Here is a 144,179-nt window from a genome sequence, read left to right as displayed (position 1 = left end):
TATTCTTCCACTTTTTAGCTATCCCTCCATCCCTCTGTCCATCCCTCCCTCCCTCCCTCCCTCTCACTCTCTCTCACTCTCTCTCTGTGTTTCCCTTATTAAAATACTAAGTTAAGTTAAAAGGTCTTAAAGAATTCTGGGTTGTTGCTGCCTTTAACTGCAATTCCCATTTCTCACTTCTAGCTCACTCTTCATATATCTCTCTTTGTCGTCTATGCACATCATGACATGACAATTTCGCTGATGGAATTTGCATCTTAAATTTAAATGTATGACCATCAAATCTAATGGTCCTATTTCATCCCCTTAACTACTGTTATTGATGATGCCTTCCTTATGGGAATTCTCTCTTTTCTTTGACTTCTGTTATACTATTACATTTCTCCCCCTCTGGTTCTTCATCTATTTCTGTGACCTTTCCCTATTCATCTGCCACCTGTTACCAAGTCTGAAGGGGGGTGTTGATGCAGAATCCATTTGCAGGTCCTCTGTACACCTGTGAGCGATGACAGTCATCAGGGAAGGGTGTACAGAGAATTCAGAATAGGATTAAACAGTGACTAGATTTGCTGATTTGGGTGGGTTGGCAAGGCAGCCTGTGTGGGAGATGGAAGAATCAAAGAGGTTTTGAGAATTAGGTGACTAGTAATTGGAATCTTGGGGAGAGAAGTGAGAAGATGGTACCCATTGTCTGGTTTGGGTTCCATATTAAAACAAATTATTTCCTTACAAAACAATGTTTTAACCCTGGAATGGTTTAGAATCAAGTACAAATGTGATGGACTAAATAAAACCCAAAGTATTTATATTTTTAGATAAGATGGTGGGAAAGTCTGTCTTTAATATTTTATTTTATTACTTTTTTAACATCTTTATTGGAGTACAATTGCTTTACAATGGTGTGTTAGTTTCTGCTTTATAACAAAGTGAATCAGTTGTAAATATACACATATCCCCATATCTCCTCCCTCTTGCGTCTCCCTCCCTCCCTCCCTCCCTCACTCCCTATCCCACCCCTCTAGGTGGTCACAAAACACGGAGCTGACCTCCCTGTGCTATGCGACTGTTTCCCACTAGCTATCTGTTTTACATTTGGTAGTGTATATAAGTCCATGCCACTCTCACTTCGTCCCAGCTTACCCTTCCCCCTCCCCGTGTCCTGAAGTCCATTCTCTACGTCTGCGTCTTCATTCCTGTCCTGCCCCTAGGTTCTTCAGAACCCTTTTTTTTTTTTTAGATTCCATATATATGTGTTAGCATACGGTATTTGTTTTTCTCTTTCAGACTTACTTCACTCTGTATGACAGACTCTAGATCCATCCACCTCACTACAAATAACTCAGTTTCGTTTCTTTTTATGGCTTAGTAATATTCCATTGTATATATGTGCCACATCTTCTTTATCCATTCATCTGTCAATGGACACTTAGGTTGCTTCCATGTCCTGGCGATTGTAAATAGTGCTGCAATGAACACTGTGGTATGTGTCTCTTTTTGAATTATGGTTTTCTCTAGGTATATGCCCAGTAGTGGGATTGCTGGGTCGTATGGTAGTTCTATTTTTAGTGTTTAAGGAATGTCCATACTGTTCTCCACAGTGGCTGTATCAATTTACATTTCCACCAACAGTGGAAGAGGGTTCCCTTTTCTCCACACCCTCTCCAGCATTTATTGTTTGTAGATTTTTTGATGATGGCCATTCTGACTGGTGTGAGGTGATACCTCATTGTAGTTTTGATTTGCATTTCTCTAATGATTAGTGATGTTGAGCATCCTTTCATGTGTTTGTTGGCAATCTGTATATCTTCTTTGAAGAAATGTCTATTTAGGTCTTCTGCCCATTTTTGGATTGGGTTGTTTGTTTTTTTGATATTGAGCTGTATGAGCTGCTTGTAAATTTTGGAGATTAATCCTTTGTCAGTTGCTTCATTTGCAAATACTTTCTCCCATTCTGAGGGCTGTCTTTTCGTCTTGTTTATGGTTCCCTTTGCTGTGCTAAAGCTTTCAAGTTTCATGAGGTCCCATTCGTTTATTTTTATTTCCATTTCTCTAGGAGGTGGGTCAAAAGGATCTTGCTGTGACTTATGTCATAGAGTGTTCTGCCTATGTTTTCCTCTAAGAGTTTTATAGTGTCTGGCCTTACATTTAGGTCTTTAATGCATTTTGAGTTTATTTTTGTGGCTGGTGTTAGGGAGTGTTCTAATTTCATTCTTTTACATGTAGCTGTCCAGTTTTCCCAGCACCACTTATTGAAGAGGCTGTCTTTTCTCCATTGTATACTCTTGCCTCCTTTATCAAAAATAGGGTGACCATATGTGTGTGGGTTTATCTCTGGGCTTTCTATCCTGTTCCATTGATCTATATTTCTGTTTTTGTGCCAGTACCATACTGTCTTGATTACTGTAGCTTTGCAGTCTAGTCTGAAGTCAGGGAACCTGATTCCACCAGCTCCGTTTTGCTTTTTCAGGATTGCTTTGACTATTCGGGGTATTTTGTGTTTCCATACAAATTGTGAAATTTTTTGTTCTAGTTCTGTGAAAAATGCCAGTGGTAGTTTGATAGGGATTGCATTGAAACTGTAGATTGCTTTGGGTAGTATAGTCATTTTCATAATGTTGATTCTTCCAATCCAAGAACATGGTATATCTCTCCATCTGTTTGTATCATCTTTAATTTCTTTCATTAGTGTCTTATAGTTTTCTACATACAGGTTTTTGTCTCCTTAGGTAGCTTTATTCCTAGGTGTTTTATTCATTTTGTTGCAGTGGTAAATGGGAGTGTTTCCTTAATTTCTCTTTCAGATTTTTTGTTGTTAGTGTATAGGAATGCAAGAGATTTCTGTTCATTGATTTTGTATCCTGCTACTTTACCAAAGTCATTGATTAGCTCTAGCAGTTTACTGGTAGCATCTTTAGGATCCTCTGTGTATAATATCATGTCATCTGCAAACAGTGACAGTATTACTTCTTCTTTTCTGATTTGGGTTCCTTTTATTTCTTTTTCTTCTCTGATTGTTGGGGCTAAAACTTCCAAAACTATGTTGAATAATAGTGGTGGAGTGGGCAACCTTGTCTTTTTCCTGATCTTATTGGAAATGGTTTCAGTTTTTCACCATTGAGAACGATGTTGGCTGTGGGTTTCTCATATATGGCCTTTATTATGTGAGGTAAGTTCCCTCTATGCCTCCTTTCTGGAGGGTTTTTATCATAAATTGTTGTTGAATTTTGTCAAAAGCGTTTTCTGCATCTATTGAGATGATCATATGGTTTTTCTCCTTCAATTTGTTAGTATGGTGTATCACGTTGATTGATTTGCATATATTGAAGAATCCTTGCATTCCTGGGATAAACCCCACTTGATCATGGTGTATGATCCTTTTAATGTGTTGTTGGATTCTGTTTGCTAGTATTTTGTTCAGGATTTTTGCATCTATGTTCATCAGTGACACTGGCCTGTAGCTTTCTTTCTTGGTGACATCTTTGTCTGGTTGTGGTATCAGGGTGACAGTGGCCTCCTAGAATGAGTTTGGGAGTGTTCTTCCCTCTGCTATATTTTGGAAGAGTTTGAGAAGGTTAGGTGTTAGCTCTTCTCTAAATGTTTAATAGAATTTGTCTGTGAAACCATCTGGTCCTGGGCTTTTGTTTGTTGGAAGATTTTTAATCACAGTTTCAATTTCAGTGCTTGTGATTGGTCTATTTATATTTTCTTTTTCTTCCTGGTTCTGTCTCGAAAGGTTGTGCTTTTCTAAGTATTTGTCCATTTCTTGCAGGTTGTCCATTTTACTGGCGTATAGTTGCTTGACTAATCTCTCATGATCCTCTGTATTTCTGCAGTGTCAGTTGTTACTTCTCTGTTTTCATTTCTTATACTATTGATTTGAGTCTTTTCCCTTTTTTTCTTGATCAGTCTGGCTACTGGTTTATCAATTTTGTTTATCTTCTCAAAGAACCAGCTTTTCGTTTTATTGATCTTTGCTCTTGTGTCCTTGATTTCTTTTTCATTTATTTCTGATTCCATTTTTATGATTTCTTTCCTTCTGCTAACTTTGGGTTTTTTTGTTCTTCTTTTTCTAATTGCTTTAGGTGTAAGGTTAGGTTGTTTATTTGAGATTTTTCTTGTTTCCTGAGGTAGGATTGTATTGCTGTAAACTTCCCTCTTAGAACTGCTTTTGCTGCACCCTATAGGTTTTGGGTCATTGTGTTTTCATTGTCATTTGTGTCTAGATATTTTTTTATTTCCTCTTTGATTTCTTCAGAGATCTCTTGGTTATTTAGTAATGTGTTCTTTAGCCTCCATTGTGTTTGTATTTTTTACAGATTTTTTCCTGTAATTGATACCTAGTCTCATAGCGTTGTGGTCAGAAAAGATACTTGATATGATTTTAGTTTTCTTAAATTTACCAGGGCTTGATTTGTGACCCAGGGTATGATCTATCCTGGAGAATGTTCCATGAGCACTTGAGAAGAAAATGTATTCTGTTGTTTTGGGATGGAATGTCCTATGAATATCCATCTTGTTTAATGTATCATTTAAAGCTTGTGTTGCCTTATTTATTTTCATTTTGCGTGATCTGTCCATTGGTGAAACTGGGGTGTTAAAGTCCCCTACTATGATAACGTTACTGTCGATTTCCCTTTTATGGCTGTTAGCGTTCACCTTATGTATTGAGGTGTTCCTACGTTGGGTGCATAAATATTTACAATTGTTATATCTTCTTCTTGGATTGATCCCTTGATCATTATGTAGTGCCCTTCTTTGTCTCTTGTAATAGTCGTTATTTTAAAGTCTATTTTGTCTGATATGAGAATTGCTACTCCAGCTTTCTTTTGATTTCCATTTGCATGGAATATCTTTTTCCATCCCCTCACTTTCAGTCTGTATGTGTCCCTAAGTGTGAAGTGGGTCTCTTGTAGACAGATATAGATGGGTCTTGTTTTTGTATCCATTCAGCCAGTCTATGTCTTTTGGTTAGAGCATTTAAGCCATTTACATTTAAGGTAATTATCGATATGTATGTTCCTATTCCCATTTTCTTAATTGTTTTAGGTTTGTTATTGTAGGTCTTTTCCTTCTCTTGGGTTTCTTTCCTAGACAAGGTCCTTTAGCATTTGTTGTAAAGTTGATTTGGTGATGCTGAATTCTCTTAGCTTTTGCTTGTCTGTAAAGGTTTTAATTTCTCTGTCGAATCTGAATGAGATCCTTGCTGGGTAGAGTAATCTTGGTTGTAGGTTTTTCCCTTTCATCACTTTAAATATGTCCTGCCACTTCCTTCTGGCTTGCAGAGTTTCTGCTGAAAGATCAGCTGTTATCCTTATGGGGATTCCCTTGTATGTTATTTGTTGCTTTTCCCTTGCTGCTTTTAATATTTTTTCTTTGTATTTAATTTTTGATAGTTTGATTAATATGTGTCTTGGTGTGTTTCTCCTTGGATTTTTCCTCTGTGGGACTCTCTGTGCTTCCTGGACTTGATTGACTATTTCCTTTCCCATATTAGGGAAGTTTATGACTATAATCTCTTCAAATATTTTCTCAGTCCCTTTCTTTTTCTCTTCTTCTTCTCAGACGCCTATAATTCGAATGTTGGCACGTTTAATGTTGTCCCAGAGGTCTCTGAGACTCTCCTCAGTTCTTTTCATTCTTTTTTCTTTGCTCTGTGGTAGTTATTTCCACTGTTGTATCTTCCAGGTCACTTATCCGTTCTTCTCCCTCAATTATTCTGCTATTGATTCCTTCTAGAGAATTTTTTATTTCATTATTGTGATGTTCATCATTGTTTGTTTGCTCTTTAGTTCTTCTAAGTCCTTGTGAAATGTTTCTTGATTTTCTCTGTTCTATTTCCAAGATTTAGGATCATCTTTAGTATGATTACTCTGAATTCTTTTTCAAGCAGACTGCCTATTTCCTCTTCATTTGTTTGGTCTGGTGGGTTTTTACCTTGGTCCTTCATCTGCTGTGTGTTTCTCTGTCTTCTCATTTTGCTGAACTTACTGTGTTTGTGATCTCCTTTTTGCAGTCTGCAGGTTCATAGTTCCCGTTGTTTTTGGTGTCTGCCCCCAGTGGCTAAGGTTGGTTCAGTGGGTAGTGTAGGCTTCCTGGTGGAGGGGACTGGTGCCTGTGTTCTGGTGGATGAGGCTGGATCTTGTGTTTCTGGTGGGCAGGACCACGTCCAGTGGTGTGTTTTGGGGTGTCTGTGAACTTATTTTCATTTTAGGCAGCCTCTCTGCTAATGGGTGAGGTTGTGTTCCTGTCTTACTAGTGGTTTGGCATAGGGTGTCCAGCACTGTAGCTTGCTGGTCGTTGAGTGGAGTTGGGTCTTAGCAGTGAGATGGAGATCTCTGGGAGAGCTTTTGCCGTTTGATATTATGTGGAGCCAGGAGGTCTCTGGTGGACCAATGTGCTGAACTCGGCTCTCCCACCTCAGAGGCACAGACCTGACACCCAGCCAGAGCCCCAAGATCCTGTCAGCCAAATGGCTCAGAAAAAAAGGGAGAAATAAAGATGGGCGGGAAGGAAGGAAATAAAGTTATTAAAATAAAAAAATTTTCTTAATTATTAAAAATTTAAAAAATTTTGTAAGTAAGAAAAAGAAAGAAGAGAGCAACCAAACCAAAAAACAAACCACCAGTGATAACAAGTGCTAAAAACTGTACTAAAAACAAAACAAAACAACAACAGCAAAATGGACAAATGCAAAGCTGTACAGACAAAATCACACAAAGAAGCATACACATACACACTCACAAAAAGGGAAAAAGGAAAAAAATATATATCTATATATTAAAAAAAGGAAGAGAGCAACCAAATCAATAAACAAATCTGCCAATGATAATAAACTCTAAATACTAAACTAAGATAAACATAAAACCAGAAACAAATTAGATGCCGAAAGCAAACCCCAAGTCTACAGTTGCTCCCAAAGTCCACCACCTCAATTTTGGGATGATTCATTGTCTATTCAGATGTTCCACAGATGCAGGGTACATCAAGTTGATTGTGGAGATTTAATCCGCTGCTCCTGAGGCTGCTGGGAGAGATTTCCCTTTCTCTTCTTGGTTCGCACAGCTCCTGGGGTTCCTGAGGGTGCCTGTTGCCACCCAGACAGGACGGGGTTAAAGTAGCAGCTGATTAGGGGGCTCTGGCTCACTCATGCCGGGGGGAGGGAGGGGTACAGAATGCGAGGCGAGCCTGCGGCGGCAGAGGCCAGAGTGACATTGCACCAGCCTGAGGCGAGCCATGTGTTCTCCAGGGGAACTTGTCCCTGGATAACGGGACCCTGGCAGTGCGGGCTGCACAGGCTCCCCGGAAGAGGGGTGTGGATAGTGACCTGTGCTTGCACATAGGCTTCTGGGTGGCTGCAGCAGTAGCCTTAGCGTGTCATGCCCGTCTCAGGTGTCCGCGCTGATAGCCGCGGCTCGCGCAGGTCTCTGGAGCTCGTTTAGGCGGTGCTCTGAATCCCCTCTCCTCGCGCACCTGAAACAATGGTCTCTTGCCTGTTAGGCAGTTCCAGAGTTTTCCCCAGACTCCCTCCCAGCTAGCTGTGGCACACTAACCTCTCCCTGGGATCTGATCTCCGAAGCCCGAGCCTAAGCTCCCAGCCCCCACCCGTCCCAGCAGGTGAGCAGACAAACGTCTCAGGCTGGTGACTGCTGGTTGGCACTGATCCTCTGTGCGGGAATCTCTCCACTTTGCCCTCTGCACCCCTATTGCTGCGCTGTCCTCCGTGACTCCGAAGCTTCCCCCCGCCACCCCCACGTCTCCTCCAGTGAAGGGGCTTCCTAATGTGTGGAAACATTTCCTCCTTCACGGCTCCCTCCCACTGGTGCAGGTCCCGTCCCTATTCTTTTGTCTCTGTTTTTCCTTTTTTCTTTTGCCCTACCCAGGTACGTGGGCAGTTTCTTGCCTTTTGGGAAGTCTGAGGTCTTCTGCCAGCGTTCAGTAGGTGTTCTGTAAGGAGCTGTTCCACATGTAGGTGTATTTCTGATGTGTTTGTAAGGGGGAAGGTGATCTCCACGTCTTACTCCTCTGCCATCTTGAAGGTCTCCTTTAACATTTTAAATACATATAGTATTCACAATGTTTAAGATAATGTTAACATGAATAGCCTTGTGATTCCAATTTAAAATATGTCATTGAGTGATTGATTTAGACCTTGGATCTGTAAGTTGAAACTTTTAAGATAATTTTGCTGTTTTATACTCAACTGAAACTTTTAAGAGAACCAAAGATTTACGTTATTTGTGAGTTTATTAGTTTTATAAAATGACTTAAGTACTAGGGGAGGGTTTGTTTACTGGTCAGAAAACTGAAATAACTTAAAGAAGAAAATCCAGTATATTACATCACTCTTAAAAGGGTTGACAAAGTATATAGAATTTTAAATAGAATATAAGATTTATAGTTGATCCCAACTCAAGAGAAAATTAAATTTTCGGATTTGTTATTTTAATGACTTACACATTAATTTTAAAAAAATCTAAGTAGCCTCACATAATGTCTTTTGGGGCCTTAAGGGGACACCCAGAAAGCCCTGTTGCCATCTCCCATTCCCAAGCATTAGTGTTCCCTGGGCTCCCTCCCCACCCCATGGAGCCAGACCAGCCTCTGGCAGTGTCAGAGTGTGTGTGCCCCGAAGAGTACCCATAGGCACATGACACCACATGCATCTCTCCAGCCCTGCTCTCCCCATACAGCTACAGATCCACTGAAGACAGCTGCCTGCAGGGCAGATCTACTGGCACATCCCCAGGCCCCTTTAAACTTAACCCATCTTCCTAGCCTGAGTTCATCACCGCCCCACGCCCACCCCCACCCACACTGATTTGCCCTCCCTCCTGTGTTACTGTTTTGGCTGATGACACATCATCTGGTTTCCCTTCCCCTCAAGATCAAGAACTGCACCGTGGCTCAGGCACCTTTGACTCCTCGGTGCCCACTACCCGACAACAGTCGGTGCTCAAAAAGTCCATCTGTGAATACGAAGGCTAAATAAAATATGGGGTGGCATGAATACATGTTTTAGGACAAGTGGATGGGGAAGGCCTCAGGAGAGCAGGAATAGCTAACATTTATTGAGCACCTACTATGTGCCGGGCACTCCAAGTGGTTTATATACCTCATCTAACTTAAAGGGGTGGGCTCAGAGAGGTTAGGCAAGCTGTTCAAGATGACAGAGCTAGTAAGTGACAGAGCTGGGACTCAGTCAAGCTTCCTGTGACTCTGGGACACACCCTCTTAGCCAGCAGACTGCCTCCTCGGTGGCAGCCATCTCAACCTCAAGAGTCTCTGCTTTCACATTAGGCTAGATTTCCTCAAACTGATTTTTATGCAGTGGCATTACTGATGACGATCAAGTGATACTTAGCAACTCAGAAATTAGTTTTATAATCATTTAGTCCTTTTTTTTTCACTTCCTTATGAAAGAACTCACTTTACCTTTTTAGACAGATCAAAATACCCAAGCATAATGATTTCAAAGATCAATCCCGTCACTTATGAAAGATACATCAGCAGAAGCAGTTCTCCCAGCTTTACTGCCTGACCTTTTGCTGCTTTAGGTAAACTCCTTCTTGGTCCTTCCGTGTACTGCCAGACCAAGAAGGCTGTGTTGCAGTCCAGTTGGACACAAAACACTGGGTTTAGGAGGAAATGCAGCCACAAGAGTGCCTTTTAAGAAATAAAATTGAGAGAGGCCCGCGTAACGCAAAAAAAAAAAAAAAAAAAAAAAAAGAAATAAAATTGAGATATCATCCTTCTCAACGTTTCCTCCTTCCCTCTCCTTTACACAGTTCATAGAAACAGTGCTCTTTTTTGCCACTGCACACTTCAACCCTAGTTCAAGATTAATAAGAGTGTTAAAACTGGCGCTGCTATCTCATCCAAATCCACCCCACCCATGACCTCACCCCTCACCCCCTGGAGAATAAGCCATTTTAATACAGGCTGCCTAGTGCACCTTAAAGATTGAGATAATAAGGATCCTTTGCTCAAAATAAACATTTTGAAACTAATGAGCATTCTAGTCTCTATTTCTCATTCCCTAATTAACTCTGTCCTGTCCAAAACTAGTGTGCTTTTTTTGGTTAAGATTCTTGGAGTTAGAGGAACTTCTGTCTAGCTTCATTATAGGAAATCATGTGTAAAAATATACCACCTTTAGCAATGTTTATGAAGTAGTTATTTAGAAAGTCGATTCCCTGAGCTCTTCTATTTAATTGAGTCACGTATATAAACTTGAAAACTGGAAGGAGCCTAGCTAAAGATATAATCATTATATATGACGTGCCATGGAATACAGTTCTAGAAAGGGGTTGTAGTGAGCAGGAACTTTTTACCAATAATGTTTAACTAGAGCCTGAGGAATTTTAATTTCTGGAACTGCTTGTGATTGTGGCCAATCTGCAAAATCATTTTTCCTCAATTACAAGGAGTTAGAAAAGAAAAAAGGAACTACCTTATGTAAGGTGAAAAAGAATCGCAAAACTGAATCACCTCTCTGGCCTCATTCAGAGAACGCAGTGACTCAAGAGCAGCTGGCCTCGGTCTCTTAAGTGCACAGACCGAAAGGTGAATACACTTAGCACATGTTTCAGTGCTATTTATCACCATAACCCTAGGACGATTAATGTTGTCCTTTATCTGGGGTGGGGGGTGGGGGAGTGATAAAGACAGTAATTTACCCAAAGTGACTTGGGACTGCTTAGTTTCAGGTCTTCCTTTAAATTGCTCTCTGGTCACAGAAGGCACTTCTCTGTTCCTTAATATCTCAACAGATAATGTGTCACCTGTTGCTATAATGCAAAAGCCATGTCCCTTCAGCATCTTACTCATCATCACTAGATGCTTTAAATTCATAAAGTTGAGTTACTTCCATATCCCATTTGATCCCCGCGGGTTTATATATGCACATAGGAGCCACTGAAACAGGATAAAGCCATGGTGAAAAGCATAATCTTTTAGACACACCTGGTTTCAAATCCCACTCTAGAGCTTCTTAAGCTCTGTGAACCTCCCTTTCTTTGTAAACTAGGGATAATAATTGTGCTGATACATAGATGGGATTGTTGTTGGCCTACAAGCTAGGAATCAAATCAGTGAATACATGTCAAGAAATTTTCTATGTTAACTTGCATGACTTCTGTAATCAGACAGAAAACAATTCTTGAAAACACATTAAAAACAATGAAGTGTACCACTTCATGATAGGTACCCACGAGAATGGCTGTAATCAAAAAGATGGGCAAGGGCTTCCCTGGTGGCGCAGTGGTTGAGGGTCCGCCTGCCGATGCAGGGGACACGGGTTCGTGCCCCGGTCCAGGAAGATCCCACATGCTGCGGAGCGGCTGGGCCCGTGAGCCATGGCCACTGAGCCTGCGCGTCCGGAGCCTGTGCTCCGCAATGGGAGAGGCCACAACAGTGAGAGGCCCGCGTATCGCAAAAAAAAAAAAAAAAGATGGGCAATATCAAGTATTGGCAAGCATGTAGAGAAACTGGAACCCTCATACACTACCAGTGGGAATGTAAAATGGTGAATCCACTTTGGAAAACAGTCTGGCAGTTTCTTAAAAGGTTTTCTTAAACACAGAACTACTATATTACCCAGCAATACACTTCCAGGTATATACCCAAGAAAACTGAAAACACATGTCCACACAAAAATGTGTGTATGAATGTTCATAGCAGCATGATTCATGATAGCCAGAAAGTGTCCACTGACTGATGAGTAGACAAATAAAATGTGATACATCCATACGGTATTGGCTATTGCATGGCCATAGAAAGGAATGAAGTACTGATATATACTACAACACGGATAAACCTTGAAAATACCATGCTAAGTGAACGAAGCCAGACACAAAAGTCCACATATTTCATGATTCCATTTATATGAAAGGCCCGGAATAGACAAATACACAGAAAGTATATTGGTGATTGCCTAGTGCTGAGTAGCTTGGGGGATCAGGGGTTCTTTCCTAAAAGGTGCAGGATTTCTTTTTTGAGAGTGATAAAGATGTGTTAAAATTGTGTATAATTCCATGAATATACTAAAAAAACATTGAATTGTATACTTTACGTGGGTGAATGGTAAGGTATGTGAATTATATCTCAAAACTGTTAAAAAATAGTAAAGTAAGGGACTTCTAATTACTTAACCTTTGAAGCTGAAAGTTTTTAGACAAGAGATCAGTAGACGTTTGTTAATTACGCCCTCGGAGGTGTGTCCCCATATCCATGGCCTTTGACCTGCCGGAAGCTTTTTGAGCCTCTTCCTTAACCACAGCAGCCGTTTTCCCATGTGTACAAATGAGAAGCTCCAGCTCTGATCTTTAATAGTTTTATTGGTTTCTTCCTGATTGTAAAGTTAACATAAACACATTGGGGGAAAACTCAGATAAGTAGGAGTTCAAAGCATAAATTAAAGAACACAGGTAATGCTGTGACTCTGAGAGTACCCCTTCCTGATTCCTTTCCAGGTTGGAAAATCTGGTCTAGAATTCAGGTGTTAGGGAACCAAGTTCTCACACCGAGGCCATACGTGAACTCCATTTTGACAGAACCTTCTCAAAAATTATCACCTGGACCTGAAGAGCTCATCTTTCTAAAGGCAAGTTTCTAGTCTCGTATAGGTTAGATGGTGCCAAATGCAGTTAACAGCTTGTATTAATTTAAAAACACACCCCCGCTCACTTTGCCCCGCTATTGGTGGTCTTCCCCTCCCCAACACGTTTGTACCAGGTTGTGATCTTATTCATCATTTGCCTGGTTCTGATTTCTCTAGACCTACATGCGATCTCTGGAAATAATGGGTTAAGAGGGAAATCCCTGGATCTCTAGGCCTAGGGGCCCGTTCACTGGGAGTCACCCCCTCCCCAAGGCAGCAGTTCTTAGCGAGAGACTAACTAAATACGTCAGGTGAATATAGTAGCCTATTCTTTGTCAGGGGGAAAAAAAAAAAAAGGGTTAATTGTTTGGCTAAAGTCCACCAACTTGGTTGACCCTTAAAGGAACAGACACTTCCCTGAGCTTTGGATTGTCCTTCTAGTAAAGAACTAAAACAATGGTAAATATTGCTTAAATAAGGAATCAGACCTTTCACACTGTGTGTGTGCTCACGAAAGACATACTTATTTACAATTTGCCTTATAAAGTGAGTTTTCCAAGTTGGTATTTTAGTACAAGGAAATTAATTGATGACAAGATGTGCTGCTTCCCATAGGGAATCCATTTCTGTGAAGAAACGTAACTAGAAACAATCTCATCCTCTTCACGCTCTCAGTGCTATCTGCCTCCCCCTCAGTCGACACTTATCTGTTATTTTTATTGCTGGTTGTTCTTTCATTTGAAAGTGTTTTGTTTTCTCAAGTGGCTGTAAATTTTTAAAAAGTATGTCCCATAAATGTCATTTTATCTCCTGCAGTACCTTATTTAAGATCATTTCGTGATTAATCATTTGCCAGCAGGCATGTCTGGCCTTCCTGAAATATGAGCATTTGTGATCAAATTACGTAGTCCTGTCTTTCTGAAGGCACTGTCAGAATTACACTGACTGCAGTAAAGCAGAAAAGAGCAGCTCTTCTGGAGCAAAATCACATCATTAAACAGGTGGCTTAAAAGTATGTGGCGGGGCTTCCCTGGTGGTGCAGTGGTTGAGAGTCCGCCTGCCGATGCAGGGGACATGGGTTCGTGCCCCGGTCCGGGAAGATCCCACATGCCGCGGAGCGGCTGGGCCCGTGAGCCATGGCCGCTGAGCCTGCGCGTCCGGAGCCTGTGCTCCGCAACGGGAGAGGCCACAACAGTGAGAGGCCCGCGAACCACAAAAAAAAAAAAAAAAAGTATGTGGTGATTTGTTGTACTAGTCTTCCAAGATTTCTGTAGGTTTGAAAATTTTCAAAATCAAAAGTTGGTGTTTTTTTTTTAAGTTAAACACCCACATATACCTCCAGAACTTAGACCCAATATCATATTTTTTTCCACATTCAACTTTTCACGTGGGTTGTTTAGCTAAGCTGCAACGAACAGCTGCCTGTTTCTAAGGACCCAAAACCTTTCTCCTTGAACCCTGCTCATTATCTTTCTTCATAAAAATTCTTCACGGTGTGTTTCAGAGGTGTCCTCCCCGGACCTTCATCAATAAATTAACTGGGTGTTTCACAAAAAGGTGTTCTACAAACTCAGAGTTTTCAATGTAGAAGAGGAAGATTCAGGTATTAACCAAATAATCACATACAGGTAAGTTTTCAGTAGTGACAAGTGCAATGTGAATCAGTGGTACAGGGTTTTGACCCAAGAATGGAAGTAAAAGAAAGCTTCCCTGAGGAAGATCGGGGGTATTAACCAGGAAGAAGAGACGGCATGAGCAAAGGTCCTGTCGTGGGTAGAGGCAGAACAGTGTGGGACTAAAAGAAAACCTGTGAGGGTGGATGGAGGCCAGGGAGGATGATGGTTCAATATAAGCTTGTAGAAGTGGGTAGGAATTTTGTCTTCTCATTTTAAGAACAGTGGGAAGCTACTGAAATGTCTTTACAGTCAGGGAGCTGGCATAATCCAGCCTGTTCTTGGGAAAGGCTCCTGTGGCTGCGTTGTGGACAACTGCCTGGAGAGCACCCAGTGGGTGTGGGCAGACGTGTCAGAAAGGTCTCGCAGTGGACTAAGCCAGAGACGTAGGTCATTGGGTCCAGGTCTCAATCGCAGTTCAGTAGAGAAAAGTGAACTAATTCAAGAAATATTTAGAAAATGAAATTGTCAGGCAATGTTGGTACAACCCAGGTTTCATGAAGGTTCAGATAGAAGTGAACTCGTTCAAGAAATATTTAAAAGATAAAGTCGTCAGGAATTGGCCATGGATTGGAAATGAAAAGTGAAGCAAAGAGAGGTGTCAAGGATGGCACACAGATCATGTGAATCAAACTCATAATATGCACTTCAGCACATTAAAGGCTCTGAGAAGTTCTGCAGCAAAGAAACGGGGCTGACTGTCTAATCCAGCATTTCCCAAATTCACTTGAGCCCAGAATCCCCCTTTCTTTTTCCCAGTAACAGTTACTAACTTCCTAGGAACACACTCTGGACAGCTCTGAGTTAGCCTAGATAGGCTCTTGTACTTTGAACAATTCCAAATATTCTTCACGTTTTCTTTGTAAATCCCTGTATTCGACCACTAGGGCTGCCATAACAAAATAGCACAGACTGGGTGGCTTAAGCAACAGACATTTAACTTCTCACAGTTCTGGAGGCTGGAAGTCCAAGGTCAAGGTGTCAGCAGGTTTGGTTTCTCCTGAGGCCTCTCTCCTTGCTGCCTCTTCAACATGGTCCTCCCACAGTCTGTGTTGTCTGTGTGTCCTAATCTCCCCTTCTAGTAAAGACACTAGTTGGATTGGGTTAGGCCTCACCCTAATGACCTCATTTTACCTTAATTACCTCTTTAAAGGTCCTCTCTCTAAATACAGTCCCATTCTGAGGCGCTATGGGTTAGGGATACACTTCAGCCCTTAACAACCCCAGAAGCATAAACTTTTCTGCTAGCGCTGGTGCCACCACTGAGCACCCATGGCCTACACCACATTCAAGGTCTGGTGGTCCTGTGTCATGAAGGGTCATCTGTCATCGGCACTCTCCATAGAGAAGTCCCAATACGTGCTGGGGCAAGATTTTTGTTACTTACTCAGATTTCTTATTAGTAATCCTATAAAGTACCAATAAAGGATAAGAAAAATGCAACAAACAGTTTCCCTCTGATAACCCCATGCCCAAGTTATCAAAGATGGAGATGTTAGTGGAGGAGAGGAATGCTTCTGGATTTTTCTTCTAACCCCATGAGACCAGCATTTCGCCTTGAAACAGCAGAGCACTTAAGCCAGGTGAACATTGGTCTGCTCCATCCCACTGTACCAGCCAGTCTGTAGCCCGGCATCCATGTAGCCAGGTCTCTCAAATGTGTAGCGTGTGGGGAGCAGTGTGTGAGATGCGTTGGGACTAAAGTTCAGATTCTTACTTCATTCTGTGCTCAGAAAGCAAGTCATTCAACTTTCTTCTGTTTCTTGTCCTGGGAGAATGGCCGAGAAGACTATGTTGATAGATCATTCTGTCTTAAAAAACAAAATCCACTCTGTGCATGTGAAAGTAAGGCTGTCACTCATCCCACACCATCAGACTGGCAGAGTAGTCAGATGGCCAAAACAGTATGGATGGATTGAGTCAGCAATGCATAAAACCCACCTAACGAGTGAATGTCTTATTATTTTGCACACTATTTTATATTCTATATTTTCCACCAAAGTCACCTTCAGGTTTCCTGTTTCTAATTTCGGCCAAGCCTTTAAATGTCACCACATCATCTTTATCGGAATTAAGTCCCAAATGAGTCACAAACCAATGAAAACTGCCTACTGATTTGCTTATTATATATAATTTATGTTAAGGAAGGAGCCAAGATTTTTTTTTTCCTCCTGAATCCTATTAAGTTTCAAAGTCTGTCTGCTATTTTTTGGAACCTGGGTACCACTAAGTGTGTCATTGTATGAAACACGTCTACTATATTATTCCAATGGGACAGGCAGAAGATGCTTGGTTTGCACATCAGTCAGCTGCTTCTCAGGAAGAGGTGGTTTGATCTGGCTTTACAGAAAACCACCCATCTCTCCCTAATGACAGCAGAGAGGTGTCCACGCAAATAAAATGAACCAAACAGATTTCCCTGAACTTGTTCGGTGTGGGGTTACTGTAGCTAATCCAGTTCTGATACATTCCCCCTGTACACAGCCAGAACTGTTAGACACTGTTTCATGAATCAGGTTTGAATTATGGCCTCCATCCAGGGTAAAGTTAATCAGAAACTGATGTCTTTGTTCAAGTCTGGCTTATTGTCTTCTTTTCTCCTAGTAGATATTTACCTAATTCACTACCTTCCTAGTGCCTGCACAGCTGCACCAGGGCTCCTGAGATCCCTTTAGTTCAAATCCACCTTCTGCCACTTTAGCACCTTGGCATTTTGTCAGTTTGAGTTGAAGTTCAAAGCCTGACTCCTGGTTTTAGGTGAAGATACTTTATCCCTGCCCTATTCTTCAATGCGTGGCTCTGCAGGTATCAGGAGCCGCAGGGACTAGGCAGCTGGTAATTACATTGTTTACCTGCTAGCTTCACACAAAACCAAAGCAATCCCAGGCACGCCACCAAGCAGCCTTCAGGGAAATAGATTCCAAAAAGCTTCACTGAAACCACTTATTTATTGACACTCAGAGACAGTTAATCATTCTGCTGAGCAAGAAACGCTTTGACCAAACAAGGAAAAACCCAGCCTTTCAAACAACTGACCTTTGTCAAAGGTTTATTGAGAAAGGGAAGCTAGAAAAGAACTGGAGGTGACAGATCCGGGCAGCCTTTGTCACACCCCTTTGTCAGGTGACAGTATCATATGGCAGTGGATACGAGCTTAAGAAAAAAAAGAAAAGGAAAAAGTTTTCTCTCTCTACAGAATTTGGAATAAAGTTACTATTCCTTTTTATGACTTATAATGTGTACCTTCTTTCTAAAATATATTTTCCTTCTCTCACTTCCCGCTCAGTACACACACACACACACACACACACACACACACACAGAGTCCCACACCTTCATAACATATTTGAATAATACATTCTGCTCGAAATACCCACCATCACAGACATAGTCTTCCTCTTGGACATCTGTTCTAGCTCCCGGCTGCCTGGAAGTTCTGAAGATGTGTTCTAGAACTTTCTGTTAGACAGTCAAGAAAACCATTGAGTTCTCTATGGGAGGCTGACGTGTGTAAGGTAATTAGCTCGGTGGTGCCTGGACAGCTCCAGCGATCCAGAGGTGGTGGTGGCCCATAGTGTGAGTGATTGCTGTTATTCACGGAACGGAGAATAAGTGTGACATTTTAGGTTCCATTTATTAAAATAGAGCAAGGACCATATGAAATGCTTCGATGGTTCTCAAGTAGCTTTTTTGGCCCAACGGTTAATGAAATACTTCAAAAAGGCAAAAAGAGATACATTGCCATACACTCATGTTCTTTAGTATGAAAATTTTCAAGCTACGGAAAAGCTTAAAGAATTGCACATCTCACCATCTAGAATCTATAATTAATGTAGGTGTCTTTTCTCTATCACGTATCTAACCACCTGGCTGTCCACCAATCCCTCTTTTTTTTTTTTTTTTTTTTTTTTTTTTTTTGACTACATCTCAGAGTATGTTACAGACGTCATTTCAGTTCAAACATTTCAGCATGTGTTTGGTTGACTGTGAGTTCAGTTTTTATTTGCCGTTCTCCTCTTCTCCTTCACCTTTCCCCCTGCCCTTCCTTCTCCACTTCCTCTGGTGTAATTTACATTCAGTGAAATGCATAAATCCAAGTGTACAATTTGGTGAGTTTTGGCAACTGCATACAACTGTATCACGCAACTCCTCATCAAGAAATATAGAGAGCGTCATCACCCAGGAAAATTTCCATGCCCCTTCCCAATCAATTCTTGTTTCCACTCCAATGGAGTCAGTCACTATTCTGATTTTTTTAATCACCATGGCTTAATTTAGCCTATTTAAAACTTATCTAAATGACTCATACAGTCTGTAAGAATGTATGTTCTCTTTTGTGTAAGGCTGCTTTTCCTCAGCATGTTCTTGAGTTCCGTATGTGTTGTTGCACATCTCAGCAGTTCATTCTTTTTTCTTGCTCAGTAGTATTTCATTGTATGACCACACCACAGGGCATTATACTGTTGATGGACATTTGTGTTATTTCCAGTTTGGGACTACTCTGAATAAAGCTGCTATCAACACTCTTGGACAGTTTTTATGTGGATATATATTTTCATTGCTCCTGGGTAAATACCCCAGGAGGCAAATTGCTGCATCATAGGGTTGCTTCATATCCTTCACAGCCATGCCACCTGTGCTCAGATTTTCTGGGAGCAGCAACCTCCAAATCCATTCAAGTCCAGAACATACCCACCCTGCTTCCTGTCGCTGCTATTCTGGACAATAGCAGAACGAGGGGCAATAACAGTTATTTTAAGTTCTAAATGTTCTCATTTTCCTCCTGCTTGAATAAAGTGTTTTTTTCAACCAGCATGTTAAGACATGTTAGCATTTGGATCAGGGGAAGAAACAGTACTTCGGACGTTGTAGGTAACTCCAGCCCATCTCATTTGTAAGTCAGCACCTATATCACAAATGCTGTTGATGGTAGACTGTCCATCATTTGAATATTCATCATGTATGATGAGTAGAAGAAAACAACTTGAGGGACTTCCCTGGTGGCACAGTGGTTAAGAATCTGCCTGCCAATGCAGGGGACCCGGGTTCGAGCCCTGGTCCAGGAAGATCCCACGTGCTGCAGAGCAACAAAGCCCGTGCGCCACAACTACTGAGCCCGCGTGCCACAACTACTGAAGCCCGCGAGCCTAAAGCCCATGCCCCGCAACGAGAGAAGCCACTGCAATGAGAAGCCTGCGCACCGCAACAAAGAGTAGCCCCCACTTGCTGCAACTAGAGAAAGCCCACGCGCAGCAATGAAGACCCAGCACAGCCAAAAATAAATAAACTAACTAAAAAAAAACCAACGACAACAACTTGAAAAACCTCTTATCCGTGGGCTACTCTACACATTCAGCCCTCTATATTTGCAGGTTCTGCATCTGTGGATTCAACCAGCTGCAGATCAAAAATATTTGAAAAAAGTTCCAGAAAGTTCCAAAAAGCAAAACTTGAATTTGCCACACACCAGCAACTATTTACATAGCATTTACCTTGTATTTACAATTATTTACATAACATTTATGTTGTATTAGCTATTATAAATAATCTAGAGATAATTTAAAGTATATGGGAGGGTATTTGTAGGTTATATACACATACTCTGCCATTTTATATAAGGGACTTGAATGTCCTCGGATTTTATCAGTAGTATCCATGGGGATCCTGTATCCCCCAGGGATACTGAGGGATGACTGTGGATGATTTCAGCTGGTCCCTCAACATCACTCAATTGCATGTTTTCTTTAGTCATTTCTCTCTGCCGTCCTCTGTTGCATCCATTTTGAGCCCTCTCCAGTCAGATCTCAGACCTAGTCACCTTCCTCACGCTTAGCACTACTTTAGTGATTCTCAACCAGGGTCACTTTTGCCCCGCAGGTAACAATTTCTTTGATTGTCGTGTGGTCAGGAAGGGTGCTACTAGCATAGTCAAGGCTCCGGAACATCCTACAGTGCAAAAACAGTCCCCTGAAAGAAAGAATTATCCATCCTAAAATATCACTAGTGCCAAAGTTTAGAAACCCCACTTTACAGGCAAAATAGAAGACATTAGAACAGGCTTCTTAACATGTTTTTTGCTATGGACTGCTTTACCAGTCTGTTGAAGCCTATGGACCCCTTTTCAGGATGATATTTTTAAATGCATAAAATAAAATACATAGGACTGCAAAGGAAATAGAGTTATCAATTTTTAAAAATTGTGATGTAATGTGCTTCTTTTTTATATTCCACTTTTTAAATTGAAGTGGAGTTGATTTACAATATTTGTTTCAGGTGTACAGCATAATAATTTAGTATTTTTACAGATTATACTCCATTAAAAGTTATTACAAGATAATGGCTATAATTCCCTGTGCTATACAATATATCCTTGTTGCTTATCTGTTTTATACACAGTAATTTGTATCTCTTAATCCCATACCCCTATTTTGCCCCTCCCCACTTCCCGCTCCCCTTTGGTAACCACTAGTTTATTTTCTACATCTGTGAGTCTGTTTCTGTTTTGCATATATAGTCATTTATGTTACTTTTTAGATTCCACATATAAGTGGTATCATATAAGATTTGCTAACTCTGACTTATTCTACTAGGTGTAATATTTGCTAGGTCCATCCAGATTGGGACAAATGACAGAATTTCATTCTTTTTATGTCTGACTAATATTCCATTGTGTGTGTGTGTGTGTGTGTGTGTGTGTGTGTGTGTGTGTGTGTGTACATCTTCTTTTTCTGTTCATCTGTTGATGGACACTTGGGTTGCTTCCATGTCTTGGCTATTGTAAATAATGCTGCTATGAACATTGGGGTGCCATGTATCTTTTCGAATTAGTATTTTCTTTTTGTTTTTTGTTTTTTGGGGTTTTTTGGATATATACCCAGGAGTGGAATTGCTGGAGCATATGGTAGTTCTGTTTTTAGTTTTTTGAGGAACCTCTATACTGTAACTGTACCAAGTTACGTTCCCACCAACAGTGTATGAGGGTTCCCTTTTCTCCACATCTTCTCCAACACTTGTTATTTGTAGATCTTTTGATGATAGCCATTCTGACAGGTGTAAGATGATATCTCATAGCTGTTTTGACTTGCATTTCTCTAATAATTAGTGATCTTGAGCATCTTTTCATGTGCCCGTTATGTCATCTTTGGAAGAACGTCAGTGTGTGTTTCTTTATAAATGTATTACAGAACAAGATCTAACAGGAGTCTAATAAATACCATAGTTATGAGCATAAACAATGTTTTGAGATCTACAATAGCTCTAATGTAATATGAAAATATGTACTTTCTATTAGAGGCGAAGTCACAGGAACTGCCAATGATGCTGTGGTTTGATGCCTACATTCAGAATTGAAGAAAATACTAAATTTAAGTTAGAGGTTAGGTAAGAAGGAGATATGACTTTTACTCATTTAAGTTCACAGATGCCGTGAACCCTATTTAGGAGATCCTTGAGGCTCTGCATACCTCAGCTTAAAAAACTCCTGCATTTGAGGAGATTGCCATCACATACATACACACACAAAAATTTATCTACATGTATATCCATCCTTCCTTCCCTCTTAATACAAGAGTAGATGTCCCTCTCAATCAGAGTTCACTTGCAGGAAACAGAAGTTACGTTAGCTATGTCAAGCAAAAGGAAATTTAATACAGGGAATCGAATGCTTGCAGTATCCCTGGAAAGGCTTGAGTAGCAGGCTCAATAACACTAAAAACAAAAACGACAACAAGGGCTTCCCTGGTGGCGCAGTGGTTGAGAGTCTGCCTGCCGATGCAGGGGATACGGGTTCGAGCCCCGGTCCGGGAGGATCCCACATGCCGTGGAGCAGCTAGGCCTGTGCGCCACAACTACTGAAGCCCACATGCCTAGAGCCTGTGCTTCGCAACAGGAGAAGCCACCACAGTGAGAAGCCCACACACTGCAACGAGAAGTGGCCCCCACTCACCGCAACTAGAGAGAGCCCATGCACAGCAATGAAGACCCAACACAGCCAAAAATAAATAAATAAATAAAAAGATCTTTACTCATACCTCTCTGATTCTCTGATTACATTCTTTGTTTAGGCTCCAAGGACTAGAATTTTTGGAGCAAAAATAACTGATATTTTAAAGACTTTTTAACACTGGTTGTTATCATTAAACAAAAAGTTCAACTTACTTGACAAAAGTGTTATACAGTTATTTGCATTTATTTATTTCTGTAGTTGAATAATTTTTCATGTTCATTGGCTTTAGTATTTATTCATTTCTTAATTGGTTGGCCATGTCCTTTGTTATTTTTTTTATGATGTCTTTAATAAATATCCTGTTGAATTATGAACCCTTTTAAAGTTAAAGATAGTAACCCTTTATCATCTGTGTCATAAATGTTGTTCCATTTGATCTTTGCAATTTTTCACCTCTTAAGGTGAAAAATATTTACTTTTTATGTAATCTGTTAATCTTTTACTTGTGTTTCTTCCAGACCTGTAGTAACTGAAGAGCCCTTCCTTATTCTTAAATTAGATAAATATTCACTTGTATTTCCCTCCAAATATTTTTATTCTCATTTAATTCAGGATCTAACTTTTCCCTAATAACCTGTTGTCCTACCACCATTTATGAAATGATTATAAAAATCCACAGGATCTTACATGTAGAAAAGTCTAAAGATTACACACACACACACAAATTATAACTATTATGGAATTCAGTGAAGTCACAGGATATAGCATCAACTTTAAAAAATCAGTTGCATTTCTATGTGCTAACAACAAACTATCCAAAAAGGAAATTAAGAAATCCGAGTTAAAGTGGCAGCAACAAAATAAAATACTTTATTTTTATAGGAATAAGTTTAACCAAGAAGGTGAAAGACCTGTGCACTGAAAACTACAAAACGTTGTTGAAAGAAATAAAGAAGACAGAAATAAACAGAAAGACAGCTCATGTTCATGGATTGGAAGACTTAATATTGTTAAAGTGTCCATACTACCCAATATGATCTACAGATTCAGTGCAATGTCTGTCAAACTCTCAATGGCATTTTTTAGAGAAAAAGAAAGAACAATCCTAAAATTCATTCAGAACCACAGAAGACCCAGAATAGCCAAAGCAAACTTGAGACAGAAAAAGCTTGAGGTATCACACTTTCTGATTTCAAAATGTGTTACAAAGCTACAGTAACTAAAACAGTATGGTACTGGCATAAAAACAGACATATAGACTAATGGAACAGAATAAAATGTCCAGAAATAAGTTTATAAATATATGGTGTCTTAGTCCATCCAGGCTGCTATAACAGAATACCATAGAATGGGTGGCTTATAAACAACAGTAACTTATTTCTCACAGTTCTGGAGGCTGGGAAATACAAGATCAAGGTGTTGGGATTGAGTATTTGGTGAGAGCTCACTTCCTGGTTCATAGAGAGCTGTTTTCTTGCCATAACCTCATGTGGCATAAGGAGCAAGAGAGCTTTCTGTGGTCTCTTTTATAAAGGCACTAATCCCATTCATTAGGGCATACAGACCTATAGTCTACAGCATGAGTTCAACTGATCTTTGACAAGGGTGCCAAGAGTACGCAATGAGGAAGAGACAGTTGGGAAAACTGGATATCCACATGCAAAAGAACGAAATTGGACCCTTATCTTAAACCATACACAAAAATCAACTCATAAATGACTAAAGATGTAAACCTAAGACCTGAAACTATAAAACTCCGAAAAGAAAACATAACAGAAAACCTTCATGACATTGATCTTGACGATGATTTCTGGGATCTTACACCAAAAGCACAAGAAACAAAAGCAAAAATAGACAAATGGGACTACCTCAAGCTAAAAACCTGCATGGGGGACTTCCCTGGTGGTCCAGTAGTTAAGAATCCGCCTTCCAATGCAGGGGACATGGATTCAATCCCTGGTCGGGGAACTAAGATCCCACATGCTGCAGGTCAACTAAGCCACAGCTACTGAGCCTGTATGCCACAACTAGAGAGAAACCCACGTGCCACAACGAGAGATCCCACGTGCTGCAATGAAGATCCTGCGTGCCGCAACTAAGACCCAACACAGCCAAAAATAAAATTAATTAATATTTAAAAATTTTTAAAAAAATAAAAGCTGCATAGCAAAAGAAATGACGGAGAGAAAGGCAACCTATGAAATGGGAGAAAATATTTGCAAACCATAAATCTGATAAGGAATTCATATTCTTTGGGGTTTTTTTAGGTAAAAATAGCTCACAACTAAACAGTACTACTTCCATAGGATGACAGTCTTCCTTATTAATTTCTTTAAATGTAAATTACACATACTATAATATGATACACTAACATTCTGTTTAATATAGTGGTTTAACCTATAAAAGTTTTAGTATAAACAGAAAAATGAATGCGAAAAATAAGATTGCATTCTTAGATGAGAGAATTGTGGGTGACTATAAGGTATGTTACATAACTTTTGACTTTGAGAAGCATATCAATGTATTTTTTTTTTTTCATTTTAAATTCAACAAACGAACTCCTTCTCTGTATGCCAGATGTTGTTGAGGACCTGGGATAACAAAAAAGGATGAGGGTGTGTCCTTAAACCAGTCCTTGGACTCCTTGACTTGGCACTAGTACGGAGTTTGTCCATCCCCTCCAGAGTGCCAAATACATCTGGCAACCAAAGGAAAGCTTCAGCGTCAGATACTAAATGTTAGTGCAAATGAATGTAACCTGAGATTTTGCCAAACAAGCTTCCTATAGTCAGTGAGCAATACGTTCCTTGACTTTTCGAGATTGACTTGACCAAATCTGTCATGGGAAAGTCTATCCTCTTAGAGCTTCCATCATCCTGAAGACCAGGTTACATAAATAAAGACCAGGTTAAAGAGAGAGAGAGAGCGCCCATGCAAGTGCACGCCAGCCATGAACCCAAGACCCCTATAAATCAGTTACGTTCTTTGCATCTATTTTTAGAGAAGATATATCAAGGCACTGTTTTCAGTGTTCTACGGGTGTTAACACGTATACTTCTAACAGCTACATGGAATATATATTTATGGACGAAGAATTTAGGGCATAGAGAGATTAAGTGATTTACCAGTCACCAAGCTAGGAAGAAATCACCTTCACAATCCTCGTATCTCTCTTTAATTCAAAGTTCCATACTCTGCCCTCCCCACTTTAGTGTTGGTTTTGTTGAAGGACTCGCCACGTTCTTCCTTGGCACATGCTAGAGAGGATGCGAGTGACTTGGCTATGCTACCAAGATTAACATTGACTTGAGCACAAATCTCCACCAGAGTATGTAGCACTTTCCTTTTTCTCCCCACCCCCCAAGTTCTCAAGCCAAGTTTAACTCCCTGAGATGGATAAATATTAACTTTGAGGTCCTCGTCACAGTGCGTGCGTCACAGGCCAGGGTCTAACCAGCAGGGAACTTTAGTCTCTTCCTGTGTCTCCTCTCACATGGACAGAGGAAGACAGAAATGCAGCCTCAGGTGTTTTTCTACAAATCGGTAGATGGTTGAGCCGCCTTGTTCTCCTTCATTTGGTAGTATCGGATTGTATCTTTGCAGATATGTGGATAATACATATGAATTTTTAATGATCAAATAATCAAGGGGGTTCCACTATTGATTATCAGATCTCTGTATGTTGGTGTTCACAAGTCCAGACACGTACAAAGAGATACAAAAAACATACACGTGTAGAGGTCAAGGGACCATAGCAGTTATGTAGTCCAAGCCTCTCAATTTATTAAAAAGGAAAGTAAACACCCAAAATATTTACCAAAATCACATAGATGTTATTTTGAAAAAGCAGTCACATGTTAGCTCTCTATATACTGTTACATTTTTTTTTTTTTTTGCGGTACGCGGGCCTCTCACTGCTGTGGCCTCTCCCGTTGCGGAGCACAGGCTCCGGACGCACAGGCTCAGCGGCCATGGCTCACGGGCCCAGCCGCTCCACGGCATGTGGGATCTTCCCGGACCAGGGCACGAACCCGTGTCTCCTGCATCGGCAGGCGGACTCTCAACCACTGTGCCACCAGGGAAGCCCCTATACTGTTACATTTTAAATTATCTTTTTAAATTTTCATCAAAGTTATGTATATCAGGGTACAATTTTTAAAACCTGCTAGTTCTACGAGGTTTCATACAAGAAAGAACAGGTCCCAGACCCTGCTCCTTATTTCCCTCCCCAGAAAGACCACTTTTCTGCCTCCATATGCCTAATGGCAGGTAAGTGTTGCCACCTCCTGCTTTTTCAGTTTGAGGCACCGCACATTAGCTTTCACCTTTGAACATGAGGACTTAGCTCTTTATTCTCCTGGTCTATACCATGTGCAATTGGCATCCTCACAGTATAGTTACATCTCAGTTTTGATTAGAAAAGTATTCAAAATTTACATTATTATGACTATATGTGCTATTCAGAAATGGGGCCTATACTAAACTATGTTTTTCCTATCAGCACAACTTATCCCTGGAGTTAATAATTTTCTTTTTACTTGTTTATTTATTTTTGTCTGTGTGTGTGTGTGTGTGTGTGTGTTTTATGTACTTAACATTCATTCAGTACTGAAATATTTGCCAGTTGTCTAGATATTCTCTGAAGGTGCTTCGTGATTCTATCAGTTTCATATCAGGTGTTATGTCAATTATGTCAGTTTCATGCGTCTGAAGAAGTCTCTCTCAGAAACCGCTGACCTGTTCATCTGGACTGGTTGCCCCCTCTGCCTGGTTATCTGAGGTCTTCTGCATTACCATCCACAGAGTCCCTTTACTTCTCTCCTGTGTCAGAGCTATTTCCTAGACCTCACATCTTTTTTTGTTTGTTTGTTTGTTTTATTCCTTCATTTTCATGGACCACATCCTACAGTAGCTCCCTAAGAAAAAGCATAAGGAGGTTTAAAGGTATGTAAGAACTTGCCTGTCTAAAATGTCTGTATTCTATCAATACCTCACTTGACTGATAGCATGATTGCCTAGAGAGTTCTATGTTGGAAATTATTTTCAAGCAAATATTTTTTCTTCAGAATTTTGAAGATATTGCTCCACTGTTTCCTTATCCACAGTATGGCTGTTGAAAAGTATTCTAATACCAACCCCCATTCCAATTCCCAGTCCTTTATACATATATAAAACTGTATTTTCTTCTCTGAAAGTTGGTTGAATATATTGAGAAATTTCACAATGATATTCCTCAGTGCCAGTTGTTTTTTTGTGTTTTTTTGCGGTACGCGGGCCTCTCACTGTTGTGGCCTCTCCCATTGCGGAGCACAGGCTCCGGACGCGCAGGCTCAGCGGCCATGGCTCACGGGCCCAGCCGCTCCGCGGCATGTGGGATCTTCCCGGACCGGGGCACAAACCCATGTCCCCTCCATCGGCAGGCAGACTCTCAGCCACTGCACCACCAGGGAGGCCCCTGTTTTTTTTGTTTTTTTTTAATCCACTGCACTGAACACTCAGTGAGCCTTTTAAGTCTAGAAAATCTACCCTCCAGTTTTGGGGAATTTTCTCGAATTATTTTGTTGATGTTTCTTCTTCTGTGGGTGTTTTGTTTTACTTTCTAGATCTCCTGGCATTCCTGGATTATTTATCTGCTTTTCTTATTCTTCCTCTCCTGTTACCTATTTCTTTGTCTTTTCACTCCAATTTCTTAATTTTAACTTAGATTCCTTCAATTGAAGTTTTTATTTATGCTGTCATGTTTTTAATTCCTAAGAGGCCTTTTTTTGTTCTCTGAATGCTCTTTTTTTAACAGTATCATTTTCTTGCTTCATGAGACAATGTATTTCTCTTATCTCTATGAGTTTTTTAATAATAATTTTTGAAATTTTCTTTTTACTCCGCAGTTCCTGATCTCTCCGCATTGTTTTTTTGGTTTTCTTCAGCTATTTGATAATCATTAGTGTTCTCAGATATAAGAGTAAGGAACTAAAAACTGAAGTTCCGAATAAGAATGTGAGGGTGGGGGGAGGGTTGCACTTCCTGATGATGACTTTCCTTGTAATGAGCTGGCTGAGCCAGCTGTTAGGGAACTTCTACTGTCAGCATCTTTAGGGCTTTCGTCATGTGTTGGCCAGATCCCCTAAGAAAATACCTACAAACTCTTGCCCAGAGGGTAAGGGCCTGGCTGCCAGTGTTTGTTTAGGAGATTGAGGGTGAGAAGTAGACTGGAGGAATCCTGGGATGCTTCGTGCCTATTTACTCCATCCTCCTATCTTTATATGGTCCCCACCCTGAATATTGCCTGGACATCCCCAGTTTCAGAGACCCGAGGCACCTACTGCTGCTAGAAGACAGGTGGATGAGTGGCCACGAACTCAGTGGACCTGAAAAAGCTGACCCAGAAGCTGGAAGCGGGACAGATGAGCCCCACCAGTGTTCAGGGCAGGGTCCTGCCAGGGCTCCAGGAGTAGCAGCAGCAGCACCTCAGGCTGAGAGGAGGCTGAGGCCAGAATGGCAGCAGCGGCTGAACTTGGTTTAACAAGCAGCTGGTACCCTACCTCCTTTTGCTACTGCAAGCATCTGGGCGGCAGCATCCCCTCCACCTCAGCAGAAGCCTGGAAAAGCATCCTGCGGTGAGGGCAAAAGAGAGGGCCGTGAATTTGAGAGGTGTGCCTTTCTGGCTTGGGGTCTTTCCTAAGGGTACAGTCAGGTGTCTGGCTGTGGCTTCAGTCACAGGCTTAACTGGCACTGGAGGATGTACCTCCAGGGTGGGTCAGGTGTGTTCCTCCCCACGGGGCCTCTCCACTGCATCAGTGTCCTTAGAGCAGGGCAGCTGGCTTCCTTCAGACTGAACCACTTGAGAGACCGTTACAGAAGCAATTATGCCTTCTCTAACCTAACACTGGCAGTCACACATCATCATTTCTGCCATGTTTTATTGAACACGCAGCCTTGTTTCAGTGTGGGAAGAGGACTGCCATAGGATGTGATGCCAGGAGGCGAGGATCACGGGGTCCCAGCTGGGAAGCTGGCTTCCACACCTAAAACCATTCTGTGATGACTTCTTATCTTTTACTGCTTAGTGAAGAGAGGAGTATTTTTAATGAAACGAAGGTTAAATAGATACCCTCTTCTGGAGTGTATCTAAGGCAAATGACGGAGGTGATATTGAGAGAGGCCAAAGCAGTAATCCCCTGTGGAGAGCCCAAGAAGAGTGAATGAGCACAGTGGGTTCCAGAAGAGGGTGAGGAAGGACCCTGGGTACTAGAAAAGGAAGGAAAGGAAGGGAAAGGCCAGAGGACTTGAGCCTCTCTGATGATTCAAGGCATCCGGATTTAAGTTGGAGTAATTACAGGCACCACATTTACAATTCCGAAATGTGTTCAGCCCAAAGAAACTAAAACGGGAGAATAGAGAGAAAGAGATGATTCATTTCAATTCTACAAGCATTTGTGTGTTTCCTCTGGGATAGGAAAATAACATAAAATAACATCAACAGAAAATATTTACTGTTACAAGTTACCCTTTGGGTCTGTGCTAAAACTCTCCAATTACAAGTTTCCCTTCACTTTTGTGAGTGTGTGTGTGTTTTTCTTTGTATTTCCTGAGCAGAGATGAAATAGTGATTTGGGGAGCCAGGTAATAATCTTTCATATACTCAAGAAATCTGACTGTGACCTGGCCCGCTCATCTTTCACTCACATTTGAAAAGTGCTTCTCTATTACAGAGGAAGCAGCTTCCTGACGGATCCATGTGTGTCCAGGAAAGCAGTCTTTTACAGTGATCCCGCCACTATCTTAACAATAAACAGTTATATTCAAGGCATTAATTTAGGACCTTTGTATGCCTTATCTCTAATCCTTATAATCGCACTAGAAACAGCATCATCCCCATTCTACAGGTGAGGAAACTGAGTAATGTCTCTGAGTCATGTGACTGTGCTGAAGTCATTTCCTCCCTCCCTAAGTGTTAATACTTTACTGAGAACCTAATGCCCAACATCCCACCCCTGGAGATTGATTAACTCTCAGCAGGGGAAGTTGGGCCTGGGGTCACTGCTAATTGGAGGGTAGTGGTGTGTGCCCGAGGGAAAATTGTCTGAGAAATGCGTTTGCCCTTCAGGCCAGAACCCTGAAACCTTGTGCTGGAGCCACCAGGACTGGCTGAGGAATTTTGGAATTTCAGAAATGTTGTGAGGTGATACGAAAAGTTGAATTCTATTAAAGTATAATTAAAGTAAAAACAAAGTTAATAAATACTCAAAACTCATCACTTCCTAATTATTTTACTGTTTTCTGTGTTCTTGAGGGTATTTACATCTATCATATCTGTGTGGTAGAAACACTCTGTAATGGTGTAAAACCGTACATCTGTCCAGCTTTGTGTTCAGGGACCCAACATTGCTAGCTTGAAATCAGCCGTGACGGAAGCATTTACACCATGGAAAGTGGCGAATGCTATAAAGCCTGGCTCGATTTAATATGTGGTTGCTTGACGACACTTATGACTATGATGAAGAAAATGTTAATGCAAGTTAAATGTAAAAGTTTGCTGAGTCTGTAGCTTTTACATGAGGATAACCCAAAAAATTCCTGGAGGAAGTTTTCTTCCAGTATTTAAAAGCTGTTGTCTGATTCAGCAAAGAACTAGTCATTAACAACCAAGTGAAATTCCAAGAAATGTATTCCTTTTCTCACTTTTGTCTAACTTATTAACTCAAATGAAAATATCAACTAACATTCAAATCAGATCTATGCTTACTGGCAGAAGAGTCTGGCAAAACTCAGTTAAAGCATTCTGTGAAAATAAGTTGTCCCTATGGAATTCGTTATAAAAAGAAACTGTTGGGGTTTTTTTGTTTTTTTGTGGTATGCGGGCCTCTCACCGTTGTGGCCTCTCCCGTTGCGGAGCACAGGCTCCGGACACTCAGGCTCAGCAGCCATGGCTCACGGGCCCAGCCGCTCCGCGGCATGTGGGATCTTCCCGGACCGGGGCACGAACCCACATCCACTGCATCGGCAGGTGGTCTCTCATCCACTGCGCCACCAGGCAAGCCCTGGGGTTTTTATTATTACTTATAAACTGTGTGCTACACATGCTTTATTTATAATAAACTTTTTTTTTTTCTGTAGAACCAGTTGTTAAACATTGCCAGTGCACCACTGTCTGTGGGGTATAATTGGTCTACAAGTTTTGCACCTGCTAGAACCACAGAGCAAAGTTCTTGCATTCCCCCAAAGCACTGGCACAATTTTGAACATAGTTGAAATAGGAATACAGTTTTTTTATCCCATTGTTAAAAAAGAGAAGCTAAAAAGCATGCCAAGTTCTTCTGGTGTTAAATTTATTGCATTAGTCCACTGGCGAGAGGGAATACTGTCAAGAAATCTTCAGACTACCCCAAAGCAGGTTACAGATAAATGTCTCCTCATGGATTTTGTTTCCATGCATCTATGTACCTTTTATTGCTAATGAAGATTGTAGGATCCTTTTCCAGCTATCTCTGGTTTAAGCAGCAGTATTTTTTCCCCCAAAGACAGTAAGTTAATACACTTTATGTGTTACTATATCAGGCTAAGAAAATATTAAGGATTGAAAATTTGGGAATTTAAGCCAGTCTCATATTTACTTAGTTGAGTGAATTACAAGTAGGTTAAGAGCGTATCAATTTCTGGTTTTGTTTTCCTTCTACCCTGTACCACTCTCTAGAAATACTCTAGAAATCTGTGGATTGTTATGCATATTTTTATATGCTCAGTTACTTAAATCTACTTTAATTGGTTTTGGACTGTTTCCACAAACTGGGTTTTCCATGTTGCACTCCACACTGTGGGAAGTGGGGCTTGCTGTTGATTTTAGCTTACACATAAGCAAATTTCCTTTGGCCAAATGTTTTCATTTTCTTTGAGCAAACTTTAATATGCAAAATTTTGAAAACTGCCATCCTTCCTACCTGAATCTCACGGACATCTAATATCTATTAATGGAAAACAAGGAAGGAAAAAAACAATAGCTAGGGACACTTCCAATATTTTCTGGAAAATTGCTTACATATGATTAGGAATGCTTAAGTGGCAGAGATAAAAATAATAACTGGGCAAGATATATCTGACTCAGGTTCGTACAGGCATCTTGATGGAGACAGATGATGTCTGCAGAGTTCTTGGTTCCCTTAGAAAAGTAGGTGGATTGCCAAGTAACGGTGGGAAATACTTACAGTGCACGTTTTCTGGGTGATTATTAGGCAGCATTTTTTTCTGGTTTTGATGTTAAGAATATGTCAGGTTCTTTATTTTCTTGGGACGTCCATTTTACCTAACTTATCAGAACTGATACTGAGAGGAAACCTTGAAGTTTTTGATCTCTTGGGATTTTGTTGTTAGTTGGAAGAGAAGCAATGTTGGTTTTTGGTATTTGTGTGTGTGTGTATCAGTGGCATTTAAGGAAGCAAGATGAAATAGGTAGTCCATACAGAAGTACCTCTCTCTTTTTTTTTTTTTTTTTAGCTTTTGAAGATCACTGCTCCAAGAAACATACAATTTAAATACAAGGTCATTTGGCTGCCGTCTGAGCAGAATAGATAGATAATGCTTTTCCTGGAGATTGAGTGCACACATTGATGTTATAGCTTCATGAAGTCTAGGAACTTAAGTCACGAGAACCCATGTCCAGGAAGCTCCTGGGAATCCATTCTAGTGTGGCCACAGTTGGGGTGTCTTCTGAACCTCGAAGCCATTCCTTGAATTCAGCTCCCTTTAATCAAACCATACTGCCCTGGATCTAGTAATATGAGGCCAAACGTTTAGGGCCAGCTGGTTAACAAATACTTATTGAGCTCCCACTACATGCCTGGTGCTGGATTGAGCACCAGGCAGTTTCCTTACGGGATTTACATTCTAGCACAGAACAGGCTTAGAAGTGGGTGAAAATTCTTTCCGTTATTCATCTAAAATCAGTCGAATGTATGTCAAGCACTCTGCTACACACTAAGGAGGCAACTGTGAAACATTCAGAGTCCCTTGTATGCGAGGTATGGCAGGTACTGTGGGAGCTCAGAACCAGGACCACTAGTTCATAGGGAACTACTGCTGGTGATTTACTTCCAGGGAGGAGAGAGCTCAGGGCAGTCCCAGTAAAAACTCCCAAAGTGTGAAAGAACTGAGGATTTCTCCTCATTATCCAACCCACCACTGTTTGGAGGATTTTTGCAGATGGGGCACAGGGGCCACAGTGATGCCAAGAGCAGGAGAGGGAGGAACAGGAGGTGGGAAGGGGTGTCGGAAGCAGATTCCAGTGTCCCTTTTCCCCTCCCTCTGGGTCTTCCCTGAAGTGCCCTCCCACTTCTGTCCAGCTCAGCCTGTTTTCCTGATCTTCTTTTAGGTCTGCCATGGGTGCCTGGTCAAAGATCAGAAAATCACTTCATTTTGATTCCACATTTGCTGTGAACTAAAGATCAGTATTTCAGCACATGTGCTTTTTCGCACAGTAACTCTGATAGGAAAGGGACATCATCATCATCATAGCTACTTTATGAAGGAGGACACTGGTGGCCTCTGCGTGAGTGACTTTTCTGGGTCCACAGTTAAATGTGGCAGTGCTGGGCTTCCCTGGTGGCGCAGTGGTTGAGAGTCCGCCTGTGGATGCAAGGGATGCGGGTTCATGCCCCGGTCCGGGAAGATCCCACATGCCGTGGAGCGGCTGGGCCCATGAGCCATGGCCGCTGAGCCTGCGCGTCCGGAGCCTGTGCTCCGCAACGGGAGAGGCCACAAGAGTGAGAGGCCCGCGTACCGCAAAAAAAAAAATGTGGCGGTGCCAAGCCTGGAGCCACATATCCTGGGACTTTGGGTCCCAGTCAACAGAATGTGGCAGCTTTAGGGTCAGTCAGAGCTCAAATATTGGTGCTCCCACTAGCTCACCAGAGGATAAAAGGCAGATTGCTTAACCTCTTTAACCTTTGCTTTCTCCCCTAATTAATGGGCTGAAAAATAGTATCTACCTCCTAAGGTGGTTGTGAGGGTTAAATGAGGTAATGCACATAAAGTGCTTAATGCATATAGTAAGCACTCAGTAAATATTATAATTCCACTATGAATAATAGGTACTAAATCAGATTCTGTGGTAACAGAATTGAATGAGACACAGCACCAGCCAGAGAGACAGACATCTAAGGCCAAGGGATAGACTCTGAGTAAGCAGTTGGTTGGCATAGATGGTTCCATTTGGAGATGGGGACCAGGGGTCCAAAAGGCTCCACAGAGCAGATCGTAATGGCACTTTGACCCAGGAGGTAGAATTTCACTCGCCTTGAAAAGGTGAGCCCAGCTAATGAGACACAATTGTATTAGTTATCTATTGCTGTGTAACAAAGTACCCCCTCCCCACCCCCTGCATTAGCAGCTTAAAACAGCAAACATTTGTTATCTCACAGGAACCCAGGCACAGTTTAACAGGGCACCGCTGGTTCAAGGTCTCTCGTGGGGTTATAGTCAAGCTGTTGGCCAGGGCCGTGTTCATCTCCTGGCTGCATATGAGCTAGAGAACCTGCTCCCAAGCTCACTCAGGTGCCCATTGGCAGGCCTCCAAAGACCCACTGCCAAGTTCACTCACATGGTTCTGGCATGGCTTGGTTCCTCCTCATCTGCTTTGTTCATCCTGTAGAGCCAGAGTCAGCACTTTTTCTGTAGAGGGCCAGAGAGTCAATATTTTAGGCTTTGTGGGTCATACGACATCTGTAGCGACTACTCAACACTGCTGTGTAGCTCGAAAGCAGCCATAGACAACTCATAAATGAATGGGCATAGCTGTACTCCAGTAAAACTTTACTTAGCAAAAACAGGTGGCCTGACCCCTGCTCCAGATCTCTACAAGGACAGCAGCATGGTGTAGCAAAAATAATACTGGCAGCAGACTTCCCTGGTGGTCCAGTGGTTAAGAATCCGCTTTCCAATTCAAGGGATGCTGGTTCGATCCCTGATTAGGGATCTACAGGGGGAACAAACTAAGATCCCACGTGCCGCAGGACAACTAAGCCTGCACACCTCAACTACTGAGCCCATGTGCTCTGAAGCCCGCGTGCCACAACAAGAGAGCCCATGTGCCACAACTACTGAGCCCATGTGCTCTGGAGCCTGCAAGCCACAACTAGAGAGCCCGTGCACCACAACGAAAGACCCCTCATGCCGCAACGAAGATCCCATGTGCCACAACTAAGACCTGACACAGCCAAATAAATAAATATATTTTTAAAATAAATTTTAAAAAGTAATACTGGCAGTCACAGCCTCTCAGGGCTGCAGTTCCCAATCCTTCCCACCCCAAAATGCTGTGACTCTAACTTTAATTTTTTTTTTTTTTTTGCGGTACGCGGGTTTACTGCTGTGGCCTCTCCCGTCGCGGAGCACAGGCTCCGGATGCACAGGCCCAGCGGCCATGGCTCACGGGCCCAGCCGCTCCGCGGCATGTGGGATCCTCCTGGACCGGGGCACGAACCCGTGTCTCCTGCATTAGCAGGCGGACTCTCAACCACTGTGCCACCAGGGAAGCCCTCTAACTTTAATCTTTATTCACAGCAGTTTAATAGCCATTTATGTGTTCTCATTGTCTCTCTCTACTAAGACTAATAGCTTAGCCAGGGTGTCAAAACACTTCACAAATCTCACTGTAGAATGGGAGAAATTTAGCGAGGGACAGCTTAATTGATATGTTCAAGTCCCTCCTTTAATACATGTAGTCTCAGTCAGTCGTGGCGTGGCTGGCCAGCTTGGGGCAGAGAGTGATGGCCTCTTGGCAGCAGGGCCCTTGCCTGCCTACACAAGAAAAGAGAGGCCCAGGAGCTGGAGGACCAGTAGCATCCTAATAAAATCTGCTAGTGATTGATTGCTTACCTGTGCCAATACCATGTATGTAATCCATGGGATAACGGCTCTTAGGTTCTGAAGATGCATATATTTAAGGAATCACAAATAGTGGAGTCTCTACAACAGGTACATGAGAGTTGACTCCCTGCCCCTGAAAATTTCTCTTGAAGTAATTGCACAGAAACCTATCCCTAACTTTTCTTTTTTGCATTACGCTTACAGTTAATATACAACCTGTTTTTTTTAGAACAACCATAATGTCAGATCAAGGTCACTCAGAGGTTGAAAGAGGCCTGGATTACTTTGTTGTTGTTGTTTCCAAGGCTACTGATATATTAAAGAAGTAAAATAATGACAAAGCAGGATTATGAAAATTGAAGGATATTTTAAATGCTTATCTGTACAGATCTGCAATATTGCACACATGCATAAAGGTGATAAAATTTTCCTATTCTCAAGGTAAAGTATTAGTTCATAGGGAACTGCTCGTGATTTACTATGGAAACGTGGGGCTGAAGTTCAAAGCTGTGTGATGAACAGTGTTTTCTTTCAATCCTCCCCATGTAGCTCTGGGAGTATATTTGGAGATACTCGTCAAGAGTCTACATTGAGGCCCTTCATGAATGGGAAGCCCAGGTTAGTTGACCTCCTGTGTCCCATATTCCCACATTTCCTACCTGTCCCCATGACGATAGGCTTGATGACATGAATCCTGTCATATTGAAGACTTTATGGTGTGAATAAAAAAGCTTGAACTTTGAATCCTGGCTCCACCATTTACTAGTTGTGTAACCTTATATGAATTAGTTAAGCTTAATAAACCAGTCTCCATATTCATAAGATGGAGCTAGTAATGCTTATGTCACAGAGTTGCTGGGAAGAAAATGAAATAATGAGTGTCAAGTACCAAACACATACTGGATATTCAAGTGTCAGATGCCATCACTACCACCACCACAACCAGCACCACCACCCCCCACACACACACTCTCTCACTCACTCACACATCAGATCCAGAGCCCAAGTTTGGGTTTTGAACATCTGTTGAGTGTAACTACACTGCCTTCCTGGGCCCAGTGAAGAGTCCTATGCCCACAGCTTCCCTGACCTCCCGTTCACAAGTGAACTGACAGCCCCACAGTTGCGGTGACTTGGCCCACAGGCTCTGCCTCCATTTCATCCCCTCACCTGCCCTTGGTGAATGAAGGTGTGAGAGACAGTATGCAGCTCTGAGACACACTTCTTAGGCCACTTATGTGAGAAAACTGAGAATAGGACTTTATAAGTAGAAAAGGTAATATCCAAAGGGCATTGGAGCACCTACATGTTTACAGGATGACTGTCAGCCGTTTCTCCTGGGGTCCCTGCTGTTAAGAGGGACGCACCTTAAGCCTCTGCCTGGGAAGAGCTTGTGCCACAAAGAGAAAAAAAGATTAACTTAATAGAAGTTAAAAATTTGCGTCTGATTCCCTGGCATCTATTGTTCAGGGTCTTTAAGTGTTTCGGAAGAGAGGATTTCTGCCTGTATAGGTAATTGCTGGGCAGGTTTTCCTTGGTCTTTTACCCATATAGAGCTCTGAATTTGAAGAGCGGTGATGCCTTGCAGATCCAGCATTTCCTGGTTTATGATGGAGAAACAGCCTCCTGGCTGTCTCTAATGACTAGGTCCTATAGATCATCTTTACTTTGTATCAGAAGAAAATTAGGAAATGGAAAGGCAAGAAAATCAAAATCATGTCACACCTTACAGTTATGTAAAGTTTATAGTCAGCACCATAGACATTGAACTTGGAAACTGCAAGGAGGGTAACTTTACTGAAAAAGGAAAGTTCCAAAAATGTTAAGCGATAGAGAAAAATGGTTAATTAGCTGGCATAATATATCTTCCATTATTAATTATATAATAATTGGAATAATTTGCAGCCATATAAAAATATCATTGTGGGGACTTCCCTGGCGACCCAGTGGTTGAGACTTCTCCTTCCAATGTAGGGGGTGCAGGTGCAATCCCTGGTCAGGTAGTTAAGATCCCACATGCCTTGTGGCCAAAAAACCAAAAACACATAAAACAGAAGTGATACTGTAACAAATTCAATAAAGACTTTTAAAATGGTCCACATCAAAAAAATCTTTAAAAAAAATTTTAAAAATAAAACAATCATTATGAACATTATGGATTGTCATGGGAAAGGCTTGAAACATAATGTTAAAGGGGAAAATAGCAGGATGTGAAGTTGTTTATATATTGTGTAAAACAGGTATGCAGTTCTTGGATTGGAAGAGTCAACACTGTGAAAATGACTATACTACCCAAAGCAATCTACAGATTCAATGCAACCCCTATCAAACTACCACTGACATTTTTCACAGAACTAGAACAAAAATTTCACAATTTATATGGAAACACAAAAGACCCCAAATAGCCAAAGCAATCTTGAGAAAGAAAAACAGAACTGGAGGAATCAGGTTCCCTAACTTCAGACTATACTACAAAGCTACAGTAATCAAGACAGTATGGTACTGGCACAAAAACAGAAATATAGATCAATGGAACAGGATAGAAAGCCCAGAGATAAACCCATGCACATATGGTCACCTTATCTTCGATAAAGGAGGCAAGAATATACAGTGGAGAAAAGACAGCCTCTTCAATAAGTGGTGCTGAGAAAACTGGACAGCTACATGTAAAAGAATGAAATTAGAACACTCCCTAACACCATACACAAAAATAAACTCAAAATGGATTAAAGACCTAAATGAAAGGCCAGACACTGTAAAACTCTTAGAGGAAAACATAGGCAGAACACTCTATGACATAAATCACAGCAAGATCCTTTTTGACCCACCTCCTAGAGAAATGGAAATAAAAACAAAAATAAAAAAATGGGACCTCATGAAACTTAAAAGCTTTTGCACAGCAAAGGAAACCATAAACAAGACCAAAAGACAACCCTCAGAGTGGGAGAAAATATTTGCAAATGAAGCAACTGACAAAGGATTAATATCCAAAATTTACAAGCAGCTTATGCAGATCAATATCAAAAAAACAAACAACCCAATCCAAAAATGGGCAGAAGACCTAAATAGACATTTCTCCAAAGAAGGCATACAGATTGCCAACAAACACATGAAAGAATGCTCAACATCATTAATCATTAGAGAAATGCAAATCAAAACTACAGTGAGATATCACCTCACACCAGTCAGAATGGCCATCATCAAAAAATCTAGAAACAATAAATGCTGGAGAGGGTGTGGAGAAAAGGGAACCCTCTTGCACTGTTGGTGGGAATGTAAATTGATACAGCCACTAGGGAGAACAGTATGGAAGTTCATTAAAAATCTAAAAATAGAATTACCATACGACCCAGCAATCCCACTACTGGGCATATACCCAGAGAAAACCATAATTCAAAAAGAGTCATGTACCAAAATGTTCATTGCAGCTCTATTTACAGTAGCCAGGACATGGAAGCAACCTAAGTGTCCATCAACAGGTGAATGGATAAAGAAGATGTGGCACATATATACAATGGAATATTACTCAGCCATAAAAAGAAACGAAATCGAGTTATTTGTAGTGAGGTGGATGGACCTAGAGTCTGTCATACAGAGTGAAGTAAGTCAGAAAGAGAAAAACAAATACCGTATGCTAACACATATATATGGAATCTAAAAAAAAAAAGGTCATGAAGAACCTAGGGGCAAGACGGGAATAAAGACACAGACCTACTAGAGAATGGACTTGAGGACACGGGGAGGGGGAAGGGTAAGCTGGGACAAAGTGAGAGAGTGGCATGGACTTATGTCTACTACCAAATGTAAAATAGATAGCTAGTGGGAAGCAGCTGCATAGCACAGGGAGATCAGCTTGGTGCTTTGTGACCACCTAGAGGGGTGGGATAGGGAGGGTGGGAGGGAGGGAAACACAAGAGGGAAGAGATATGGGGACATATGTATATGTATAACTGATTCACTTTGTTATAAAGCAGAAACTAACACACCATTGTAAAGCAATTATACTCCAATAAAGATGTTAAAAAAAATAGGCATGCAGATGGACATAAACTAAAACAAATCCTGGGGAAAATACTGAGCATCTAACACAGGTTAGATTGCTATGATTACAGCTGGCTTTTTTCTTCCCTTTTCCCAAACTTTGTATGATTTGTGCATGTTTGTGTATAATCACATCTATTTTATATACATGTATTTTACATATAAATATGTACACATACAAACATCTTTTTTTAATGAGAAAAGTTCTTTAAGCATTTGGAAAAGATTGGAGATATTTATGAGCAGAGCAGCTACAAAAGAAAAATAAAGTTTTTATACTTAAAAAAAGTACTGAGACTTTGTACCAAGGACTAAACTTTAAAATCCATCAATAGATGAGTGAATTTTACACTTTATACTGCAGATGACCGTGCTTTAGTGAAGTAACTAGGGTCGTTCTTTTTTTCCGTAGAGATTCTAGATATCAATCACGGTTTTGTTTTCCCTTGGTTTAAATGGCATTCCTCTTTGATCATTACTTCGCACTGGGAAAAGATATTTCCTTGTGCAAAGTAGTGGTTAGCTTCTTATAACCTCAGACAACAAAGGGCCCCTGTGTGAGGATGCAGGAATTCGTCTTGGAATACAGGGAAGGCCCCCAGCTGAATCGTATCCAAGGAAGATGCTGCAAAGCTTGCAAAGCTAGTTCGGAGAAAGGAGCCCAGCTGGAGATCTTTTCTTTCTATTCACATATTGGCCCTGCTTGAGAGGTGGGGGTGGGGGGAAGCCCATAAAAGGAAACCCGAAAACAAGCCTGAATTGCATTTACAAATTACAAGGAAAAGTTAATTCTGGCAACCAGCGTTGGTGCCAACTCAGGCTTATCATGTTTAGAATTTAACTCCACTTAAGGAGAAACTTTGTTTTTCTTCTCATGGAAGTTAAAGAAGGCAACAGAGATGGACTGTATGGTGTAAGTTCTGAATGAAAACCTGTCTGTGGGTAAGTCACAGGCTGGCTCAGTTCCCCTCGGCCACCTCTACTCTCGGCCCACCGTGAGTCCCACGTGTTGCTGCCGTTTATTATTGTGAACTGCGAATCTCATCAAGCCGGGCCCTGAGCATGGCATTCGCAGCCCTCATCTACCTGACTCCTGTGGGTTTACGTGTGACCATGCTTCCTTTTTCACCACCCACAAGCCTCTTCCCCTCCAGCCACCTTCTCATGCCCTTCAGCTTCCCCTCGACCTTGGGAGGGTTTATAGAATGACACGTAGTACCTGCGGGTGGACGCTGGCATGTCCTGGGCTTTGGGTAAATGCCAGTACCCTTCCCCCTTCTTCCTCTTGCCCTTCTTTGAACTTAAATTCCTCTTCCTCTCATAGGTACTAAAGTTCCTGGTCAATGATAGATCCTTCCGCAAAAGCCAGAAATCAGGGCAGTGATGAGAAGAAATGAGAGGTGCGGAGAGTCAGCCCTCGTCTTCATTGAGGGCCCCTCTTCACCTGTAGATTAAGAATGACGAGAAGAATAGCAGCTGCCACTTTTGTGCTTCTGCCACCGGCTTATCCTGATTCCTGCGTTATTTATAAACCTGGCATCTGAAAAAACAGAGGCCCAGAGAGGTTGAGAGATTTGCTTGAGGCCACACAGCTATAAGTAGTGGAGCTAAAATTCAAACTCAGGAGTTTCTGAGTTCTCCAGAACTCTCCCTTCTTTTCACGACACAGAAGTGCTTTCCCAAAGGCTCAAAGACTATTAGTCACCAGCAGCACTTGCCCCCAACATCTGTGATCAAACAGTATCAGGACATGTAAGAAAGACCCGTTTCTAGTTCCACCCGTGGCTCCAATTGAAAACTAAACTTGGAGTAAAAATTCTACTCCGTGTACAGATAACTAGTTAAATATCAAACTCAGCAAGGCTCTACTTACTAATAGACCCATGGAATGTGATCCCTTCAGGGGTTTGATGTACTTGAAAACACTATAAAAATCACCATTTAAGAACCTGTAGACCAGTACCATCTAACAGAACTTTCTGTGATGAGAAAAATGTTCTGTGTCTACCCTGTCTGATACGATAGCCACATGTGGCTTTCAAGCACTTGAAATGTGGCTGGCTGGGGTAACCAGAAACTGAACGTTTAATGTACTTAATTTTTAGTAATTTAAATAGCCACCTATGGCTAGTAGTTACCATATTGGGCTGTGTGGCTCTAGAATATTCTGACAGGTTGATTGCTGGTCCCCACCTTGTCATGATGCTTTGCCTCTAAGCTCTATTATGTCACTGGATCGTAATTATTTGTTTTTGTTTTGCCCACCCCACCAGGCTGTAAGCAGTTCATCCTGCTAAGTCATCTCTTTTTAGCACATGACCTGGCCCACGGTACTAGGCATTAAATAATTAATGTAGGGTAAATAAATGGATGGGAGTCAGCTTTTTTCAAAAGCATCATTGTTATTGCTTGCTATCATCTGGTTTACCCTTTCTCATGACTTTGCTCTTAGGACTAAATTGGTTCCCAAATCTTCAGATAAAGCCCAGACTGCTTACTCGCGAACACATCCTTCTTTCCTCAAAGGAACTCACTGCTTTCACTGATTATTGTGCTTATTTGCCTCAGTTTCTCTAAATGAATGTTTCTACTACCATTTCTTGATTATTTTTTTTTTTAGTGTTTCAGACATTATATCTTCCAGTGTGGTAAAAGACGGTTCAGCTTCCACCCCTTGCCCCACCACACGTAAGAAATGTTCCCACTCCCTACTGAACGCCCCCCTCCAGTTTTAGTTAGATGAATAACTAGTATTTATTATAACTATGTAAATGCAGTTCGCAGCTAAGCCAGGTAGGGAAGTATAATTAAATTCCCTTTCCTGAACATCTTTTTCTCTGAAGGTAGCAAATGGCTCATTTTTTTCATCTGTTCAGTATTCTACATCCTTACCACTGATTGGACCCCAAAGTCTTTCCCTATTGTATATATATATCTTTCTCTTTGGGACACTTCAGTGATTCTATCAGTTTCATCTCTTAAAAGAAAACTGCCCAGAGCCTTCTCATCTTCTCCAGTCAGAATGAGCCGTCCTCCAGGCTGTGCACGTTGCTGGCATTCTGGGGTCTCCCATCACCATCGTCCTGGGGGTTACTTTTGTCTCTCTCCTGTGTTTGATGCCCTATTTCCTGTATTCCTTGTCTTCCGCTCTTGGTTTACTACCTCATTTGTTTGTTACATCTTCTAATAGCCTCCTTCCCAGGAGGGGAAGGTATATGAATGGCAAAATTTTTGAGACCTTTCTTATCTGAAAATGTCTTTACAGTACCCTCTCACTTCATTGGTGGTTTGGCCAAGTTCAGAATTGTGTGTGTGTGTGTGTGTGTGTGTGTGTGTGTGTGTGTGTGTTTAAGAAGTCCAAAACCATTCTGATCCCCAGCTCTTTGTATATGATCAGTTTTTTTCTCTCTTGAAGCCTGTAGGAGCTTTACTTTTATGTCAGTTCTATTTAACTCTTCATGTCTTTATCTCCTTTGCGAATTTATATGAGATTTCCTCATGTTTCTCTTCTAGACTCTCCATTGAAATATTCATGTTTGCTGTCTTGTTTTAATTTCCAAGAACGTTTTATTGTTGCTCTCATTATTTTTTTATTGAAGTATAGTTGATTTACAGTGTTTCAGGTGTACATTCAGTTACACGTGTGTGTGTATGTGTATATATATATATATATATATATATACTTTTTTAGATTCTTTTCCATCATAGGTTATTACAACATACTGAATATAGTTCCCTGTGCTATACAGTAGGTCCCTGTTGTTTATCTATTTTATATATAGTAGTCTGGAATTTGGAATCCCAAATTCCAAATCTATCCCTCCCCTCCCTTTCTCCTTTGGTTTGTTTTCTATGTCTGTGAGTCATTTTCTGTTTTGTAAATAAGTTCATTTGTATCATTTTTTTAGATTCCACATGTAAGTGATATCATATGATCTTTGTCTGACATTTCACATATAAGCAATATCATATGATATTTGTCTTTCTCTGTCTGGCTTACTTCACTTAGTATGATAATCTCTAGGTCCATCCATGTTGCTGCAAATGGCATTATTTCATTTTTTATGGTTGAATAGTATTCCACTGTATGTACCACATCTTCTTTATCCATTCCTCTTTTGATGGACATTTAGGTTGCTTCCATGTCTTAGCTATTGTAAACAGTGCTGCAATGAGCATTGGGGTGCATGTATCTTTTCGAGTTAGAGTATTCTCCAGATATATGCTCCATGCTGATCACATGGTAACTCTGTTTCTGGTTTTTTAAGGAACCTCCATACTGTTCTCCATGATGGCTGCACCAATTTATGTTCCCACCAACAGTGTAAGAGGGTTTGCTTTTCTCTGCACCCTCTCCTCCGCTGAAGTCTTGAACCCCTCAAAGTCATCCACAAGGGTTGGGATCAACTATTTCCACACTCTTGTGTATGTTGATATCTTGACATCTTCCTGTGGATCACAAATGTTCTTAACGGCATCTAGAATGGTGAACCCTTCCCAGACTTTTCAACTGACTGTGCCCAGATCCATCAGAGCAATCACTGTCTATGGGAGTTATAGCAGCCTTTCAAGTCATATTTCTTAAATAATAAGACTAGAAAGTCAAAATTACTTTTTGATCCATGGGCTGCAGAGTGGATGCTGTGTTAGAAGACATGAAAACAACATTAATCTTGTTGTACATCTCCATCAGAGCTCTTGGGTGACCAGGTGCATTGTCAATGAGCAATAATGTTTTGAAAGGAATCTTTTTTCAGAGCAGTAGGTCTCAACAGTGGGCTTAAGATAGTCAGCAAACCATATTGTAAACAGATGTGCTGTCATCCAGGCTTTGTTGTTCCATGTATAGAGCACAGGCAGAGTAGATTGAGCATAACTTTTGAGGGCCCTAGGATTTTCGGAATGGTAAATGAGCATTGGCTTCACCTTAAAGTCACCAGCTGCATTAGCCCATAATAAGGGGGGCAGCCTGTCCTTTGAAGCTTTGGAGCCAAGCATTGGCTGCTCTCTAGCTATGAAAGTCTCAAACGGCATCTTCTTCCACTGTAAGGCTGTTCGTCTATGTTAAAAATCTGGTGTTTAGTGTAGCCACCTTCATTAAGTGTCTTGGCTAGATCTTCTGGATAACTTGCTGCAGCTTCTACATCAGCACTTGCTGCTTCTCCTTGCACTTCTATGTTATGGAGACGGCTTCTTTCCTAAACCTCACGAACCAGCCTCTGCCAGCTTCAAACTTTTCTTCTGCAGCTTCCTCACCTCTCAGCCTTCACAGAATTGAAGAGAATTAGAGCCTTGCCTTGGGTTAGGCTTTGGCTTAAGGGACTGGTGGCTGATTTGATCTTCTACTCAGACCACTACAACTTTCTCCATATCAGCAATAAGCCTGTTTCACTTTATCATTCATGTGTTCACTGGAGTAGCATTTTTAATTTCCTTCAAGAACTTTTCCTTTGCATTTACAACTTGGCTAACTGGTGCAGGAAGCCTAGCTTTCAGCCTCTCTGAGCTTCTGGCATGCCTGCCTCACTAAGCTTGATCATTTCTAGCTTTTGATTTAAAGTGAGAGACGTGTGACTCTTCCCTTCACTTGAACACTTAGGGACCACTGCAAGGTTCTTAACTGGCCTAATTTCAATATTGCTGTGTCTCAGGGAATGGGGAGGCCTGAAAAGGGGAGAATGGGGAACAGCTGGTTGGTGAAACAGAGCACACAAACATTTATCAATTAAGTTCGCTGTCTCACATGGCTGCGGTTTGTGGCACTGCAAAACAGTTACAATAGTAACATCAAAGATCACTGATCACAGGGGCTTCCCTGGTGGCACAGTGGTTGAGAGTCCGCCTGCCGATGCAGGGGACGCGGGTTCGTGCCCCGGTCTGGGAGGATCCCATGTGCCGCGGAGCGGCTGGGCCCGTGAGCCATGGCCGCTGGGCCTGCGCGTCCGGAGCCTGTGCTCTGCGACGGGAGAGGCCACAGCAGTGAGAGGCCCGTGTACCACAAAAAAAAAAAAAAAAGATCACAGATCACTGTAACAAATATAATAATAATGACATTTGAAATAATTTGAGAATTACCAAAATGTGACACAAAGTGAGCAAATGCTGTTGGAAAAATGGTGCCGATAGACTTGCTCAACGCAGGGTTGCCACAAACCTTCAACTTGTAAAAACAAAACAAAACAGAAAAACATGCAATAGTTACGAAGCACAATAGAACGAGGTGTACCGGGACTTCCCTGGTGGTCCAGTGGTGAAGAATCCACCTTACAATGCGGGAGATACAGGTTCGATCCCTGGTCAGGAAACTAAGATCCCACATGCCGCAGGGCAGCTAAGCCTGCACACCACAACTGCTAAGCTTGCGCGCCTCAACTAGAGAGCCTGCATGCCACACGCTACAGAGCCCACGCACTCTGGAACCCGCACACCACAACTACAGAGCCCACGCATCCTGGAGCCCGTGTGCCACCAACTAGAGAGAGAAAATCCGCATGCCACAACTAGAGAGAAGCCCATGCACTGCAATGAAGAGCACGCGCACTGCAACAGAAGATCCCGTGTGCCACAACTAAGACCCGATGCAGCCAAAAATAAATAAATAAATAATAATAAAAATAAAACGAGGGCTTCCCTGGTGGCGCAGTGGTTGAGAGTCCGCCTGCCAATGCAGGGGACACAGGTTCGTGCCCTGGTCCGGGAAGATCCCACATGCCACGGAGCGGCTGGGCCCGTGAGCCATGGCCACTGAGCCTTCGCGTCCAGAGCCTGTGCTCCACAACGGGAGAGGCCACAGCAGTGAGAGGCCCGCGTACCACAAATAATAATAATAATAATAAAACGAGGTGTACCTACACTGTAATCCAAGGCAGAAAGTGATCAGAGCCGTCCAGTTTCTGTGGAAATTAAAAGAATGGAGTAATTACCTTTAGGTGGGATTTTTTTTAAATCTTCATGGAGCTTTGAAGGAGTTTTGAAGGATCAGTAGAATTCTGCAAAATACCAGTGGGCATGGAGGCATGCCAACTGGGGGAAACAATACGTGCAAAGGTATAGAAATAAGAAAAAGTGTATATAGACATGTTTAGAAAACAGTGAAAAATCCAGGTTGGCCGGAAATAGTAGTGGCTAGAGGAGTTTCAGGGATAATCTAGGAAGGCCAATTGGTACCATATTGTGGCAGGTCTTGGATGCCTAGCTGGGGCCATTAAAGATTGGTAGGCAATGCAGAGCCAGTTAAGGCTTCTTAAAGGGGAGTGACTTGTTGAGAGCTGTTCTTTGCATGCCTGGTTCCATCTCATTCTTTGGGTCCCAGTTTAAATGCTCCCTCTTCAAAGGTCCGTCCCTCACTCTAAGGAGGTTCTCACCTGCAACTCTGAATTGCCACATCCCGTTGGTTTCCTACAAAACACTTGTAGGAAAGTTGTAATGTCTGTCTAGCAACCACATGGCAAGTTCCAAGTTCTTTAAACACCAGCCGATCCAGAGTATTCACTCTCCCGCACATAGGGCTGTCATTCTGTAGGGCACACAGCATGGTGTCCCATTCACTGCAGTTTAGTGGTGCCTGACACACAGTAGGGGTTGAATTATCTGGTGACTAAATAATACCCCATCCTTTCCTGACTTCTCTTTGTCACATTCCCTCTGCCTAGAAGGCCCTCCCTCCGCACTTCACCGTCATCATTTTTCTATCTGCCACGGTTCTTCCCATCTTTCTATGAATGCGTAGTTCAGGTGCTGTCAGCCCAGTTACACAACCTCCAATCCTGAACCCCCTCAGCTCTTGTGTTCCTCTGGTGGCATTATGTGCACCCTGCCTAATATTTTAGTGATTTGTAACCTAACCTTTTCTTGTCTCCTTGCCCTTCCCAACAGATGGCTAGCTCTCTGAAGGCCTGGATTTTGTCTTTCTTGTATCTTCCTTTTCAAATAATATTTGAGTTGAATTATAAGTACTTGGTAAAAATTAAGAATAACATTCATGTGACATTTGAGCAATGTATTAGATTTTAAGGAATTAGGAAACAGTAAGAAGTAATACTGAGTGAAAAGACATTGCTGACAGAAAATGAAATTGAATTTCCAAAAGGATATAACCATTCTAATGTTATATGATACATTTAAGGCAGAATTCATTATCCCAAAAGGTAGTTTACTTGGAAGTGGGCTAAGAGCATTTCTCTGAAAAGTTTTGTCTATGTATAGTGAATTATTCTAATAATTTTATTGAAATGTTATGCATATATTCATTGAAACTTTGATTGTTTGATATGTCTCCAAGAAGTAAATTCCTTGAATTATTTTTCTGCTTAGTTGAAACTTTACCCATCAGAGAAGAGTGTATTGTCATGTAATGTTTATCAACAGCAACAACTAACAATAGCTTCTGGTTATTGAACAATTCCAACATGCCTAGCATGTGATAAGCAGCTTTCCCGTTGTGCCATTTAAATCTCACTATAATATGTTATAGATGCAACACTGACTTTTGGGTAAATTGTTCATTGATCATTAATTGAGTATCAGAAGCTGGGCTGCAAACTCAGGCTGGCAAATTTCAAAGCCCTTGGCTGCCTGGGCTAAATGTTCTAGGCCAGGAATTCTTTTCCCGCACATCACTGCCTGGGCCTCTCAGGAAATGCTTTCTGCTGTGGCTTTCAAGACGCAACTTGGCTGTGAAAAGGAGGCAACTTGTAGACCTCAGTTTTCAACTTTCTTTTTTGTTTTTTTCGGTTGCAGGAAGACAAGTTAAACTTCTAGAGAAACCTAATGGACGATCTCCACAACAGGTAAGCTGTTCTTTTTTTTGTGCTTTGGGAAGAAAGTCTGTTCTTTCCACTTTCCATTACATTTTATATTATTCGGTCTTCCACTACAGTTCTTATTACCTGAAACATTAAAGCCAGTAGACAGAGCAATCCCCAAAGTCTATTCTTTCTGACTCATTCAGGTTTGAGTAGAATTCTGTTATTTCCTTTTTACTTTTGTTGTTTAGGGGATACAGTTCTAAAACGGGACAAATGGTATGACCATACAAGTCTTCACACTGAAAGGTTTACAATATGGGGCTGAATCAAGAAGGCTGAGTGTTACCTTGTTTGAGCTCAGCTAGAAACGTGCACCTCAGGCCACTCCAAGTTTTCACCATTCCGCACATGCCCAAAAATGACCCCCAAAACACAGCATTCATCTGGGACTTACAGTTAAATTTTAGCCAGTAGATAAATTCACAACTATGGAATCCACAAATGATGAGGACCAATTGTACACCTAAAGCACGTGGATTAACACCTAGTACATAGGAAGCTCTGTGTAAGTTTGCTGTTTTTATCATCATTTTCATTATTCTATGTTATTAAATATCCTGAGGGTCTTAGACACCTTTGAAAAGTTTTAGGCCCGGGGAAATGATAAGATTCAGATTTATGTGGCTTAGATCATGTGACTTCCATGTGGCAAATGTATTATTTTAGAAGACACAGGTGGATGCAGGAAACAAGAGGATTTTGCAGTAAATTCAGGTAAGAAAAAAGTGATAATGTTTTAGGACAAGGCAAGGGTGGTGCACACGTAGAGAAAAGAGTGGGCTTACTAAGAAAGAGAGTGTAAGTGGTAGCATCCCCTGGAATGTGGTCCGGAACCCCACCAGCCCCATTATCTGCTCACCTGTGGCCACAAGTCTTCTCCAGTCTTTTCCCAAGATTACTCAGGTGCTCCTTGCCTTATGTAACATGTTACATGACATAGTTTAATCTCATACTTTTAATACTCTATTAGTCATGTATTTGTATGTCTGTCTTCCTTGCTAGACTGTGAACTCTTTTCAGCTCCCTGGAATCGAGTTCAGTACCTGTACGTAATAGGTGTTCAGGAAACACTTGGCGCATGAATGATGGGTGGTGAGCCCTTTAACAAACTGCAGAGATCTCTCCCTCTTTGTGTCCTAGTTACTAGCAGAGTGTCTTGTCCTCAGTTAAGTGCTCAGGGATATTTGAGACCTCAGAACCATGCTCAGTCTTTTCAAGTGCAAAAACTATTTTTACTGTACTTCAAAGAAACATTGGTGACCCAATTCTGCACATATAGGGTTTTCTGCAAACATGGGACAATCTGTTTTTTCTTGTCCTCTGACCAGTCCATGCTTCCAGCCTTGAGTCCAGAAGCACATTTATAAAATAAGGTGGTTGGGTGGTAGGATGTTCTCTAAGATTCGCTGAGGTTTGGGCATCTAGGATACTGGGAATTACCCAGAACTACTTCACTGTAAGCATCCAGCCCTGAGCTGTGCTTGCTTTTAAAGCTATCATTATTTATAGCTTTACAAGACTGTATTATATAAACGTCTCCCCACGTCGCCTCCTCTGCAACTTCCTCATCATTTCCAGAACTTAACTTTTTCTAAATGCTTCAGGTTTCTCCCAGACTTCTCCCACCTCCCAGATAAGGCTGCTTATCAGTGTTGGAGACATACTGTGTGTTGGAGACACGCCTAATTCCCACGCGGTTTCAGGGAGAATTTGGTCAGAACATCACCCATTTCTATTCACAGTGTCTAAAAGTCATTAAGCCAGTGGTTACATAATATTCTCATGGACAATGGCCGTGAAGATGAGAGCAGCCCACATTTACTAAGAACCTACTACTTGCCAGTCATACTTTGCCAAGCCCATCACGTGTGTAAGCCATGTGATTCTCACAGGAACCCTGCACAATTAGATGTTACTGTTTCCCCTGTCTAATGGTTGGCAAAGCTGAGATTCAGAGAAGTTAAGCAGCTTACTCAAGGTCATCCAACTTAGAACAGGCCAGTCCAGATTTTGACTCCACAGCCCACTCCCTTCATTACAGTAGACTGTCTTCTGTGTCCTGGATCTTAAAATTCTTCCTCCTCTTCTTCTGAACCCATATATGATTTTATACATGTACTTTGACCAGTCCTTCTGTTAACGTGGCCGTAAAAATGAAATCAACCACGCACTAATGCAAGAGTGTCTCGGATGTTTTTAAGCAGATTCTCTACTAAAGATTGGTGATGCTGAGCTTCCAATCAGCCAGAGTCAAGATCAGCCCCAAGCTGAGTTGAGATGAGTTTTGTCAGATGATACGGTTACTATGGTGGTCAAGAGTATGAAGGAAGGGGGCCACTGAATCCCACATGAAAAAGACATAGAACTGCACGTGTTAAGTGAAAACACATCATCTTCACTTCAAATTTTTGAAATCCTCTTCTCAAATGCACTCTGTTTGTACCATCTGAAGATTCTCCAAAGTGTACTTGTTCATACTCCCTGAAACTAAAAAACACCCAGAAGGTCATGGCCTGCCCCCATCTTCAGTTGGGTCTGAATCTTGGTGCTGTGGTCATGTATCCCCGATAATGATCTGGTTTGGTTTGGTGTTCAGTGATACGGTATATTGGTTCATCAGTGAACAGGATTCTACCCAAGTAGTCGAATTCAGGGTAAATACCTAAGCCCGTATCATTGATGATAAATTGTCATTTTAAGTGAGATTGCGTACGTGATTAGTTGAGCTCTCTATGACGTCTCGTTCACTTCAGAGCTGTCTGTGATAATCTGCCTGACTTCCTCAAGGCATACTTCAAAAGCAGTTGATAAGCACATGGTGATATCTAGATTACCAACTCTGTCTTAAACTGTTGAATTAGAGACTCACTGAAGGCTTTAGGAGCATATTAAAAATAAACTTCCTGCCACTACATTGATAATGTGGAATGGGTTAATACGGCCAGGTGCCCATGTGAATAATAGGAGATACCCTTCGTATTTTAGTAGACATGAGGAACATCGAAACGTATATTAACCGCCGTCACCCACACGCGGGAATGATGTTGAGTACTTTCACGAGAATACTAAATGCGAAGGTCCATGTGTCCCCTATACATTCTCCAGTGGCGGTTTTAGAATATATATAGGAAGAGTTTAAGAGCTTGGAAGGGAAGATAGGAGACTTGTCTGGAAGTTACATTACACAGCAAACAAACTGATTTTGGGTGGGAAAGGGAAGAGAACTTGATGGAGTTGATGGAGGGGCTAAAGTCCCTTCCCCAGCCACTGTGGACACCCCCTCCCATGTCAGGTATGTTACAAGCAGCAACCTATACAATAGATAATACCAATTTTTGCAGAGTCCAGTACTGTTATTGTATATTACTTAATAACTTAGCTAGAAAGCCTTTGACCAGGATATTATTTGTATTAGGCAAGGTCCAGCCAGGAATGGGAACTCTTCCTTTCAGACAGAGGGACGTTATAATCAGTGGGTTATGTGGGTATTGGAAGAGCTGGGAAACCAAATGAGATGGTGAGGCAACACAGAGATGGTCGAGGCAGGGAGACATTACCACCCCAGGATGAGACACAGAACCAGATGCTGGGGCAATGGCTGGAGCCATGGTGAGGCACCATGGTTCTATCTGGCACCATGGAGGGTGGGGCTCTTGGGTATCTATTGCTGTGGAGGAGATCTGGCCACTACCAGGATGAACAGCATACTGTCCGAAGTAGAGAGAAAGGGAAACATACCTTGACATCCCCCATCCTCCCCCTCTAGTCTTCCACCAGCACCTTCCACTGGTGGGACTACCCCGATCCAGAGGGCAAGGGTTCATCAGCATTACGGTGCCTTGAGAAACTGAGTGGGCAAGGGGCAGGGACCAGTCTAAGTGCAGACAGGCAGTAGACCAGCCCAATGTCTTGGGTTTGTTTCATCTGTTCCTCAGTTAGTAAACATTTAGGTTGTCCAGATTGACCCCCTATTATTGGACACGTGGTTTATTTTAACTTTTTCCTGTTATAACGCCCATAGAGAAGGATAAAATAACATAAATTAAAAACTGTTAAAAAGCAAATTCTGAAAAACAGACAGAATTTTTAGAAACCTAACAGGATTGTAAACTGCACCAATTGGGAGTGCAATTGGCAGTAATGACTACAGGTATTAGTTTTGGCCAACTTGGTTTGGGCCATATCATCAGTCACCAAAAGGGGCCAGTGGTAATTGTAGCCACCTCACTGTTGCCAGGAACTTCCCAAGCCACAAGCGTTCTTAGGGTGTTAGTCCTTCCCCTTTAAGTAGAGCTCACCTAGACCAACCAGCAACATAGCAAAACAAAGAGGCCTGCCTGCCTTCATTTCCATAAAGCCATAAAGCAGGAACTCTCAAAGTGTGGTCCCCAGAGGGCAGCATTAGCACCCTGGGAGCTCGTTAGAAATGAGAGTTATTGCCCGCACAGACCCAGGAGGATGTCTTATGGACCCCGTTCCCTCTGCCTCTCAAAGTGCTCACGAGGATCCCCGCCCCTGTCACCCATACACCCTAGTCTTTATTCAATAATGAGCTGCAGCTCATCTGATCCAGACAGGAGCCTACTCCCAGGAGTTTACAGTCCAGAGAATAGGGGCATAGCTTCTCAAACTTTCCCTAGAACTGTTCCCACCAAGAGTACAGGGAGAAGGAACTGGTCTAGAGGGCTGACCATAAGCTACCAACAGAATTTGAAATTTTCTGCAGAGCAGAAATTGAGACACAGAAGTAGAGAAAAAAACGTATGGACACCAAGGGGGGAAAGCGGCGGGGGGTGGGGGTGGGGGTGGGATGAACTGGGAGACTGGGATTGACATGTATACACTGATGTGTATAAAATGGAGGACTAATAAGAACCTGCTGTATAAAAAAATAAATTAAATTAAATTAAAAAAATAAATTTATATGAAATTGCAAAGAGCTAAAAATATCCAAAAACATCTTTTAAGAAAACAAGATAGAAGAACTTTCTCTGTTATTGCAAACCTAGGGTAATAAGAACAGTGGTTTTGGCAAAAGTAGATCAATGACACAGAATAGAGAGCTTAGTATCAGCACTAAGTATAAATGGATACTTGACTTTTGACACAAATATTACTGCAGATAAGTGTAAAAAACTCACAAAATTTAAATAAACTATGCAGGCATAATTGCTATCAATAGTTTTTTAAAGTAAACAACAACAAAAAGATGAATGATAACTCTATTCAACAACCCTCACAGAATTTCTGTCTTATTCCCTATCTTCTTCTGTTATAGCTACTGTCACGTGCTTATATCAGGTTTTTTCCCTTCTTTACATTCATTTTCCTCTCTAAAAAAAAAAAAAAAGCCTTCTGTTTAATTCTAATAATTCATGCAAATTTTGCCTTTTCAAACACAATATTCTGAATTTATTTTAAATCAAAAATAATGAGCTTCTTCCACAAAAACTTTCAAATTGGGCCATATTTATTTTATAGCTTCTCTTTACCTCCTAATTCATGGCCACTTACCCTCATCCAGAAGATGGGGCCCCAAGACCAGCTCACACCATGGGCTGCCCACGGGGCCTGGGGCAGCACAAGGATGGCCATAGGGAAGGAGCAGTGAAACGGGCAGGCCCAGCAGCATCAGAGCTAACACGGGAGAAACTGAACCCCTCCACAGCTCCTTCCTCCTGAAGCCTCTTCCACAGAATTATTGTCCAGAAAGACAGATCCCATTTGTGTGAAAAGAGGCGTCTATAGAATTGCCAGAGTTTTTTGACCCCGCCATGGTCTGGCCAGACTACAGAATAAATCCCATGCCCAGCCAGAACTGGAGGAAGCCCTGCCGTAAGGTGGTGCTATGGCCACCAGGACTTAACACAATAATTGTCTGAATGTTTACCACATCACCTACTCCCTAACTTCACCACCTGGCAAAGCACCTACACTATTTGTGCCTTTAATTCTGTGTCTGAGGCCTTTCCCATACCAAGTCCTTCCCTTGAAATTAAATTAAATAACCACTATATACTGCCATCTGGTGGCCAATAGATGAAACCACACCTATGAAATTCTATCAGAGCCCAAATCAAGAGGATCCAGTTCCCTTCTGCAAAAGCTAATGGATCACAAGCTGCTGCTTATTGTGTAAAGCAGTGAACTCAGAAAACAACAAAACCTACAAGAGGTATTATATTAATATAATATGAAATATATAAATATTATATAATTAATATATAATCAGGAAGTATTAATAATAATGAAAACAATAACAACAGCATTAATAATAGCCACACTGTACCACTTTCAACTTTCATGTCCATTTACTTATCTATAAAATACTGGCTCCCAACCTTTGTGCAGTGTTGGTGGGAATGTAAATTGGTGCAGCCACTATGGAAAACAGTATGGAAGATCCTCAAAAAATTAAAAATAGAGCTACCATATGACCCAGCAATTCCACTCCAGGGTGTATATCCAAAAAAGAAAATAAAACACTAATTCGAAAAGATCTATGCATCCCAATGTTCACAGCGGCACTGTTTACAATAGCCAAGATATGGAAACAACCTAAGTGTCCATCAACAGAAGAATGGATAAAGAAGGTGTGATATATATGATGGAATATTATTCAGCCATAAAAAAGAATGAAATTTACATTTACTCATTTACAACAACATGGATGGATGTAGAGAGTATGATGCTTAGTGAAAGAAGTCAGAGAAAGACAAATACTGATCTATAAATATGATATCATATGACATATCATATGACAAATGTGATATATATGATATCATATATATGTGGAATCTAAAAAATAAAACAAACGAATATAGCAAAACAGAAACAGACTCACAGATACAGAAAACAAACTAGTGGTTACCAGTGGGGAGAAGGAAGGGGGGAGGGGCAAGACAACGGTATGGGATTAAAACTATTATGTATAAAATAGATAAGCAATGAGGATCTATTGTACAGCACAGGGAAATATGACCATTATTTTGTGATAACTTTAAATGGAGTACAATGTATAAAATATTGAATCACTATACTGTACACCTGAAGCTAATGTAATATTGCAAATCAACTACTCTTCAATTAAAAAAATAATAGGGAATTCCCTAGTGGTCCAGTGGTTGGGACTCAGCGCTTTCACTGCCGTGTCCCGGGTTCAATCCCTGGTCAGGGAACTAAGATCCCACAGGCCACGCAGTTTGGCCAAAATAATAATAATAATAATTACTGGTTTCCACCTTAAAAGATTATTGTAAAGTAATAATCTAAGATTCATTCAATCTTAAATTTCATTTGAGAAATGAAATTTCTTAAAACAGTACTTGATGCATATTAAACACTCAAATATTAACTACTTGCAATATTAATAAGTACTGGCAGGATGCCAAACATTACAGTAAATGCCACACATACTTTTATCTCATTTAAATTTCAAAACAATCCTGATAAGCAGGAACTGTTATCATTCCCATTTTGCAGATTAGACAGCTAAAGGTCACAGAGGCTAAGAAATTTGCCTAGAGGTCACAAAGCTAATAAATGGTGGAGGTAGAATTGGAACCCACGACTCTGGCCCTAAGTTATTCATTTAACCGCTGTGCTGACTTGCTGGTGTGATAAATCTCAGATGCTTATACATCCCGCCTCATGCACATACCCCAGCCCTGCCACACACACACACACACACACACACACACACACACACACACACACACACACACACACACACACACACACACACACTCCCCCAGCACCTCCCAGTGAAGGAGGTCCAGCAGGTGTACTTCCTCCTCCCTCAGAGTCCCCCTGACCTGAGTCCTCGCCCCTCCCAGGGAAGTTGCTGTTACACACACTCTCCCCATCTCAAGGCTCCAGGGCGTTGGTCAGCAGGACCCTATGGCAAAGAAGCCAAGGAGACATTTTCAAAGAGCTGCAGACCTAAGGGAATGAGATGAGAACTTGGGGCCTGAAGGAAGGAAACAGGAGGAGAAGCTCTGTGCATTCAGTCAGGATCATGGGTTGGGGTGACTGTGGACTTGGGACCCAAACGCAGCCCATCAGTATTGGGATGGGGTAGTTCACACACCACTGAGCAGAGCTCCCCACCTGCAAAACGGTGATATTGGTGCCTGCCTTGTCTCGGTGTTCAATGATAACGGTGTGTGAGCCGAGTCAGAGAGAGGGTCATGAGGGGAGGAACCTTCCTTCGCTGATTCACCATTTCAATTGTTAGATTTGGAAGAGAGCTTTGATGTCATGGACTCATTGGGCAGATAAAGAAACTGAGGAATAAGGAGGTTACACAGCTTTCCCACATCCACATGGTTGATGATGAAGCCACTGCTGGAAAGTGGATTTCTCACACCTGGCACAGACTTTGCCTGGCTGAGTTCACCAAAACACCAACCACCACCTGGCAATAATTAGTTTGGGGCGTAAAACCCCTCCTGATAATTAGACTGTCATGACAGTTGTTTTTCCCAAAGTTCCACAAAACACAAGTTCTGTTGGTTGTTAATATCTTTTATGGGGAAAAAAAAAAGGCTCTGTGGTCAAATAATTTTGGAAAATACTGAATTAAACAAGGTGAAATCGTTCTTTTTCATAACTATGAATGTGTTCATCTTTCATCTCTGCTGTTTCCAAACCTGTTTGACCAGGGAACCCTTTGGCAGGGGTTTGAACACACCTCTGCACAAATATTCCATCAAACCCAGTCCTAAGTGATGCTGATACACATATGGTAGCACATTGACTGTTGGGAGTGCATCAAATGAACTATTTGATGGTGCTGATAATAACTGTCTTCTTATAGTCTTTCCAGTTCTCCAAAATCACTGAAGTTCAACCTCTTTAGGAGAAAAGGGAACACACCAGAAAATTTTGTCCCAGAGAGTTTTCAAAGCCTTCCCAGAAAGGAGGATATGATTCTGCTGAGGAAAGAGATTGGGTAGTAGTCAAGAATTATCTTCTTGTCCTTTTTCCACTGTAGATTCAATTCTGTCTATGGAGTTGGGCAGGCAGTCTTTAATTTCTTTCATAAAGCACCTGGTGGTCTCTTCAGTGTGTGGTAGTTATTTTTATCCAATCCTCTTGAGTCTAAGAGGTCAGTACCCAGAAGTGACTCACTACATATTTTTCAACTTTACCTGCTGGCCAGATTAAGGTGAAATCCTAGACTGTTTTCTAAACACTGGCAAGTTGGTTTTTCAAAACGGAGTTGAAACTTAAGTGTTTAATTTTATTATGTCTCTTCCAAACACTCCAACTTCTATCAACTCAAACCACTTGCCAGAAGCTGCTCTGAAAGCTCATTCATTGACTAGAGCCCTCGAAGCAGGTTGTCCTTGACCCTTGGAATTACATAACTGTAGTTCCCAAGCTGGGAAGAGGACCCACGGTTCCTCCCATCTCTCTCAGTTCGTGTCATGCACTTGGCTTTTGGTTTTGGACCACTGGGTGGAGTGAGATTTGATCATGGAAAAGGTAGACCTTCTACTGGAATAATTTATAAAAGCTCATACTCAGGCTTCCCTGGTGGCGCAGTGGTTGAGAGTCCGCCTGCCAATGCAGGGGATGTGGGTTTGTGCCCCGGTCCGGGAAGATCCCACATGCCGCGGAGAGGCTGGACCCGTGAGCCATGGCCGCTGAGCCTGCGAGTCCGGAGCCTGTGCTCCACAACGGGAGAGCCCACGACAGTGAGAGGCCCGTGTACCGCAAAAAAAAAAAAAAAAAAAAAAAAAAAAAGCTCATACTCACCATTCATTCATTCACACCTGTCACTCACCAATCATTCCTTTATTTGAATAACAGGTGTGACGTGCTCCAGGCAAGCTGGCTGCTGCCCTGGATTAGGCATTGCCTGCGAGGGGCTTGTGTTCAGTAAGGGAGGCCGACAGCTGATGAACAGCAATGCCCTAGACTGTAAGTCCTCTTCTGAGATGGGGCAGCCCAAGGACAGGAAGCATCTTTGCCTTCAGTGTTCTAGTGCCTGGGGCTGGATATTGAGGAAAGGTCTTTAGTACATACTCAGAATGACAGCTAAATCCAGAAAGGCCCGTGGGCTTTTGATGAGCTCCTTTCCTTTTCTCCATGTGTTTCTTTATAGGGAATAGCTTAGTAACAATGGTTTCCTGTAGGTAATGGGTCCTAGCCCGGAGACAAGCAGAACAAGAACAGACATCAGATTAGTGGTTTTTTTTTTTTTCAACTTCCCACTATTTTTTTTCCTTTTAACTTTTGGTTTTGACATCATATAGACTTACTAAAAAGTTGCAAGAAAAGTACAAAGGACCCTCATAAAGTCACAGTCCCCAAATGTTAGCATTTGCTTTATTTTTCTCTCTTTCTCTACACATACACACACAATCTTTTTCCTGAATCATTTTAATAAGTTACAGGTACCATGCCCTTCTACTCCTAAATACTTTACTCTGAATTTCCTAAGAACAAGGGCATGCTTTTCTATAACTCCAGACCAATAATCAAGATCAGGACATTTACATTGGTTTAATACTACTACCTAATCTACAGACCTATTCAGATTTCACCAGTTGTGTCAATAATGACCTCTTAAAAAAGATCATGATTGCATTTGGTTGTCGTGTCTCGTCCATCTCCTTTAATCTGGAATAGTTCTTTAGTCTGTCTTTGTTTTTCATAAAGTTACATTTCTTTAAAGAGCACAGACCAGTTGTTTTGCAAAATAGCCCATAATTTGGGTTTGACGTTGCCTCCTGCTTCAATCCAGATTATACTCTTTTGGTAGAAAAACCACAGAAGTGACTCCAAGTCCTCAGTGCATCACATCCAAGGCTGCCGACTAGTCTCGTTACTCATGATGTTAACCCTTGATTATTTGATATAGGTGCTGTGAACCAGGTTTCTCCACTGTAAGGATACTGTTTTACCCCTAAGCGTGTGGTGGGGAGCTACTTTGAGACTAAATATCCCATTCTCCTCAAGTTTTCACCCGCTGGTCTCAGCATCTGTTGATGATTCTTGCTTACCTCAACTGTTCCTGTGATGGTTGTCAAATGGTGATTTCTCTAGTTCCATTATTCCTTGTATGTTTGTTAGCTGACCATCTACTTGTAAGTCAGAGCTTTCCCCTTTTTAGATTTATATCCTAAGGATTCATAGACCCTTGTTTTATTCAATGGATTATAATCCTTTATGTTAGTATTTATTCTCATGTTCATGTTGTTCTGTATTTGGCCAGTAGAACCCCTGCCAGCTGGTCCTGTGTCCATTTGACCTGTCCCTGTCATTCTTTAAGATCATCACAATCAGAGGCAGCCCTTTCCGGCTGGGTTGAGCCTTTTCCTATATTCCTTGACTTCCTGATGGATACTCAGTCAATTTCTCTGTCTGGTTGCAAAACTCCTGCCTCCCCCCAGTCTCCCCGTTTCTCCCCACCTTCATCACTAACTCCCTTGTGAAACCAGATTTTCCCGCAAGGGGACTTGACTAGTAACTGATGGGGCTTTAGCGTGCCCGTCTTCAAACACAGGACTGTGTAATTTCAACACGGAACACAGGACAAGAGTCAACGTCCAACACAGGAGTCCAGGAGCAGGCAGGCGCCAGCAGTGGGTGGACACACCATCCTAACGGTGTTTGCTTTTCTCCTGTGCAAACCAGATGACGGCTGCGAAGGCTTTGCCTTTTGCTTCTCTGTTGCTCTTTTCCACGCCAAAGAGAAAGCAAATTCTGATTCTGCTCCATAATAAAGGGCCCCAGACAACTGAGTTCTCACCTTTAAGCCAGATGTTGTCAAAGTGAGGGGGGAGAGAAAGAGACAGACTGCCCGTTTTGAATTCGGTTTTACTTCAGAAGAGCATACATTTTTTTCCCCATGTCCGTGTGCCACGCTGGACCTGGAGTATTTCCTTTTTGCACCTGGAGGTGGGAGACCTCCTCGCTAAAAGCAAGATGTGGTGTGGCAGGGACACATGAAAAGAGAAACAGATCAGGTTTGATGTTAGGAATCATCATAGAAACAAGAATCACTGTAGACACAGGCGGGCAGGGGTTGGGTGTAAATGCATTAGTCCCCACCCTTTTCTCGTCAGCGGTCACTCAACCTTGGACGTTGGAGCCTATCTCACTGAGAGAAGGAATGTCGCTGGGGAAGGAAAACACAGCGTGGTGAGAGAGGGCAGGACCTCTAACCAGGAAGAGGCTGCCTCCACTGGGCTGGGGAGAGAGAGGCACAGAGCGTGGCCCTGGGTACGGGACCAGGTCTGTAGGAACCCCAGGGGGTGCACCCTAAAGGGAGGCAGCGGGGGGTGGGGGGGACTGTAAACTTGACTTGAAAGGGGAGAGTCATCAAAACACCTTTTATAACTACATGGCTTTGACGAAAAATACAGATCCTGTGGTTTTCCAGGGAAACGGGTGGGTGGTGAAAGCCACAGATGACATGTCGGTTCTCCTAGAAACAGGGAAGCAGAGGCTCTGGAGTTGGGCTCTTAAATCTCAGCAGTAATCTCACTTCCGGGCACGTTGCTTGTGTGGCCTCAGCGCCAGCAGCAGAGGGTGGGGACAGCCAGCCAGCCTGGCAAGGGTGCCTCAGGGTCAGGATGACCTTGATCAGCCTCAGAGACGCTGGGAAAGCCAGGCGTCGCTCAAGACAAGCCTCTTTCGTTTGTTCTTCTTTCCAGAAGAAAACCTTCCCTGCCTACGACTCTGGAACCCACCTGCCTGACATTTTTCAGTAATTCACATCTCACGATTGCTTCAATTACATTATTAAGACCTGTAGTCTGCCCCTCTCTCAAACACTCCAAAGCCCTTTTTTTCTTTTCTTTGACTTTTTTTCTTGCCTCCTATCCTCCTGACTTTTTAAAAACAGATTCCAAGATAAACAAAGGTACTGCAAGCATGGAAACGCCAGATTTTGAGGGCGCAAGTGGGGAGGGGAGGGCTGATGGTGGGGAGGAAGCACACAGGGGGCTCTTGAACCTGTCATCCGGCTGATATATAAATTATTTGCAGCAAATGGACATAAGTGGGGAGCAGAGGCTGGAAACAAAATCCTGGGCTTGGAAAATGGGGTAATTTCTTTGAGAGTACATTGAAAAAGGAAAAGGTTGTACACATATCGCTGGCTAAGCCACCAGTGATTTCTCTCTCTGTGGAATTTTTGTTGCACTTGGGGTGTGCGTATTTCAGTTGGCGCCACAGTTGATAGAAATATACCATTTGGCCCTTATTCTGGAAACAAGTATTACTTGGTATTGTTAATGCTCTTGTTTGTATGTGTATGTACGTCATGACTACTAGATTCTTTCTTAGGTGCAAAGCTTTCGTCTTTTTTTTTAAGCATGCTGTATGTAGACAAAGCTGAGTAATAAGTATATGCTTATTATGAATATTAACTCATATCATCTCCAACAATGCTAGGTGGTAGATGCGTCATTATCCCCATTTACAGATGAAATAGCTGAGGCCCAAAGTTACACGGCAGAGCTGGGACCTGACCCAAATAATCCAGGCAATCTCCCCATCTCAAATCTGTAATCACATCTGCAAAGACTTTCTTTCTTGATCACATGAGGTAACAGTCACAAGTTCCAGAGATTAGAATGTGGATGTTGGATATCTTTATGTATGTGTGTGGGGGTGGGGGGGTGTAAATCTAGTTTCCTCTAACCATCCAACTAGTCTATACTTCTTAAAAGGCACCAGTAATTTTCTCTGTGGTTAAAGGCTTATGAAGTAGCATCCTGGGAAATTCATGCATGATGGAAAGGAAGGAGAGAGAACAGAGGAAGCAGTGACACAGCTGACAATGAGCGATCCCTCTCTCTCCCTAGTACATGCATCTCATGGAGACAAAGGGACTAGGGCTTTAGATTCTGTCACCGGCTTGTCTTCTTAAAGGTTGTAGCTGTTAGAGATGGAAGATGACTTAAAGTTTCTTCCATACTAATTTTTAGGATTTTCAGAAAAGACCAGAACAGTGTGGTCAGTTTTACATGAAGAGAAGGTTTTATTCAGGGGGCAATCATGAGGGAAAAATGCAACTTGGGAGAGGCCAGGGGACAGAGGGCAGGTGGGAAATGAAAGAAGCAAAGACATGAGTCCATCTGCCACCAGCAAGCCCGAAGGGGCGTGTCCTTGAACTGCCAGAGAGTGGAGTCCATGGATCGTAGCCAGGATGGGACTCGTGGTGGGAAAAGCAAAACAGAAGCAGTTTAGTCCAAGTAAAGCTTGTGATGATCCCTCCAGCTCTAATCTCCTCAGGTCTGTAACATGGAACGTGGAGATCAGCTGCCGTATCCTGACATCTTTTAATGCTGAGTAGCTAAGCCCCTGGCGCGGAAACCTCTCCACTCTCTTACACCATCTGCTGCTGCACGTGGGCTGCACCCCGGTTAAGTCCATGTCCCCTGTGGAAGACAATGGAAGAGAAAACGCACAAGTCCTTTTCAGTCCCACCTTTCTCTCCCTAACATTCGTCAACCTGTTTTTTCCTCATTTGCAAAGTGGAGATGGCATAACTCCCAGGGCTGGGGAAAGGTCTGGCACAAGAGACAAGTGTAAATAAATGTTTGAGAACTCTGAATCTGTGATTTTAGATACGTGAAGGTATTCCGGGTAACCAGTGCCCTCCCTGAATCGCGTTATCCTTTTGCCAAAAATTGTAACTCTACTAACTTTGAGTGTATCTAGGAAAGAAAAAGCAAACTTAATTCCTATTAAAATGTCATTCAGCCTCCCCGGCCCAGTCCAGGCCGAGAGCGCCCGCCTGCTGCTTCCGCTCTCCGCGCAAGCGCCCGAAGCTCGGCCGGAGAGCAGCGGAGCCGCCGGCGGGGCCGGGAGAGGAGCGGGCGCCGCTGGCCGGGAAGGTGCTGGAGGCCACGGTCCGCATGTTGAAGGTGCAGCTCCCCGCGTTATCTTAAGCAGCTCCCAGTCCCCGAGAGCATTACCAGGATCGCCCGGCTCACAGTTTCAGAATGGCTTTGATTATTGCCTTTCCTCGGTGTACTTGCACTACCTTGCGGTTCGTCCATTCCTCCCGAAGAAAAAGCAGCAGAAGGATAACTTGATTAATCTTAAAATACAAAAGGAAAATCCCAAAGTGGTGAATGAAATAACCATTGAAGATTTGTGTCTTACTAAAGCAGCTAATTGTAGGTGTTGGCGTTCTAAGACGTTTCCTGCCTGTGATGGTTCACACGATAAACACAACAAATTGACTGGAGATAATGTGGGTCCACTAATACTGAAGAAGTATAATAGTAATGAATTAGGATGGAATTCAATTCTGTGCTGCAAAATCTTATAACAGTATTTTTCCATTCTTTGTTTATAGAAGATCTTTCAAATGGTAGTCTTAAGTATTGCTACTGGTTGAATAATTATTTCTGCCAATTTATTTTACACTACTGTTTATATTTGACACTTTGTATATTCAGTCATTGATATAGAATTAAATCGTGCAACACTTTCACTCTGATTTCAAAGAATTAATGTATCTTCCTACAATAAAACGAACACTTTTTATTTTTAAAATAAAATAAAATAAAATGTCCTTCACTCTGTTCTCTCCTTTTTATGCCTTTTTTTCCAGATGATAACAAAAAGTAATCCAGATGGGGTGCAGGTGCTGTAAAATGCTACAAAGGTAACATTGAACAAAATGTCCCATCCGAATGGAGGAATTTGTGATTACTATGCAAGCACTTTAAACACCCTGCATGGGTTCAATGCATTCACCCAGCTTGGGGCATGACCACCATTGCCAGGAAATTAAGAGTTTGGAACCACTTTAATGTCATTTAAAAGAACACGAGGCCTGGATTTTTAAACATTTTTTGCGCAATGCTCAGAGTGTGTTGGGAACGCTGTCTTTCTCTGAAGCTGAATTTGGTTTGGATTGAATTTACATTTCTCCAGAGAGCTTCAATGCAAAGAAAAGTTTGAGTTTTTGAAGATGCCTGAAATGGCATCACTGAAAACACCCCAGTCACATATGTGCTTTTAATTTTGTCCAGATTCTATTTCATAAAAATTTGGGCAACATAAATATAATTCTGTATAAAATAAAGGGGAAAAATTAACTGATGATTTTGCTTCCTTGACAAAACTATCTTTATTATGTTAGTTCTGTTCCGTATCTATATCTATCTATATATAGATCTATATATAGATAGATATAGGTATATAGACACACACACACCTACATACATATATAAGTTTTATTCCACTATAATTATAATCTGATGTTAAGCTCTATTCAAAAAAATATTTATTGTAAGTATCTTTCCTGCTAGTCCAGACTTCATATTTTAATTACTACATAATATTCCATTGAGGGGTTGAACCATCAGTTCTGAACCAGTTATTTTCCTGTTGTTGGATATTTGTTTTATTTATTTACATTTTTTGTTTGTTTTTCAATTTCATGACCCACTTTGTTCTGTAACTTCTTCCTGCCCTTTTTTGAATCTCTTCTTAAGATCTATTTCCAGTTGGTAGAACATTTTTATACCAACTATATATATTTAATGAGGCACACATATAGACTTAAAAGAGTAATCATGGAAATTTATAGGAATTGTAGAAAACAGCAGAGCCTGTAGTAGATATATTAATAATGAAAGTTATTAATAAAGTTAATACTTAACCCGACTGGTCTCCCTTCTTCTCACCCCAGCTATCTCTTGGATCCAGTTCAAGTGCCCTCCCCTGGTTATGTCAACGAAGTAAACAGCTGCAAGTTAGATGAAGACGATGCCGTTAAGTTAAAAGGCAAACAGAGCCACGAAGTGCTGGTACACAAGGATGACCCTCCGAGCGAGAGCTCCAAGAGGACCACGAGCAGGTACCAAACGGCTGCTCTGCAGGAGCCCTGCGGGCCGCCCCAAGGACCGCTTCTCCCGGGGGACACGGCCGGGGGACCCTGCGCTGAGAAGACTGGCGGGGCCGTCAATGGCCTCGGCCCCGCTGCTGCCCTGCAGCTCGCTGGCGATCCCGGGTGCCCCCAGGGGGACAGGGGCTCCTGGGCCAGTGCCACAAACAAGGGTCACACGACTCGGCCCTTCCTTGGAGGAGGAAGTGCCAGGCAACCGGACTGCGTGCTGCTGGCTTCAGGAGAGACCCGTGTCATCGGAAACGGCGACTCCAGCGCGTCTTGCGCGGCAGGGCATCCCGCCTGGGAAATCCCAGACCACGTCCTCCAGATACCCGCCCCCGATTACCCTCAGCTGTGGGGCTCAGCCGACGATGACGACGCAGATCACGTTGATCGCGAAGAAAAGGACTGTCTTTTCAAGAGCCACACAGAGGAGGAGCCCGGGCAGGGCGCTCCCCCCGGGGCGGGGGAGCGTGGTTTGAATATGCCCTTCTCGGTGAAGAGAAGCTGGGATTCGTTAAACGAGGCCGTGGCAACTGAAGTTCTAAGTGTATACTTTAAAGAAGAGGATCCTGCACAGGACGTACCTGTGGTCGATTCGAGAAACGGGTGGGAGGAGACCCAGGGCTCCCCTGGAGATGCGAGTGGGGAGACGGCGGATGAGGACGCAGAGGTGGCCGAAGCCCTGGCCGCTTTAGAGGCAGCTACTGCGGGAGAAGATGTGGACGAGGCAGAGTAGGGGAGCGGCTTTGCGCCGGCAAGGAAGCCAGCGTTGCGCTGGGCGTATGGGGCTGGGTTTGCTCCTTAGACACAGAGCTGATGACCGCAGCGCAGATGGGTGCAGCCTTACCGGTGGTTGACACCCAGCAGCTGTTCTGATGGCTGTGAGCGCCTGGGCCACACCGCTTGTTAAACATGGAGAGTACCACCGTCTAGATGGGCTAAAACTCGAGACACGAGAATAAAAGTCAGAGTGGGCCACAGTGCTCGTGTCCACAGCGCATGCAGACATTAAACAGCCTGCTCGGCACCCCGCATGACTCCCCCAGAACATCTGGTGCAGATGTCCCTGAGGATGCGCTGACGTCCCAGCGCTTAATCCCAAGGGCTTAAGGTTCACAGAACATTCTGTTTGACTCTAAATTCTCTATCTTGCTTTTGAGAGCCAAACGTTATACCCAACCCGAGAAAGGTAACTACCCCCACTTAAAGTGCCTAATGTATGGTTTACCTGCAGGGACAATCACCCAGGGAACTAATAACTAACCACTTGTTGGACCGGGGGTGAAGCTCAGCAGCTTCCAGGGTGGAGCACGAGCCGCCCGTAAACACATGGTTAGTCATTAGCTGTGATATCAGGACACCTTGACCTTAATTTTTTTACATTATTACTTTTTAATCTCCTGTGGGATTGGGAAGTCTGGTCAAAATAATTATTTAAACTGCTTGTGTCAAATTCAGGTTTTCATGAGATTTGGAACAGCAAAGAGATAGATGGAGTGTTTTGTGCCATGTTAATGTCTGATTGTGATTAAAATATAGCAACATATGTGTCTGTGTGTCTTAACTCAAAAGTGCTTCTAATTTTCCCAGACTGAGCATTAGTGACCCTTGATGTTTCTTTCCATTTAAACAGCTAGACTATTAAATTACAGATGAAGAGGAGACTAGGTTGGTTTGCCAAGAATGGCTTTGACTCTCTGTCCCTGTAGTTCAAACTCTTGACACCATGATTACCTGTGCGGATCTGACCTTTAGGATGAATAGCCCTCTCTGGGTTTCAGCCTTCTAATTTATAAACAAGGACAGCTATTTAGACATGGCTTGATGGAGAATTTAGAGGATGGTCAAGAGTATTTAGAAAAATACCAACATGGAGGGTGCTTTATTATGGTGTTTCATAACACAGGCTCTGAAATCTGACCTTGGTTGGATTTCCAGCTTTGCATGTGACCTTGGGCAAGGAATGTATCCCTTCTATTTGCCCATTAATTAAGTGAGAATTATAATATGTATTTCTAGAGATTGTCATAATGTCATCGCTCCATTTTGGTAATTATTTAACATAAACATGATTTCTGAGCCTAACAGACAGACATTTCCCTGGGTTTGCTTGATGGCAAGCCACCTCTACATACAAGGTCACTCAGAGCTTTTAAAGGCTAAACTGTTGGCATTGCTAATTGCATTGTTGGTTTACTGTTCTGTTTAGTACATCAGATGCTTAATATTTCAAAGTGGTTCCTTCAACAATTTCCTAAGTGTACCTGTTGGGATCAGGTCCAGCTGCATGTGATAAATGTCTTATAAAAATAGAGATTTATTTACCTTTTCTGTAAAAGAAGTCTGGAGGTAGCAGTCCAGGCTGGTAGAGGATGCCATGGCATCAGCGACTTATGTTCCTTCTATCATTTGGCTTCCATCTCAAGATTACTGCGTGGTCCACAATGGCTGCTGGGGTTCCAGTCACTCATTTGCTTTCCATGCAGGAAAAAGAATAACAGGTCAGAAGATCTCACTCCCTCTCTATTAAGGACCTTCTAGAAGTGTAATTCAACCTTTCCACTTGTTTCTCATTGGTCAACATCTGGTTACTTGGTCACATCCAGCTGCCAGAAAGGCTAGGAAGACTTACCTTTCTAGCTATGAGCATGGCTTTCCCAACTAAATTCAGGATTCAGTTACGGAGAAGGGGGAGAATGGACGTTGAGTTATGAGATGGTCTGCTTACAATCTGCCACACCAGGTCCTCAAAACACAAAAGCCCGGGATAGAGCTGATTTGAAAGAGATTGAAAGATATTTACAGTTAGTGTGACACAGGAGGAGTCTGAACCTTTGGTCCAAGGAGGACTGGACAGCTACAGCCTTCCCAGCTTCCCATGGGTATCTCCAAAACAGAAGGATGAAAGAAGAAAAATCGGACAAGGAAAGGGGAAAGTGAGGTATTCCTGCAGACAAGTCTCTTTCCCTGGCACAGAAACACACTTCTGCATTTACATGTTTACCTAATTTTACATTTTAGGACGGCTACAGAGAGTTCACCATGATTAAAAACTCTCGACTTTTAAAAATTCTTTATATATATTTAGAAAATTCTTTATATAAAGAATATAAAGATTCTTTATATTCTTTATATGTGAATAACTGCTTCAAAAAGGTTAACGGAATTTCATGTGTTTTGTTAAAAGCAGCCCTGGCCCCAATATCCAGGCTCCACTAAAGGACATCAGGGCCAATGTCAGAATCTTTAGGTTGAGAAGAAACTCCAGATTTTAGCTTTTTCCCCGCAGCTTGTCTAGCAGCTGAGAATCCTGCTCTGTGCAATGTCTTCTTTCTGCAACCTGGTCCCACCCCTTATCAAAAGTGGTGCTGACATTCTGGACAGTCTGACAGCATAGATGCACTCTGAATGTAAGGCACTGGCTGTGATTAGAAGTGGACATCACAATCCAGAAAGGAGGAGATATACGTATATGTATAGCTGATTCATTTTGCTGTACCGTATAAACACAATATTGTACACCAACTATACTCCAATTAAATAGATATACATATATAGAGAGAGATAGATAGATATTAAGAAGTGGACATCACAGTCTCCTTGATCTTAGCAAACTGCATTGCATGGCTATTTACCATGTTAACTCTTGATTTTGATATAAGATTATTTCTATATTACATGTAGTTTTCTTGAGCTAGGAAGTTACATTTCACTTTTTACTGATAGTTGAACTATCATATAAATATGACATTAGATGTTTTTCCCTGGTTTCCAAGGCAGATGGTAGCATATTGTTATAACTGTCAAAGCAGATCTGCAAGGGATTAAACAGGATTTCAGGTTCTTAGCACACACCCATTTGTCCATGTTCAGTAACTTTTAGCCAGTCACCGTTTTCCTCTTTCTGTCTTCCTCTGCCCTGACCCTAAGGACAAGATTATCTCTTCTCTTCTTTTTTTTTTCTTTAAATTGAGGTATAGTTGATGTACAGTATTATATAAGTTTCATTTGTACAGCATAGTGATTTTTAAAGGTTATACTCCATTTATAGTTATTATAAGATATTGGCTGTATTCCCTGTGTTGTGCATTACCTCCTTGTAGCTTATTTATTTCATACGTAGTAGTCTGTATCTCTTGATCCCCAAGGCCTACCTTGCCCTCCTGTTCCCCCACCCATTCTCATCTTAACTCTTCATCAGTATCTCCCAGCAGGAGGCCTTAGGAAGACGGAAGGAAGCACCAAATGCAAGTACATGAGTACAGATCTGACTTCCTTAGTTTTGTCCTCTGTGTGCAGTCACAGGAATGTGGCCTCTGCTCTTGAACTTGGACTTTATTCTTCATCAAGGGGACTCCTATTTGTACAATGAGTCTTTCGATGAAAATGTGGAAATTCTTGCTTTCTGTTTATTTATTTTTTCTTCTAGAGTAAACCTCATTCCTTTTAAAATGTGCTATTTTAGAGCTGGTGATAATTAAACAGAGACAAGCTGACATTTATTTTTCACGGTAAACGCTTTCTCTGTTAACTTACAGAAATAAGTTGCTCATTTATTTATGTACTAAATTTATAAGTTCCTCCAATGTATTAGGTTATAGTAGACATATAACAGGCTGACTTTTGAAGCACTCTCAGCCACTCTAAGAAACAACATGCTGGGCAAATCTATTAAATATGCTTGGAGTTGACCATTAGCAATTTTTTTTTCAACTAAAGTGACTATAATAAACAAGCACCTTTTGCCTAGATCTAGGATGGTGTGTGGCACAGGTGAGACTCAGTACATTATTTGTTGAATGAAAGACTAAAAGCTTTTCACATGTAGTGGAGGAGACATCATGCAGCTGATTAAGATTCCGAATGCTAACTGTGAGATTGGAATATGTTGTGATAAAGGTATAAATGCAGGGCTGTGGAAGCACAGTCTAGATGAATATGAGAGAAAAGAAATTACATGTATTAGTCACGCATTTCACTCCGGCGGCCCTGCTCCGTTTGAATAAGGAGGCTGCCTGGTGGTCTGTGGTAAGATGGGCACAGAGTGGAATGGAGTAGCCAGTGGAGGTTTGGTCTCCATCACGAGGTCATGTTACCCCGAGGAGCTTACTCCCAAACTGAGACAACAACCTTAAGAAAACCAATGTTTGGGGCCAAGCAGTGGGAAACTTGGCTCACCACATTTTTCAGTCATCTTGAACTCAATCTTTCAAATCCTGGAGGGGAAAGAAGGAAAGGGTGTGTATTTGTGACATGAGACTCAGATGTCACTTTTCTCTTGGCGCCTCATGGTAGAAAAATACATGGGGGTTGGCTCCACGATTAACCCCTGCAGCCATGCGTGGCGACCTGCAGGTCTTCAGAGATTCTGACCACACAGCATGGGCCGGGCACTCACACTCGTGCCCCTCTTCAACCCTAATCAACCTGGGGTGGAATCAGCCTGTGCCTCTTGCTCATTGTATGACCTTGGGTTTAAGTTTCTTAACTTTCCTGAGCCTGAGTTTCCTCAACTGTAAAATGGGGATCCTTCCTACATCCCAAGTGGAAGGCAGACATTCTCAAATTTCAGGGTGCTTGTTTTATAAAAGCAGGTTTCTGGGTCTCAGCTCTTAGAGACTTGGATTCAGCAGGTCTTGGGTGGGGCCCCAGCATTTGCATAGTTGTTGTGGGTGTTTCTCCAGCCACAGTTGGAGAAACTCTGAGACTAGAGCAGGACTTGCCACACCTTTTTGATCTTGCACCAGTTATCAGTAACAAATGTCACACTCCTACCCCTAATAGAAGTATGTTTACAAATAAATGTACCGGTCCTCTTGTACTATGTCATATACTTTGTAGAGCAGTATTAACATAACAGATATCAATCCGGGTTTTAATATTTTCTTCCCATACCCCTGGGTTATGTGAAACCTACTTTGAAAACCACCGATTTAGAAGCTCAGATGAACTATCTATAAAAGCACTCTAAATAGACAAAACCAGACTAAGATTTTCGACAAGATACATGGCCTATATATGCATGTGAGCCATACACTTAGAATACAAGCAAACGTGAAAATACCTCCCCAATACCACTCATCACTACTGTTCACCCTCATCTCACACTTTGAGCTTGACTTTTTACGAGACTTCTGTATTTTCGGCTTTTAAGCATTTTGGAATAGTTAATACAAAACAAGGGTAAACTATGACCCAGAGACCAGAAGGTAGACAAAGAATTTTACTCATTTCCCTTATCAAATCTACACATTCCCAATTCACATAAGTGAGACAGTTGGAGGACAGGCTGATTAGAATATTTGTTTAGTGGGGCTCTTGCTGTTTTGAAAACAAAGCCATAAAGTTTTCTCTTGACATCCGTTACCAACCTTAGAAGAAAATCCCACAAAAATAATTTCATTTCCAGGTTCTACTCATCCTTTTTCATTCTCCAAAGTAGCTCCAAAGCTATCAAGATTGGTACATATCAACTTTGGTCCTCGTATAAACAAGGGAAGATTTTTACAGGCCAAGGAGAGTTGCTGGTCTCTTCTCGTGAACTAACGTGCTCTCCCTGTCTTAAATGTTCATGCCTAGAACAGAATCAAAAGTTTTGAATTACCCATTTATGAAGCCATGTGATCATAGGCTCTAAGATTTTCATGATGTCAGCCATTGTCCAGGAGACAAACCAAGAACTGTACAGTATTTAAATTAAAAGTTTATAGAGATGGACTTCCCTGGTGGCTCAGTGGTTAAGAATCCACCTGCCAATGCAGGGGACACGGGTTCGAGCCCTGGTCTGGGAAAAGCCCACATGCTATGGAGCAATTAAGCCCGTGCACCACAACTACTGAGCCTGCGTTCTAGAGCCCGTGAGCCACAACTACTGAAGCCCACACCCCTAGAGCCCATTCTCTGCAACAAGAGAAGCCACCACAATGAGAAGCCCGCACACCGCAACGAAGAGTAGCCCCCGCTCGCCACAGCTAGAGAAAGCCCGCATGCAGCAACGAAGACCCAATGCAGCCAGAAATAAATAAATTTAATTAATTAATTTTAAAAAAAGAAATGGACTAAAATTATTTTTTTTAATTTATAGAGAAAAATTTTATAACAAGAAAAACATATCTGCAGACACTTTCAAAATAATTTGCCAAATAATACAGTTATTGATATAGAAATTTTATTCAGTAATAACTTGTGAGAGACAGCAAGTTACTTTTTTTTGTTGTTTTTTGGGGGGGTTTTTTTGCGGTACGCGGGCCTCTCACTGTTGTGGCCTCTCCTATTGCGGAGCACAGGCTCCGGACACACAGGCTCAGCGGCCATGGCTCACGGGCCCAGCTGCTCCGTGGCATGTGGGATCCTCCCGGACCGGGGCACAAACCTGCGTCCCCTGCATCGGCAGGCAAACTCTCAATCACTGCGCCACCAGGGAAGCCCTGTTTTTGTTTTTGTTTTTATAGGTGCAAATATAGCTTAACTTTTTTTAAAACTACCATTTGTTAAGCATTTAGTACAGTTTCAGTTCTGCATAAGCATCGTCTTCCTTAAGTCCACCATGACCCTATAAGTTGTAGGTATGGTTATCCCTATTTCACAGATGAGGAAATGGAGGCTCAAAAAGCGATCTAATTCATCCATGGTCACACAGACAGTCAGTGGCAGAATCTCAACTGAACTCAGTTTGAACAACAAGCTTCCTTTTAAGGAATAGGTAATACAGCCTCTCTGTGGAGACAGCCATGTTGCCATCAGAAAAAAAGAAGGGCTGAATCAAAATGTGGAATTTCTAAGAAAAAAAGCCTTTGGTCTCCATTATTGCAGGGAATTCAGCAATCACAACAATCAAGTGAATTCTGAGATCTGAAAGTTGGGGGAACTTTAAACCAAGGTGGTGGAGCTAAGAACAATCCAGGGCTTCCCTGGTGGCGCAGTGGTTGAGAGTCCTCCTGCCGATGCAGGGGACGCGGGTTCGTGCCCCGTCCGGGAGGATCCCACGTGCCGCGGAGCGGCTGGGCCCGTGAGCCATGGCCGCTGAGCTTGCGCGTCCGGAGCCTGTGCTCCGCAACGGGAGAGGCCACAACAGTGAGAGGCCCGCGTACCGCCAAAAAAAAAAGAAATCCAATATTGGAAAAGTAAACTTACATGTATTGGCAATTGGAAAAGAAAGGTTTTTGGTTTTTGTTTTGTTTTTTTCTTTTTCTGGTTCTGAGGAAGATTTTCATAAAGAATTGAAACGTTAGTCAAGGCCTTATCTGTAAAATCTCTGAGATTGTCTCCGACCAGTGATATTTGTGTTTTTACAATGATCACATGAACGGCCAGTGCAAAGTATCGTGAAATTCCTTTCCTCAGTATTGTCACCTATAAAATGGAAGTGGTGGCTATGCCTCCCCCGAGCTGTAATGCAACTTACAGGAGATACAGAATATAAAGTGCTTAGCGCATACCCAGCACCGGGTAAATAATAAACGTTAGATGTGACTCTATCACCCAGTGAAGGTCATCTCACACTGGACCACTTTTTTATGAGTAGCATTTACACTTTCTTTTAATAACTAAATTTTGATTTCTATGACCACCAAAGCTTTCTGCACCACTTCTAATCATGTTGAATTATTTCTAAACTAGGTAAGTCCTTTTCTACCCACATTATTAACAATCATCTCAAGGTAAACATGCATCTTGGGGCACTTCAAATTTAATATTTTGTATTTTCATCATTATTATTTTTGTATTCTCATCATTATTATTATTCTTTTTGTATTCTCATCATTATTATTTATTTTCCTCATTTAACCATTGGAGGATACACAGTAATTTATGCCTAGTCACAATTTTGTCATGCTATGTCTGAAATGAATATTTGAGGCATTAAAACTAACCTGTTTCTTTAATCCTCCCTTGCCACAAATACATTTTTATTAAATAAAATGCATTTTTAATGCAAGATAGAAATCTTGGGTTTGGTAGGGTTGGTTAGTTATTTCAGAGGAATTGTTTTGTTAGGTGTTTTTTTTATTTGGCCAACATGAAGATATTCATCCATAATCAAACCCAGAAATTTTGTAATTTAGGTTTCATGTTATGATTCCAAGAGCATTTTCTCTATAATTTCTCAGTTAGAATGACTTGCAAATAAAAAGAAGTCAAGTGCTTTTTAAGACTATACCACATTCATGTCTTATCCTAAGAGTGATAAGATAAAATGAGAGCCTGTGCATGCAGAGAAAGAACACACCCCTTGTCTTGTAGATCCGGCTCCATTTAACATTGGAGCAATGAGATCATCCTCTCACTTAAGGTATTTGACCTGGTTCCAGAAGAATCTCAGGCCCAGACAGAATCTTAGAAGTTGCCTCTTCTACCTGATCCCTCCTACTCTCCAATCGCCCCCATCCCCACACTGGATCCATCTTCAATGTGAAGCAATTTTAATGTGGCAAAAACATCAAGAACCCACACTCAAATGGCCAAATACTCATCACTCTATCATTTTTTTTTTTTTTCCGGTACGCGGGCCTCCCACTGCTGTGGCCTCTCCCGTTGTGGAGCACAGGCTCCAGACGCGCAGGCTCAGCAGCCATGGCTCACGGACCCAGCCGCTCCGCGGCATGTGGGATCTTCCCGGACCGGGGCACGAACCCGTGTCCCCTGCATTGGCAGGCGGACTCTCAACCACTGCGCCACCAGGGAAGCCCTATCATTTATTTCACTAAAGAGGGGCTGAGTTTGGCAACTCCAAGGCAGCTCATTGAGTCAGCGCTGGCTGTGTCCAGCCCCATGCTACATGCACTACCTGCCCACGCTCTTATAATCCTGACGGCCTCCCTAAAAGGCACATATTATCTTCAGTCTAGTCCATTATCTTCAGTTAGAAGATTGGGATCTGAAAACATTAAGGTCACAGATGGCCAGAGTCATCTGAATGCCAAAGTTGTGCTCTGACAGGAGCTACAGTCTCAAGCCCTATGGCAAATCAAGGAAAGATGATGGAATGGAGGTTATCCTAAGGCAACGAAGTCCGGAGAGGGATTGCAAGAGCATTTCAGAGCAGATGCCACAGCAGGGCCGGGGCCCCTGGTTATGGATCTGAGGCAGCGCTGGGCAGCCTCCGCTGTAGGGCTGGATGTCTGATACTCCCTGTGTATCTACTTTTCTGAGAATAATTGCACCGACTGTGGGTTTTTGTGATTGTTGTCAGAAGTGATAGAAACTCAACCCAAAGGCGGTAAGACAAAAGAGGGATGTCCTTGGAATGTTCATAAAGCTCGGAAGGGCAGCTGGGCCTCAGGGTCAAATGAATCTAGGCCTTGGCAACAAACCAGGACTGCCTCTCTTCCCTCTGCATGTTCCCTTCCTTTCTTCAGACCAGCTTCCTCGGCACGGCCTCGGTCACATCCGGCTGCAGTCAGGGTAGCGGGGCGCCTGGCTGGGTTCTAAGAGGGAGAAGAGTTCTCCAAAGGAGGGGGCATCACCCCAGAAGGGAGAGGCACTGGGCTGATGGAGTTTCAGCTGCCCCCTGCACACACTACCTCTTCATCCTCAACTCTCTTTTCTATCTCTGTGCTTCTGCCTCCCCCAAATTTGGACTCTCCTCTACTCTGTTGTTCTTCCACGAGGCTTCTGAACTCTTACTGTGGTTCAGCAAAAAGTGTCCTGGCTCAGCTCCACACTTGGACAGAGCTGTGTGTGCTTGGCCTCTCCACAAGCCACCTTGATCAGCTGTGGTGGGACAGATACACACAGACCTTTTACCAAGCTACCAAGCTTGGCTGCTGACGATGACCGTGCACTCCATCAGGGTTGCCATGGAGACCACGGCAGGCACCATGACTTTGCCTGCATTTTCCTAGTCCTTAAAAGTCCTGAGAGATAGGTCATTTTACAGCTGAGGGAATTGCATCTCAGAAGGTAAGGTAAGGGACTTCCCTGGTGGTCCAGTGGCCTAAGACTGCGCGCTCCCAATGCAGGCAGCCCGGGGTTCGATCCCAGGTCAGGGAACTAGATCCCCACATGCCGCAACTAAGAGTGTGCATTCTGCAACTAAAGATCCCGCATGCTGCAACAAAGATCCTGAAAGCCTCAACTAAGACCCAGTGCAGCCAAATAAATAAATAAATTTTTTTTAAAAAAAAGAAGAAAAGAGGGTAAAGTAATTTCCCCAACATTGCATAGGCAGTGAGTGTCAGAGCCATGACTCAGAGCCAACAGCCAAGGCGGGGGCCACTGCTCTGAGACCACACTGCTTCTCACAGCCACACCACTTCCATGGCAGGATTCAGGGCATGGGGTCTCCTCCAAATTAGAACTCAATTATTTCTACCAGCATCCACACGTGCAGGGAAATAAGTTCCCAGGTGAGAAACTGGGATTTCCTATGAGAAAGACAATAGAGACCAGCTAGTAGGGTCAGAAAATGAGTTAGGAAAAATCCAAACTTCAATTTTTACTCCCATAAAATAGCTGATGATAATCTTTCATTTTTAAAGGTAGACTTTTGTTTATTTATTCATTCATCGTGAAATCATGCCTACGTACTTTCTGAGCGCCCGGCCCTGAAAGACACACCACCACCAATAAATGGCCCAGGAGCTAAGCTTCCTGCACTTCTCGCATTCGGCCGGCAGAGGGGGCAAGTGCCAGCTCTGTGCGAGGCGGACAACCGCCCGCCTGGGCAGCAGCTGAAGCGGGTGGGCAGCGACACCAGCTGGGCGGCCACAGAATGCCGGGGACAGAGTCCCAGGTGCCCTTTCGGGTGTTTGGAGCTACCATGAGGGATCTCCAGGAAGATCTGAGAACAGTCCTGAAGAATGGTCCTGGGAGGATGAGGAATGAACAAAGGAAGCCCTGGATAGAACCTGCCCTGCAGACAAAAGGGTTCAGAGGATTTAAGAACTGGTAAGGACCTCGGGTGAAAAACGGAGTCTCCTTTGACCACAGCCAAGCCCTGAATGGTGGGACCCCACTTCCAAAGCACCAACATCCTGCTGTCCTCAGTGGGAGGGAAGGAAGTGTTCCTCCACATTTCCACTATATCAGATCATCAGGGTGGCGGAAAGCTCGATATCTGGATTTGAAAAGGAAGTGCAGGAGCATACAAGGCCATGGACCGTCAGTCCCCTTGGCAATTCATCCTGGACCTGCCGGTGGAGAGCTGAATCCTAGGGAGGATCTTAGAGAGGATATCAAAAGGCTGATTGAGGGCTTCCCTAGGGCTTCCCTAGGGCTTCCCTGGTAGCACAGTGGTTGAGAGTCCGCCTGCCGATGCAGGGGACACGGGTTCGTGCCCCGGTCCGGGAAGATCCCACATGCTGCGGAGCGGCTGGGCCTGTGAGCCATGGCTGCTGAGCCTGTGTGTGCGGAGCCTGTGCTCCACAACGGGAGAGGCCACAACAGTGAAAGGCCCGCGTACCACAAAAAAAAGAAAGAGGCTGATTGATTAAGAACAAAACCTGTAACCCCAAATGACCCCTTTCTACTATAAAATGAGATTTGGGGGAATTCCTAACATCCTCCCTGGTGCATATATTCTGGGTTTCCTGGTTTTCAAGAGCTGAAAATTGTAAAATCAGCTTTTCCACTTCCTTAGCATAAGCTGTTATTGATCATCTTGTTTTCAAGGCCAACACACACACACGCACACGCACACACACACACACACACACACATACAGGAAAATTCAAAATCAGAATCCAATGAGGCACCCCAAAGAGTGAAGTTTGCTGTATATAAATTTTTTTTACTATTTTAATTATTGTTTATCAGATTAGAATTTGGCAGTAAACATCACTTTTCATAAAGACATTACTTATATATTAACAAGTCAATCAATTCATTCAGTCTGGTAGCTTTGTAAGAATCCATGACTTCAGTTTTTCTAGCTCAGCTTCGCTTAACTCATGGTAAACACTTGGGAAACTATGAAACTTTGTGCTCACTCCTAGAGATTTTAACACTGAGTTTGTCTCTTCACCCCAAGAATGAAGAACTAACTCATCTGCAGTACCATGACACTGAAATAATTCAGGAACGACACCATCACTTTTCTGAAGAGGTTGGTAAACAGCAGATGTCTTATTCAGAAAACTAGAAAGAGCAAGTACTCCTGCCACATCTTGATGATTTCTGTATGCTAAATGCATTGCCACACACCCTCCCATAGAAAATCCTCCTACTGATACTCTGTTCTTCTTGATACCACTTTTTACTTCACCGTCAATCAAATCTGTAAGCACCTGACACATTACGTCAATTGATTCAAGGTGCTCTGGGTAGTCATTAGATATTTTAAATCTGTCAAACCATACATTGGAGAGTCCTCCTTTCAAAGAAGTATATGGCCTGGGAGGAGCTGTTAGATAACTTTTATGTGTTGGAATGTTAAATCTTGATTTAAAACTTGCTTGATCCACGTTCTCAATCCTTGTCCAGAATCACCTGAGCTGTGCAGGAAGATCAGAGGGGCGCTGTGCCTCGCAGCCGGCAACCCACGCAGCAAGGCAGGCACCCTGAACCCGACAGAGCCGCATGACTGCTGCCACGACCCTGCTGCATATAAATTTTAAGAAATTTAACCAGGACATGAAGGAAAGATGGAATGCAGTTGATGACAAATGACTCTGTGTTAAAACTGAATCACACAAGCACGCCCAAGGTGTGGGGAACAAAGGCGCTGACCTAAGTAAATTTGGCAAACAGGCTTCTGGCTGGATTCTCTAAGGCTCACAACTAGAAGAATAAGTACACAGCATACTGCTCTAGTTGGAAACCTATTTCTCACAGGGGTATGTGTTCAAACTACTTTACATGTATGCTAGGGCTGAGACATTGTATAAAAATATTATAGATTGTAAGAGCCAGGTTTCTTTACTGTTGGAGAAAAGTCACAAAGAAGGAAAGTGGGAAGGTTAGAGGGAACCCTGTGGAGCTAAACTGGAGTCAGAGGCAGCAGTCATGACTCATGCTTTTGTTCTAAAGATAGTTACATAAATAAAGATGTGTGTATATGAATGGGTTAGTAGTGTGTGTGTGTGTGTATATGTGTGCCCAGAAGCAGTAGCACCCCAGTATCAATGAGCACACCTAGTGCTCTGATCTCTATTTCTAAACACCATTCTCCAATAAAAGGAACCGGGGCTCCTTGATTAGTTAGTGGTGGATTCCAAGGCTAAGACAAGGAAAACAACATGAGAAGATGAGCCTGGAGCCTCTCGTGGTTCTAGAAAGTAAGAAAGGGCAAAAGGGATAAAGAGGAAGGGAGAAAGAAATAAAGAGAAGGAGCCATGTCGGAAGGACACAGGCACCAACCTGAAAGAGCCTCTCCCACAGTAAAAACAGCTGCAGGCAAGACCCACCAATGGATGGTGTAGTGGGTTGAACTGTGTCCCCTAACAAAGTATGTTGAAGTCCTAACCCCAGGTTCCTGTGAAGGTGATCGTATTTGGAATTAGGGTCTTTGCAAATGTGATCAAGTTAAGATGAAGTCATCCTAGATTACAGTGGGTCCTATATCCAATGACTAGTGTCCCCATGAGAAGACAAGAGGACAGAGGCCCACACCCAGGGAAGACGGTCATGTGAAGACAGAGGCAGACAATTGGAGGGAAGCAGCTACACAGCATGGAGCGCCAGGACTGCCAGCAACCACCAGGAGGCAGGAGGGAGCATGGGACAGGTTCTCCCTTGGGACTCAGAAGGAACCAACCCTGCAGACACCTTGATTTCAGACTTGTGGCCTCCTGAACTGTGAAAGAATAAATTTCTATCGTCTTAGGCCACCCAGTTTGTTTTTTACAGGAGCCCAAAGAAAATAATACAGGTGGTAAAATTAAAGGGTGAAGCAGAAATAGGGTATGTGCCTAATCTCAAAATATCTCCCCTCAAATACTTATTAATTACAAAGGGAAAAATAGTGACTTTACCAAAATGAAAGCTGGTGGCCACCACCTTGACTAAATGGTGGAGGTTGACATCGCTAGCAATACACACCGACATCATGGCCTCCCCCACCAGCCCCCGATACGGAGCAATGGGAAGGGCGTCCTTTGCATAATGCAAACCCTCAGTCTAGTCAGGAGAAACAGCTGGCACACTGAGATTGAAGGGCACTCTACAACATGACTGACCAGTACATGCTATAACACGTCAAGATCATGAAAAATAAGAAAAGACGGAGGGAAAATCACAGGTCACAGGAGATTTAGGAGGCCGAAGCTAAATGCAGTGGGAAATCTGGAACAGAACAAGGATGGTAGTGGGATAATTGGTGAGACTGGAATAATGCTGTGACTTAATTCGTAGTATTATGCTGATGTTAATTTCTTAGTTGTTTTTTAATAAATTTATTTATTTTATTTATTTTCATTTTTGGTTGTGTTGTGTCTTTGTTGCTGCATGCAGGCTATCTCTAGTTGCGGTGAGCAGTGGCTTCTTTCGTTGCGGAGCATGGGCTCTAGGTGCACAGGCTTCAGTAGTTGTGGCGCGCAGGCTCAGTCGTTGTGGTGCACAGGCTTAGTTGCTCCACAGCATGTGGGATTTTCCTGGACCAGGACTTGAACCCTGGTTCGAATCCCCTGCATTGGCAGGCAGATTCTTAACCACTTCGCCACCAGGGAAGCCCTAATTTCTTAGTTTTGATCATTGTTCTGCGGTTATGTAAGATGATACCATAAGGGAATGTGGGGTGAAGAGTATACAAGAACTCTTTGTACTGCTTTTGCAACTGTTCCTTACATCCAAAATTATCTCCAAATTTTAAAAATACTAATCGGGGGTGAGGATGGCATTACTATGGGGAAAGGAGGAATCCAATGGGGAAAGTCAGCCAAATGATCACTTGACAATTCAGACGTTAAGAAATCAGGCACTGTGATATTAAGCTCGATAAATTATACCAACCACAATTGTACTTTCAGTACCCAAGGCACCAACAATTGGATCATTCAAAAACAACTCACTGTGTTTAACGTTTTTATTTTTAACTCTGCTTTGGTAGTACAAAAGTCATAGAAGTACAAACCAGACAGTTAAAAATACATTTGACACTCGGTGAAAAATTTCCTTTACAAATTTTTACATTGAGGTGGTAGCCAACTCATGTATGACATCAGAAGTTAGTCCCTCATTAGTGTTTTATACAGTAACTTTGTTGTGGGTCTCCAAGCCTTCTAAAGGAGGAAAAACACAAAAGGCCTGTAAACATCTGTTGCTTTGGGAACACTTAAAGATTCTCATTAGGTAATATAAACCAGTAAAAAGCATACATGTTGAAACTACTGAATGCTTAACTTTTGGCATATTTGGAAGCCAGTCAGACAACAACTGCTCAAGTATTAGAAAATAGTTAAAACGTACTCTTGGTATAAATACAATTTAAATATTTTGAGTATCCTCTTGCCTGTTGTATTGCTATTAAAAAAAAAAGCGATCTGACCTGAATAAAATTATAAAATAATTAAAGCTGAAGAATATCTTACACTTTATCCCTCACCATTCCGGGGGCATAATATTTTTAAGACAAAAAATGATTCCTCTTTATAAAACTAAAACTATTGGTCTAGACTGCACGCATATTATTTACACTAATACACACCCCCAAAATTCCTATATTGCTACTTTCTGGACCACCGGGAAATTTATTTCCATATTGCCTTCCTCGGGTCTACTGCGTGTATGCACGTACACATGTACAGCTTTTAATTAGTTGTCAGCAAAAATTCACATGAAATTGAACCTACCATTCATTTAAAAGGTTAGAAATTTTTAGTCTGGTGCCGGAAAAAGAATGGATACTTTAAAGTACATTTTCGGGCTTCCCTGGTGGCGCAGTGGTTGAGAGTCTGCCTGCCCGATGCAGGGGACACGGGTTCGTGCCCCGGTCCGGGAAGATCCCACGTGCCGCGGAGCGGCTGGGCCCGTGAGCCATGGCCGCTGAGCCTGCACGTCCGGAGCCTGTGCTCCACAACGGGAGAGGCCACAATAGTGAGAGGCCTGCGTACCGCAAAAAAAAAAAGTACATTTTCATGGGAATCATCTTTTGGGAGTCAAATGAGAATTGTGCTTTCTTTTTGAAATAAAGGAAGTGCCAAGGCACCATACCAACATGGAGGCAGGTCTTGAAGATTTCCCTGTACCTGGACTCCCCAACCTCTTGGCCCAGACCTCCCATAAATGTACTACTACCTTCACCTCTGGGTTCTTTGAGGTGTTTTGTAAACTGTAAAGCTTTTTTTTTTTTTTTTTTAAGTGGGGTATTCCACACCTACAGGGTAAAGTAACCCTCAAGAATCCTTTAAATAACAGACACTAGCTACAAGATGGAGAACAGGAAGAACACCAAGGAAAACATACCAGAGGAAGGTGTGGGTCCATCTTGCACCAGAAGTGGAGATTGTCTTGTTTTGTTTTAGCCTTGAGTTGTCAAAACAAGACTTTTTTTTTAGTGACTTTAAACCATTTCCCCCTTTATTCAATGGCTAAATAAGATTTGCTTAGCTTGAGTTAAAACAAACAAACAAAAAAACAACCAAAACTCTCAATATTTTATAAGTGACCTAGGAGTGGCATGCTGGTAGCAGGTCAGTGCTGATTTCTCGTCTCTGAATCCAAAGTCTAGCATCTGGTTCCCTCTGACTCCATGATCTCTTGGGGGGTCAACTGCCCAGGGTTAGACTATATCTTCAAGGAGGCTTCACCACCAAAGATTCATCTTTTATCTTTTGTAACAGTTAAACTGTAAGGGGATCGTCTTACAACCAGTAGCAAAATGAGATCTAAGGGTTGGGGGAACAGAAGCACAGGCACACAGACATGTGTGTACATACACACACACGCACACACAGACACACACACCCTGAGCATTAGCTCAGACTACACACATATAGTTCACAGACACACACACCCTGAGCATTAGCTCAGACTATACACATATAGTTCCACTGTACATAGTTATCATACTGGAAAAATTGCAGTGTGGACACCAAGGCCACAGATGGGGGATTGGGAGGGGTGGTGGTTGGGAAGACAAAAACATGAGCTCTTTTCCTCCCTGGAAATATAATAAATTTTTCATCAGACATTTTTAAACCAAAACTTGTTTCAAAGCAAACTGAATTCTGTATCCAGCATAGCAACAGTATTCCCTTTTAGCTTTCATCCACATGTCTGCAGACTCCACCATAGAAATTGTATAAAAGATAAAAAAATAATTCCCTAGGCAACTTTATATGTCATAAGTTTTCAGTCTCTTAGAACTCTTCAAATAAAGTCACTCCTGCAAGAGAAAATAAAAAAGGTAAAGCTTGGCAAGCGTCATATCACATGTTAATCTGGCCTAAATATTTAAGAACACAGAGGAATTGTAATCCATCCTCACCCCGTCCCACCCCATCCCACTGCATTCCTTCCCCCACTACACATTTCTTCTTTGAAATCAGTCTAAGGAAATTTAAGCACGAAAATTTCCAAAGGACCTCTTTATTGAGGTTTTATAAACCAAGAAAGAACAGAACTTGAGAACCACAGTAGACTGACGGCATCAGTCTGGTTTAATACAAGTTTCTGGGGTGACTGGTGGGCATTCTCCCGTGAGTCCTTTAGCACTTGTTCTCAGGAACCTGTTCCTTAACTCTTCAGCTACATTCTGTCAAGTAATGAGCAACAGGGTGAACGTGGTCAGTCACAAGAGAGCCTGTACATGTCAGGTAATGTGACTTTCCCAGGCCGCACCAAATTGAGTTAACTGCATCTCCATTGAGCACAGGGTGCAGCTTGGCTGGGACTTCACTGGGCAAGTAAGAGCACAATGATAAAATGCTCAGTCTTCATTGTACCTTCTAAGGCTCTGTATTATATTTTTAAGTTCTTCTAACAAGTGGCCCATGTCAACATCTGTGTTTACATTACAAATGAAGCCCCCTATAAACCTGCAAAATAATTTTTTATTTTTCCAAGTTTTATGTTTGTTTTTTGTTTTTTTACAGTGGTCTCATCTACGTGACCGTTATGTACCCCTTTACTTTCCTGTTTTGAAGACCCAGGATAGGATTAAAATTCTACACTTGACTGTGTATATTGAAACATAAAATGCAGGCAAACCTACACCAGGTTAAGGAACAAAACATTCTCTTGTCTCCCCAAATTGTGTTTCCTATAAATGCTAAACAAAAACAGAGATGAAACCAGCTTACAGAAATATGAAGAAATAGCAAAAAGTCAATAGGTTGTCTTCACTGAAGTATTACTTTGTACTTAGTTTATAGCTCATCCTTTACATGTAGCCTAATATTATCCATATTATCCTTTTCTGTCACTATGTCATTTATAATAATCATAGTGTGTGTGTGTGTGTGTGTGTGTGTGTGTGTGTGTGTGTGTATACGTGAAGGAGAGAGAGACAGAGAGGGATCTCCCAAACTAAATGGGTTGGGGAAAGGACCCTTACCCCCTTAGCTGAAAAGGAAATAAAGCATTGTCCTCTAAGACAGCAAGAACCAAGTTCTTAATTATAAATGAATAAGTAATTCCCTGCTCTGCATTGCTACAACCGAGCATGGCTAAACTACAGATTTGTACAATAAAACTGAACAAAGTCAAATCCGGGAATACTGTCATTTGAGAGTCGATTCATGTGGAAGACACTAGCACGGAAAAAAGTAGAAAAGCCAGAGATGGAAAAATAGAAAAATTGTCCTAAGAGGAAAAAAAAAAAAAAAAGCTAAAAGATAGGAGAGAATTTTCCCAGTAAAACTTCAAACTAGGCCATTATCTAGAAAAAAGGTGTTCAACTACTTTTATGTCTCCTCTTTTTATCAGCGGCTCCCTTAGACCTGGACTGTTTTGCATCAAGGAAAACAAGAAGGTCAAGAGCAAGGGATGTCAGAATGAAATGTTTCATCACAGTAAGAGTGTTCATTCCAACATAGTAGAACTTCCCATTTAGAGTTCTTTGCACAGGTTTGACCAACTTTAAGGAGTGGGCATGTAAGACCAAGGCTGGCTACGAAGGAGGGGTCTGGAGCCAGTGGCCTGTCCCCAGACGCAGACCCCTGTGACTAGCTGTTGAACCTTGGCCTCTCTGCAGCATCCCACGTAGGGCTGTTGGGGGTTTTACATAAGATGATATATGTACAATGCTTAATACAGGGCCAAGCAGTCAGCACCCTCCTAAAAGTTAGCCATCGTGACCATTAACAGCATCCCAGCACAGCGGCTCTCTTCCACAATAGCCTTCTGCAGCTGGTTAAAACTGCACTGCACACAATATCTTTGAAAGAGAATGTGAGAAATACAAAATGCTGCCTAAAAGTCTTCACTACTAATACCAGAAACAAGGCAGAAAAAAGGAAAGTTAACCTTTTCAGGCTCTATTGAAAACTACCCAGCACTGATTCACAGTTCTGGGCTCTCTGTCTTCACACACACTTAACAAAAGGGAAGCTTTGACCAGCACAGCAGCTCTCAATTTCCAGATAAATACCTGTCTTATCTGAGTGATAATCTAGAGGAAAGAAGATACCACATTTTGCACAGCTTGTAAATTTCCAACTGCAGCCTTATTTCTGGGACTGTGTCATGGTGCCTTTGACAATGTTAAATTTCTTCTCATTTCATTCTACAGCTGTGAATATGACCGTATTGATAAACAAACACATACTTTAAAATAGTATTTCTTTACCACAACACATTAATATTAAAAGGTGCCTCCTCTACACAGCAGTCAGAAACTAGGAGCAGGCTGGCATGAATGCTAGGGAAGGCTAGCAGCGCGAACCAGAGGGAGAGAAAACACTCCACCCACCTGTTGTTCTCAGGTCACATCGCCAGGGGACCCCATCATATTTAACAAGACTGATCTATCTTTTCTGAGTGGGATAGGGTGGGGAAATTTGGTGATTACTGTCTTACACAAGTGAGTGCTCAAGCTGGGAGAAATGAAGCAAAACTTCTTTACATTGAAAAGACGATTCAGAAATCCCAAGTGTGACCACGTCCATCATATAACAAGACTGATGGAGAGAAATTAAGAACCTCAGAAAAAATTTATCTGGAAAGAAAAGGTCATCTTTTTCTCTAGACTTTATTGCTTTTTATTGCTTTTTTTTAATTGCTTTTTATTGCTTTTTCTCTAGACTTTATTGCTAATTAGATAAAGCTAGAATTCCATTATGGTGTTAAGTTTCCACAGGAGCCACAACAGAGCTTTGATTAGGCCGCATATGTGCCTTGTTAAAAAAGGATTCTCTAGAAAAAAGGATCTGGTTCCTTTAAAAATGAGAACCATGTCTTAAGAAACTAGAAGCCTAAACAGATTAACGGACAGTGAACACTAAGACCTCAAAGGACAGGGGATTAAGGAAGGAAGGCTATCTGATTAATAACAATAGTGGCTGACATTTACGGAGTGCTTTCTATGCACCAGGCACTGCAGTGCTAAGCGCGCCAGATTCAGTAACTCAATCTTTTCAAGGACTCCATGAGTCAATGACGATTCTCATTTTCCTAAGTAGACACTGAGGCTTGCAGGTTCAATAGCTTGCCCAAGGCCACACCATTAATAATAAGAAAGCAGTGATTCCAGCCCAGGCAGATCACCTGGAAGCCACAGTCGCCGCCACACCAGTCACGCGGAGATATCCACCGAGCCATGAGGTCTGCGGCTGTCCTCTGCTCTTTCCTGAATAACGCCGATGGGAAAGTGTGCGCTCCTTGTAGTTTTGAATTTTCTCACATGAGATTTAGATCTTACTGGGAAGTCTGAAGGTTGCTCTTTCCTGAGTTATAGCTTCACAACAATTTAAATGTGTTCATATATTTAGCAATGATGGGCTTCCCAAGTGACAGTAGCTGAACGTTTGTGATTTACCAACCCTTGGGATGGTGAGAATCAGAGCACTTGATTCCAAGTAAAATGTAATTGACATCAAAAGTTATTCTGTATCTGGAAACACAAGGGTTCTCCTGGGAAGGATTTAAATGCAATTCGGCAGTTCCCTCTTAGTCTCAATAAACCTCTGATTCAACGTCTACGCTAGCTACAGGTAGAATAATTTAAGACTCTGAATGGTCCCACCTCTTTCTAATAAGGAAAACAAAACAAGTTAAACGTTGCCTCCTGACTGCCTTGTGAGCAAGTCCAGTTACCTGCATTTAGTAAGCCTCTACCCTAGTGTCAAACAAAACTACAGCATCTTATAGGTTATGTCTAACCTGCTTCTCTGAGCCTCAGGAAAATTAAGAAACATCAAAAACCATTAATTTGTCACACTTTTATTTGCTAAGTGTTTAAATAGGTCTCACCTGACATAATATTATAATAATAACATCAAGTATTTGGCTATTTAGCACTTGCTAAGCACCAAAGAACAACATCCCTATGAGGTAGGTGGTATTTTAAACCCACTTTACAGATGGAGAAGTTGAGGCATCAGAGACTAAGGAACTTGCCCAAGATTACACAGCTAAAAAGTGCCCGGCCAGGACTTGGGCACAAGGAGTCTGGTTCCAGAAGCTATACTGTGGAGCTACTTACTATAGCATCGTACATCCTTGCAGAAAATAGACAGCTTACAGAAAACAGGGACTACTATTTCCTTAGCTATTTAATGTTAGTAGATTCAAAGTCTCGAGTTACAAATGAAGAAAAAGAAAAATCCTGATTATAACTGTTAATTCCCTCTTCTATCTCGTTCTGGGCCAAAATGTCGCCAAAGGCATTTCGCTTTCTGCCTCCCTCGAGCCCCTTAGGTCTGCCTTTTCGTCCTCCGAAGTCTCCGTGAGCCTCCAGTGCTGCAGTCTTCTGTGGCAAAAAGGCAGATGTTGCAGCCCTCTTTCCTAAGCCTTGTCAGAGGGCTGGCAGGGCCACCGGGGAGGACAGATAAGCTCCCTGAGGGGTCACCTTCTGGTCAGCACTAGGGAGGTGCCCTGGAGCAGACCCTGCCGAGGGAGATAACTGAGGAGAGGAGACAGCTTTGGTGGCAACTCAAAACAAAACAAAACAAAACCCTCTGGGCCCTCATGTTAGCTAAATTCTGGGAATACTCACAAATATGTTTCAGTCTCTTCTGTACACAGAACAAGGCTGTGGAAGAATAACTCAGAACATCAGTGTTGATGACAGCAAAATATGTTTTTAGGTCCACCCAAAACTCTCAGATTATGTCTGTAAATGTTTCGGGGCTATTCCCAACAACAAAGAACAAACAGGACACACAGCATTTTAAACGTGTCCAGCATTTTCACTCCTCATGGCTCAATCAATGTGGGAGCATAAAAAATAGTCCACAGACCTTATCAGTCATCAATTTCAATAAAAAGCAAGGTGCAGACAAGTATCTAAGCTCTCATTCATGGAAGGGCAAAGGAGGGGGCTGTAGACACGTATATATGTTGTTTAAGTAAGTATATGCATAGAATAATCCTGAAAGGATATAGAGGACACGGACAACCGTGGTCCCCTGTTGGGAAGGGGACTGAGAGATGACACGTGTGTGGTGGGTAGAAGGGGCGTAGACAGGGTGAAGACATTTTTTTTTCATCCTGCAGCCTTTTATGGTGCTTAAATATTGTATCGTGTTCATGCCTTATTTTTCCATTTTAAAAATGATTCAATTTCAAACCCTTGCAATATCCAGGACCTCAGAGACAGTGAAGGGACTGAACTATCAGGAAGCCCAAGTCCAGGCTCTGGAATAAACCATCCGCATGACCTTGAACAACGTACATAATGTCCTAGGGCCTCCTTACTCTAAAACTAGGGGACCAAGGGGGCATGGGGAGAAAAATCACTACAAAAACTAGAACAGAAGCTCCATGAAAGCATGGCCCTTGTCTGTCCCTTTTCCACACTGCTGCATCCCTAAGGTCTGGCACAAAGTAGGGGCTCAGCAAATACTTTTAAAAGACGTTAATTGTACTTGAGTTGACCTGAACTAGCCATCACAGCTCCTCTGAGATCTCGAAGTCTATAATCTTAGTCGACTTGTTAGAAAACAGAATAGCTCACAAACCTGGACTGATCCAGGCGCAGCTCTAACAGCCAAAAGACATCAGATGGTCCCCATAGGAGACCAAGCCTGGGAAGGTTGATAATGTTGAAATGATCACTGCTGTGAGTTACTGGGCTAAACTGAATGCAGATTTTTTTCTTCGTTGAAGCAAAGTTCCCTTGAACTTCAAAGCCACTGAGCATATCGGCCCCAAAGTATGGATTTCTTCCCACCTAAGCCCTCTCCCTCCCCAGCCCAGGGATCTGGGAAAACTTCATCCTTCTGAGCCTGGCTCTTCCACTGTAAACTGGAGAGATGAGATGAGATGATCACCCATGATCCATCAGGTTGCATTGAAATTTCTGTCCCCCACTCAGCTCTTCTCATCTGCCTGGTTCTACTGCCTACGCTTTGCACAGACAGTGAATGGTCAAGGACAGTCATTAACTTCCCTCCACTTCCATATTTAAGATGGACTCAGTGGGACTGGTTTTCCATGTAAGAACAACACAAGTATCAAAGTACTGCTTTTACTCTTTAGAAATGTATTCAGCCATTTCTAAATCAAGCCAGGTGGTCCCATCCATGCCTATTTGAGGTGCAGCTTCTGTTTATAAAGGCCAATGAATCCCATTAAGGGGCTTCCATCAAATTTGTGATCCTTTTTCTTAAAATATATATATATATGTGTGTTTTGCCCTGAAAAAAATATAAGCTATGGAGAAAAATTAACTCGTGATACCTCAAGTTTCTCACCATCCTCTCCTTCCATGGAGAGTTAACAAAAGAATGAGCCATGCAGAGGACTGCGAATAAAGCAGCACATCATCAGGGGAGGCCCCCACCGGACCATCACTGCACTGCCTGTCACCAGAGTTCAAAAGCAAAAAGGAGAAAAGCTTGCCTTTCCTCACTGTTAGAGGAGGAAATGAAAAGGCCCCGAAGATCTGGAGAGCTGACCTTGTGCCCGGCAGTGGTCCTGAGGAGGGAGGGTGATCCATGAGTCTTGGCAAAAAGGAGACTTTTATCCCAGAGCAAAGCCCCAGCCCAGCAGTAGCACGGTGAGGTGAAGAAAATTCAGTCCACACTAGCTCTTAATATAACCCCTCCTCTGATCTGTATAATAAAAAGAACTTAAGTTGCAACACTTTTCAATCGCCTTGTTACTAATTCTGATTCCACTTCCAGTAAGAGGGGCATGTTATTTCTAAGGCCCTCTTAACACACACAAGAAAATGGCCCAAATTCCTAAGGGACTTGCCAAATATCTATTTCTGAGATGTCATCAGACTCCAAAGCTCTAATGTTCTTAAGAAGTAAAAAGTGAGTTACAGTATCTAAAAGTGATGCTTGAGGAATGGGCTAATAACTAACTAGGACCCCTGAGAATGGGATGGAAATTATTGATAATAGTGAATAGTGAGTTAGTGAATACTAACTCTGTGCCAAAGCCTGATTTAAGAACTGTACACATGTATTATGTCATTTACATCCACCACTACACCCTACACCACTTGAAAGATGAAGAACCTGAGGCTTGGAGAGGTTAAGTAACTTGCTGAAAACAACTGGTAGTTAGTGGCACAGTTAAAATTAAACCTAAGCAGTTTAAAACTCAGCTCTTAATCACTAAACTAAATGACCGAAATAAGAATTAATAGAATAGCTTCAATAATAAAACGATTTAAAACAGAGATATCTAATATGATGAATTTCTGTTTTGATAAAAAAATATTTTCTGTAAACTTACCAAATCAACGTTTTCAATAAGATACTACCATAAACTGAAAAGGGGGGTAGATACTTCAGAAACATGTGCGAGAGAATGCTTACGATGGCATCATTTTTAAAAAGCAAAAGCCCAATGATAATGAAGACAAGGCAGTGGCATTTGGAGGCTGAAAGCAATTTGATTTATTTAACTTTGAAGAACAAAAGCTTATTCTTCTAAGAAGAAATCAAAACACATTTTCTGTGGAAAAAAGAAACCATTTTAACTGCATTGCCAAAATAAATCAGGCAGAGTGCAAGTCAGATCTAGCTACAAAAAAGAACTCAGGCAAAGGAAACAGGGGGGAAATAATAAAGGGGGGAAGAAATGCCAAACAGCAGATTTTGTTTTTTAAAAAGAGAAGGAGAAAGAGAGAGAAATCCTAAGTCTAGTTGGTGGTATCAGCCACTGAATTTTCTTTTTTTAAAGAAGGAAACCTAACCAATGAGTAGATATTCATTTGCATTTGAATATTTGAATCAGTTCTATATTAAAACAAGGCATTCCAGTAAAATAGCTTGGCCAAAAATTCAAATTTAAACAAAAATATTTTTCAGGAAAAAAACACAACTCTAAAACCTGTATTAGACAGTCCAAAAGGTATATAACACTCCTGTCTTATTGTATTAGTTACATCCCAGTGCAGATCTTCCTATTCAGCTCAGAACCAGAGATCTTCTGGGCCTAGAAGGAAAAACTTCAGGATCTCTCTTGTTGGAAAATCAAGTCACATTAAATCGCCCAAACATACTCTTTCGGAGGATGAGAAATATTAAGAAACCAAGCAAGAAAAATTTTCGTAAGTACATACATAGTTTTGAGTGTCAGTGAATAGTCCTTTCCCTCCTTTCGCAGAGTCCATTCTCGGTTGGGCTCATCAGACATCATCACTCAGCAGGTCCCAACCTCAGCGGGCTCTAACCACAGGACCTGTTTTTCCTTGGACCTGGCTGAGTGGTGAAGTCTGGGACTCCGGGAGCCAGACTGCCTGGGTTGGGCTCTAAACTCTACCACATTCTTGCTGGTAACTCTAAACAAGTTGCCTCAACTCTCTCTGCTTAAACTGGCACCTACTTATTGCTGTTGTGAGGATTAAATCAGTTAATACATGGAATATGCCTTCTAAAGCATGCCCGGTACATAGTAGATACTCAATACGCAGTACGTCTTATAATTAAATTAGTCCATCGGCATTTGTGACATTATTCTCTCTACTTTTGAGTCTGTTTGAAATTTTCCATAATAAAAATTATTTTTTTAATTCCAAAATTGATTACAATTATGTTGAAGGCTCGGAAAACACATCCCCTTTCTGAGGTCACTCGTGCTCGTTGCACCTTTGGACGGCACAGCACCACTGAGAGCCAATGACATGCCAGATGCTCTCCTGGCACTCGCCTTCAATCGATGGATTTAATATCCTATTTCACATTCAAGGAAACCTGGAGTAAGGGCAGTTAAGGACAATTTCCAAGCGGCGAAGCTATGATGAGAGCCCAGGTCTCCTAATCAAATCCAATGCTCTTTCACAAAATCCCGGTAAGATGATTGCGTGCTTTGCAGAGAGTATCAAGTTGTAAACCAGTTAGATGTGGTCAGGATTTTCAGATGACTGGATCAAATCCAGATACGGACAGAATTTGGACCAAGAAAACTACCTGAGCAACCCTAATTCTTTTAACCTTCCCAGACCTTGAGTGCCTCCCTCCGGGCACGGCACTTTAGCAAGGCTGGAATCTGGCTGAGCCTAACCCAGGATCACCTTGCGCTTCCTGCCCGAGGGCAAGCAGTGTCTTCTTACCCACCTCTGCTCTGTCTCTCAGCACACTGCCAGGTTGATGACTCATATGCAGAACTGTCATTACAACTCATGCTTTCTCTTTCTTTGCAGCTAAACTGGCCGGCCTTCCTCACCTTAGACTTGAATAGCCACATACGTCTCGTCCCAGAAGCCAAATCCTCGTGACTTCAATCAGAATGTTTCTCTAATTTACCAAAGTCACTCAGGATTCCAATTCTAACATCTAAGGTACCATCTACTCTGTGGGTAACACTTTCTGCAATGATGGAAAATGTCTGTATCTGGCAGACCCTAGTCATCTATGGCTACTGAACACTTGAAATGTGACTAGTGCAATTGCAGAATGAAACTTTTAATTTTAATTAATTTAAATTTAAGTAGCCACAGGTGACTAGTGGCTACCATATTACACCACCAGGTTCCAGATCATTGGTGGAGATGTTCCTCATTCATGGATCTAGGGCTGCCCCTTCATGAGCACCCCAGGACGGCAGAAGAGTGCAGCTGGTCTTACAGTCACAGACCTCAGTTCAAATCAGCTCCTCTTTCCAGTCATGTGATCCATAACATGTAATTTACCCTTTCCGTGCACTGGTTTCCTCATCTGTAAAGCTGGGGTAATAGTATCCATCCCATTAGGAGATGTTTATATTGGTGACATGCGAGATACATCTCAGTACAACACCCAGAAGACTAGAATACTGAATTGACATTAGCTGCTTTTATGATCTTCATCATCCTCTTCGTTTTCCTAAATTCCTCTTGGTTCCCTTCCCAAGGCACCAGTAACTGGCTGAGAAGCCAAAGACAGACTTTTCTGCTCCATGTCTCTTCTTTAAAGAAAGCCTCTGTTGGGTTCCTCAACTCAGGGGAAGCGGCCAGATCTTCCCAAGGGCGAAATGGCAAGAACCAGTGCTGGAAAGCTATCAGAGCCCCTGCGTCTTACAGAATTCAGGAGCACAACTCTTCCAGATGACTTCTGTTTTGTTTTTTTTGTTTTGTTTTTTTGTTTTTGCGGTACGCGGGCCTCTCACTGTTGTGGCCTCTCCCGTTGCGGAGCAACAGGCTCTGGACGCGCAGGCTCAGCGGCCGTGGCTCACGGGCCCAGCCGCTCCGCGGCATGTGGGATCTTCCCAGACCGGGGCACGAACCCGTGTCCCCTGCATCGGCAGGCGGACTCTCAACCACTGCGCCACCAGGGAAGCCCCCAGATGACTTCTGGATCATCCTCAACCCCTCTGAGCCCGGGCAGGTTATCAGGAGCTTCACTCAAAAGCCCCTTCTCCGCCAAACTGGCCACTTAAAATAATCAGTAGCACTGACTGGGCATTTCCTATCTGCCAGGCCCTGGGCTTCCCATGTTATTTCCCTGATATCGCATTGCCATCCCTCAAGGCAAGCAGCATCATTTTTATTTCTCAGTGAGGAAAGTGAGGCATAAAAAAGCCCAAGCACCTTGTCCAGGTCCCAGGGCTAGTGAGTGGGGAACGGGAACCTGAACCAGGCAGCCTGACTCCAAGGCTCAGGTTCAACCTTGCTGTTTCCCTGTACCTTCTAGGACCTGGCTATTCCTCTCCCCCTTACCCCGCCTCCCCCTCCCTTTGGAAGTGGAACCTCTTCTGCCTTAACATTCAGGCTCTGACCGTTCCATTGGAGACTTTGGAGCTGGTCACTCCTGAGTCCTCACACTCATCCTTTTACATATAATAAGTAACATGAAAGGGATGAATGGGACTCAAGCCAGAACAGAAAGCAAAGAAGATAAAGGCTAAGCCAATATCAAATTATCACAGGCTTTTTTTTTTTAAGTAATATCTCCCAAAGTTAAAACTGCCAAGCCAATAAGTATTCACGTTTGCTTTTGAATTGCTTCAAAATATTTGGTGGAAGGAGTAATACTTCTACTGGGGGTATTTTAGAACTGTGACACATCAGACAAAACTGGTTTCCAACTCAAAGGAAAAAAGCATTGCTTTGCTTGCTCAAGCCTTTTTCAAATCACAGTTTACCTAGAAATGGCGACAAGATTATATTTCATTTGGCCTGCGTGGTCGTTTAAAGGATTTTTAACAGGCCGCCAACATTTAAAAACCTGTTGATTTCACCTGTAGGGGCTTCCCTGGTGGCGCAATGGTTAAGAGTCCGCCTGACGATGCAGGGGACACGGGTTCGTGCCCCGGTCCGGGAAGATCCCACATGCCGTGGAGCGGCTTGGCCCGTGAGCCATGGCCGCTGAGCCTGCGCGTGCGGAGCCTGTGCTTCGCAACGAGAGAGGCCACAACAGTGAGAGGCCCGCGTACCGCTAAAAAAAAAAAAAAAGTCTAGATTTCCACTTTTTTGCCTAAGATCTAGCCACACTAAGTGCTTCCTGCCTTGTGGTAATGCAAACCCTAACAGATGGGTTATGTGATTTCTAGTTTGCTCCAGTCCCCACCACTCCACATTACCCCCTAAGTAATCCTCCCCACTCATTATCATATGGGCCAGGTCCCTGGAGGCACCTGTGTTGATGGGCTCTTCACAAAAAGCTCTGGGCAGACAAGTAATGGTGTTCCGACCCCTACAGCCTTACCAGCTCCAGGAAAGTACTTCTCATTTCCCTGCCAAGTCACTCCCGTATTACCACAGACTCCAGGGAGGCTCTGGGCACCTTCTCCCTGCCATGTACCACCCACCCCCAATGTCGCCACAACTTCAACTTACCTGCTACTCTGTGCCACTTCGCTCTCTCTTCAGGGGGGTCATAGACACCTCCCCATTGACGCTGTCGGTCCCACTAAATGACATTAAACTTCTCCGCTCCTTCTGATTTGACTTGTGTTCCACTTTCGTAACTCTAAACCTGAGTGGGGGAAAGAGGAGATGTGACGGGTTTTGCTTTTCCACTGAACAAGAATCATGAATGAAGTAAAAATCATCCACCTGGAGGATCCCAAACTCAGCCAGAAGTTAGGACAGCAATGAAAATCACCATATTCACATACACACATGACTATATATAAAATAGATAACCAACAAGAACCTACTATATAGCGCAGGGAACTATACTCAATATTTTGTAACAACCTATAAGGGAAAAGAATCTGAAAAAGAATATATATATATGTATTAATATATACGTATTATATTAATATATATATAGCTGAATCACTGTGCTGTACACCTGAAATTAACATGACATTGTAAATCAACTATACTTCAATAAAAACTTTTTTAAAAGGAAAAGAAGGGCTTCCCTGGTGGCGCAGTGCTTGAGAGTCCGCCTGCCGATGCAGGGGACATGGGTTCATGCCTGGGTCCGGGAAGATCCCACATGCCGCGGAGCGGCTGGGCCCGTGAGCCATGGCCGCTGGGCCTGTGCATCCGAGGCCACAACAGTGAGAGGCCCGCGTACCACAAAAAAAAAAAAAAGAAAAGAAAAGAAAACCACCATATTCAACAGGAGGAACCGTCCTGCCAAAGCTCCCAGCCGATGTTCACTCAACACATCAGACTCTGCTGCACAGTTTACAGAGCATGGGAAATGCACTAAGAAACACGGGTACTCAAATATGAAACAGCCTCAGAGCTGTGGTTTCTAACAAGGACCTGGGCTTAAACATCAGCTGTTTTAACAACAGAAGGCTGGATAAAAGCCTGACCAGTTTGCAAATCTGATGTTCACTAGGGAACTGTCTTCTCAAATTTCACCCAGCAGAGGGTCTACCTCTATAAACAGGGCCCCAGACACACATTTATCAGCTTCAGTCGGGTGGCAGAGTTTTTGTGTCTGCATGAGTTTTGTCTGGGTTTTTTTGTTTCTGTTTTTGAAGCAAATTTCGGTTTTCATTAAGGGTTAAGGAATTTAAGAAAGAGATTTTCCTTAAGAATTAAGAGAGAAGTTAAAGAAATGTACTCAGTTGGACGGCTTTTCTCGTCCATCACCATCAAAACCCTAAAATCTTTCGCAGCAGTTTCTCTCTAGTCTTGGTCTTCATTTCCCTCAAAACCATCTAAAATAAATTCTCCTTGTTTGTCCAAAATGAGCTCACCCACCAGAAGGAGGAAGGAGACTCTGAAGCAGTGAACGGAGGATCAGGAAAAAAGTTGTCACCACAAACCTATTCGGTCAAACTTTAAGACTCTCTTTAAGCAACACTTGCTGAAAAGCAGCCTGTAATCACTCAGCAGTCATAGTATTTATTCTATCTCCAAGACGGAGAGTTGGATTGGGGGCGTTTAAAAAAGCCATGTTGAATCTGAGTTGAAAGTTTCAGCAGATTTTTTTTTAAAGCAAACAAAATACACTTTGTCCAAACAAGTTACAGGTTCTCACCGCATTCCACATTCATAAGTTCCCATGACTCTGCTCTGAATAAAACAGTGTGGTCATGAGTTGCACTGTTTTGTTATAAGTGGCAAAGAGCCAAGGAGTCTTCTCCTTGTTGCTTGTGCAACATATGATGAAACTCAATGGAATTCAAATAACAGTAATAATAATAGCCAACAATTCTTGAGTATATAATAAGCACCAAAAACTGGTCTAAGACCTATACCTGAGTCACCTTATTTAGTCTTCACAGCAACCCGATAAGGTGAGTGCTACTGTCATCCCCATTTTATAGAGGGGAAAACTGGGGCACAGAGAGAAGTAACAGTTTGTAAGTAGTGGTGTCAGGAGTCAAATGAGGGTGACTCAGTGAGTCCAGGCTACTCTTCCCAGAGTTTGTCAGTAAGGAGAGAAGGATCATGTAGGCAACACTGTCAGCTTTTGCTCAGGGCTTCCCCAGTCTAGTGCCAGCAGGCATGCTCTCGACCATTACTCTCTACTGCCTTTGCACGTGCAGCACGAGCCTTGCAGTTCCTGCAGGAGGCTCAAAATCAACCAAAAATGCTCTGCATACCGTATCGTCAAATTGTTTATCACTTGAACTGCAAGATCTCCACATCACATATGGGTCACAGGTAAATGGAACTTTAGGACTGGGAAAGGAGGAGGTGAAGGAAAAGCGAGCAGTCCCAGGGGTCCACGTGGATCTTACCCGGCAGAGGCTGGAGAGCAGTGGACCAGGCTCCATCTCTTCCCTTCTTCCTGGCCGACGTTACCTACCTCCCTGGCCATTAGGTGTGGCCAAGTGATTGAGTTCCAGACAGAGGAATGTGAACAAGACTGAAATGTGCCACTTCAGGCCCATCTCCTGAAAAACCTCTTGTGAACAATGCTCTGCGTACTTTCTCCTGCTAGCAAATCCAGCAGAGGCCCAAGATGGAAAGGACCCAGGGCTCTGGGGGACTGCTTGAAGAGCCACCACTGATCTTGCGATTTCCACAAGTGAAATACAAATTTACATTCTCTAACAGTTGAGATTTGGGCTTTATCTATTAGAGCAAGTGTGATGGTTAATTTTATGAGTCAACTTGACCAGGCTAAGGACTGCCCAGAGAGTTGATAAAACATTGTTTCTGGGTGTGTCTGTGAGGATGTTTGCAGAAGAGATTAGCCTTTGAATTGGTAGATTGAGTAAAGATCACCCTCACCAATGAGAATGGGCATCATCCAATCCCTTGAGGGCCTGAACAGAACTAAAAGGCAAAGGGAGACTGAATTTGCTCTTTTTACTTGAGCTGACACATCCCTCTTCTTTTGCCATAAGACATGAGCATTCCTGGTTTCTAGGCCTTCAGACTGGGACCAGGACTAATACCACCGGCTCCCCTGGTTCTCAGGCCTTTGGACTTGGACTGAATTACCACCAGTTCTCCTGTCTTCTTGGCCTCCATAATCGTGTGAGTTAATTCCCCTAATAAATCTCTTACATGTGTGTCTGTGTGTATATATATATCTTATTGAGTCTGCTTCTCTGTAGAACCCTAATACAGCAAGTAATTAATTTGTTACCTTAATTAATACAAGCCACACCTGATCTTGCAATAGCCACCTCTTAGAATTCTTCTGCTGTTGGAAAAATACAGGACTCAGACCAGAAAACATCAAAGAAGCCCAGAGATAGGACCTGAGCCAGGCTCAGGAGAACACACTCTACGTTTAACGGGTGTACAAATCCACACAGCGCAGCAACTGTGTTACACAAACCCAAAGCACCCCCAGGACTCACCTGCCCACAGAGAGGACAGTAACTTCTCCTTGGCGCCTTGAGCGGCCCTCTTTGGCCTTGTTGGTGGGTTTTATGAAGTGCCATCGCTTGTGCCTACATCGATGACACACGTCCCGCTCGACAGCGCCACCCACTGTGTGCAGATGGTGGCCGCAGATGTGCTTCCCTGGGGTGCCACCTGGCGACAAGGGCCCGGGGCTCACAGGCGGGCTCCCAGGAGTGCTAGGGGTCGCCGGGCTAAGGTGGGAAAAAAAAAAAGGAAAAGGTCGAACTGGTTATTAAAAGAAATACCAGCTAAGGCATTCTCTCCCCCTGCAATATAAGAAGCAGGTTTAAATCAAAAGAAAAAAAATGCCTCTTCCAATTATACAAATGGGCTTCGTGAACTGATCTCAGGCAGCAGGTACTCAGCTCTTATGACTAGACAATGACAGTTCGTTTTAAACAGTAACAATGTGATTTATCACTTCCAGTATGGAATTAACTGGCCGGAAATAAACCACTGCTTCTAATGATGATGCACTGTTTGTCTTTCAAGTATTAGGTCTCTTTCCAAATGGCTGATCTCCCTTTGCATGCAGTCTAATTTCAAGTAAACTAATTTCTCACACATACCCAAGTTCCTCCTAGATCTCTAAGCTAAGAGATGCCCCGAATATATGTGCCCTGGAGGAGAGAAAAACTTAAATTCCAATCAAATTATCGGATGACTTAAGATAGAATATTTGATCCAATCTGACTATTGTGTCAAAGGAAGAAAGCTTTTAGGTCAAGACATCAAAAGTGATGCTCAAGACAGATGTTGATCATAGTAATAACAAAAATAGCTAACACTTAGCAGTCTACGCACTTGACATATATTAATTCCACTGATCTTTACAAAACCTTGAGGTAGGTATTATTAGTTTCCTCATTTTAGAAACTAGGACACTGAGCCTCAGAGCAGTTAAGTAACTTACCCAAGGTCACACAGCTAGTAAGCGACAGCTGAGATCCAAATCTAGAAAGACTAAATCTAGAAACCATGATCTTAACCATCATGCTACAGTGCTTCAGAAACAGGGGAGATCACTCTGATAACCTGGAAGAAACCCAGCCGTACCATCCAAAACACAAAAAGCAGAAGTATATATAGGTCAGATGCTGGCTGCTTTCAAAAGGCACGTGTCAAGGCTCTGGTCCACTAGGAAAGGAGGAAATAAGACAGGACAGGGCCAGCCCAACCAGGAATCAGTCCTCTGACCTGGTGTAGGTGGGGTGGGCAGGGCAGCACATAACAGCAGAGCCTGACTCCTGAGACTGGGCTGAGAGCCCAAAAGGCATATAGAAGTCTCATGACAGCATAAAGCCAGCCTTTACGCTGCTGGTAACCAGCCCACTTGCCCACTTCAAAAGTAGACAAAAAAATTTAACAACATTCATTCAACAAACGTTTATCTAGTACACGCTGCACACAAAACCCAATGACAGGGACTATAGGATGCCCTAAGATGACTGAGGCAAAGATTCGATGAGGTGACATGGTCCTAACAAAAGGAGTCTGTGGTCAGGGCTGGAGTGTGGCGGAAACCACAGCTCGTATGTCTCTATAAACTACACCACCAGAGCTCCTTCCACTGGCCTTCTGGCACTAAGTCACCTCGCTAAAATGCAGATCTAACGTGGCCAGTTTGACAAACATGTATGAAATAGCTAAGATGCGCTGGGTGTACCACCCACAGAGTAAGCAGGAAAAGGTCCAAACTCCTTGCCATGTCACTCAAACCCAACTTGCCTTCCTGGCCTTTCTTGCTTCTGTCCATAGCATGAACTCGGGCCACCCCAGACTGAACCTTACCGGAGGCATCCCACACTTTCACTCTCCCGGGCCTTTTGTCCTGGACTTTCTCTGCCTACAAGCAGCCCCTGCTTCTTGCCTCCACTCCCCACTAGACTTCGTCCTCCATGGCAACGATCTGTGAAGGCCCGGCTCCAGCATCATGCCCAGCACACAGCAGGCACTCAATAAATGCTCATGAAGCATGAAAACTTACATAGAAATACAGTTACCTATAATTAATTAGGAAGGACTATGATACTCAACCACCGTAACCTAAAACTGGTAATACAAGAACAGAACTTAGCAGGTGCCCCCAAACCAGCCTGGTTTTCCGTTTAATCATCATTGTTCATAGAGGTCTTTCGATGCCCGAGGTATTCGGTATTCCTCATAATATTCCAATTAAGTTGGTACAGTGGTTATCTCCAGTTTATAGATGATGGAACTTGAGCTCAGGGTGGTCGGTTAACTTGCCGGAGAAGAGGGGATCCAGAAGTGGTGGAGGTAAGACTCACCCAGGTCCCCAGCTCCAGGGCTACTCTTCCCTCTCGACACCATTCTCTAATGCAGCCGTTCTCAGCCAGGGGCGACTTCGCCCCCAGGGTACATTGACAGTGTGTGGAGGCGTTGGTTCTGGGATGTCACACAGCAGGAGAAAGGGACAATGGCATCCAGTAAGTGGAGGCCAGGAATGCTGTTAAATGTCCTACAATGCACAGGACAGTTCCTCACAGCAAAGAATTCCCTGGCCCAAATGTCAATAGTGCCAAAGTACAGAAACCTGCTCTAGCGGACAACTGAAAACGAAAGCCCCATAAAATCAGGGGAAAAGCACTCACCTTTCAGGATCACACAGGTTGTTATCTGCTACCATTGCCTTTAAAACATCAGCATTTGCTAAGGAAAAAAAAGAAGGTCAAGAATTAAAATGGGGGACATCCCTGGTTGCGCAGTGGTTAAGAATCCGCCTGCCAATGCAGGGGACATGGGTTCGAGCCCTGGTCTGGGAAGATCCCACATGCCACGGAGCAGCTAAGCCTGCGCGCCACGACTACTGAGCCTGCGCTCTAGAGCCCGTGCACCACAACTACTGAGCCTGCGCTCTAGAGCCCGCAAGCCACAACTACTGAAGCCCGTGTGCCACAACTACTGAAGCTCGCATGCCTAGAGCCCGTGCCTCACAACAAGAGAAGCCACCGCAATGAGAAGCCCACGCACCACAACAAAGAGTAGCCTCTGCTCACCGCAACTAGAGAAAGCCCACTTGCAGCAACGAAGACCCAACACAGCCAAAAACTAATTAATTAACTAATTTTAAAAAAGAATTAAAATGGAATCAATCATATGAGTGATCATAGAATTATCATATCAGAAAAACTGTTTGGAAAACACCTAATTGATTTCCTTCAGCTCACAAATGAGGCCCTGGGGCCCTGGAGAAGGGAGGGTCTTTCCCAAGAAAAACCCAGATGTGGCACCATCTGCCAATACTTTTCACCACGCAGGAATTTAGGGAGAGTGACAGAGAATCTATGCAAAGGAAAGCAGATCTACCACAGAGCTTTGTTTCCTACACGTCATTAGCAATATAACATAGAAGCCATATCTTTCTCCCCTTCTCAAACCAAAAGGAAACTGAATTTAACTCACTTTGCTAAATATGTCATAAAACGTATGTCTCAAGAGACCTGTATTTTAATAACTTATACATGCTCAATGAATTAGCCCTAAATTCTGGATACCCATGTAGTATCAAGTCTATCCCACATAGAACCAGGGATGAGAAAGGATTAATTTTCTAGGTGGGCCATTCAGACCATACAAGACCTTAACTCTAGCCAGATAGCTTTAAATTTCAAATGTTGGTCACACCCATCAGTTAAATTAGACTTCTAATGTTAACTTTTTTTAAAAAAACTCCAAATTTGTAGGGGGTGCCTAGGCTGTCCACTAAAGCAAATTGAATCTAAGCTTCTTGGGTGCCTACCCCACCGCCATGCACAGACACACATGTTCTTTTCGTCTTTTGTAGGGTGAAAAGTCTTAAGGATAAAAGACTGAAGTGAATGGTCAAGTTTCTCTTGGGTATTTCCAGGCAAGGCCAGATGTGATGACCGACTCCTGACCCATTCCCATTGATTTTTAAAACACTGTCCTCAGGACTAACCACAACAAATTCCCCAGAGACAATGAAACAATTTAAAAATCACTATTTATCATGTGAGCCAACACCAACATTATCATCTCAGATGAAATCCGAGAGGAGGAAAATTAACTCTATTTTCAACACTGCTGCTTTTAAGTGCTAATAGCTAAGGATGTATCCAGTGTTTCAACTTTTTTTCATTATTGCTCCACCCAGAAGCCTTTTTTTTTACATTTTTTCCCTAATCACCCTCCCATGAAACTATAATACTGCAGATATACACATTTATGTACTATACGCATATCTGTGTTTTACATATAAAACAGTAAGGGGGTTTTGCCCCCTACAATCTAATTTTCTCCCCTTCACAACCCTTGCAAATGTATGGGGTTTCTGAAGACATATTGATGGAGCATACCATCCTTTGCAAAAAGAAATATTTTCTTTGCCTTTCATGACTATCTGTGAAGATGCACAAATGCATATCCAAACACAAGTTTTGATCTAAATAAGACTCTTATCATTACAAAAACAGTGCTGAAATGGATCAGCAGTATCTTTTCCCACGTGACAAAAAAGGCACATTACCCTCTGTAAGACAAATTTAAGTACAGTCTCATCATTTTCCCTTTAATACTAAGAAGTCAGAACAATAATTTTCTTTCAGATAAAGAGTTTAGGGAATACACAATAATTTGCCAGTTGAGATTTATAGTCTGCCATCATTTACTAAACTTCAAAACTATAAACAGAAAAGAGGGAAAAATAACAACAAAAAAGGTATGAAAACAAAGATAACACTAATAGCATTCACTTATAAGAATGAGCTTTTCAAAAACAGAAGTTTAAATAGTCACCTGAGAAAATTAATTAATCAAAATGATGACCTCTGTTAGAAACATCAGATGATAAAATGCTGCCAGAGAGATTATGAAAATATATTAAAATCATTACTAAAACTTGTTTTTATGGGCTTGTGTTGTTTCTCATGTATTCATGTATTCCTGTATCTTGCCCTTTTTTCTTAGAAACAATAGTAAACAACCCCTTTGTTTGCTATGAGTGATGCTTTAAGCATAGACTCAAGTTTTGATCATTCATACCCATTGAGGGTGGGTGTGTGAGACCAACACACACATACACACGCACATACGTCCTTGTCTCTAGTCTACCCTGCAATCTATACCAGGGAGTAAATCTCAGTAAACTAACCCTTGGGAACATTTTTGGTTTCCTGTGATGAGAAAACTCTAACAGAACACCACCATGAGCACATAAACACATGCTTTAATTTGGCTGTAAAAGAGCAATAATCCAATTAAGTTCTAATGAATATATTTCTCCTCCTTGTGATTACTCATAACTCCAAAACGCCACAAAAGATGGTTTCTCCTACAGTTGTCAACATTCTGTCCAACAATTCTTCCCTTCATGGGCATCCAAAGGATGGGAGGAGTCAATTATAGGGCAAGCAAATCCGGTCAAGAACAGGGGAAATTTTCCAGTGGGCAGTAATTTCCAGAAACTGCTTCCTCTCTTCTTTCCTGAATTTCTGCCTGATAATATGCATAGACCAGTCAAAATCAGACAAGAAAAATGCCTTGTCTTCTCTCCCACTATTACTCTCTTCAAAGTTTTCCCTTACATTCAAGGCAAGATCCTGGTATGTACCAGTCACTGGCTAAAAGCTTTACAGACCCCATCATGTTTGATTCTCCCCAAGAGTGGGCAGAGTTATCATCCCCATTTTAAAGATAGACACTGAGGCCTAAAGACTGTAACTGACTGGCCAGAGCCCCACAGCTAGAAACAGAGCTAGAAACAGACCTAGATTCAAACCCTGGTCTATCTGACTCTGGGGTGGGTGCTTTTCACCCCGACCTACTCCAAGATAGAGTCTCCAAGTCTCTATCTAAATGATGAGTAGTTTAACAGTTCACAGGATGTCTGCATAACCATTATAGCAAGTTCCAGAGATCTACTCAGTAGTGATGGTAGTTTATGGAGGAATCCTTTTTGCCACCACACAAATTGAGCCCCAAGGTAAGAATGTCACCAAGGGATCCCTCTCTCTGCCTAGCGTGAATAACCATAACCAGGGCGCTTGGAGAGTAATCACAATACTCCGAATTGTTGCTGTTTTCAGACAGTGTCAGGGCCTGGCAGAGAAGCTCAGCTACGGAGTTGCAGGTACTTTCCAAACTTCCATACAGTGGAGTTGCAGGTACTTTCCAAACTTCCATACAGAGGCCACTGAATTGAAGACCCAAACGCTCTTCAATTCAGCTCTATTTAGAAAGGATTAGGAATTAGGGGGAAAATAATCAGTCTGCAGGCCAGCCAATAAATTCATCCTTCAAGAGATATTTATCTAAACAAGACTTGATTTGCAACATTCAAGACCTGATAGGTTTAAACCATAAACAAGAATGTCACCATGAGTACAGGTGAAATATTATCCCATTAGCCAAATTAAAAATGCAAAGCAGAAGACGGGTCATATATCATGACTGCAAATGTTTTAAAATATGTAAATGTAGGCAAAGAAAACATAAATAAACATGGAAAATGGTAATGGCTTGTACTCAATTTTATTCCTTTTTTCTTCAATGTTTAAAGAAAAATTATGTTATAGTGTGCTGATAATTTTTTTTTAAATAGTTAAATTAACCTCAACAGGGAGGTCTTAATTGATATTAAGTTCAGAGTCTGTTAATGACAAAGAAAAGAAAAATACATTTTGTTCTATAGAGAATTTAAGTCTCAAAGGCAAACTAAAAAAGCTAGGTTATCAACTGGTAAGAGACCCAAGTATGTATCTAATCCCCCAGCTGCTGTTTTGGCACAGGCTGGAAGCTAGAGAGGGCCACGGCTGGAAGACGGGTGTCCAGTGAGATCAGATATCTCCTGGTGGCCAAGGAGAACCAAGGCCACACAAAGGATCAGAGCCCCCAGCCTTCCTCACAGGTCACTGGAGAAATCACAGGCAGACAGATGAAGGCCCTGACAGGGAAGAGGGTAAAGAATAAGAAAGACAGAAGGGAAAGAACAGGGGAGCAGAGGAGAAAGAATGAAATCAGTGCCTTGGTATTATTCCAACATACCTACTGGTAATCAAGGCAGCAGAAACCAAAAGGCTACTTTCTGAAAGGAAAAGGACATAATTAAAAAAGAAAAGAACAGCCCTATAGTCTGTGAGTGTGGAAGGTGAGGAAATTATATAGTCTGCTTGCTCCAAGGACCCAAAGGCTTCTCGTCTGCTGTAATTAGGAGAAGGGGCCCACTGCTGGCACCATCCTGCCACATGCTGGCTGTGTGACCTTGGGTAATTTTCTTACCCTCTGGGCCTCTGTTTCTTCATCTGCAAAATGGGGTGATAACAGGATCTACCTCATAAGGTAGTTTGGAGAATTTAATGAGTTAATGTTTAAGAGTTCTATAAAACACCCCAGCTGTATACGTTGTCTCTTTGAAAGGAGGAAGTTTATCATCCGTCTTTCCTGCTACCACGAAAGAGGCAGTGACAGCACGTGGGTAAGTATAGACTCTGACGTCAGATGCTAGAGTTCAAATCTCAGGTCTGCTACTTGCAGCAGGGTGACATTGGCAAGTTAGTTAAGTGCTGTGGGCCTCAGTTTCTCAACTGTAAATTGGGAACGAAGTATCTGAATCACAGGGTTCCCAGAAAGCCCCTAGAACGAGCCTGGCGCATAGCAAGCACTCAGTGTCTACTATGAAGTTATACACGAGAACTGCAGCCCCCGGCAAAGTTTTCACAGCTGACTTATTTCAATCAGTTCACCTGTCAGTAACCCCCTCATGCAGCACTCACTAACTCAGCAACCACTCCAGCTCTCAGAAGCCCAGGTCCCAAATGCCTCCAAGCTCCCCAAAGCCCTGAAGGCAGTTTCGAAAGCACAAGGTACAGGAGCAACCTTACCCTGTGCACTTTTGTCATGGCTGGAGCTTCTATGCCAAGAACATATTTGTGTACTTCTTATGCAAATTAAAATCCACTTTTTTTATGTGAAAGAAATATGCACCACTGAGTCCTCAAGGACAGCATCACCAAATACTGTTCCCTGAACGAAGGTCTTTAGAAAACAGACATCAAATCCAAGTGATTGCTGTCTTGTTATTTTAAACACCATATTATTAAGTTTGGCTATCTGGTTTTCCATCCCATAGAAACTGAAAGCTACAAAGTAGAAGAGAGTTGAGGCAATGTTGTATAGATGAAAGAGACCCAGGTAAGGCCAGGCTGCTCCTTAACCATGTGACCAACCACTTGGAGTATTCCTTTCTTCATCTGTAAGATGGGTATAATAATATCAACTCCAGAAGAATATTTTGAGGATTAGATTATGCACATAATGCACCTAGATCTATGCCAAATACGTAAAACCCACTCTGTAAAGAACAATGAAAACTATGCTGAATCATGTGAAATTGCTGCTTCTCTTAGTCAGAACAACTGACCAGCAGCCCGGGCCAGGCAGATGCTCCAGCTGATAGTGAGGATATGGGGGCAGAGGAGCCCCGGGGAGCGGCTGGGGATGGAAGAGCATGTATTTACTGAGCAGCACGGAGGTATTTCTACTTTTGGACAAATGGCTCAGGTGCAGCAGTGCATGCTGCATGTGTCAGCACTGACCAGGGCACAGACAGAGCCCAAGGAAAACATTTTCTTTTAAATTCTCATGAGAATTCAAAGTATGGAGATCTGCGGATACTGGAGATGTCGACTGAAAATAATGCACGACCTAAAAGTTGAGAGGTTATGTTTTATTCAGTGGACAAACCTGAGGACCTAAGGCCGGGACACAGCGTCTCAGACAGCTCTGAGGGAGTGCTTTGGAGAGGCAACCCCAGGATATACAGGGGTTTTTGCAACAAAGACCAGGTAGTCGGAACATCAAAAGATGACTATTAATTAAAGAAAACCAGACATCTCGAGTTAAGGAATGTAGTTCTTTTCTATGTACGGGAAGATGCAAGAGTCTGGGTTCACTGAAGTCATTCCTTTGATGTGCACCTCAGCCCTCTGGGGCCAGTATCCTGTGCACCCTGAGTCTCCTCAGGGTGCCCCGCTGGGGCAGATGTGATGGCTTGATGGTTGCAACATCCTTTGTTTACTGACATGACAGGTGACGTTTTTAGTTCACAGGTATGTGGGTAGGAGCGCCACACACCTCAAAAGTCACTCGGGGTGCGGAATCTTATGGAGACAATCACCTTCAAAACAATGACCCTGATTTATCTAATCAAGATTAAACTAATCCTGATTAGTTTAGGAAGATGGGGAAGATTAGGAAGATGGGGGTTTAGAATACATTTCAGAGGGGAAAAAAGTGCTTAAAGCCATAAAGGTTAGACTTTTTAAAAGTTTTAACACTTAAGAATAGATCACAGAATGGGCAAATCCATGGAGACAGAAAGCAGAGGAGGGGTTACCAGAGGATGAAGGGAAAGGGGATGGAGATTAGGGAGTGACTGCTTAGTGGGTACAGAGTTTGGGATGATGAAAAAGTTCTGGAGCTAGATAGTGGTGACGGCTGTACATCATTGTGAACGTACTTAAGGCCAATGAATTGTCCATTTTAAAATGGGTATAACGGTCCATTTTACGTTATGCGTATTTTACCACAATATGTTTAAAAGCACAAAAAAAGGAATAGATAATATTTGAGTGCTTATTATACAAGCACTTTATGTGCAATATGTCACAACAATGCTATGCGGTAAATATTATTTTAGAGGAGGAAAGTGAGGCTCCATGATGTAATATGACTTTCCCCAAATCGAGGTGAGGCCAGGAATAAAAGGTAAGCCTCCGGGGCTGACTCTACGATGACTGACTCTTAGAAAACACTTCTATGAAACTCCCCTGGTCAGATAATGCTGGAAGCTGAGCTATTTGTGAGCTTAGGTAAAAGGTGTCAATAACTTCAGAAACATTGACAGGACAATCTATACAAATCATGACTCTTTGAAGCAGGTTTTTAATAAACCTACGAATACTGAATTGTTCTGGACACTAAAACAACCATACCTTCGTTTTTCATGATGTAGTGGACAATTTGCCCAACGGTGTCACTATTTTCGTTTACACTGTCGTTCAACTCTGAAAGAGAAAGGGGAGGGGAGGACAGGTTACAATTGGTCACTTGCATCAGGTCAACGAGATGTGCAATCTTAGAGCCCAAGACCTCTCTGAACAGTGTCCAGAAAGTTCAGCTGATCCCCATGGTGCCAAGAGCTCTGCTTTCTTCCTTTAACCCCAAGCTGCCTGACTGAAAGCACACAGTGACTTCCCTGGCATAAGAGGCATAAAAAGTATCAGAGTTGTCCATCGATCTCAAGTCCAAACACACACTCAGTTTCCAAGACAACAATTCCATGTATCTATATCAGTCCTTACAACTATTATTTCTCTCTCATCGTTTTGTTAAACCCTTAAGGGAAATGGAAAGAAAAAAGACATTTAAAAGAAAAACTTCTTGGATTTTATTTTAATTGCAGATGTACCATATAAATTTAGAAAATTAATTCGTTTCTTAAATTGGGTAATTATTGGGCTTCCCTGGTGGCGCAGTGGTTGAGAGTCCGCCAGCCGATGCAGGGGACACGGGTTCGTGCCCCGGTCTGGGAAGATCCCACGTGCCGCGGAGCGGCTGGGCCCATGAGCCATGGCCGCTGAGCCTGCGCGTCCGGAGCCTGTGCTCCGCAACGGGAGAGGCCACAACAGTGAGAGGCCCGCGTACCGCAAAAAAAAAAAAAAAAAAATTGGGTAATTATTCGTCTGTGTTTTTACAAGACTCTTCTTTTAAATGTACTTCCAAATGATCTAAATGTTGGTCACAGTTAATTGCCTACAGACTCAGTTTACTTTGAGAGACTCTGCACATGGGATAGTCCTTGAAAAAAAAGAATCAAATCTCCACCCTGAAACTGATCCTTATAATTTGCTTCCATAACACAGGAAGGAAGAGGGAGGGTTGATCTAGCTCGCAAAGAATGAATCAAGGTGTGCGGTGTCCTACCCGTGTATCTGGAAAATGGTCTTCTCGATCCAAGCTGCTTGCTCTCGTGAATACACATGTTTGGTTGCACAGTGCACTTGCTAATGGCTAAGCCGACCTACAGAGCATCTAGGAAGGAGGAGGGGGAGGCCCCGCCTTCTGTTGACAAACACTCAGCCTTGGTTTGCTCATAAGCTCAAACATGACTCATCCTGCGACCGCTCTCTCTCTGGCTCAAAGGTCAGTGGGGGTGGGAAAAACCAACAGGGCGGCAAGCTGGCAAGGAATGAAGAAGCTCCTGCACTCTGCCCTTGGGGCCGGCTTGAAGGCTGACCTACTCCAACTGTAACCTTTCTGCAAAAACTATCCTTTGAGTGGCTGAAAGGGATAAGGAGAGTTACCTACTACTCCCCAAGGCCCTAAAGGGTGGTTGGAAAGTACATCTGTGGAGAAAACAGGATTTCATCTCTCAGCGTTTTCCAAACACAATCCAGCAACTCCACTTTAAGAGGAAAAGCTGAGACGGTCTGAAGTCAATACGAAAGCACCAGCTCTTGCCACATTTTCACTGCAATGTTCACACAACCTCTTACTTAATAAACATAGACTCTAACCTCGTAGATTTAAGATAGAACTCCCCCAGCAAAAGTAACAGCACAAAAATAGTGAGACGTATTCAGTTTTCCCATTGTTCTCATTGGAATCTAATTCAATAATAGTAAGTGGCCATGTGTGACAAACACCAAATATATATTCTCTATAAATTTCACAATAATCTTACAAGGTGGAGATTATTGTTCTCACTTAAATTAAAATTTTAATTAAATTAGTATTAAATTAATGAAATTAAATTTAAGTTAAATTATACATAGCAGCATATATAACATATGTAACTTGCCCGAGGCCACAAGGCAAATAAGAGTAAATGATTTAGTAGGTATTTAATAAATGAAAGCAAGGTTTATAACTCTAGGTGTGCTTCCTGTGAAATCTACATTGACACTACACCACACCATCTGCCTTTAAGATGGATCATTTTGTAAAAGTTGGCGAGGATGCAGAGAAAAGGGAACACTTCTGCACAGCTGGTCGGAGTGTGAACTGGTGCAGCCAGTGTGGAAAACAATATGGAGGTTCCTCAAAAAATTAAAAATAGAAGTACCCTATGATCCAGTCATTCCATTCCCAAAGGAAATGAAGATTTATATGCACTCCCATGTTTATTGCACAATTATTCACAATAGCCAAGATATGGAAACAACCTAACTGCCCATCAAGGAATGAATGGGTAAAGAAGATGTGATATATATATAGATATATATATAGATATAATGGAATAGTATTCAGCCATGAGAAAGGAGGACATCCTGCCATTTTTGACAACACAGATGGACTTTAAGCACATTATGCTTAGTGAAATAAATCACACACAGAAAAAGACAAGTACTGTATGTTATCACTTGTATGTGGAAACTAAAAAAGCCAAAGTTGTAAAAATAGAGAGTGGTTACCAGGGCATAAGGGATAGGGAGAGAGTGAAATGGAGCAGGGCCCTGTGGTCTATACGCCCACGTCCTCTGCCTGCCTTTTGCCTGTGGAAAAACTGTAGCCAAAGAATAAGTTTAATCAGAGAAGTGAGAAAATGCAGAAGCAGTGAAAAGCAGTCAAGCAGGACAAGACAATAATAGTCACTAAGCAAAGTCAAGCTAAAGCAAGGACCTCTAGTTCCTTCTCAAGGGCTGTAGATAATATTCTGAGCCGTATCCTGTGAGCTGTCTTGTAGATACTGAAAGCCCCACCAGGTGGAAGAAGTTAACTACATGATGACCGGGCTGTAACCACGACATAAGCTGCCACAATTCTGAGAATTGGCCTCAAGGAAATGGGAAAAAACTGACCCTGGAAAGATTAACTGCACTTAAAACAATCAAGGGCTTCCCTGGTGGCGCAGTGGTTGAGAGTCCGCCTGCCAATGCAGGGGACACAGGTTCGTGCCCCGGTCCGGAAAGATCCCACATGCCGCGCAGCGGCTGGGCCCGTGAGCCATGGCCGCTGAGCCTGCGCGTCCGGAGCCTGTGCTCTGCAGCGGGAGAGGCCACAACAGTGAGAGGCCCGCGTACCGAAAAAAAACAAAACAATCAAGATGGGCTTCCCTGGTGGCGCAGTGGTTAAGAATACGCCTGCCAATGCAGGAGACACGGGTTCGAGCCCTGGCCCGGGAAAATCCCACATGCCGCGGAGCAACTAAGCCCGTGCACCACAACTACTGAGCAGCTACTGAGCCTGCGCTCTACAGCCCGTACTCCGCAACCAGAGAAGCCACCGCAATGAGAAGCCTGCGCACCACAACGAAGAGTAGCCCCCGCTCGCTGCAACTAGAGAAAGCCCGCGCACAGCAACGAAGACCCAAGGAAGCCAGAAATACATGAATAAAATAAATAAATTTATAAAAAAAAAACAATCAAGATGACACTGGTCAGACCACCACATGACCAATTTCAAGATGACTGTCAGAGCTGACTGTGCTGTTTCTTCATGTAGCTCCCTCCCTTCGTCTATAAAAGCTCTTTTACCCCCTGATGGTCAGGGGCGAGGGGTAGTCAGCCTTTGGACAGGAGTCCATTAACCCTCTCCCCTCACCCCCCGGTTGCCAGCACCCAAAATAAACCACCAACGTGGCCTTATTATTGGCTTTTGAGCAGCGAGCAGCCAGACACCACCTTCGGTTACAATAGGGCAGATGTTGCTTAAGGGTACAAACTTAGAACAAATAGTAAATAAGCCTTAGAGATCGAATGCACAGTATAGTGAATATAGGCAACAATATTGTATTATAATCATCAAACCTGCTCAGAGACTAGAACTTAATGATTTCCACCACTAAAAAGAAATGACAATTACGTACTGTGATAGAGGTGCTAAATATCGCTACAATGGCAATCATATTACAATATACAAATGTATCCGATTGACGTGTTGTACACTTTAAATTTACATAATGTCAATATATAAAAAAAGATGGATCATTTGCCTTATAGAGATGGAAAATATACGTTACTGGTTTCTGATTTAAAAATCGTCTGCACTCACATTCCCATAAAAAGAAGCCAGGTGATTTACCTATCTTTTCAACCTTTTCTTCTTCCACGTCTTGCTCAGCTTCTGTTGTACAACGATAGCCTTTCTTCTTAAGCAGGTGGCAGATGAGGACGCCGAAGAGACCCATGATGAAGAACACAGGGACAAGCGCGTACGCAATGTATTCTGGGTGTCCATTTCCATTGTTCGTGGGCGAGGGCGTCGTCTCAGTTCTGGAGTGTAACGGGCGGCTGCCATCATTGTCTGAGGAAGAAACATGCACAGCTGCATCAGACGTCTACTGGGGACAAGGAAACTCTGACAACCTTGGGAAATGTTCCTGTTAAATGTCAGTCTGCTTCCAAAACCACGGGCCATGCAGCGACTGGCAGGTCTGGCAGGACAGGCACACAGGCTTGTGCTGAAACAGTCTTGAGTTCCCATCCTGTCCCTGCTACTCAGCACCTGGGTCCCACCCTGGGTAATTTTTTCTTAATCCTCTCCAAACCAGCCTCTGCTTCTTCCTTAAAAGAGTACCTACACAGCGTGGAGTGAACGTACAGAGTTTCAGTGAAGGGTCCACACAGAGCAAACACACCATCACTAGGTGGTATCACAGCAGACTACCTAGTGGTTAAGAGCACAGACTCAGGAGCCTTGTGGTCACATCCTGGCTCTACCGCTTAGCAGCTGTGTGACGCTGGACGATGACTTAATCTCCATGCCTTGGTTTCTTGTAAAATAGGCACACTAATAGTAGCTACCCACCCTTCTAGGCTTGTTATGAAGATTAAATAAATGAATACATGTAAAACATCCAGAACCATTTCTACAACATAGTAAATGCTCAGCTTGGCTCAACTACATGCCAGGCACCATTCCAGGCATCTGGGACATACCCCTGAGCAAAACAAAGATCCCTGTCCTCATGGAGTGTATGTCCCAGAAAGATTTAGTAAACTGACCGATCTAGCGTATGAAAAAAGAGAGAAAAATCCACGACGGCATCAAGTTTTGGCCCAGGGATACAAACATAAAAATGGAAGCACATGCATTTGTTTGTTTACTAACCCAAATTAGCATTTATGGCATGACCATTATGCGAAAAGCACCAGCTGGGAGCTGGAGAGAGAGTGGAAAATAACACAGCATGACCAATGCCATCTTGGAGCTTGTAGGGTAGTATCGGAAACAGGCATAAACAAGTGAACAGCTGGGCAGGCATGAGAGATTGGGAGAAAGGCCGAGGAAGGTATGCATTGGGGCATTAAAAGAAACAGTAATAGTGGGGACCTATTTTATGACTTCAAAAATGGGGCAGCTGGGAAGGGGGCATCTTTGGGAGAGAAGGAGACATTTGCTTTTGGACAAGTCAAAATGCCACATGGACTTACGCCAGAGGCAGCCGGATATCTGGGTCCAAGAGCATGCTACGTAGGCTCCCAAGAAGTTCCCAAATATGGGGAACTGAGTCACATCTATGAAGGAGTGAGAGGGAAAAACAGTGAGCCTGGTTCATACAATCATAAGATACGGCCAGTTAAGATAACGGAGAAAGAGCCGACTGTGTGGAAAATCAACAAAATACCAGTTCACACACATAAAATGAGAAGGGAGTTATCAAACAAAGGAGAAGGGACTTCCCTGGTGGCACAGTGGATAAGACTCCACGCTCCCAATGCAGGGGGCCCAGATTCGATCCCTGGTCAGGGAACTAGATCCCACATGCATGCCACAACTAAGGAGCCTGCCTGCCACAACTAAGACCCAGCACAACCCAATAAATAAATAAATAAATATTTTAAAAAAACAAAAACAAAGGAGTGGGTCAGGTAGGATATGGAGTAAAGAAAAATGTGGCATTTCACTGAAGTGAAGTCTCACTATTTGGGATAGTCAGATTCTGAAGTAATAAAATAAGCTTTTCTACATCATGGAGATTCACACATATTGCTTGAGAAACCCAGAAACTGGAAAGCTAGATGCATTTAACTATAAACTCTCTCAAGAGTATTTTGATGAAAAAAAAAACCAAAAAATACCCCTGTGTTGTAATGATTACATGGGGACAGAGACTAGGTGTGAAGTGACCACATTTCTTTACTGCAGCAAATAGTATCAAACAGAGGCCACAGGACAAAAGGCTCTCTCACTTTCGCATGGAACTATCCATTATCTCTGAACATGAAAGGAAATTGCTGGTTTCTCAGGTTTGTAAAAGGTTGCATTCATTATTTTATCATGCAACCTCTAGAATTTGGCATAATCTATATATTTTTTCTGATTTCTCTTCCAAGAATATAATTAATAAATGAATGAATAAATAAATAAGAGAATACACACACACACTTCCTTAAACATATGCAAATATATAATCTAAATTAGGGTTTAACCTCAAGATTTACTTTCAGTAAAACCCAGAATATTCAACTCCTTTTATAATTCTAAGTGTGTTATTTATTAATTCCTTTTTAAAAACACATATGCCATGCAACAGGAATAGGTAAAGCAGGCAACATGCTAAGACTGAAAGAGTTTTACTCAGAATTGTGGTCTGTTTCAATCTGGAGGTGATAATAAATTCTCTTTGGGAAGAAGTAGAAACAGAGATGAAAGCAGAGGGGCTCCAAATTGGAGCCAAACAGCTCCTCCTGAATCAGGTGGTTGAGAATGTGTGTTCATCATTAATTTGACATCTAGCAAACTCTTGCAAATACTATGTATTTACAGTTTGTGATTTACAAACATATTAGCAGTCATTTAATTTCATAATTATTGCACCATGGAAAAAACTGAAGAAGATATGAATCTAAATTAGTGAAACATGAATTACAGAGATGCACTGTAGTTAAAAAAAGGTCAGGGCTTCCCTGGTGGCGCAGTGGTTGACAGTCCGCCTGCCGATGCAGGGGACACGAGTTCGTGCCCCGGTCTGGGAAGATCCCACATGCTGCGGAGCAGCTAGGCCCGTGAGCCATGGCCGCTGGGCCTGCGTGTCCGGAGCCTGTGCTCCGCAACAGGAGAGGCCACAACAGTGAGAGGCCCGCGTACAGCAAAAAAAAAAAAAAAAATGTCAGACTGCCTGGCATAAATAACAGCTTGGCCAATTACTAGGCATGTCACCTTGGGCAAGTTTTTTAACTACTAGGTGCTCAGTTTCCTCATCTGTAAAACAGAATCAAAATGATTGTACCTTTCTATGATGACTTTAAGACATGTCCCCAAATGCTTTGGCACTGCTCCCATGGAGAGGTGAGGTCTATATCTCCTCCCCTTGAAGATATATTCTGTGCTTTGCCTGACCAATAGAATATGTTGGAAGTGATATTTTGTCAGTTTCTAAGTCCCAGGCCTTAAGAAACTGACAGCTTCCACTTCCTACCTCTTGGGACACTTGCTTTTGGAAGCCAGCCACCATGCTGTGAGGAAACCCAAGCTCCCCCAAGAAGAAAAACCAATGATAGTCATCAACATGACAACTATGTTATTGAGGTATCTTAGAAGTAGACTCTATAACCTCAGTTGATGCTGCATGGAGCAAAGATGAGCCATTTCTGATGAACCCTGCCCAAACTGTAGATTCACAGGCAAAATAAATGATTGTTATTGTTTTAAGCCACTGAGTTTTGTGGTAATTTTTTATATAGCAATAGTAACTGGAAGACTACTTCCTAAAGTCATTGTGAGGATTAAATACATTAACATGTAAAACACTTAAAAGGGTATGTAGGAAAAGATAAGCACTATAAAAGTGTTTAGGCATCACCCTGATAGAACTACACTATCCAATAGGTAACCACTAACCACAAATAGTTACTTAAATTTAAATCAATTAAAAATAAATAAAATTTAAAATTCATTTCCTCAGTTGGACTAACCACTTTTCAAGTGCTCAATAGTCACACGTGGCTAATTGCTTCCATATTGGACAGGTCAGATGAAGAATATTTCCATCATTGTACAACCCTGTTATAGACTGTAAAGAATCACTGAAGAGCAAAATGTTGACTGGAGACTCTACTGTGATCTACCTCAACAATTTAATTAAGAATAACTTTTAAATCACAAAGTAACTACTCACAATTAATGCCTAAGATTTTTGTTAACTGAGGTAGGCTTAGCTTTCTTTCAATTTACACTAATAATTTGCTTAGAGATACTGTGTCCACCTTTTTTCTTTATCCCCTGCTGACTCATACCTGAATTCTGACAAAAATATTTATTTGAGTCCAAATTAATAGTAAAGGTTGTCATAGCATTATTTATAAAAGTCAAAAAACAGCAACGACCTGCATATTTGATAATGGGATAATAATAAAATATCTAAGTCAATCATTATCTATCCATTTGATGGAATAACACACCATTTAAAACTATTTATGAAGATTTTGTGAAGATATGGAAACACACATGATTCAGTGTTGAATTTTAAAAAGTTGGATTCAAAATCTTACATACAGTATGCTCCAACTAGTAAAAAAAAAAAAAATGCATGAAGGCATAAAATGTATGAGAAATGACCAAAGTAATAAGTGATTCTGGGTAATTGAATAATAGGATAATTATTAATTTTATTTTTATGCTTTTCTGTAGTTTTCTAAAATTCTTATGTATGTATTATGTGTACCAAGGCGGTAGACGCTAAAAAAAAGAAAAAGATACAGAGCAGAGGTTGTCAGCCATTTGGGAGTCACAGATCCCTTTGTAAACCTGTTGGATGCTATGGTTCCTATTCCAAAATTGTGCCTCCAAGTTCTACAAGCTCTAGATGCTAGGTTCATATAAAGGCACGTGATTTGATAAGGATGATTCCCAAGTTTCTGCTTGAGTAACATGGTGGACATTGGTGCCATTCATTGAGATGAGAAATACCTGAAAAAAAATCAAGTCTGCATGGTGCTATGGGTTGAATTTTGCCTCACCCCCAATTCATATGTTGAAGTCCTAACCCCAAGTGACTATATTAGGACATAGGGTCTTTACAAAGGTGTAAAATGAAGTCATTAGGGTGCGCCCTAATCCCATATGGCTGCTGTCCTTTAAAAAAAGGGAAATTTGGAGATAGACAAGCACAAAATAAAAACACCATGTGAAGGTAAAGGCAGAGGTCAGGATGATGCTTTATAGAAGCCAAGGAACATCAAAGATTGCCAGCGAACCGTCAGAATCTAGAAGAGAAGCACTGAACAGATTCTTTCTCAGAGCCCTCAGGAGAAGAAACCCTGCTGACCCTGATCTTGGACTTGTAGCGTACAGAACAGTGAGTCAATAAATCTCTCCTTTTTAAGTCACCCAGTTTGTGGTACTTTGTTTCAGGGGCCCTAGCTCATATACTTTTGTGGAGAAGACAATAGGACATGTTCGGTTTTGAACATGTAGTGATAAAGGTAAGCACGGAGACATCCAGATGGAAATATCCATTGAGCAACTGGATCTACTCCATGAGGACCTGAGGAAGAGAAGCCAGGGTTCTACCTTAGAACAGAGAAGAAGTTTCCAGGAGGAATCAGCAGTCAGCTAGGTCAGATGCTTCAAGAGAAAGTAGCTAAAATAGGAAGGAAACATAAAATGGTACATCCACCATGGAAAACAGTATAGCGCTTCCTCAGAAAACCTAAAAATAGAACTACCAAATGATGCAGCAATTCCATTTCTGGGTATCTATCCAAAAGGAATGAAATCAGGATCTTGAAGAGATAGCTGCACTCCCATGTTCTCCGCAGCATTATTTACAATAGCCAAGACTTGGGAACAACGTAAATGTTCGCTGATGGTTAAGAGGATAAAGAAATGTGACATATACATATAATCAAATCCCATTCAGCTTTAAAAAAGGAGGAAATCCTGCCGTAAAGGACAACAAAGATGGACCTGGAACACATTATGCCAGGTGAAATGAGCCAGTCACAGAAAGACAAATACTACATGATTCCACTTACATGAGGCACCTAAAGTAGTCAAGTTCATAGAAAGAGAGTAGAATGGTGGTTGCCAGGAGCCAGCTTTGGCGGGGGCCGGGGTGGGGGGGTAGTTGCTATTCAACGGAGATAAAGTTTCAGTTATGCAAGATGAATAAGTTCCAGATATTTGCTGTACAGCATTGTGCCCTCGGTTAACAATACCGTATTGTGCACTTAAAAATTTGTTAAGAGGGTAATTCTCATGTTAAGTGTTCTTATCACAATTAAAAAAAAAATAAAGAGAGAAACACCCTAAGAAGAATATTTAGAAAGAGTATTGAGAAAAACTCAGACAAATTGGGCCACATAGAAGTTCCAGAGAATACACAGAAAGCCTTTAGTTGCTGAATCAGAAAGTAACTTGAAATTTTTTTAACTTTCCCCTTGTTGCACTTTGCTCCCTTTCTGTTTCCCCATAGTTTCTTGAAGTAACTTAAAATCCTAAAATAATCTTTAAAATCCTAAAATACATACATACATCATACATAAAATGAAAAAATAAATAAAATAAAATAGGAAGGAAAAAACGGTTGGCAGGAGATCTTTGTGGCCTTGGAGGGACCAGTTTTTCATAGACCAGAAGGTGAGGCTAGATTCCCTGCGTTGAAGAGCAGAAACAGCTCGGTTTGCTCTTTCTAGAAGCCCACTATGGGCATTACGAGTAAGGGAGTTCACTTTCAGCGTGAAGGGAAGAAATTTTTATTTGGAGTTTTGAATTTTTTTAAAGTGGCTGAAACCAAAGTGTTTATTTACATGCAGAAGAAGCCAAGGAGCAAAAAGGAGACGGATTAAAAACTTGAATAGGAAAAAAGATACTTCGTCCTGAGGCAGGGTGTCCATGAGTTTGTTCTTTACGTGGATGGAGGGAAGGTGAGCAAACAGATGCCTGAAGATGAGAGATGGCATTTCTTGAGAACTAGAGGGGCCAGAGAAGAAGAGGGGCTGACGGAGACAGTGAGGCTTAGTGGAGAAACAGAAGGAATGTGAGAGGCCAGTGAAAGGACTGCAAGGCCATTCGGGGCACAGCTGAGATGTGCACCCCAAACCTGTAACTGGGTTAACTCATGCAGGGTGGGCCACCGAGCAGGAAAGAGAATAAGAGACCCAAGGGAATCAGACACGAGGGATCAGGGTCAGAATGGGAAGTAGGCTGAACCAGAGGCAGGAAGGGGATGGTTTCAGGTGGGAGTTTTCCAGAAGTGATGGAAGTCCAGCTCAGACTAATTTGTTATACCTCTGTAACTACTAACAATAAGCAACACCACATTTATGAAGCATTTGCAATCCAGCAGTAAGCCAAGCAGGGAATCTTCACAATAAACTTATGACATAGTTACTGGTATTCTCCCCACGTCACAGATGTGGAAAGGAAGCACAGAAAGGTCAAGGAGCCTTCCCAAGGTCACAGAGCTACTACCTGTCAGTGGCTGGATTCAAACCAGGCAGTCTGGATCCTGCCTGCTTGGACGCTGCTTCCTCTTACCTGAGCTGAGGTCATCATTTACCAACTCTTCTGTTAAAATGCTAAATGTTGGTTTGCTCTTACATTTCACAACTTAGATTAAAGGCTCCCCACATCGCAAAACTATGGATTCCAATTAGCACAGCAGGAAGGAGGATGTTTTGAAAATGCCCACCACCAGACCTCAGAGCAGCTTACCCGATGAACAACTGCAAAACTCTATTTGTCCCCCCTCTCTGACCTCCCTTCCAACTCCCAAATCACAGCCCACCTTATGCAGACCACAACCTCGGGTCCCTCAGCCTCTTCAAAACAAGCCCATCACCTCGTCTCCAGTATCCTCTGCACACAGCAAGAGCCATAGAAACAGAGAGTTCTCAGCTCTTACTGATAAAAGTGATTCTCCTCCACATTACAAGTAAAACAGGTCCAGCAAAAGCCAGCGGTTATCAAAATCGTTAGCGTTTTTCTTAGACCCAGCCAGGTTTGGTTAATTCACCGTATTTTGAAGACCCACTACGTACTGTGTTTTGCCAAGATCCTATTGACAAAGTCACAAAAGAAGATGTTATATAAAAAACATTAAGACAGCAAGAAACTGAGGAAGAGGTATGAGGAATGGCTCAAAGTCAACCCAAAAAATCAAAAGCAGTTTTCTAGCTTGGATTCCAAGTAATACTTGCATTTCCAACTGACCCCGATGGTCAGAGGAGCTGAGAAGAAATGGCGCAGAAATGGCATTCCTTAAACCCAGTGGGCTTAGCTCGAGGGTTGCTAAAATACACATAATGGGGATGACGGTAATAACCTGAGACTCCAGATAAGGAGGCCCTTGTGACTTCTCCCAAGCAGCTTTGTTCCAACCAGGGCCAAGAGCATTTTGATGGTTCTGATAGCAATTCTTCCTCTCCTATCAGGAAAGGGTGTACATTCTCAGAAGCTAGGGTTTCCCAGCAGTGACCCAACAACTCTGTGATGGGAAAAGGACTTGGCTGGTAAGTAGATAACCCACTAAGCTTGGCTGGAACCTTGCTTTTAAACACACAGATACACACCCTATTTTTTTTCAGCAAACATTCAAATCACAGTACCCAAAAGTAGTCTATTTTTGATTTAGATTACTGACTAAGATAGCTAGATATGCATTTCTCTAAAGGGGTTTTTCTTCCTCCAGCTTTGTCCCCAGCTACCTCTGTGATAATAAACAAGTCCCTTCACCCCTCTGCACCTTGGTTTGCTCAGCTGAAAAATTATGTGCTGGACTTCCCTGGTGGTGCAGTGGAAAAGATTCCGTGCTCCCAAAGCAGGGGGCTTGGGTTTGATCCCTGGTCAGGAAACTAGATCCCTCATGCATGCTGCAACTAAGAGTTCGCATGCCGCAACTACAGAGTCCTCGAGCCACAACTAACACCCAGCGCAACCAAATAAATATTGAAAAAAGAAAAGAAAATTATTAACCATTTAAAAAATATTATGTGCTAAAACCAATGTCCTTCCTGGTTCTCAAATTTCCATACTCCCCAACCTTTTCCAGCCCTATCCACATTCACTCTGGGTTGATGCTACTGGAGAGGAAAACACAAGCCCACCCTCCCGTGTCCACAAGGCAAAACCCAAAAAGCTCGAAACAAAAAGTTTTATACCTCATTTCATAGCAAAACCAAATCTGACAAATTCATTGGTAGCAAAACCTGCTCTGATCTGACGTGAGGCTATTTGCAACCCCTATTCCGCTGAGTCTGCTGCAAAATCATTAATATATTTGATTAGATCTCTCGAGGGGGACCTACATATTTAGAGTTTAGGCCATGGGCCCCAAGGGTTTCTGACAGTCACGACCCTATGAGGTGTGTACTATTATTTTAGAGAGAGAAGCTGGAGGTTAGGGAGGGTATGTCACTTGCCCAGGGTCACATGGTTGAAAACTGGTAAGAGCCTGGAGGAAAACCCAGGCAGATACTGTTTCAGGACAGAGCCTCTCAATCCTACCCTGGCAGAGCTAAGATCTACTAGCTCCTGAAAAACAACACCCTTTATTAAGCTAATTGTTTAAACACGTTTTAAATCAATTATGAACACTAATGAAAGGGGAGAATGCAAAGCAAACTCCACAAAACAAAATCATCCCCAAACTGTTTCTGGTTTTAGCTGTGGGGATAACCGAAACCGTAGAGCTTTTAAGATATTCCCCCAGTGCCAGTGACTGAGACACAGCATTTGCCCAAATTTTAAAAACTTAAAATGTATGAAGAGAACAAACGAGCTTATATGGAAACTGGAAAACAATGGAAGTCAGTATATAAATAAGTGCTAAATTTTGTAGTGGAACTTCAGGCAGCTGCCAACTTCCAGATAAGCAGCTGCTACTGTCCCACCCTCCCCAACTCCGCAGCTGTGACTAGGCAGGGAGGGACATCCAGACAGGACCCACCTGCCCAGAGTCTACTCACCCATGATACAAAGTCCCTCCCGAAGTATACAGCTACTCAGTTACCTCTATCTTGTCAAATTCCTTGAAATGCTTCCCTGATGCTGGAAAACTCTTGATACTGGACAGCAAAAACCACTAGGGGAACAGATGGAGGCCCAGAAAGCTTCCCCAGCAAAACATGCATAAATCAGCAATGTCCAGCTATGAACCCCTGATTCACAGATGCATTTGGCTAAGAGGTCCCTGTACCCTGGGGCTGGGGATCTGGCCAAAATGGAGAGCTCAGGGCAGCAGGGGCACCCCAGGATCCAGAGACAGGCATTAAGCATGGGAGAGGAAAACAGGGAGGGGCGAGTACACAAAGATTTCAACATACTACCTATGCCCAGAAAAGTTCCTTCCCTCCCCCAGTACTTGGCTAAATGTGGCTTCAAATAGCTTTTGTTAGAAACTAATAGGACAAAATCCGGTTAGTAAACCTTGATTGGAGCCTGATTCCAAATTCTAAACAATAATAAAAATTTTAAAACAGCAACAAAGGATATTTTGAGGTCAACAGGAAAATGGCGTAGACAGTAGTACAAATTTATTGTTTATTTTTTTAAGCTATGATCATGGTATTGCAGTTATGTTGAAGGAAGTCCTTAATCCTACAACGTGATGGCAGAGGGATTTAGGGTGAAATGTAACACTGTCTGCAACTTGATTTCAAATAATTCAGCAAAAAAAGTAGGTAGATAGAGGTATGTGGATGGGTGGATGGGCAGATAGATAGATAGGGTGAACAAGTGAATATGGCAAAATATTGAAACCAAGTGGTTAGTGTACAGCAGTCCACTTTACTATTCTTTCAACTCTTCTGTAATAAAAGTTCACTAAGTCCCATTTTATCATTTTTTAAATACCCTTTATGGGAGCCTAATTATTATTTTTAGTGGGAAAATGCATTTCAATTTCCAACCCAATTACTCAAAAAGGAATGTCTGGAGCACAACCCTTCCCTAAGCTGCAGTTCCTTTGTATAAGTACCTTAGGAGTTGAGAAGGGAAGTAATTAGTGTGGATCCAGGAAGAAAAAGGACTTTATATTAGGTTTCAAAAGAAAAACTTAATTTGGCTGGACAAAAAAGAGAACAAACATTCTTGACGGGCAGGAGGTTGTGGGACAAAACTGAATTACTCCTGAACCCCAGGTAGCTACCAGAACAGAGAACTGAAACTGGGGTGATGTCAATATAAAGAAACAAAGACACAAAAATTATGATGGAAACTATAAATATTTACCATCTCAGGTTTCCATTCGGACTAGAAGGGGAAAACTAACTTTGCAGAGTAAGAGAAAATCCCTAGCATTCTCCACAACTGTCTTGGATTTACCAATTCTTCAAGAGCACCAAAAGATTGAAAAAAACAGAAAAGAGCTACAGCCCCACAGCTACTCCTTGGGAAGGGATTCAGTTTAGGACACCAGTGCTTTGAGAAGTCAAGGATCTCAACTTCTGGACTCTTCCTGAATCTCCCAGAATACCTCAAACAGTGGTTTGCATTCAGATGACACAGAAGGCTTATCTGACCTGAGCTCACCCAACATGGGGCAAGGTCAGCTTGCCAGTGTCTGCACTGGGACACAGGCCAGGAAGTCACCCACCATGCCTCTAAGACAGAAAAGGCTGAGGAGTCCCAAGGGGAGAAGAACCCCACATCGTGGGGTCCTCAGAGAGGGGTATAAGCGAGGGCGATGCCTAAGGGGCTGCAGGGCAGGAGAGCTCAGCAGTTTAGACCCCAGCTGAACCTCCCCCTCCTCTTTTCCTATACTCCTACCCCTTCCTCTGCCTCTCCTCTTTCTCTTGCTATTTTCAGTGTTGTCCATTTGAGGATTTTTTTGTCTTTAGTTCTGTAGCACTCTCAGTTTCCTGGAGATGGGGTGGGTGGGTAGCTGGAGGACAGGAGTGGAGTGAGACTTTGACTGTAGACCCTTCCTCACCTTTCAAATTGTAAATTACATCAACTCAAGAAAAATTAGAATTTTTTAAAAGACATTTGCTTGATATGTCTGCAAAGCAATGGACTTCAGAGATTCAATAATCACTTCAGATTCTTTTCTAAAGGTGGTGTGTTATAAAGAATGAGTTGCTCCGTTAAGGTAACTGTAGGGCAGCATTTACCGAGTGTTTGCAGTGCTTCATGCACAATTCCATTTCATTTCCACATCTTAAGGTAGGTTGTCTCATTACCCCCATGTGCAGATGAGGAAAATAAGGCCCGTGGAGGTTCAATAACAAGTCCTAACATACAGTGGGACAGGATTCAAGCCAAGCCTTGAGACCCCAGAGCCCTGCACATTTATCCACATTGTTTAGCAGCGTCTGTAAGAGTGGAGATGGGTTTTCAGTTTTACCTAGTAAGTGACACATGCCTCACAGTAAACAGGTGGGTTAAACCATCACCAGTTGACCACAGAGTTGGGCTGGAGCCCAGGTCTGCACCCCCTCGAATGCCCTTAAACTCTAAAAAGGTGCCTCTCGCCAAATGACCCTATCATGTGTGATAAACATTGGAATCTGCATGCATCTTGTTAAATGTAAGAATCATCTTCATGAAAAAGTGTTAAAGTCAGCTACAGCAAGATAAATTTGTATTGACGTCATTTTTTAAAATATTCTCAGCAGCATAAAATTTCCCAATATTAATTTCTACTACAAAAAGCAAAAGATCACTCTAAAGTAGAACTCTATCTTACTGCTCCATAACTATTATGAAAGTAAAAGGAAGACTTTTTTCTATCTATTGAAAAGCATCTTGTTCACAGGTATGTTTTCACATTATTACTCACAAACTATTATACTTCGAAGCAATTCAATAGTTGTCACAAACATAATTTGTGCTAACAATGTTAGTTGCATGGCATCTAAAAATCTTTCAGAAAGGAAGAAGGAAGGAAGGAAGGGAGGGAGGGAAAGAAAGAATGGAAAAGGAAAAGGAAAATCTTCAATCACATATATTATTAGCTAGAGACATCATATAAGATATAAAAGTTTCCACTCAGATGACACTTGATGCTGTCATTGTCTTATCTGAAATGTCTAATCCCAAGGAAGTAGACAAGAGGGTGGATGAGATCCTCATTTTGCAAATAAATCAGTGGTCTAACATGACTTCACTGGGGAGATACAGAAATGAGCCAGGCAGAAGAACCAACACTCAGGAGCCACTGACAGCGCCCCCCCCCACACACTTCACTACAAGCACATCTCTCGGGCATACTGTGGTCAACGTTAGGAAACCCAACGTGGGTGACAGAACTTGCAGGAAAAGGCTGATTTAAGCCAAACACTCCTGTTTCCCCAAGTAGCAAGGAGAATGTCCTATCATTGTACCCTGAACCCCTGTCACAGTTCCTGGAACATAGTAGGAACACCTTTAACTTTTGCCACATGCAACCTGTGAATTGTGAAAGCAGATTCCATCCTTCCAGAAGGGTTCCTCGATTACTGATCAAGTGTCCACTTTCACTGCAACTGGATCAGCAGTTTTGTTAAGATGCTATTTGGTGGGACAGAATGTCCAATGCACTTGTACCTTCATTTGCCAAATGCTGACAGTTTTTAAAAACTTATATAAATAAGTTCTTTTCAGAGCTGGACGACTGATACATCCCATAGCTTTACCCACTTGTTGGGTAAGCCCTTTCCAAAAGATGTAAATATACCAGCAAACCCCTGTATTCATCAAAATCAACAGAAGGTTCCAGTTAGCAAAGATTCAAAGGAAGGCCACGAATGGCAGCATGTTCCCAAGCCCAGCTTTGGGAACTGGCCCTCCACTGGATTTTCCCAGGACTCCATCATATTCCACACTGCCGCGTCCGTCAAGGAGCAAAGCTGACATACCCTCACCAAAGGCGCTGCCCTCTTTCCACAGGGATGCAATCCCTAACTGATCTGTTCCTGAACATTCCTCACAAGAGGCCAAGCAGGGACTAGGTTAGAAATTATTTAAACTACGGGAGGACGCTAACCAGCAAGGGCCAGGACAAAACCACCAAATGGGGAGAGGACAGGCCCGGATAGTCTGTTTCTAGCAGAAACTGCAAGAGGGGGGCCCAGGGAGGAGGGGGTTCCCTTACGAACCAGTGACTGCCCTGGAGCTCCACAGAGAGGGCACTGACTCAGAGGACCAGGCCACCAGGAGCTAGGTCCCCGGTTTCTGGCTAAAACCCACCCCTGCCAGGGTGGGAGTACAGCCAAGTAATTTCTACCACGCAGAAGACAACACAAACTACCCACGTGGGAAAACTAGGTGTGGTGCCGAGCCGGGTGGGCTTCAAAAAGGAAAACTGTCGGGTGACCGGCCCTACAGAGGGAGAGAGGGATTTAGTGACTGATTCTCCAGGGGTGTGTTGGGGGTTCACCATCCCACATCCAGGGCCTCTGGGAGTTCAACCACTCTACCACCATTCACTAAGAGCGGCAAACCTCTACCAGTGCTTATTTCTGAGCTGGGCGTCTTTACTCCCGTTATCTTTTTTTTTTTTTTAATCTTCAGGACTCTTAGATAGGTCCCATCTTAGAAATGGAGACATTAAAGAACAAAGTATTGAGGTCAAGGTCACTCATCTGGGGAATGGCCAGGATTTGAACCAAGGTCTGTTGCAGGCAGGGCTCAAGCTCTCAACCAAAGCTGCTCCCTAGAAAGAAAGAAGGCAAAAAGCAGAAGCTAGCTTTTTCTTGCTTCCTGCCTGTGAGACCCCAGGCAAGTCCATTAACTTCCCAGTGACCCAGTTTCCTCATCTCTAAAATACAGATAAACAAAAAATAAATAAATAAATAAAATACAGATAATAATAGAATGGTTTCTGAGCAGTAATGATATGAACTCGGGTTTAGCCAGGGTCCTAGCACAGAGTAAGTGCTCAATAAACATTAGCTAGCATTGCTGTGATGCTCGTTATCAGTGGTAATAAGTGTAAACACTGCTATCCTCACAAAGCTTCCAGCTCAGCTGGGAATACAAAGCCAACAGACAGGAATAGACACTGAAGCGTGTGAGCCCAACTGGAGGGACAGAGTTAAATGTGGGGGGCAGAGAAATACCTTAAACCCTGGAGGTGAGGGAGCAGCTGCCCAAGGCAGCACTGCGGGGGCCAGTCTGTAGCTCCCATAACGCTGACTTCAGTCCAGTTTCTCTTCCTTCCAGGAACAGGAAGGGGTAACAATTAAACAGAAAACTACAAAAGTCCTAAATGCAGGGTTTTCCAATTAGTCACAGGTTAAGTCAGGCAGTGTTCCTGCTAGACAGGCACGTGGCCAGCCTCGTGCGAATATGGAAACTGGCGAGCAGAGATGGTATATGTGGAGGGCCATGGTCCCCTCCTGGGGAAGTCATGAAGTCCTCTGCCTGCCGGGAATTCTCCCCTGGGGCTGTTAGAGAGAGCAAAGGAACAGGAACTAAGATAGAAAATAAAGACCATTTCGGAAAAGGCAAACAAAGGCAAGATTAAACAGAAGTAATTAGGAAAACCCTAGATATAGAGAACCTGATTTAAGGGGAATAAATGAACGTCAGTAGCCTGAAACTCAAATAAGAACTCTGAAAACCAGTAGCAAGGGTAAGACACCTAGAAAAATACTATTAATATTAGTCACGTACCGATGCATACTTTGTAATAATTACTATTCCAAGCACTTTACAGGTATGAACTTGTTCAACCTTTACAATAACCCTATGAGGTAGGCACTATTGTTTTCAACCCCATCTTACAGATAGGAAAACTACAGCACAGAGAGGTCAAGTAACTTATACCAGGTCACACAGCTAGCCAAGTAGCAGAGGTGAGATTTTAATCCAGGCAGCCTGGCTCCAGAGCCCCATACTCTGTGCTCAATTGCCTGTGAGAGTTACCAGTTTTGATATTCAGTAAAGTTCCACAAAACGGGATTATCCATAGCTCATCTCTATGTTGAGTTAGTGTTTTGAGTAGAATAATCTATGAGTAATCATTACTCATCTATTTCAATAAGAAACCTAGAATGAGAGAATGGTTTTCCCTAGCGAGTCAACTATTGGGAAGAGAAGGTGCATTTAAGTTATAGTCTCTCCAGGTCAATTTATCTATTTTTTTGGCATTAAATACCTATTTCAAAAGAAAAAATCCTGCTACCATTATAAGAAACAAAATCAAAAAGCCATCTGATCTACACTCCACACTGTTGAAATTGCTGATTACTTATTGAAAATCCTAAACTTCCCTTTGTTTAGGAAACTATTTGTATGAAGGGATCGGATTTGCCATATCCCTTTGCCAAAATGATCAAAATTGTTAATAAAAAATGTTAAGTGAAGAAATAAACACAAAGCAGTATTCTGAGCTAACATGATCTCAGTTTTATTGAGACAAATTTTTTTTTACTTTATTTATTTGGCTGCGTTGGGTCTTCGTTGCCTGCGCATGGGCTTTCTCTAGTTGCGGCGAGCGGGGGCTACTCTTTGTTGCGGTGCTCGGGCTTCTCATTGCAGTGGCTTCTCTTGCTTGCGGCTCTAGGCGCGAGGGCTTCAGTAGTTGTCGCTCGTGGGCTCAGTAGTTGTGGCTCACGGGCTCTAGAGCGCAGGCTCAGAAGTTGAGGCGCATGGGCTTAGTTGCTCTGCAGCATGTGGGATCTTCCCAGACCAGGGCTCAAACCCGTGTCCCCTGCATTGGCAGGCAGATTCTTAACCACTGTGCCACCAGGGAAGTCCCATCTCAGTTTTTTGAAAGAAAAAGTACGAAAATGTTTACACAAAACTACGGCACAGAGAGGTCAAGTAACTTATACCAGGTCACACAGCTAGCAAATAGCAGAGGTGAGATTTTAATACAGGCAGCCTGGCTCCAGAGCCCCATACTCTATGCTCTATTGCCTGTTTTCTCTGAGTAGTGAGATTACAAGTTATTTTTATTTTCTTTTTAGTATTTTGTATCTTTTGTTGGTGGAACTTGGGAGTACATATTTTTTTCTTTTTTGCCTTTGAGTATTTTCTCAAATGCCTTTTTTTTTTTTTAATATTTATTTATTTGGCTGCGCCGGGTCCAAGTTGCGGCACATGGGATCTTCGTCGCCGTGTGCAGGATCTTCCTTAAGAAATGCAGGCTATCTTAGTTGCCGGCATGCTAACTCTTAGTTGTGGCATGTGAGATCTAGTTCCCTGACCAGGGATCGAACCTCGGGCCGCCTGCGTTGGGAGCACGGAGTCTTAGCCACTGGACCACCAGGGAAGTCCCTTAAATGTCTTGATGGCAGTCACGACAGTTGTTTTTTTTCTAAACTGCAGATAGAAAGTCAATAAGAACTTAATTCCTATTAAGTTTGAACCATATGAAACTGTTGTCACTGTAGGTCAAAAACAGTAGAATATTGGTAATTTCCTGTGGTTTATCCTAATAGTAATATTAATGCTGTGGAGGTAAACCAAAGCACTGAAAATCCCTTAGTGAGGAGACTACCTATAACTGCAATCCATAATACTTACGTACTAGATATTTCCACTGACTGAAGGCAGAGAAAAGGCTATGAAATCTTTGGTCTACACCTTAGGAGAGACGGGTCAATGGAAACCACAGAGTGGTGTAACTTCTACTTTATTACACTATAAAACACAATGTAAATACATAAATAATAAGGCACTGGCCTGATAACTTTTTTCTTTCCCACTATAATTTTTTCTTAAAGGACTTTTCAGTCTTTAAATAGTAAACTATCATAATTTCAGAGAATATTACAGCCACAATGTTTTAATATTATGCATTGATATTTCACAATAAGAAAGACTTGACTGCTTCATTTTCCAACAACTAATTCTCCATCACCAACTGGGTGTCCTGCAATGCAATTCATTTCTGACACCAATTGCCTGGAGTTAGTGCAAACCCCACGTTAGACACGGGCTGCAAATGGCATCTAAGCACTTAACCAGGCTAACCCACTACAAAGTCAGGGCTTCCCATCATCTCCCTCAGGTTCGACACTTTGCTATGATGGCTCAGGAAAGCGCTATACTTATTATTATCATTTTATTATAAAGGATACAACTCAGGAACAGCCAAATGGAAGAGACGTGTAGGGCAAAGAATTGGGGGTGGGGAGGGGAAGTAGCGCAGAGCTTCCATGATCTCTCCAGACCCACCACCCTCCCAGCACATCCATGGGTTCACCAACCGAGCAGCTCCTTTAGCCTCCTTGTTTCAGAGTTTGTATCAAAGTTTTAAGAAATTTCACTACATAGGCATGATTAATTAAGTCACTGGCCGTTGGTGATTAACTCAATCGTCAAAACCTCACCCCTCCCTGAGTTCAGCGGATACAGCTAAAAGTTCCAACCCACTATAATCATGAAGTTGCTTCCTCTGACAACCTGCCCTCATCCTGAAGCTATCTAAGTGCCCACCAAGAGTCATTCATTAGGGTGAACTCAGATATAGTCTAAAGGCCTCATTAAGAATAACAAAAGACACTCTTATCACTCAGAAAATTCCAAGGGTTTATGAGTTTTGTGCTAGGAACATGGGACAAAAACCAAATATATATATACACACACACACATATATATTCACACACACACATATATATATACACACACACATATATATAGCCTTTATTATACCACATTGACTCAAAGTCAAGAGTCTTATTTATATATCAAGGTGCATCACTGAATGACATGGAAAAGATCAACTACTTTATCATATGGTTCAAGCAAAAGAATTCTTCCTTCCTTGAAGACTCCCCGCTTCCTATCCCACCGGCTCCCAGGCACTAAGACACACCAAGTCCTCTGTCTCTGTAAGCACTATGTCCATAATATGAAGGCACCTAATGTACACTAAATTACTTTCAAGTGAGTTATTTTTCCTCCCCCAAATCTATTCGGTCACGTTATAAGAAATCAAGGGACTAAGAAAACGGACTTGCCAGAAGTGACAGAGAGATAGAGCCCTTAGCCAAGCAGGGTTTTATAAATCAACGCAGTGTTGATCTGCATATTTTATTTAAAGACACGACCCTAAACACTGATGGCCAGCACTGCCCTCCTGACCTGGGCTCGCCTGGAGAGAGAAGAAAACAATGAGAACTTGACCAACAATAGCTAGCGCAAAAGCTGGACATGCACAACAGTCCTCTAAAAATAAATGTTAAGCAATGAAGAATTCAAGAGGCAAGATGATTTACACAATTTCAGAGGATTTACTCTAGCCTTTACCATTCATGAGCACTTTCTGGCCTTCACACCACCAAGACGATTCACTGCACTTACTTCATAATTCTAATTTCCCAGCAAACTTGGAAAACTTGTTTCTATCTATATATCATATGCATGATATTAAACCTATACACTATATAGGTCATATTTGTATTACTTACAAAGGACTACATTATTCGTTTGATCCTCCAAACAACTTTGAGATGTATAAAGAACAGGTATATTCATTCTCTCTTCCTCTCCTTCCCTCCCCCTCTCCCTGCCCACCCCCAACCCTCCCCCTTTTCTCCAGATGAGGAAACAGCACAGCAATCTCAATGGCCTTGTTGAAAGTACTGGGGCCATGTCTGGTACTCAGGTCTTACTCAGCTCAGCATCTGGAGCTCTTCCATCACACTGCAATGCCTGAGGGCCCTTCTGGTCCCCTGTCCTGCACTGCACCCCATCCTTAGCCCCCAACTGCTTGCACAGTCAAGCACCTAGTTTCAGGAGCCCCAGAGCCTAGCCTCAACCCACCCTCTGCAGTCTCACCAGGTCTGCACTGACCTCTCCTGACCTATCTCCACACCTCTGCACAAACTGTTCCTTTTGCTGGGCTGCCATCCCCACACTCCCCTTTAAGGTCTGCTTAAAATGCCAAGTTTTAGGCTCTCAAGGCTTTTCCATCCCTTCTATCAGAAGGAAAGTCTCTCTCCTCTGTGATCCCACGTGGCACTTCGTCTGTAGGTCTCTGATGATACCAAATACATCCTCCGTTATTCTATAACAATTTGTATTCATAGCTTATCTCCTCTCCCTTCTCAATCACAAGTTAGTAGAGAACGGAAACCAAGTTTGTTGTTCATTTTATATACCTACACAACACCTAACAGTACCTCAAAGAAGGCCCTCATTTTTAAATGAATTGCATGCTGTTTGTATGGAATATCTACCTGTTTTACCCGCAAAGACTATCAAGACACTGACTTGGCAATCATGCATGGGAAATGAGTTTTACCTTCAAAACCCAGCTTCCTTGGCCCTATCATCTGGCTTTAAGCAATAGCCCATGCCTCTTTTTTTTTTCCTGTGGGTGGTTGTTTTGTGTTTTGCTTTAATAGTGGAGGAGGAGGTTGGAAAGAATTGAGGAAGCCTCAGAAGCATGCAGGCCATACAACTCTATAGCACAAACATGCAAAGAAAAATGAAGGAATGCCTGTTCATTAGCCATCTGCCACTTCACCAATGCCAGGAAATTCCGGGCTGCCGTTTCTTGTAATGTGAATAATTCACATGATTGTGTTGGAGACTTCCAGCTATGGAGAGCCATTGGAATATCTGAAAATTAGTGTTCCCGAGTTATATTGTGAGACAGAAAACCCAGTGAATTCTTCCAACTTCTACCCGTTACAGGAATCTCAGAGAACCACATTATGTTCATATATGCATGCGAGAGGAAGGATTGGCATGTTACTGATATTGAAAAGAATTTGTTGTTTGTTTGTGACCCTTACCTATCACGTGACATGTTATGTACAGGTTCTTTATAAATCTCCGACTACTAGCTAAACTTAGCTGGCCACCTAAGAAGGGTAATGGCATAATTGTTTAATCTGTGTCTTTTCAGGAAACTGAAATAGATTTTTTAAAATATCTCCCTCATACCAAAATTTTATAAAAATCATTTCAAAATCTAATGACATGTAAATTGAATTAGTCCCTTCAAATATTTACTCTAAAAGTAATTAGACAATTCCTGAAGAATTCCTTGGATAATCACTCATTTTCCACTAAGAACAAAATCTACATTCAAATAATAAACTGCCTTAGTTTTCTCTTTCAGTAGATGGACCTACAATGAAAAAGTAAAAAAATAATAATAGTAAATAAATATAAGGCCATCCTTCCACCAGTAGCGCTGAGCATGGAGTACATGTAATTTCACATAACAACAAAGAACATTTGAGAACAATGAACATATACATAGCTTTGGCTTCCCCTCATCTAGGACTTGAATGAGACATTTCACTTCTCTTCATCTTGGTTATCCCTCTGCACATCTGTTTCCTCATCTCTACAAAACAGAATAGAGCAACTTGCTCCTCATAGAGGTTGCAAGAAATAAACCTGATCAAGTAATCAAATATTTGAGTGTGTTTTATGTGCTCTGCTGTCTAGTTAACACAAAACACAGTGGAAACAACTGCCTATGATTCTGTGTTAAATAACATACAATAGATCCAACATGTATTCATGGACTCGAGATGTATATTCACAGGAGATAAAATCACTGAGAATGCCTAGGAAGGGTTTCCTGGAAGTGTTATCCTATATCTCAGCTTCAAGAATGGGCAGGAAAACAGGACGACTAGCCCATGAAGATGGGATGGATTTCCAGGTTAAGATACTTAGAAAGCATCATTTGGGAAGCAGTTAGAAATGCAAATTCTCCAGTTCCTTCCCAGACCTACAGACACTGGAGGAGGGGGAGAGCGATCTACCTGTGTTTTGACCAGCATTCTAGTTAATTCTGATGCATGCTCAAGTTTAGGGACCAATGCTATGGCTTTGCTCGTTCTCACCTCCTCTGTTCCACAACCATGTGTCCCCTTCACCTGACTAATGCCGACACTTTTACGACTATAAATTCAAACTTCATTTCCTCCAGAAAGTCTTGCTCAACCTGTACTCAACTCTCGTCCCACCCCCAGCCCCAGATCAGGTACTCTGACCCAGTGCCATACTTTCCTTATCAAGGTAGTAATGACATTTTATCATTATTGCTTGTTTAATCATCCTCCCTGATAACCTGCGCTGGCACTGCAAAGGCACGGACTGTGTCTATTCTATTCGCATCACTTCATCCTAGTGTCTTGCACCCCAGTAAGGCACTTGGCTAATATTCGCTGAATGAGTAAATAATTTAAAGAATTAACCTGTGAAACGAAGGTATAAAGGAAAGGTATAAAATATTACAAAATTGGGAATATGATATATATATACGTAAAACTAATAGATGCATTTAAAGTACTGGTGTAGCAACACAACTGAATTCAGTTTGTCATTGAAAAGAACTTCACGAATGGATTTGAGTTTTGAAAACCTTTGCACTGAAAATTTTCACTAACACTTTCAAATGTGTTGATGTTCCAGCATATTCACCTGATAAGGCAGTACTTGCTTACTTTTTTATTGTCATTCTTTTTTTCTCCATGACCAGAGTCTCTGCCTCAGGCTTTCGGAGCAATATAGCCCGCGGAGGCTGACAGACAAAGCAGTCTCTTTCCATTTCGGGAAGGGAGATGGAGGAGGAGACTTACAGCTAAGACTTAGGGATGATTTTGGAAAGCGTAAGTCTTCACTTTAGTATAAAGAAAACACCTTGGGCTGAGTCAAAACACCTGGATTCCACCCCTGGCTTCTTTCCTTCCTTCCTTCCTTCATTCCAATGTTTTTAAGCATCTGCTCTGTTCCGGGTCCTGTGCTTGGATCTGGGCCTTGGACAGTGACCAAGACACACACACAGGCCCTCCCTCACCAAATCTAACGTTCTGCTCCTCGACTATGGGCTACGGCCCTTCCTGATTCCCGCTGGCTCCTGAACCTGAAGCTTCCCCATCTGCAAAGGGAGGGACGAACTATAAGAGGAACACTGAGTCCCCTCTGACGCTAACATTACGTGACTAAGAACAACACAATTACTCACAGGAGTCAGTTAGCCAAAGTCATTCTCCTCAGGGCCTGCTCACCCCAGATCCAGAGAGCTGAGAAACCAGGCCCCGGAGCGTAAGGACCAAGTGCAAGTGTAGACCTTGCCAGAAGCAGCAAAGCGGGGTCCACTGAGGTGGAGAGACAGCTTTCATACAGTGGGAAGCGTCCTAGACAGAGTAAAGAATCCCCTTAAGACCTGGCTAGGCTGACTCAGTATCCTCGTCTGCTCAATAAGCTTTGAGGAGATCATCAGCCTTAATGCTACAGGGTTCTACCTCCTCATTCCAGCATGTGTTTCCCCCGCACCACCAAGAAACTAACTCAATATCCTACCTGGAGAGAGCATCCGATCCCGCAAGTTAAGGGCTCAGACCCAAAGACTCCCCACCGCACTCCCCAGCCCCCCATCCGTCAGATGCCAATGTTAAGTCCAGGTTGTCACCTGTACTTCTGATCAACTGGCTATAGATTGAAGGTTCCAATGACCCCCTCCTTGAGTTCAATTAATTTGCTAGAGTAGCTCACAGAACTCAGGGAAACATTCTGCTTACTAGATCACCAGTTGATTATAAAAGGACACAACTCGGGAACAGACAGAGGGGAGAGGTGCACAGGGCAAGGGATGGGGAAAGGGGTGGGGTTTCCGTGCCCTCTGGGTGCGCTACTCTCCACACATCTCTTTACGGTCACCAACCCAGAAACTCATCAAGTCTTGTTATTCAAATTTTTAAAGCACTTAATCTGTGGCCCTCCTCCTGCCTCCTCCCCTTCCCTCTGGGAAGAGGTGGCTGGGTGAGGCTGAAAGTTTCAACCCTCTACTCCCACCCTCCTTCAGGTGACCAGCCCCATCCTGAGGGTATCAGGGGTACCACCCTAAGTCCCCTCATTAGCATTTGCTCAAAGGGGGCTCCTCACAAAGAAAAGACACTCCTATCATTTAGGAAATCCCAAGGGTCTGAGGAATTTTGCATCACGAACTGAGGACAGAGACTAAATATATTTCTTATTACACATATATTATACATATCATATATTATATATTATTATTTATATTATATATATTTCTAATTATATCCTACTTCAACATAATATTCACCGGTGAACAATGAGAAGATGAACAATGACCAGTTCAACCCTGGATAATCAAACAGGATGTCAATGGGATGATTACACCAATCCTAGGGGAAAACTGTCAAAACTTTGTGACTGTAGCTACAAAGCCACCGGCTAAAGAAAAACCAGTTGGTGAATTTTTCAAAATTCTTCCCAAAGAAACTGCCACATTCTATCTACCCTTATAAAGATTAACGGTTTCTTTCTTTTTTTCCTTTTCTCGTTCGTTGCCTAATTTTGGTAGCTAATGGCTCAGCCCCACATATCCCCTGCACCCCGAGAGAGCTCCCTGCCAGGCTCACTGGTCCCTACTCCTCCCCTGGCACCTTGGCACTGCCCAACTTGCTTCCTCAACCTCGTGCCCATGACACCGCAGCCTCAGCAGCCTGCGCTCAGGAGCCATATGAGTCAGGGGACACCTCAGGCAACGGCAGAGAGCCCGAAAGGAAAATTCTGGAGCGGCCAGCAACTTTGTCCCATCTGAGAGCTATGACAGATAGTATTTGGTTAAGGACAAAGTAATAATAACATATATTTTTAGCATTTACTACATGCCAAACACTGCGCAAGGCACCCTTACATTTTTATCTCATGTAATTGTCACAACGATGCCAATGAGGCAACTCTGCCATATTTTCTCCTCAACACAGATGAGGAAAGTGGCTCAAAGATTTCTTTGCCCTCTGTACAATAGGCACTTTCTTAGTAGTTGGAATGCAGTTATACCCAGGGGTGTGCAAACAAAATGGGGGGAGGGGAGAGTCAGGAAGAACTGGAAGCTGTTTGGGATCCTGAGATGAACAAAGACAAGAAGTAAGGAAACTTGGGGCACAGCAAAGGGGGGATAGAAGATCCCTGAGTTCAACAAGTTTGGCACGAGGATCCTCAAGGTGAGATGACTGGGCACGGGAACTCAGTTTGCCTGGGGTATCCACCACCCTCTACCAACCTTCCCTCCCCAAAAAGTCCCTTGGGCGGATTCCGTTTCTTTTCTCCCTTACAAAGAAAGCTGTGTCAATAACTGGCAGAGGAAAGCAGAGTTTCCATTATAATGGGCTCCCATCCCTAAACCCACCTAGAACAGACGAAACCTCAGCTTTGCCAAAGTATCTTTGCTTTATTAGATTCCCCACTAAAATACCAAAGCAGTGCTTCTTTTCACAACGTGCCACTCATTTGAGGAGTTCTTTTTCTCCATAGGGTATTTTACTATTTTGAGCAGTTTTACACTTGGCTGCCCGCAAACAAGAGCAGATGAGTCACGAAAGAGGAAATGCAGGACCATAATCCCTTATCTGAAAGCCTGGAGGTCAGATGTGCCTCGAAATTCAGACTTTGTAATTCTAGAAAGGTAACAATGCATTTAGCACACATTATGTAACACTCAGAAATCAAACTCATTAATATTACTGCAGCCAAAACTTAGCAACATTCACACTGGTTCAGGTTAGGTTTCACCCACCAACGAAGTATGCAAAAAGCCTCAAAAATCTTCTGGTTTTCGGAGTTTTTCAGATTTCAGAATTGTCCGTAAAGGATTACAGGCATGTGCAAATGGCTCAAATATTATACTAGAAGAAAATAGTCAACTATTAGTAATCAAAGACATACACATTTAAACAATCAAGGTATAAATTTTTGCCTGACAATTTAGCAAATATGTTTTTCAGAGAAAATGCCAATGGTATGAAAAGTGAGTCTTTTGACCACTGCTGTGAGAATGTAAACTGGAACAACCTTCAGGTCACTAAGGTTGGTGGCATCAATGGCCTCAAACATGAATACCTTTGACCCCAACATTGCCTTTTCAGGAACCCATTTTCTATGGAAGTCATCGATATCCAGACAAAGTTTTGCATAGATGTTCACTAAACAATGACTTTTAAAATTTGTTTAAAAATAATTAGTGGGGCTTCCCTGGTGGCGCAGTGGTTGAGAGTCCGCCTGCCGATGCAGGGGACACGGGTTCGTGCCCCGGTCTGGGAAGATCCCACATGCCGCAGAGCGGAAAAAAATTAGCAAAAACTAAAATCTAAAATGGAAGCACAGTGAGGTAGAAGACAGAGAACCATGTAATGGAATATTATGCAGCCACTTTGTGAGTGTGTAGGGAAATGGAGAAGCCTTTAAGTATAACATTAGGTAAAAAATGCCAGGTAGAAAAGTATCTTTGCATTATGATCCCCTCCAAGTAGAAAATACATACAAAGACCAGAATGAAATAGGCTGACAGTGACAAGTGTCTTGGAGTAATGAGATCAAGCGTTATTCTCTCTCTTTCCCCCAAAACTTTAGATCTTTTGGGGAATTATCCAGAAATACCAAGAGCACTGTATTTTAGCTGAGGAGAAATGGGAAAAAAAGGTTTGGCTACTTAACTCCCAGTCAATGGCAGCAAACTCATGAATCTGAGGTGTCACTCCAGACTTTATATATTTACAATGAACCTATGACTGCAAAACCCTCACCACTTCCAGAATGAAAACATGTGTGGTCTACATTTATTAGACAGTTGTTCAGTTGACATTATAAGTCTAGTCTAATGGGAACTTTGGGTAAGAAATACAGGAAAAAAGATACACAGGATAGAAGATATATACCACTCTGCCATTTGCCAAGACCTTTCAGAGACACCAGCTCATTTGCTCCTCACTAGCAGCCAGTAAGGCAGAAAAAGATAGGGGTTGGCACACACCCATTTTCCAGGCAAGAAAATGGAGGCAGAGAGAGCCACACTCCAGAAAGCGGCAGGCACACTTCAAGTCCAGGGTTCTGACTTAGAGCTTGGTGCTCTTTCTACTCTATCATGCCATTATCCTATTAATGATTCTTTATAAATATCTTACAGTAAAAAGAAATTCCTCACTCTAAAGAAAAACAAAATGATTTGGTAACAATAATAGGCCTCAGAATTGAATACCTGTGAGTCCACGTCAAAATCCAACTTACACAGGTAAGTGACCTTTTCAAGTTAACTTCTCAGAATTCAACTTCCTCATCTATACATGGAGGAATAAAACTATATAGCTGACAGGATGTTGTAAGAATTAAATGATCTGAGTACTTAGACCACAGCCTGCCACAAAACAGGTATAATAAACACTGCATTCCTTCCTCTGAAAAGGGCCCACAGTGTACTAACTGCAGATTCCAATTTTAGCCAGACTCACTGTTCTCCCTGCTTTCAGCAGCCCACCAAATCTTTAGAATTTCCGAAGTAACTGCCCTAAAATTCTCAGAAACAACTCAACATAATAGTTTTAACCAATGACAATTTAAAACATGTTTGTTTTGGTGTCAAATAACAACTCTTTTGTCCCAATGTGTAATTAAACTTCAACATCAGAGACAATTTTTTAAAAAGTAATAATGAAAACTTTTTTCTCTATCACCTGGGGCTTTGGTCTCTCTCATTCAAATGCGACTACTGAAACTCCCAAATAGTTTGATTTATTTGGGGGCGGGGATGGGGTGGGGATGGGGAGATAGGGAAGGACAGGCACGCCTCGAATTTTACATTTTCTCTTTAAATGAAATTTGGGCAGGGAAGCCCAAGCTCCAAGGAGTGCCTTCTCAAAACATTCTGTCCACTGACTAAGATTAATGTAAATATACAGCTAGGCAGCTACCTGGCCAAAGGAGAACCCAGAATTTAATAAAGCTTATCGTTAGCATCTAAATGAGGAATCAGGAGGCTGGATGGAAGCCCACGGAGCCCCAGGAGAGGGCACCTCTCATTCACCAGCCCCTGGTCCTTTTCAGCCCACTCCTTACTCAAAGGCCATGCCCACTGTCTGCAGAGAAACTAAGCCCTAAGTAACCAGAGAAGTTAAAAGACATAAATAAGCCAAGATGTGGAAAACCATCCCTTCTGGTGCTGGTGGTATATAGTTTCGAATGCTGCTTAATGAGAAGCTTAATGAGATTCTTAAGCTTAATGAGATTCTTCTACTAGGCAGGAAGTCAGAGACTTTGCCACTACCCACTGTGCACTTAACTGTCCTTCTTTTCTCTACTTCCCATCTTCTGATAACCCCATGTTTACAATATTATGATGTCCTAAACTCCCTATCTTAGAATCTCAACAAGACGGCTGAAGGTGATTTCTTTTCTATTTTCTCTCTGGGGAGCAGTGCAGTATAGTGCAAAGAGAATGAACTTTGGAATCAAGCAGACTGGGTTATCAAAGATAAAGATACACATAGACACACACACACACACACACTCCCCTCCTAGTGATTCTGCTTCTTGGACTGAATGCTGACGGATACGCTAGCTATGTGATGTTGGGCCAATTGTTTAATCTCTCTGGGCCTCAGGTGCCTCACTGGAAATAACTTGACAGAATTGAGAAATAAGTATAAAAATGAATATAAAGTGCCCAACTCAAAGCTTGACACATAGCAGGCACTCAACATTACTCCCCATCTTTCTCCCTGCTTCCCTAAAACATTCCCTACAAACATTAACACTATCTTAGGTTCCACGGGGACCAGATGTTGGCTGGTCAGGGCATCTTTTCATCACAAAACAGGTCTCAAGTCACACTGGCACATTTGTACTCCGTACCCTTTCCTTTTTAGATACCTCATTCTTCTAAAGTGTTATACTGTGTAATTAAGAGTTTTGTCATCACATTCCAGTCCTGAAAGCTGTGTGTTGCTCAAAGGTCCATCAAAACACAAACTCACTCTACAGATGATTTCTCCTGCTATGACTGATTACATGCATCATGTGCTGAATTATTAACAGTTTCCCTCCCAGGTCAAGCTCTTCAAATTCTGGAGCAACTGACTGTAGCCCTCTAAGTACTGTCTACAACCTGGGGTCCAATTGGAACCTGATGATGCATCTACCTGTCTCAGCAATGAAATGCAGGGTGAAAACCAAAATCTCCCATCCAATAATACATGTCACTAGCGGCCATTTCCTCAGGGTGGATGGCTGAAGGAAATACAGATCTGCTAATAAAGACTCAGGAGACATATGTTCCCTTCCTAACGTATTCTGATTTCTACGAAAAAGTGAAGGCCAGAGTGATAAGCCAGTTTAAAAGCTGTAAGCAAGTGGATTCTTCTTAGGAGTGAAGAGCGGTATATGTGTTTCTATGGAGGAGATAGTTATGGTTGGAAGGCTTCCAGTTATTGCCTATTATTTGGACTGAAGAGGAGCTGCTCAAGCTTGGAAGAGCTTGCTGACGTAAGATTCCAGGCTCTAGGAACCCCAGCTGGACAAGAAGGTATACTTTTTTTTTTTTAAACTACTGCTGTAAGGTGGCAGTTAAGAAGGGGCTCGGTGGCAAGGAATCCCTGGTGTCTATAATTATAAAAACAAGAGTGTGAGAAAGGACTTCCGTAAAAGTTACACCTCCTCTTAGATTTCAATTAAAAACTGCTCCAAGTTCATCATTGGGGACAGCATTTTATCATCTCTGCTGGTGGCTTCCTGCTCTGACCACAGAAGGTTCCTTTTGTAGTGACAGGAATCAACTCAAAGAAGAAAAACAAAAAGGTAAGTTTACAAACACGCCTTCCGTTTTTCCAAGCCTGACTTATCCAGGATATGTGGGAGGAAACCAGAAATCCCCAACCTGTTACAAGAATCCATCAACCACGAAAATAAATTAAAACTTGGAAAGGAAAGAAATTGTAACTCCTCAAGGTTTTAAGATTTAAAAAAAAAAAAAAAGGAGGAGGGGGAAGGCGGCGACAGCGCACCCGGTGCCCGGTGTCACGATCTTCCGCTCGCGGGGCCTTTGAGGACAAGAGCAGGAAAGGGGTCCGCAGGGCTCCAGGTTGCTCGGCCCGGGCGGAAGGGCTCCCGAGGAAGGCAAGAGTCGGCCGGGTCCCTACACGCCAGACAGCTCAGAGGTGGGGCCGGGGGGTAACAGGTCCTCGGAGGAGGGAAGGCGGGAGCCGAGCAGGCTGGGAGGGGCGGGAGCCATCTCCACGCGCCGCGCCCGGCCCGGGCCACCCCCAGACGGCCAGATGTTCAGCGCCGGGATCCTACGGCTGTGCCAGGACCAGGGCAGCTCGAGGAGCAGCGGGACTACAGTCCCGATCCCTCGCCTCCTCCTGCGCGCCCCGGCTGCTACAGGGCACTCACCCGGGGCCACGAGCGGCGAACTCACGGCGCCTCCCACGAAGACAGCTGCGGCGAGGACAGCGGACTCCAGGAGTCCCGGCGGAGCCATCGCCGCGGCCCTTCGCCCTCCTTCCCCGGGGCGCCCCGTCCCGGGCTCCGGCACGAAGAGCAGCTCTGGAGCCGGCGCGCTGACAGACTGTCTGGGCTCAGCCCCCGCGCGCTGTGCACCCCGCCCCACCAGGGACCCTCCCCTCAGGCCCCACCCACCTCCTCTCGGCCCTGCCTCTCCCAGTTTAGCCCCCGGCTCCGCCCGCACTGGCAGGAGGCACATCCAGTGACCCCGCCCCCGGACCCGCCCACCTCAGCCTGGTCCAGCCTCTCCGCTTCGCCCCGGCTTCCTTTCCAAGTCCGTCCGCAGCTCCCGCCTCCCGGATTCGGCCATGGCCCCGCCCCGTACCCCGCCCACTGGGCGAGGCCCCTCCTGTCCGCTCGCTCGTTCCCTTTCCCAGACCCTCTGTACAGCAGCCGCCCACATAGTGCGGGAGCCCGGGGTCGAGGCAGGGTCGCCGGGGCTTGTCCTCCAGGGCGCTGGGACTAGGCGGGTGTGGGAAGAGGAAAAAGAGCAGGTCAGGAAGTTCTGGACGGGTGGACATGGCCAGCATTGGAATGGGCACGATCTTCTTCCTCTGTTGGCGTTATCTGTTCAGC

At 42.6% G+C, this 144,179-nt stretch overlaps 3 protein-coding genes and 1 pseudogene across 4 annotated transcripts in view; 2 read left to right on the top strand and 2 right to left on the bottom strand.

Annotated features, from left to right (window-relative positions):
* The window catches only part of C4H4orf19 (chromosome 4 C4orf19 homolog), a 70,504-nt gene extending 3,167 nt beyond the window's left edge, over window positions 1-67,337 (top strand). Inside the window, exons 2-5 of the mRNA XM_004266228.3 lie at window positions 36,623-36,691; window positions 48,854-48,903; window positions 64,505-64,558; window positions 65,591-67,337. Of these exons, the coding sequence (XP_004266276.1) occupies window positions 64,527-64,558; window positions 65,591-66,527 (969 nt within the window). The 5' untranslated portion in view covers window positions 36,623-36,691; window positions 48,854-48,903; window positions 64,505-64,526 and the 3' untranslated portion in view covers window positions 66,528-67,337. The remainder of the gene's footprint in view (window positions 1-36,622; window positions 36,692-48,853; window positions 48,904-64,504; window positions 64,559-65,590) is intronic.
* On the top strand, window positions 63,295-64,488 carry LOC117200067 (CDGSH iron-sulfur domain-containing protein 2 homolog). Its single transcript, XM_033421641.2, has one exon. It carries the CDS (start codon window positions 63,635-63,637, stop codon window positions 64,217-64,219), a length of 585 nt encoding a protein of 194 aa, XP_033277532.1. The 5' UTR covers window positions 63,295-63,634; the 3' UTR covers window positions 64,220-64,488.
* A 5,009-nt stretch (window positions 67,338-72,346) lies between the features above and the next one.
* On the bottom strand, window positions 72,347-143,694 carry RELL1 (RELT like 1). 2 transcript variants are annotated; one of them, XM_033421640.2, is made up of 7 exons: window positions 143,493-143,694; window positions 113,541-113,762; window positions 109,451-109,522; window positions 102,092-102,149; window positions 99,434-99,670; window positions 96,042-96,180; window positions 72,347-72,366 (listed from the first exon to the last, which is right to left on the bottom strand). In XM_033421640.2, exons 1-6 carry the CDS (start codon window positions 143,578-143,580, stop codon window positions 96,045-96,047), a joined length of 813 nt encoding a protein of 270 aa, XP_033277531.1. In that variant the 5' UTR covers window positions 143,581-143,694; the 3' UTR covers window positions 72,347-72,366; window positions 96,042-96,044. The 2 variants fall into 2 exon arrangements, with proteins under 2 accessions (XP_033277531.1, XP_004266277.1); XM_004266229.3 differs by lacking the exon at window positions 72,347-72,366 and adding an exon at window positions 81,739-84,053 and having other exon boundaries at window positions 143,493-143,692.
* LOC101270601 (lysophospholipase-like protein 1) lies at window positions 78,218-79,343 on the bottom strand (annotated as a pseudogene).
* Window positions 143,695-144,179: the final 485 nt, after the last annotated feature.

This window comes from Orcinus orca, chromosome 4 (genome assembly GCF_937001465.1).
Source record: "Orcinus orca chromosome 4, mOrcOrc1.1, whole genome shotgun sequence".
Classification (NCBI taxonomy): domain Eukaryota; kingdom Metazoa; phylum Chordata; class Mammalia; order Artiodactyla; family Delphinidae; genus Orcinus; species Orcinus orca.
The sequence above is the reverse complement of the archived record's forward strand: the minus strand, read 5'-3'. Positions and strand labels throughout refer to the sequence as shown.

What these genes read in the sequence shown, in the direction of transcription:
- LOC117200067 (XM_033421641.2), top strand. Translation starts at nt 63,635, where the DNA reads ATGTCATTCAGCCTCCCCGGCCCAGTCCAGGCCGAGAGCGCCCGCCTG.
- RELL1 (XM_033421640.2), bottom strand. Translation starts at nt 143,580, where the DNA reads ATGGCTCCGCCGGGACTCCTGGAGTCCGCTGTCCTCGCCGCAGCTGTC. An exon ending in AGAAAAGGTTGAAAAGATAG is followed by an intron (nt 109,523 to 113,540) that starts GTAAATCACCTG and finishes TTTCTCTTTCAG; the next exon opens with AGTTGAACGACAGTGTAAAC. An exon ending in CTACATCATGAAAAACGAAG is followed by an intron (nt 102,150 to 109,450) that starts GTATGGTTGTTT and finishes TTTTTTCCTTAG; the next exon opens with CAAATGCTGATGTTTTAAAG.